Source organism: Condylostylus longicornis, unplaced genomic scaffold (genome assembly GCF_029603195.1).
Source record: "Condylostylus longicornis isolate FDR11 unplaced genomic scaffold, ASM2960319v2 ptg000048l, whole genome shotgun sequence".
Lineage (NCBI taxonomy): Eukaryota > Metazoa > Arthropoda > Insecta > Diptera > Dolichopodidae > Condylostylus > Condylostylus longicornis.
Genome location: NW_026578017.1, coordinates 2,646,963 through 2,791,141, shown reverse-complemented (window position 1 = coordinate 2,791,141; position 144,179 = coordinate 2,646,963). Strand labels below are relative to the sequence as shown.

Genomic DNA, 144,179 nt, shown 5'->3' with positions numbered 1-144,179 from the left:
AAATTAAATCATAAAAATCAAAAAATTTCTATCTTAATTTTTGTTAAACAAAATGTTTTATATACCGCGCTTACTTCTCAAGTTCGATAATGGTTTCAACTTTTGAATTTTCAAAAAAAATTTACATGTACTAAAAATTATAATGTCGCACCTAAAGAATAACACTATACTGCATATCAAAAATTTTTTTGTTTGTTCGAGGTTTTTTAACACACATTATTTACTATATTATAAGCAAATAGAAATTCAGTGGCTTCAAGCACAAACGACTTAAGTCTGTTTTAGTGATTTCGAGATAAATGCATTTAAAACTTTAAATTAAATTTTGAAAAAAGTTATGGAGTTTTGTGAACCAATTTTTTTTTTTATCGAAAGATAATTAAAAAAGGAAGCGATTAACTCATAATTTGAAGTGAAACAATAAATAGTATTCTCATAATTATGAAAAAAGTGAGATAGGCGGTTATACAAAACTTATAAAAAGCACTTTGCAAAGCATAACTCGACTTAGGCGATTTGTGAAAAATTACTTTTGCATTTTCGTCAAATTTAAGTCGACTTAAGCTGTTGTTGCAAAACTAAAAATATGGTTTTAGGTGACTTAAGTTATATTGAAAAGGGAAGAAATATGTGTATTATTTCTACGTTATTTGATTTTTCACTTTTTTTTCATATCATTGTCATTAAAAACATAAATTGAGGTAAAAAATTAATAAACTTCAAGTAAAAATTATTTCTAAAAGTTTAAAAGTAATTGTTTCATTAAATTTAAGAAAGGTGACAGCATCTTTTATTTTCTCTCGGATTCTCCAACTAAATATGGATGAGTATCTGCTAAATCTCCAGTCTTAATCGTTTTGTAAAATTTGTAAACCAACAGATTAAAAAATTGCATCAAGTACTCTAAGTTTTTCTTTTTTGGGACTAATTTTCTCTTCTTCTTCAATTTGGAGCATTCTTGAAAATCTAACTAGTTAACACCTCGTCTTAAAATATAAAAAATCTTTGTATAAACTGTTCTTGTAAAATATTTTTGGAAGTCAATTTTTTGAAATCTGTGGTGCGACTCTTTCCACTTAAGAGAATTTCAAAAAGTAATTCAATTACAAAAAGACTTCATTGTGCAACGAATCTGACAAAGTTGTTACATTATTGTAAAAATGAGCACATAAAGTAATCTCTAAAATGAGTTTATGAGTTTTGTGTTTGTTATCTTATTTATGTATCTTACTATAGTCCATATGACTTTCTTACTTGTTAATAATGATACTAAATGCGAATTAATTAAAATTTTTAAATTAAAAACAAAATGAAATCGTGTGTGAGTCATTACAACTACTGTAATGAAAAGTCAAATTTGATAGTGAACTCGAACTCGTATAGAAAATAATAATTCGATACTTGTGAAAATTAAATCTTGGAGACGTATTATTAATTACGTATAGAGAATGGTTTGTTCGTCAGTTTTTCTCTAAGTTCTGCCGTAAAAAGTATATACATCTCCGTAAAAAGTTGTGGCAAAGTAAATTGGTTCGGAATTTGCTTTCCTTTCATAGAGTATATAATATTTGATTATCAAATAAACAAAGAATATTGTAAGTTTGCTCGACATTTTTATTTCGGCTGTCAGCATTTACTTTTCAATTAAGACTCCATACAAATTGACCACGAGTCAGTTTCGAGCGTTCATGTACTTGAGTGCATTGAGGAAGCCCGGTCGCGAAAGATTAAGCGAATTTTTCTAACCGTTCGGCAAATTGTAAAAGGATTTTTCTTAAAAGAATAAAAGTAGAAAACCTTTCATATTTTTTTATCTCTACAGATATGTTCACATGCCCAATAGGACTCGAAAACTTGCTTTTGAATGTTGTCAATTTTAAAATCAGGATCATTAATACAGTCACCACGACCAAAGTCAATTGCGGTTTTCAAAACTGTATTAACTTCGGTTTTCAAAGTAAGATCTGTAGTGTAAATACTTCTTTATTTACTATAGGACCAGTTTCGCTAATTTCTATGCTTTAAAACACTTTAAATCCGTTATGTTAGTTTCAAATATATTGCAATACCTCTAACATCCGCCACAATCATCTCAGCTCTCCTAGCAAGTTCCAAAATTTTTAACGTACATTAATTAAGCGTGAATAAAGTTTATATTGGATAATTTTTGCATTAGTTAACAATTTCCAACTTCAGCACATTTAAAAACAGTAATAAATAACTGTCTTTATAAAAAATACTTCCTTGGAAATAACAAATATATCATAAATATTTGAAAATCGAAGAAATTTGATCTCACGGAAATGAGTAATAAAAAGTATAACAAAATATTGTTATTCCCAGATGCAACAATTTTATTTATTGAAAACCCTTGCAAATTATAATAATTTGAATTTCCTAACAAAATATGTTTTACTAGTGTATAATAAAAGTATTGCTTTGTAATACAATAATTAAAATAAAAACTCTTGTTAAACACAAAAATTTGATCTTCCTAATAACATGTGTTTACAACAAGGGCGTGATAAAACAACACTTTGTTTAATAATACAATTAGACCGCAAAGGCAAAACAATCTACCATCAGGTAGCTAGCCACGTGTCATTTTAACATGGGAACTCCGTCAATTGAAAAAAATATTTGTCGCAGGTAAATCACGAAATGACCTACAAGATTATTTGTTAAATAAAAAATTCAAATCTTAAACATGGGATATTTGGGTAACTAGAGCATTAATAATGCAGGTAACTTGTGCAGATGTTTTATATTTTGGTTTAAAAAATACAGCTATCTTACTTGTCGCTGAATGTAAGATTTAATTTTAACTATAGTGAACAAGTTTTAAACTATGGACATAAAGTACCTACACTATATATCACATAAAATAATATGTTACGCGTTATAAAATACTTTTTATTATAAAAAACTAAAAAATATTCTATACTGATCATGTATTATTTCGAACACTAAACGCTTAATTTTGATACATTGTTCTTATTTGCACGCATTATAAAAACCTAACTCAACATAAGAAGCCTTTTGGAATATAATTGTATTTGCAATAATCGCCTAACTCGAGATGAGTTTAAACAACCAACAATTATTATTTTGCACAAACCACCTATGTAGACTTAGTATTTAAAAAAACTCAAAATTGATTTTGCAACAAAAGCTTAACTCGAGATAAGCGGTTATAAAAATTCATACATAAAAAAAAAAATGTCACTAATTTTGATTTGCAACAATAGCATATCTCGATATAAGTGGTTTGTCAAAAACTTAAAAAAGATGTTTTCTGCTCTTAACTCCATTTAGGCGATTAGTGCAAGTGCACATAGCTACCATTTCGAGTTAGGTCATGTGTGAATTCGATAATAACTTCGGCTACAACAGTCGTAGAACCACCAAATTTTGTGAGCATATGAACCTCAAAGCAGAGAATTCGCTGGTATACATAACTCATTTTTGTCTTAACTCGAGTTAGGCGGTTTGTGTTTGAGGCCACTGAATTATTTGAGATTAGGAAGATTACTATTCTATTTGAAAGAGCTTTAAAAGAGAACATCGCATGTTCTATTTTAAAGAATGTTAGATCTTTGATGGTTGGCAAAATTACTTTATCTGGTTGGCTGTAATATGCAAAATAGCTATCTCATTACACTTCAATATTTAATCTTTCAATTGTAACAACAAATTTTTCGTTAGTGAAATATTGCTGTAACGTACTCTCATTTAAGCAGTTTCCGGCTTTACTTTTATTCATATTAATTTATTAGTAAAAAATCGTTAAAAATCTTCAAATCTTCGGAAATCTTCACAAGGGATTAAAAATGTGACAAATAAAAATAAATCCGGCAATCTAACATCGCTGCACATAGAAAGTGAAAAAAAATTCTTCTTTATCTAAGAACAAGTGTGTAATAATAAAGCAACCTTAACCGTTCCGCTTCTTCCTTTTCTCAAAGAGTAACATAAGTAATGAGCAAGAGCTCAAAAAGTATACTTGCCTGAGACTTTGCCAACTTATTCTTCATAAAGTCTTTTGTCATTCGTTTTGTTTCAATGTTATTCTATGGGTGCAATATCTACTGTATAAATTGTAAAAAAATTAGACAACAAATCGGTGATAAAACTTTTGTAATCTAGACAAGAATAAGGTTGCTGTATTATTGTATGAAATGTGGATTAAAACTTTTGAATAGTTTTATTTACTATGTGTAAGTAATATGTTTGCTTTAACCATTGTTCAGTGTAATTACATCAACATTCTTTGCTGATTTAAAAATAATATTACAGCAGCTTCGTAAGCTAGTTATTAAAATATCGGATGCATTAAGCAAAATAACGATATTAAGAACAACTAAAGGCAAATTTAGTAACTGTAAATGTAAAATTTTATGAAAATGGGAAATTTCTATTTCGCGAGTTTTTTCTTAAATCTAATGACTACATACTTAAAATTGTCGGCAATTATATGATACCATCCTGTTCTTTCACAACACAATTCATAATTAAATTAATTTAATATAATTATTCTAAGATACAAACAACAGGGTGGAAGGAAAAATCGATAATTTTACACAAGGAAAATTTTTTAATAAGGGAAGTAACTTCAAGAACTTTTTATTACTACGTGAGAATTAGAACTTTATTAAAATAAGGTTTTGAATCTAATTTACATGAAAATTTATCGAAAACTGAAATTTTTAAAGTATTGATAGCGTTTCTTGAACAATTTATATTCTCTTGGATTTTTTTTGTCAATAAAAATTTTGCGATATACGTAAGTTATGCATGGTAGCTGTATATAAAATGAGCTCACAAAACCTGAGAGTGGCAAGACAAAATATTTTATTTTTTATTAGAATTAGATAGTTCAAAAAATTTCGACTATAAGATGAAGATTAAGGACGTTACTTGTGATTAAAGTCACAAAATTGGTAAGCTATTTTTTTAATAATTTTATTTGCATTAACATTCATTATTATCAGAACCATGTTATTGTAATTAGAAACTATGTTGATCGTTTATTACAGCAGGTTTAAGAATTCTTTTTAATTTATTTCCTTGACTTTTTTACATAGATTCTAGTATCTTATACCAGCAATTTCATGTATTATGTACCTGTTTCTAGTAACACGACAGTTTGAAAACAAATTGAAAACGTTTTTTTAACCTATTTCATTTCGTCCATAGTGTAACAAAATGTAATTTAGTAAATTAAACTCATGCTATATAACAAAGAACTCAAAAGAATTCATTTTACATAATTTGAAATTAAAGAAGTATATGCGCATTGTAATGTAAAATAAATTAATGTTTTAGTAAAATAAATTTTGTGTTCCTTAAAATTTATAAGAAAAAACTTCTCAATTGTTATTCTATAAATTGAAGTCAAAGTATTTTTACCATTTTTTATTATTGTTGTTAAAACTTTTGAAATTAGTGACGATTCCAACGCTATATAAATGCTACTCAACAAAGATGGAAAAATGTGAGTTGTAGATTAGAATAACTGTGATTTTTCAGTTCGAATAACATAAAAAAAGGGCAGCATTTTCAGCCTCAGCTTTTTTATTTTTGTTAATGTAACCAGTACGTATCAGTTTTAATAAATTACAGCACCACACATATGTATAGCTTTTTTAAAATACTATTTATTCATTTTGAAATGCAGAACGATTTTGTGAAAACGGCGTATCTTAAAATATTCAACGTGAGTGCTCGGACCCCTGAGATACAATAATTTTAAGAAAATTTGGCCAATTTTTCTTTCACATTTTTTCTACTTCCCTTCCAAGAAAAATAAAATTTTCACATGAAATGTTTTTAGATTTTCAGGTGTTGCTTAATTTTAAGCTTAATATTCACACAGAAATTTTTACAAGTTTTTAAAACTTTATTTCTTCATTTTTATGTTGTCAGTTTTTTTTTATGTTCTATGTAAGATACTTGCAAATGTCGAAAGATTTAGCACTTTTCCAAAAAAAATTTTGAAAAAAAGTGCTTATTAGTTTCACTCTGTGCGTGTGTCTGTTTATAAAACTTCTACACGCTTGCAGATAGAAAGCTGTAGTTTTATATGTACATAGACCTTTACTAGCAACTTATTTTCGCAGAACAAAATTTTTACCTATCATTCCCCTCTAAAAGTTATCCCCCTCAAAACCCTAAAAATACCATTTTTCAAGTATTTATTGTAAAAGAACCATATGCTTTTTTCAAATTTTGCAAACGCAAAAAAGCAGTGGATTGCTTTTATTATTGCGGCATAATATAGTTGAACTTTAAAAAATAAAATATCCGTTAAAATTTACTGTTATCTACTCGTATAGTCCGTTTTTTCTAAATTTTTGATGTTGTTTTTCTCCTAACCCTCAGAATGCGAAAGTTTGAAATTAACAGCTTTCAGACACTAATAAACAGTTCATTTTGTTAGAAGAAAGTTTTTTTCCACCTCCACCCCCTCTCAAGTTATCGTCTCACGAAATTTGTAAAATTTCAATATTTGACACCGTATATTTGAGAAACCGTAAGCTTTTTCAAACTTCTATAAACGCAGAAAGGTAACTGTAGATTCCATACCATTAAAAAATATAATTATTTTACTTAACTCACACAATTAACTCTTAAAATCGAGCATTATGTTACCCCGTTTTAAATTAATTTTTGCTTTATTTCAAAGACTGTATAAATCGCTCATCCTAAATATATGCAATCCTAAAAAGAGTTTCGTATATGAATGAGAATAATTTTAAGAGTCCGGAATACAAACCGTTGGTTTGACCCAACTTTATTTAAAAGAAGATTACTTAATTTTTAAGTTTTAACGATTTTGTAAATGGATCAGTTGATAAGCATAGGCGCAAAGAACAGTATTACAGTATATCACACGATCATAGTAGTAAAAAGAGAAAAAATTGAAAATTTATTTTTTGTTCAACATTTTTTCCAGATTAACGACTCGAAGTTCAGTTTGAAAGTTAAAAAAAATTAAAAAAAAATGGAGAAAGAATATGGTAAATTTAGAGCGGGTGTGTAGGTGCAGGGTATTAAAAGAATAATTAAGAATTGATAACAAAATAATGTACTAACATATAAACTGCAGCTTTCCATTTTAAATATTTAATTTAACCACTTTTAATTTTATACTCAAATAAAATAGCAGATCTCATACAGTTTCTAAGAACAATAAATCTAATATTTTTATTATAATTTAATTCAATCTCATATTCGCATTTTTCATACATTAAAATTTATAACAAATTGCGGTTTGCCAAGCAAATTTCAAATTTATTTTCCATTGCACTCTTATCTTATATACAACTTTTAATATTTCGAAAGAACTGCAGCTGAACTTTTTTAGTCTCTATAAAAAAGGTTCAAGTTAAAATAAGTGTGATAGCGATTAAAAATACTATTATGAGCCTATGTGTGAAAGTACTTTCTATCATTTTGAAGGAATTACTTATTTGAGAAAATTATAGTATTAAAAACTTTCCGTTTTCTGTGTGTTTTCGAAAAATAATTTCCAATTGAAGTATTCATTTACTTCAGAGGTGTTTCACATTTGAAATAAAAATATTATTTTATGAGACTGTGTAAAGCAAATAATGTGTAAAATCAAAATAACATTTTTGTTTTCATAATTCGAGATTATACAGATACTTACATAGCTACATATGTATTAACTTAAAAAAAAAGTATGGAACAAAGATAAAAACCAAGATGTCCAAAAAATCAGATTTCCTTGACTCTAAAATGTTAATAACTGTAAATGTTCTTAAAACCGGAAAACAATTTTAATATTGTGTAGAATTTTATATCGTATGCGATATATTGTGTAGAATTCTAGTTAAATTCAATTTATTTTAACCTCAATCAATTATTTTTTAATTTAAAAATTTTTTAAGATTGAACAACAACTTTTGTGCAATATGGTAATATTTTAAACTGGCTGACAATTTTGAAAATAAAACCAAAACGAATAGTTCAATTTACAGTTTTTATAACTCTAGTAATTCTTATAGGATTTTAGAAATATAAATCTAAGCCGCTATATAGTAAAATTTACTTAGAATCCTTTAAGATATGGTATCAAAAGGATATAGCATCAAATCGTTAAATGAACATTAGGTAAAAACTTAATGCACAATATTGTCATACAGTATAGAAATGTAAGTACAATTATGTTTTAAAGCTCACAAAATCCTTATATGCCAGTACTTTTAATTTAATTTCCTGTCAAAAAATTTTATTACAATTTTTTTTCGTTTTCTTTTATTTATCTTCAAGACTTTAAAAAAAGGATAATTTCCCTTTTTTAACATACATACGTACTTTTATTGAAATTGTGATTGTTTTTACATGTTCAGGAAACTTATAACATTGAAAAGCTTATTTCAATTATTTGTACACATGTATAAGTATGTATATACATATACATACAATATGTATAATTTAATCCATACTTCTTGATTGAATACAGCGTGCTGTTCCCTTTTATAGGTTTTGCTATCATATGAAAGAGACCTACGTATGCGTCCCTATTAATATTGAAATATTGTAGTTACCCAGAAACAGATTCCATTTGAAATATTTATAATGTTTCATATTATATTTCATATTTATAACTAGTTCTTTAAATTCTTCCAGGACTCTAGAAATGTAAAGACCTGCTTTTCTGTCATTGAACATTATGGTGGAACATTAAAATGACCAAATTATATATTGTCTTTAACGGTAAAATTCACGTATTAAAAAAAAATAATTATTTTTCTTGACTCAGTTATTCACTAATTCACTCAACCGTTAAAATCAGCCAATATATTAAAGCTCATTTTTATTTTCTCATCCGAAATTTATGCAATATTTTCCTATATTTGGAATGTCAAGGAAAGTAGTTTAAATAATCTAGATTGTTTTTAAGAGCAGTAGTTTCTTCTGTTGAAGAGAAAAGTGCAACTTTACAAACCATGGGTTTGATCCAACTTTATTTAAACCATTATTTTCACTTTTTTAAGAAACACTGCTACTTTAAAAACTTTATTGTTTTGATCCAACTTTATTACAACATTGTAAAATCGTTCGTTTCTAAAAAGTTGCCGATATTGTTTCCAACAACTTCAATTTTTTAATTTGCTTCTGATATTTCGTTAAAATGTTTATCGTTTGCCATTTATTTTGATATGCAGATGCTTGAAACTAAAAATTTTTCATAGTTAATATGCAACTGATCGTAAAAGTTTTATAAAAGTGATAAGGTAATGAGTGGATTGAAGCCTTTCAATCATAGTTCTTGGGTTCGATGCTGTTCTTCGGTGGTAGTAATTTTTAAATATAATTTCCATGTGATTTAACATTATATGTTCCATATGACGTAAGCAAAATTACATGAATACGGAAAAGCAATAGTTGTTGAGCTTATGCAACTTTCTTCATTGTATTCACTTACAAAATATAACTTTTATCCCATTAACGAGGAAACCACTTTTAGTTAAAATTAGTTGCCAAAATAAAATATAGTTTTGTATTCTTAAAGGTATTAAAGGGACGTGATTTGCACGGACCTTAACACTTTTAGCAACATTTTGTTCATACGGCATACATAATTAGTTCGAACTTGAAATTGTTACATTTCGAGCCTTGCTAGATTTGTAAAATTTTATTAAAAAGAGTAAAGTTCATTTTTTGGAAAATATTTAATGAAATTTTGGAATCTCTATCTCTATTTAAATGAGATAGCATAACATTTGTAAATGTAAGTACTTATGTGAATATTTAAATTTCCGATTCAACTTTGGAAACACGTTAAACTAGAAACTAGTGTTCTTTCCAACATATTGTCGTTTCGTTCTCTATTGTACCCTGTATAATCAATATGGAGAAATTTATTATAGCAACAATAGAATTTTTGAACAAACACCTTTATTCGCTTACATACACATACTACCTTCATGTTATGTATGTACACAAGCGCACATGAGATTGTATGTGACAACATAAGTAGATAAACGCTAATACTGCATGATATTCTTTATTGTTTTCAGGAGTTTTTATTTTGATTTTCTCTTAAATTTTTATGTAATGTAAAAATAGAAAAAATTCTTGAATAACAAAGTAAGAATAGAGGTAAAGTAGTAGGTTGGTGAGAGGAAAATTTACTGTCGAAGTAACATGTTGCCAATTTGTGTACAAAGTTAAAATAAATCGGGACACAAACCCTGTTATATTTGAAGATACACGTGCATATTTAGTAATAGTATATCTCATAACACAAAATCGAAAGCGGTAAGCAATATAACTTTAATTTACGTAAATTTTTAATCGTTGTCAAAATTAAATAATTAATAAAAATTTTCACAATTTGTTACAATTAAATTACAATCTTTCGAACTACGAATGTTTTACGTAATTTATATGCATTACGTTAAAGTGGTGTCGTATAAAGAAAGGAAACTTAAATATATAATAATTATGTAAAGACCGGATTAGAAAATAATAGCAATAGATTCGATACTAATTATATGTTAAATAGTATTAGTTAAGCATAATAATCCGACGAATTTCGGGGCAACTTACAATTGTACTTCTGCAAACAACGTTAAATTTTGATTACGTCCTTTGCATTAACAAACTGCACAAATTTCTTATGTTTGAAAATCGCAAATATTAAAAAAATTAAATTTTTACCCAATGGCATAAGTGTCAAATTAACATTTTTCTATGTTAATTTGTATGTTAACTAAAAAGTCTCTAGTATTCTAAAATTTGAAAAAAGTGTATAAAGCTTTCTCATAATCATAATTAGACAATAAACTTTTTGTTCGGTCATGTGCTTATCACATTAGGCTTTTCTAATTTCAATTTAGGAAAATATAGATTTTGCAAGTGACAGTTTAATTTAGTCAGTTAGTATATAAAATTGAAATTAAACTTTAAGATTTAAGACTATTTAAATTAGCTTTAAATACAAAGTCAATCACAATTTCAATAAAAATTTCAATTTTATTTAAGAGAAACGTTGTAACTAATAAAAATTCGTGAATTTTAATTTTTATAATAAAAATAGTATTGAATTGAGAATTAAAATATAATAATAATTATATTTTAATAATAAAATAGTTTGAAATTCCAATTTGAGGTTAGAACCTTATGTATTTGTAAAAATTCAAAAACGGAATTATTTAAAAAAATAAACAAACAAAGCTAATCGTTCTCCATGTTAAAAATATTGTTTAAAATATTTTTCAAATTGATTTTTAGTACACTTACATCTAGCCAGTTCTCGAAAATTTAATTATACATAAATTCATCTAGTTAATGTAATTCTATACCTAGTTAATTTTAAATTAGAAATTACAAGAACGCATCCAAAGTATTCCACTTTTTATATTGCTTTGTTGCAATTTCTTGAAAACATGGGTGAACTTTATTTTACTTCGATTTACAAAATGTGTAACCACCCAAAAAGAATCATAATATACCTATATGTAAATTTCTACATAGTACAAATACATTGACATATACATATATACATTATATTATAAAGAAGCTCGGGTTTTGCATTCAATTATTTAAATTTACTATTCATTTCATGAGGTTTTCGTTAAACCCTTAAAAGTTTTTCCATGTAAATGTTAATGTTGGGGTATAAGTTTTCTTTTGTATAGGGGAGTTCTATTTATATTTAATGTTATTTAATTTATTGTTTGAATAAGTGCATTGCACAGAATTTATTGGGTGCATCTTTCGATTACTTTTCGAGGAAAATCATTTAAAAATAGTAATTCCTCTGCCATTTCATGGTACAGTCTTACCAATGAGATTGTATGGCAGTTAGGCAAATTTATTTTCAATAAATGAAAAATTTTACAGTAAACTCTTACATTAAACTATCTTTTATAAACTTTCACATATTAAAAATAAATTAATTATTGTTATTCATTTAATGAAATGAAATAAAACGAGAATATATATAGTTGACCATGTCAACTCTTTGATATTCATACGAATAAGCCATTTTAAATGGAGGAGACCATTGACATATAATTTTATACAACCTCTTGCTTTTTATTAATTATACATTAAAAGAGTTTTACTTAAAATGATAGCGACATCAACAAATTCCTTTGTTCAAAATTTCAGCTCTGAACCTTCAATAGTTTCTAAGCTATGACTAAATAACTTCTGAAGTTGTATGGAAACTACCACAACCAGTCGAGAAATTTCAACGGCTTTTGTCAAAAATTTTTTTTTCCTTCTTTACTCTTGGGTGAAGCCTAAGTAGGAATATACTAGGTAGGTGACTAGCCTACCGCAGTTTTTTTTTCTTTTTTTGTATTAAATATTTTAGGTTATTAATATTTATTGTTTATTTATCTTAGTTCTTAATATCGAATACTATGAATATATGAAAACTACTTGCATACTAATTTCATGTTTATTTTAAAAGTATTGAATATTAAGTTATAATATTGAAAATAATTTTTATAGTGACCAAACCGGGTCTAAACACGAGTACCTTCGGTTAAAGGACCGGTGCCATAAACACTGAACAAATGATCAGCCACCAATGATCCTATCAAACATACTCGTAATAGCCTTTATAATATATTTGCTTTTTAAAACTATGCGCTGAATAATTTCTGAAATATGGCCAGCTACCCGAACTAGTACCTCGATCATATCAAATTTAATTAACGATTACTCAATTAGTTTTTGAGTTATCGTTTGGAAGGACGGACAGACGCGCATGCATAATTTAATAGACTCGACGTTTATTATAATTCTTATATACTTTAAATTGTATCTAAGACTATTATTTCTTAGTGTTGCAAACGATAAGGCAAATTACATACGTTCAAATCAATCAAGCCAATCAAACCATAGATTGAGATCACAACCAATAAAAATATGCTAAAAGCTGAACGTAAAATCCATATTTACAAAAAAAGATAAATCAATGGATGGAAAGTAAAAGAAAGGACAGCTTAACAAACAAAATATTATTTAATATGTAGTTTTGTCAATTGTGATAAAGAATATCATGCACAACAAAATATTAGGCAACTTAAAGGGCAAAATCAATATTAAATTTGGCTGAACAAATTTTAATTATAATTTTACAAGAATAAAGTTTTCAATTTAGAATGGGAGATAATATTCGAAAATGTCTTTCATAAAGGAAAAGATCAAATATTAATTTTGCTAGTATAAATGTTTTAAAGAGAAATTCAGGCGCAGTGCCAAATGAAGATGATGGACGGCCAATATTTATTTGAAAATTTCCTAGACAATATCGGGAACTTGCGATAAAAACGAAAATTTCAATTGGGAAAGTGAGAGACTTATAATTTTACGTTCAGCTGCTACACGTTTCATTACAAGCTACATAAATTAATATTTTTTTCAAGCGACCGATCTATTGCTGAGGATTATTATTAGCAAGCGAACTCAGCATATTTTAAAAACTGATTTTTTATTTTTCAACCATTCTAAACAGAAGTCAATAATAATAGTGCAGGTACAAAAATATTGATCATGAAAAATGTATTTGCGAGTCAGAAAGTATTAAAGACTTGATTCGAAAAGTATCAAAATTCAATTTGTGAATATGTACAAATACATTTGTATTTTTACATATATACATATGCGGCTGAGTCTATATAAACAAATTTTTGTTTTTATATTAATGTATATTTCTGTGAACCATTTTGATATTTAAAGAAAGGTTACATTTAAATAAAAGATTTTGCTGCTTGTTAAAGAGTTTTAATAATCCGTTATAACATCAAGGAAAATATGCACAGCAACTCAGATATAAAAACTGTTTTTCATTGTTATGATTTGGAAAATTGTTAAGTGATATTTTATGTTTTGAAAATTTGTAAGTAGGCCGCTTTCTGATTTGCTCGACGCACGTACGCTGTTTCTAAACCATGCGCTCCTCTCTTTCTGACTCTGCTTTCAAAGCAATGAACAATATGCAATAAGCATTGTAAATGTTAAATGCAAAATTAGCCATTAGCCTGCAATTAAATTTTCAGGTTTTTGTTTTTCAATGTTATACCTACACAAACATGTCATTAAGTTAATTTCGCTCTAAATACGCATACTTATAGAGAAACAAAATGAATGTTTAGAGAACACAATGGAAAAAATTGAAAAAAATTGTAGTTTTTAATAAAATTTTTTGTTTTTAAATATTCAATGGCACCTCTGCTTTTTGTGGCTCAATGCAAATGTTAACTTTGCATATATAGCAAATCTGGGGGTGCTTGTTAGCAAATAAGAGCCTTTATAATGTTTAAAGTCAAGTTCTCCGATTTAATTAGCTCTTAACTACATCGCTGAAAATTGAATTTCAAATTCTTTAAGAGAAAGAATGATCCTTGAACGCAAAATCCTTGACTTTGACTATGAAAGTAAAAATCCTTGACTCTGACTAAGCACATAACAGACCGCATTGTGTATTATCTAGTTAAATGAAAGTGTTACAGAATATTATAAAAATGTCTGTTAAATACTTCTTTCCAATTTTTAGGACATTAGTAAGCTTATAGTTAGCATACCTAGAAAAATGTAAATTTGGCTCTTATTAGTTTCGCTTTGTGCTACCCGAATTCCCTGAAATGCTCGCCAGTTAGTTTTGGTAATAACCAGAACTCAAATATCAAATTTCAAGAAATTCGTTCCGTAGATATGGTAAAAAATCTAAAATCGGCCCTCAGATCAGTTTCCGGGCCTCGATCTTTCCAAAAAATTTATATATCCATTGTTTTAACACAAAGAATTTATATATAAAATTTTAGGGAAATCGGTTGTTTATTTCTCTTTATTTACCAAAAATGTATCTTTGGTGTAAACTGTATAGTTAGGTGGTTTCGCGGACGGTCGAGTGAATTTTATATATGAAATTTCAAATAAATCTGTTGAATATTTTCTTCATAATGATCAAAAATTTAAAACAGGCCCACTAAAAAGGGTAGGTGTAGTAATAATATTTTGTGGATATGCTTTCATATAATTGGCATTGAAAATTTGGAAAACAATTTTGATTTTTGAGCACATTTAAAGAATAATTTGCATAGAGAAAATAACAACTTCGATAACGTTGTCAACTTTTTAAATAATCTTCGTTATGAATTTACTTAATTATTAACATTTTTTTATAGCTTTTAAACATCCAACTAGCTTTAATTTTTTTTCTACATTTAAAATTACTTTAAATTCTGTTTTTACATTTTAAGGTTGGAATTTTGTTTTATTACAATGGAAAGAAACATTATACGTTAAGGGGTGTATAATGATATTAGTATTCTTAAATTGTCAGCAAATAAATTTGTCATACAGGTTTTGGGTGCTATGTTTTTTTTCGTTTTTCGGGTTACGCTTAAGTAACTCCTAAAATTTTTCGTCTATGTTTGCTATACGTAAATAAAATCGTAAAAATGTATGTATTGTGGTATATTTTGAGATGCTACACATAATTCAAATATAAATATATACGTTAAGTATGAATTTTTATATCCCAACCACAATATTATATTTAGTACATACATACATACATATCTAGGCTTGTAACTTCTGTGTACTACATTATTTACGCTTAATCCCTTATGATGGATATAAAGCTGGTTAAATAAAAATAAGACGCATCTTTTTACTGACCGCATTATTTACAATGTGAAAGGTATTGTTCTAATGAAGAATTTTGTCTGCATAAAATTAAGTTAGAAAATCAAATTTCGTTAAACTTATTTTTATTTTGTTGCAAAGTTGATCGAGAGTTTTCTTTTTTATTTTGCAACAGTTTTTTTATTTTCTGTTTGTTTAATTTTACATGTTTTATGTCTCACTATTCCAATAATAATTGTAGTTTCCTAAGTGTTTTAATTCACTTAGGGAAAATATTACAATTATTCAACTAGATCAATAACATTCAGATTTAAGGTCAGTGGGACCACCAAATCCAAAAACACTATCACCGCAATATGAAATTAATTTTTTTTGTTATATAAAAATGTTTTTATTCGACCATTTTTTTTGTGAACAAAAATTTATTTTAAGCCTTTTTCATATTATTTTTCGAAATTCAAACTAAAATTCCCAGTTAAAACTTTAAAAAAAATTAAAATCCGTTCAACTATGTTGTGTCCACATCAGATTTTTTCTAAGTTTATATTATTTATTTTGCTGTTCTATCCTTTTGTATTGACAGAAAAATCGAGAGCTCAAAGCTACCCTTATATTATGTGGTTGAAAATATTAGAAATATGTTTTTGCCAACTTTCAAGGACTAAATTTGCAACTAGTAGATGTAAAAATTGCTTTTTCATAAATATTTGTTATAATTAGGCAAATATAAAAAAAATCATTGAAACGGGCAAGCAGCTTTTATTTCTTCAAAATTTTTTTAGTTTAATGAGTTAGCAAAATAAGTTTAGTTTTTTATAAAAATTCATTCGAAAGTGTTTGAAATTTTTATCCTTTCATTCTTTTATTGAAATTATTTTCTATTACACTCGTGCCCTTCCGTTACATGCCCTTCTAATTGCAAAAGTACGAAAATCTTTTAAATCGTAAATTTATAAGTAGATGAAAAGGTATTGCGACTTTTGTGAGATGTGCAACAGAAAAAAACGACAATGAAATGGAGAGTCGAAATGCATAAAGGGTCGAAGCATTCAAAATTATATTCCGCTCACATATCTAATACTAAAAATTTATATTTTTGAGAATCTACATTTATAGTTTTTTGAAATAAGCGTTAGAGTTTTACAACGGGACAAATTTTGTATTACCAATTCGTGTGAAGTTCGTGTATATAGTCTGTCATATCGAACAAAATATTGTATTATGTCCTTTTTTATTTGTAGAATTTATTCGTACCATAGTGTGAGGTACAAATTCGTTATAAGAACGCAAAGTAATTCATCACAACACATAATAATAAGCAACAGCTCCGTAACAAAAAAAAAAAGAATAAAATAAAGAAAAAATAAAATTAGCTTAGAGAAAAACTCTTCACTCCCTTAATATTCTTTTATTTTTATGTATTTTTAGTTTTTCCTTGAAAGGCTATCATCCTTGGGGAAAATTTCACAATTTTGTTTATATTTTCCTCTTTTTTTCCTTTTTTTTTTGGTTATAATAATGTTATTATAAGGATATTGCAGGACAAAGAATGTCAAGTCGTTTTCATTCGGACAAATTTCCAGAAGTATTATTTTCTATATGCAAAAAAAAAAAAATTGGAGCTTGTCAATGTACACTATTTCATAATGAATACGGGAATATATTCTGAAGGACCAAACAAAATTTCCTAAACGAAAAAGAAAGAAAAAGAGTATTATCTTCTATTAAGTCTTAAATATTAAGAAAAATAAATAAACAATTAAAATAATAACGATAATAAATTGTATAAGAAATAATCCATAAGAAGATTATAATTATTATAATTATATTAAAAGGCTTTATAATAACATTTTCGTTTTCACAATTTTAACAATGAGAAATTAAGACTCTAAGTTACTTGATTCCTTTTCCATCTTTATAAGTTTATGGAAAGAAAAAGAAGCGTAAGGTGATACTGGTCCGCCAAACTTCGTTTTAATAACTTTAAAACTTTTGTAAAGAAAAAAAAACCTATAATTCTTATTCACACCGTGTTTTTTTGTATAATGATGTACATAGTATTCATTCTAAAGTTAATTTCAAAATTTACTCAGAATCAATTCATAATATTGACAGTTTTTACATATCACAATAACGTTTACATGTATTTACGAAAGATGAAGGCTACAATAACAAGAGTTTTTATATTTTTCAAATTTTCCGGCGACTCTGCCTTCTTGATAAGATGAAAATCGATTTTTTCAATCTGTGTTATCAATATGTTTTAACTGTAAAACCCAAAAGTACTGTTTAAGTGCATTTATTACAAAATATGAAAAAAGCGACAGAAATATGAAAATTTGTACCTAAATAGTTCCTTGATAAAAAAACTTTTATGAATTTGTGAAGAAGAAAATTTATTCCTATATGTATTTTGCAACTTTTATTCAAGCAAATAAGTAACACTCTGTATTCTTAATGAAAAATACATTTGCATATTTACAAATTTTAAATTACCCATTTAATCCTTCCATCAATTCTTTGCGACATTCGGAATAATTATGACATTTTCTCCGACGGATATTCCAAAGAAGAATCTCTTCAAGCTTTGGTCTTTTACTTTGTTATGAGGTGTTACACTAAAGGATTTATATGCAGTTTGTTCTTAATTGTTAAATTAAATTTCAAAATTAAAAGCACATAGTCATTAATTTTTTCTTGTTAATTTTCATCCTAGATTAAAAAGTAGTCTGCTGATTGTAAACCCAATTATAAATTTAAATCTTAATTTTTTTATGGAAATTATAAAGGCTAAAGAGAAATAGAAATCTTTTAAACTTTTCCTTGTCTCCACGGTTGTAACAGCATAATATAGTTTATACATGTTCCTATGTTTTAGCACATTAAAAATTTATAAAAGGGGTTGCATAAACAAAGCTGTCTTACGTCATAAATTGCAGTAAAATAACAAATTATGCTAAATTATAAGCAATTTTATTCTTAAAAACAAGAATTTTTTATAAGAATGAATTTTTATTAAAAATATTTTAAAACGAATATTGACGCAACAGCTATTTTCATATGTATGCGCAAAAACCATGAATGTAAGCGATTTATAGTAATAAAAAAATTATTGCGTACAAAATTTGTTTTTGGATACAAATTTATAATTTTTATCTCAAACCTCGTAAAAAAAGAGAAAAATTTGTAACGGTACACAATAATTTCAAAATTTCATTCGTTATTTTGTACGACTCTTTTAAATAATAATTGGGATGAAAACTCAAATAAGGTAAATATGTGAAACTTTTTACTATTAAGCTAAACTGATTGAATTAAGTCAGTTTTTAATAAGTAATTGTAATAAGTATGCTAATAGTTCGCAAGTAGATCAACTTTGGGAATCAACCAGTTGTTTTACTTCCATAAGTAACACTGAAAAACTCAAAATCTTCGGCAATCTCACTGAAAATCTAAAAAACTGCGGCAATTTACATTTTGTATTTGCGCTTTTGATAAAATAAGATTTATTTAATTATGCATGAAATCCCAATAACTTTGTAACTAGGTAGTTGTTCTATTACTTCAAATGTATTCCTATAGTCAAAGCCAAACGCTAATTGTTCCTATACATAATGTATCGTAACAAAAAGGCTTCGGTAAGAAGCATTTGAGTAAGAAACATGAGTTTTATTCAGAAAATTTTGGTCACTTAGGATGTGAACTATAACATTCAACAACTTTTTCTAAAGTCGACTAGTTTTGACAGTAAACTTTAATGTTATTTACACATTTTACACTAAAAGAACAGAATGCTTAAGTTTTTAATTTATGTTATGGTCTTATAGGTTTGCATATTTATTTATCTGCAGATATTCCATATGTCAGAATACAAGAGGAAAAGAAAAAAAAATTCAAATTAAAACGCAACTAAAGAATGAAATAAGGAAAATTGTAATTTTATTATCTTTACAGGTTTTCATCTAAATCGGAAACTTATACATTTTACATTCGTATTATGAATGAATTGTTTTTGGAAATCTCATACATAAAGTATGCCTTTAGTTGCTCCCAAACAAAATAAACATTATATTAGGTCTTATGAATTTGTTTTTGTTCCCTTTTAATGTGGGTACTTTGCATTAATATTAATATTTAGACTACGTGTTGTTTACGTATTTGTTTTGGGACAATTTTTGAATTTATAACAAAGTTCTACACCTGAATATAATATTTTTGATTTATTAAATTATTTAAATTTATTTTTGAGCGTACGCAATGTTTTATAACTACGATTGAAGCAAGGATTATGAAAATTTATTTGTGCACACATAATTTGTTTTCTAAGTAGAAGAATTTGTCAAGTCTATATTATGACTGAAATCATGACAAGGGTATGAGTTGCAAATTTTCTAGAATTTCTATAAACTTCTCAGTAGTTTCTTTCGCACTAGCTAATTTAAGTTTAGTTTTTGAAAAATTGAGTTATGTTTCCATAAAATATTTTAGTTGCAATTGCGGAAATTTCATCTAAACAACATTTGTATACTTTATATCAATAAAATCTTGTAATAATTAAAATAAAAGCATTACACCTTCTTTAAAATTGGAATTTAAAATTTCTTCGTTAACTTTCCTTCACCGATTATGCAACTACTTACATAAAAGAATTATCAGTGCTATTATATTTTCCAATATCAAACAGAAATTTGTGATTTCTGCTTGAAAACTTAATAACTGAAACATTAACAAGAATACTTGATTGAAACATTAGGAGTACATGTTCAACTCATAATTTTTAGGATTTATAATAGAGATGACCTTAAGCCACAGAAAATTCAGCTTCATCAGTGTATAATCAGATCCACTGTAGTTGAGTAACTCTCTTAGAAAATGTCACTGGAAAAAATTGTTGTAATAAAAGTTCAACTAAATGTAATTAGAATTTTAAAAGAAAGTAGATTTCTACTCATGCTACACAAGTTTTCAAACATCCATAAAAAGTTTGTTAACTTATTGAATTTTGTTTTTTAATACCCTTATAGAATTTATATAATAACCCCTCTTTTTGATCTCCATACATATATTTTGCATTTATTGCCATACAGGGAATTTTTCTTAGATTTTTTGAACTAGATTTTTATTCAATATGAATTTCAAATGTTGTTTAATTTGTTGCTTCTACTGATGCTCTATTGCCAATGTAGTTTACCCAAGCGTATATTCCGCTTCTTCTCACTATTCTCTGTTCTATCTTATATGCACTGTTTTAGTAATACCAAGTTTTATACCCACAACTCTTCATCTACACTACTTTCTTATTATGAGGATATCTTTGATGAAATAGGGCTTCTGATAGGCAATTGTCCAATTAAAGAACGTGCAAGGAGGATGGACCGCAAACGATCTCTGTAAAAGCTGCTTCGACAAAAAGAGAAAGAAACGATGACCTACCTTCCATATTCATGTGTCTAGCGCTGACAAACTCCAAGCAGAGATCTTGGGTCTTATTTTTCCTTATACGGGCTTAGCCCCCGTGCGATTGGAAATATTACCCCAATTCTTGATGTGTTTCTATAAGTTTCATTGATATTTTTTCCTGCTTTGTATTTTTCGTTTACCTCCATAAAAACAAACTGTTCTCTAAAAAAATAAGTAGAGAAGCGATTTTGGTTTCCCATAAAATTGTTTTCGAAATTCCAGTTCATAAATATTTCGCACGTCAGTTTCGTATGTTATTACCTATTTGTCTTTTAAGAAAATCGGGGATCTTGACACTTTGTTATGAGTTATATAGTATCGTTGAAATCTATTTACATATTATCATAAAGTCTTAAATAATTTTATATAAAAAAATTCAAAATTTTTGTGAAATTGCAATAGATTAATGCTTAAATTTTAAAAAATCTGAAATTTGTGTGTTTACAGATATTTTGTTTACTCACATTTTTTGTCATTCTTTAATTCTTTCAGAGTAGGCGTAATTAGTGTAGTAAAATGTATTTGACACTACAGTGTTTTAAATATCAAATAAATTGCCGAATTCACTCAAAAACCTTAAATATGTATAGTGTAATTCCATATAATTTTTTACATTGCAAAATCATAATACATATAAAATTAGTATTAGGAAAAGTATATAAAATATTTTTAAAGCGTAGTACAAGTGGAATAGCATTTTGTACATTACTTGCTTCCTAGACAATGTAAAATATGAAGGTGTGTATGTATTAATTTTAATTACTCAAGTTCACCTTTAATAAATATAATTGCATACACACAAGTATTGCGGAACATGTTATTATGTGTGTGCACAAAAATATTAAATATTTTGTTTTGGCTTGATATAAAAAAAGTTTCTTTTAAGTGAAAATTCTAGAATTGTTTCCCAGAATCCTTGATTATTCCAACTAAAACATGATCAGAATTTGAAGAAATAAAATTAACTGGGTTATAAGGAATTTTTTTAAAAAAATATGCTTTGTTTTTCTGTTTTGGCTTAATTTTATATTATTAATACATCTAAAGTATAACATGTGAATAAATATAAATAAAAAAAATGTAAATTTTATGATGTCGAAAGGTAAAAAATTCTGTGTGCATACAAATTGAGAATTTGGTTCCTGACATAAATACAAAAAATATACTTTGTATACGAAATTTTGAAAATATTAGATTAAGAAAAATTTAAATCTCAATGGACAATTTGTGTAAAACGAATATTTATCTTTTCAATAGACGTAAATAAGAACAGTTATTATTTAAGAATTTTCAAGAAATCAAACGAAAATCTTATAGAAAAACGTGAAAAAGCATTGGTTTGCTGCGCACATATGCATCATCCTATACAATATCCTTCTTAAAATAAAATTTTATATTGCTCCCTTCAAATTATTTAGTTTTTCGATAATCGCATTGAATCAAATCAGTGAGGTAACGTTATGCCACCAAATTTCGTATGTCAAATTTTGGGACGAAATGGTTAAACATATAAACCGTTTTAGAAAAAAGTCTGTCTGTCCCTCTGTCTATCTGCGACTGAAGTTCTCAATATCAAATTCCAAAAACATTTTAAGTACGCAAATTTGTATCTGAATTTAAACTTATATATGGGACGGTTTGATTAACTTTTAGCATAATTCAGGTCTCAGAAGTACTTTCACTACGAGCATATTTTGCATTTAAAGAAAATAATAAATAGATTTAAATGAAATTTTACAATAAGCTATTTCAGGTAATACAAAGAATAACTCAACTTTTCGATGGAATCAGCAAACGTTTTTACGTACTACAGTTATACTCGTAATTTACATGTGGGTTTATACACAAAACCTTAATCAAATAATTTCCTTGAAATTTAATATTTCAACTCTGGTTATTAATCTTAAGACATAGGAAAGTTTTCTGAAAATACCAGGCTTCAGAAACGAAATTTTCACTAGACGCCAATTTTAATTATTTTTTTAATTCTTGATATTTCTTGAAATTTATTATTTGAACAGATTTCCGTTTTAATTCGTTTTAGAAATTAATAATATCTTGTTTAGTTTAAGTAGTGGGAAATATCCTCTTTATTAATTCCGGCATAAAATTTATTAACGGGTTTTGTAGTTTTATTTTTTTAATTCTTATTTTAATTTGCGTAATTTATTAGTATTTCACACAAGTTTATGGTAGACAACCAAAACTGCGTAAGTCAGAGATAGAATTTACAATTTAATTAAATTCAAACCCTTCAACACGTGATGATAATTATGTACTTATTTTATCTTGCATTTTCTTAAAGATCATTAGAATCATTTATTCGTACGGAGTTTAAAACAGTTTACACAGTCAACCGGCAAGGAAGGACAAGTCTTTCATACCAAAATCAAATATTTTTGAGGGCTGTTTTCCTGTCTATCATTTGAACTTCTTAAAATTTCCGAATTGAAAAATTTTTGACTGTATCTATTACAAAATTGGATAAGAAAAATTTTCATATTGCTTGTCTCGACTTTTTTCTAAATAAAACATGGGACTGTTATTTTGTTGCCATAAAAATAGTTATCTTAACTCTGGATTAAAGCAAAATGTGGTAAAATTAACCCATCAAATACGACATACAAATAACATAATAGAATACGAAGTGAAATTCACAGAGAGCTATCAAATAATTCAGAATAAAAAATGTTACTGACTACAAATTGTAATTGGAATCGTTAAAAGCCAAAACTATAATAGAATAAAAATCTTTTTATAAAATTATTCGAAATATTTAATTTCGATTTCTATTCGAAATATCTTATTTCGATACAGAAATTGAATATTATATATTATAATGTAGTTTGTCCTGGTCACGTTCCTTTTCAATAAAAAGTCATTAACGGTAAAATATTTCAAAAACAAAAGGAATTATTTTTGATCGTAAATAAAAGACAAAAAAGGAACAAAAACAAAAATAATTTTCACTTCATGCTAAATTAATTTTTATCTAAATTTATAGCCTCATTTAAAAGTCATAAAATTCTCAGTCTTCTGTCACCACAATTTTCTTCTCGATGGTGAAAAATAAAATTACCCATTACTTTTTAAAGAATTTCTTTATACTTTTGACACAATAACGTTGAAAAAAGAAAAGGAAATATTTTTTTTCTTCCTTTCCTTTTGAATTTTTTTTTTTTCATAATCATATTTTCAAATCTTCAAAAGCTTACAATATAAATGAACATATACAAACATATCCAGTACACAAAATGATGAAGTTAAAATATTCTTTTGCAATAATTCATTTCCACTTTCACAAAGAAAAAAGAAAAATCGACCACGTGAGTTTGAAAAATAATTTTCTTTCATTCTTTTTACTTTTTATCAATACGTTTTTATTGTATACTTTTATCATAAAGAATCGCGGAAAAGTGAACCCTGAAAACTCAGTGGGGGCCATGTTAATATTTTAATACAATGTTCCTTTTTCCTTACATGATTTTTTATTCCGTTGGAATTTTATGTGTAAGAAAAAAAAATTTTTTGAAATTGAAAAAAAATACTAAAGAAATTATCATCAATCATCGATTAAGTCAATTTTATCACCACACATGTGTGAAGATGATTTATGATATAATTTTTTGATTTTAAAAATAAAATAAATTCGCATATACGAGTTTTTATTACTAAGATTATTAGCATGTCAGTACAAAAATACGTTTTAAGGCGGAAGCTGCGCTGAATGCCAATTATAAAAAGTCTTATATTTTAGCTAATTAAAATATTTGTATGTAATTTGAAAACAAGAATAAATATTAAATATTCGAGGATAAAAAATAAATAAGAAAAAAAATAATTATTCCTTTTTTTCTGGCTTATTTTAAAAATTACTAATATTTTCCATATTAATGCTAAACTTAATTTATTAACAATTTTATTAAGAGAAGTGATTCCAGTTTTATAAAATTAATAATATTTTGCATAATTTTAGGATACGAATGTTTAGATGGTTTTTACATGCATACAATGTATCTAAACAATATTATTATATAGCATTATAGCAGATGAAATTTTGATGTTGTATAAATACCTCAGATTTAATTAGATTTCGTGCTACTTTTATATTTGCCCAATAGCAACGAATATTTTACACGCTTCTCTTATAGCACGCTTAATTGGAGTTCCTAAACAATTTTCAAAATAACTTAAAAATAATTTTTTATAACAAAGTTTTATAGATTTACAAAAATTAATATTCAAACCAATTTTTTGGTCTAAGTCGTGTACTAGCTGCTTTATGTTTTTTTGATTAAATATGCCTTTTATTTCTAAAATTCCTTGTGACAAAGTTTTTGCCTCGTGTGGTTTTACAAAAAAAGATTTACCAAAAGACGAAATAAAAACTTTTCTTCAACATTCTTAAAGGATTTATATTTTATTTTATTTAATATTTTAAATGCTCACATGTAAAATGATTTATATTATTTTGTTAGAAACTTTGTTTTAGAATTGAAAGTAGAAAAACATTTCAACCAAATTGTTGAAAATGGGTGAGAAATCTAATGTAGGAGGTAGTGGAACTCAAATTTTTACTGTAACATGAAAAACGCAATATTTGTGAAAAAACATGCAACAATGTGTTATGTAATTTGTTGTCATTGAGTTGTCTTCGAACTTTTTTAAATTTTTATTCTAAAATTTACTTTCTTTAATTAATTGGAAGAAATTATTTAGCAATTTAAGAAAATTATATATTCAAATCTTACAGTAATAAAATAACATTGAATCGAATTTAATAAAAATAATGTACAGAGTACGTCTATAGCTTGTGTAGGATCGTTATAAATTGATTGCTGTTTATTTGATCACCCCTAAGTTCATCGTCGATATAATATAGAATGACCAATTCGTTGGCTTGCTTACCGACTGTAAATCTTAAACTAGAATGTATGTTTACGACATTATAAATTGAATAAACTTCATGAAAAATTTGAAAAATTTTAATAATATCCTATCTAGTTGTTAAATTTGATTTCCACCTGCAAATGTGGTCAAAAGTGCCAGTTATCTTCTCTATCTATTGAGATGAGTCAAAACTATTGTTTATGACGCTATATTTGAAATAGCCGCTAATGTTCATGTCACAAGTTATAATATTTGCAGTTTAATTTTTTTTTTTAGTATTGACGCCAACAGGGATCAGCGACATATCCTTGTGGATATTTTTTTTCTTATTCTTATTTTTGTTCTTAAATTATAAATTTTTTAAAAAACCACTTATATTATTAAATTAGAAATTGAAATGTAACAATTTTGAAATGTAAGATGCTTCTTTGTAAAATTAATGCTTAGGTAACATAGCATTATGTACCAACATAATGCAATTCTTAAATTTAATTAGAGAAAATCTACAATCATCTAGAGAAATGTTAATCTCTATTACGAATTTAAAGTCATGAGCTCCTAAATAAAGTTGGCTAAAAGCAATGGTTTGTATTGTGAAAATACTGTTTTTAAAAATGATCTATGTATGGATGTATGAACTACATTATCAAAATTACTTTCATTCATATGCGAACATATTTGAAATATTGCATACGTCTAGAATGAGCAAGGTATGAAATGTTTAAAAAACAAAAAAAAAATTTTTAAACAGACCTTAACATAATGCTCGAATTGAAGGGTAATTGAGGTGATGAAAAAACATTTTCTGCAAACGAAGTGAACTATTGTCTACATATTAATGTCTTAACGCTTCTTAAGCTTCAGACTCCTACAAGAAGCGTTCTAGAAGAAGCACGATATCAAAAATTTGGAAAAAACGGATTTTCGACAACGGTAAATTTTAACGGGCATTTTGTTTTTCTAAAGTTCAAGTATAGTATGCAAGTATAAGAGTGAAACTAATAAGCATTTTTTTTCAAATTTTTTTTTTGAAAAGTGCTAAACAGAGAGATGAATTCAAAATAGTGGAAACCCTATTTGAATCAAAGAATGTGAAGCAATCCTGTTTCAAAATCACTAAGTTGTGGGGTTTTAATAATTTATTTTTAATACCTGTATTAAATTAGTAATAAATACAATTTTCTTAAGTGACTTGCACAAAAGTTCTATAAAATTTATTTTTTAACTGCAATATTTTGTAATAACCAAATTATAAATTAAGTTATTACAAAATATTGACAAACACAACGAATTTCTTATATAAATTCTAGGTATAACATTGTGTGGCCGAAAAATGCTCCTGGCGTCTCTACATTTTCTTCGTTCTATAACATTATATTAAATTGATTTATTGTTCATCTTAAGTAGTACATATGTATGCATGTAGGAAATGAAAAAACTTTTAATATTATAAATTTATTTTTGTTAAGAACTTACCAAAGAAAATTTTTGAAAATTTTTTCAACAAAACAAAAATTTTTTATCATAAATCATAGAAAAAACCTTTTAGCGAAAATTAATTGAAATTTCTATTAAAGCTTACTATGAAAAAGAAATGAGGTAAAAATTCTTTTCGCTATTTAGAAAAAAGAGAAACGTTTTTTTCTTAATTTTTGATAAATTTCTTCCATTCAGAAACTTTTTAAATATCGTGTATTTAGCACCTCTTTAAAAAATAACTTTCAAAATGTTATCTCGTATATAAATCACATTACATATATTCAATTCCACTCTTATACAAGCAAATATTCAATTCATGTATCCATCCCTACGTAACCTAAATTATAAAAATAAAGACCTTCAATTAAATTTAAAAATATATTTTGATTTAGTACTACCACTTATGAACTTGCATACGAATACCGCGTTCTGTATTCCTTTTCCTCTTCTAAGAACAGTGTTTCTTAAAAAAACATATACAGTAGAATTTTTGAGGCGCTCAAATTTGTTCCTTGAAACTTTAATTTTTTATTATGCGATGTAAAACAAAATTGATAAACTTCATGCAAATTAAAACAAAGTGAGCGACTATATGTAAAACAGTCATAGCGGCATCTTGCAGTATGGAAGATAAAACGTAAATGAAGCAGATCTTCAAATTTCAAATTCTGTACTCAGTCACATACATACATTTAATTTCTACATCTAAATCATTACAGTAGAAAAATTTAGTTTTCATCTTCATAAAATTCTTGTTTTTTCTTTACTCAGTTCTAAACTCAGTCACTAAACAACTTGAAGAAACTAGCAGAATAACATTATGTAATTATTGCATATTAAAATACAAAATAAGACATTTACTGTGGTCACCACATAACTGGTGACACTATAAATATACAAAATGAAAATATTAATTACAATAACTCTGTTTTCAGACGTTTAACGAAGGTATTGTTCAAGATTATGAACATGTTCTTTATAAACATTAATTATTTTATATAAAACTACTATAACACAACAGCTATTTCAAATTCCAAAAGATTTTATATTTCTTGGTCAAAACATTGGTTTTGAACAAAGGTATTTTTCCATTCTGTTTGAATAATAAGTGGAATGTACTTCAATAGGAAATGGTTTACTTGTTTTTAACATTGCTTATTTTTAAAGTTCTGATGACTTTGAGAAACCCTGGTTTTATACACTGCATCTATTCATACTTCTTTCTTGTATTACATATTTAGTTAGTTTTTTTTTTGTTTGCGTTTATATAGATTTGTTCGTTCCATTGATCACGTTTGTTATATCAATTTAATAATTTTTATTTTTATTTCACCTTATAACCATTAAATGCATTTGTTCTGTTTCTACAGTCTACTTGTTTACTCGTTATCATTGCAACTTCATCAATTTTTAGCACATTTTGAGAATATACGAGAAGAATAAAACCCTTTTAATTTGTGTAATTTTTCCGTCCGTTTATCTGTACTGTGATTAAAATGTTGAGTTGGTAATTTACTATTGTAGATTAATATCTTGTAATAAAATAATAAATAATCAAAAATATTTTTCTGAAATTTTTTAAAAGATAATTAAATGTAATTCTCGTCGTTCAAATAAGACATAATTGCCCTACTAGCAACAATAATACTTAATTTTAAAGTAATTAACCGATGAAACCAAACTAAATATTTACAAATTATTGTATTAACGAATTTAACTCCTGTATTCGTTTCAACTTTAAAATTTTTAAATACAATCTTCCATATATACAAATAGAATGAAAATAAAGTGAAAAACCTATTTGATACATCTCCAATACGATTCTTACTGGTAACCTGCCAGGTATATTTTTTATTTACCTACGTAAAGGCATGTACCTACGTAAAAATGTTCTATTTAACATGCATAATGTTTTATACCATAAAACGTGTTGTATGTTTACATAGAGTTAATAGTTTGACTTAATAGAATGAAATAAAAATACTTTTTAAGGGGTTAAATTTACAATTCCCATATAAGAACACAAACGTACATTTGTTCATTTTATAGTAGAGTATCCATATACTTTAATATCATATTCAGGCGAAATTTTTGTTAAAATATTCGTATAGGAAAAATTAGAAATCCCTTTAGTAAATATTTTTAAAGTATATATGTAGTTAAAGCTTTAAAAAAACATATCGCGTATTCTATACTAAATAATGAAATTTACTTTACAATACACTGATGCTCTATTTATTTTTATGTTCACGTCATCGGCACTCCATACTACAAATTTTAAGTGTGCTGATAATATCAAATTGTATAATACACGTAAAGTACTTATGTATGGCTGTCAGTTTTTCATTGCATTTAAGTTTTTCTATTTTTAATTTAGCATTATTTGTATAACATAAATAATAGAATGTCAATTTAGTAAGCATTAAAAAGAAAAAAAAATATTTTAGTAGTTTACTCAAATCTGAATATGAAAAAAGCAAACAAACAAAATTTTTTGATTTTAATAAAGAACAATGTTTTGAGATTTTTGTATGTTGAGACCTCACTTTAATAGCCTCTTTAATATATTTATATACAAGATAACAAAAACAATTTCAGTAGGCTGGTTGAAATTTCTATGCTATCCTATTGATTCTTGTGTACTGCGGTACTAAAACTTTACTAGTGTTAGTCCTTACTTTAATAGTGTTTTAAATTTTGCAGCAAATTTGTTTGTGTTATAAAATGCCAAATGATAATTTGCTAATAATTTTATTAAAAACTATTATTAGCTGTGAACCTTGAGATTGTCCTTCAATCGTTTCGCTATATAAATATTATAAGTAATCTATAAGTAAAAAAAATGCACCAAATTTTTTTTTTTTTTTTTTTTTTTTTACCGAGAGGAAGGGTAAAAAATCTCGAAAGACACTGCCACACGAAAAGCAGTAGTGTGGAACTTTAATCCACTAAAAAACACCCTCCTCAAAATAAACTATAAAACTAGTCGAAAATGACTAACCATTAATTTTGCTCTAATCTTTTTGATTATTTACAAGCTTTTGATCTGGCACAATAGTGTACTAAGTACTCATTGTTCCAGATAAAAAACTCTAAACTAACTCGAGAGGTCTCGTACGTTTAAGTCTCCTAACAAAGTTTTGATTGTCAACCAATCGAGCCGCCTCGATATTGACATGATTGGATAAACGCATTTTATGATTTGCTGCTTGCATTTTAATTTCGTCTGTGACACTTAGGATCGTGAGATTCTTGTGTATATCGGCATTACGGACATACCAAGGGCCGTTTACAATGTCCCGTAATACTCTATTTTGAAATCTTTGCTCTATCATCAGCAAATGTAACTGCTGTCACTCCTTCCGATTCAGGAATTTCACACGTGTATGACAAGTATAATATCGGGCCCAATACACTCCCCTGTGGTACCCCCGACCTGATATCCCTAAGCGAAGAGTACTCCTCTTTCTGTTTAACTCGAAATACCCTATTAGTCAGGTAAGATTCGTGCAGGTCAACATACTGCCTTGGTAGTAATCGCCTAAGTTTTTTTATTAATCCACAATGCCAAACCTTATCGAAGGCCTGGACGACGTCCAAAAATATGATAGAACATATTGTTTTTTCTTCCAGTGAATTTTCTATTAGGTCAGTTATTCTATGAATCTGATCTATGGTTGAGTGGTTCCGGCGAAAACCAAATTGATGATTCGGGATTAACCTTTTGCTTTCAATTATAGGCTGAAGTCTTCTCAATAAAAGTTTCTCTAGCAGTTTTGAAATCATAGGCAACAATGAGATTGGTATATAAGAAGTCGCCAGGTCTATAGGTTTGCCAAGTTTGTGCAGCATGATTATCTCTGCATCTTTCTAAATTTCAGGCACGTAATTGAACCTTATACACGCATTTATTAGGCGCGTAAGCATCGTTATACCCCTTTTGGGTCAAAATATCGGCCGTTATTAGGTCAAATCCTGGGGCCTTTTTAGGTTTAAGAGTCCTGATTTCTTCTATGACCTCTCTTTCCTTAACAATTGGAATAGTCATGCTATCCCCAACAAAAGTATATTCCTCATTATCATCCACGCCCTGGCGGTCATGCGGGCAGAATATATCGGCCAAATGATCCGCAAACGCATTTGCCTTGCCCTTGTCAGTTTTTGCACACGTTCCATCTTTGTTTTTGATAGGAGCGAGATGTTTGATAGGTTGCCTCATTTTCTTTGTTGCCCTCCACAGTGAGTAATTGGTTTTCTCACACGCCGTCAAATTTTGAACATAATTAGCAACCGAATCCCCTTTGTGTTTTCTAATACAGCGCCTTAGTTGCTGCGATTCACGATTATATCTTGTTTTATCAGTAGGATCACGCGTTTGCTGCCACCTCTTTCTCGCCCGCCTGCTTCGTCTTACTTTTGCTAGTATATGTGGGGGATAGTTAATGCCCCCCCTTCTAATAGTACTAATTTTGGAACTACTCCAAGCCGCATTTTGAATAATTTTAGTAAAGTTTTCGGCCTCCTGCTGGGTTGTTCTTATTCTTTTCCTTAGATCTATTTGTCGTTCAATCTCTAAGCGAAATCTTGATCAATCTGTTGTTCCATTTGTTAGCGCAGGTTTCGCTTTCTTCATAACTATATTTTCCTTAAGTTCAAGAATAACCACCGAATGATCGGAGTCAAGATCATAGTTATAAAGTACCTCGATGAAATTTTTCGCAATCCGTTTTGTTATGAAGAAATCTATTAAATCTGGACACTTATTAACATCGGTTGGCCAATACGTTGGCTTCGCAGTAGAGTGAAAAAGGCAACCCGTGCCGTCAATTGCTGCCCTAAGTTCTCTTCCTCTAGTTGAGTTATGCCCTGAACCCCAATCAGTGTGCTTGGCGTTAAAGTCACTGCCCAAATATAAATCTATCGCCTAGGTCTGTCAGAACGCCTTGAAACATTTCTGCCGTAATTTTAAATCTGGGGTGACAATACAATGCAGCCACTCCAAATTTTTGCTTAGTCGAAGTGATCTGAACCGCCGTCATTTGCATTCCCTCGGTTTGCATCTGGTGCAGATCGCAATGCACCATATTTTCTTTTATTATTATCGCCGTTCCGCCCTTCGCTATATTTCCAGGGTGGTCCGAATTGTAAATTCTATAACCTGGAAACCGGATCCTGCTTCTTGAGATCATATGTGTTTTAGTTACGAGGCACACGTCTATGTTCTGTGTATGAAGAAAAACTTCAAGCATGTCCCTTTTATTTGGAATGCCATTGCAATTCCATGTTGGTATTTTAAAATTACCTCGTGCCATCATTTACCAAGCCTTTTGGTACTCGATTTTTTCCCTTCGCTCTCTAAAATGCTCAATCTCTGAGAGATTTTGTCCATCATATCTAGCATGTTCTGCATCATATTTTGCATTTTATACAAAACATTTACGTCACTGGCCCCTGCTTTATTGCTCGTGCCACCGTCATCAGTTTTCGTTTGGCGAACGTTCCTATATGTTACATCTTTTGAGACTATTCTCGAGGCAAATTGCCTCGGTGGCCGTTCAGAATTCTTCAATTTGTTGTTGTTGTTTTTATTTCTACGTTTTTGTAGTTCCTAAGCTACAAGGCATCCCCTATAGTTTGCTGGGTGGGCCTCCAAGCAATTTGAACACCTTACTGCAATACTCTTTGGTTTACTACAATCTGATATTAAGTGCCTGCCTGCACATTTAACACAATTCGGTTCTCTGGCAAAATTTTTGTGTATGCTCATACTTTTGACATCTTTCACACTGCGGAATGGTCCTATCCTTTCGAAGTGCCTCTGTCCTAACTTTCATCCTGTTTATGTGATCGATTTCATAAATTTTTTTCGTCTCCTCTTCATTTGAGAATGTTAACATAAACAGCGGTAGAGGCACCATAATGTTTTTCCCATTTTCTTTTATTTTTTCTATTTTATTGGTTACATCTAAGTTCTTGTAACTCCTAGAGCTTGGGTCTTCTTTTATGTCTTCCGGTTTACAACTGGGGTGAAGATTTCTTACCATGACTTTTATTGGTCTGGCCTGCTTGTTCTCATAGGTATGCCATTCTAGTCCAGATCCATTCATGGCCCTGGTAAGATTCCTTTAGTCCATTTCGGAATTTACAATAAGCTTAAATTGATTGTTGTTCATCATTTTAACCTTATAATTTATGTCCTTATTTTTTAATGTTGACTCTATTTTATTATAGTCAACCACATTACTTATGACTATTGGAGGCGGCCTAGAGTTTTTCGTGACATTGCCTCGACTTTTAGAATCACGAACATCCGCTTTCTCAGCGTTGGTCGTCACCTGAACCACTTCCGCAGACGATTCCGCTTTTCTTTTTTTACTGGACCTCTTTTGTTTTAGAATCCAATCCGTTTATATGGCGAGTTCCTCCTCATCTGTTGAGTAGACGTCCAAGACTGACCTCACCTGCTTTACTCGTGGTGCAGCGTCTTTTTCTTTATGACTGCCTTTTTGCTTCTTAGACTTATTGTTTGTAATTTGCGTATGCCTCTCTTTCTTTAGCTTCTCATTTTCAGCCCTCAGTTGAAGAACCTCGCTTTTCAAAGCCACACAGAGCTGTTCCAGTTGGCTAATCCTTTTGTGCATGTCAACATTCTGATCATCAGTTTTTTGGCTTGAGCTTTACTCATGCTTATATCCTTACTGGCCTGTGGAGCTTGAATGTTCGGTAGTCCACCTTCTATATTTCTATTCTTTTCTAAAATCCGCACAACAGATGTAAGTAAAAAACAATGGTTCAAAATAATTTTTTTAAAAGTAGAACAATATCTTTAGTAATTTTAATTAAACCGCGAATAATTTTCAGTTATAGTGCAAAAGCATGAGCGATAAGTAAAGACTAAATCGATATTATCAATTATACTTTACTCTTACCTTTTTAAATTACTTTTTCTTAATTTATTGTTAGATCAAGAAGCTTTATGCGTCAAAATGATGTAAAACATTAATGACAAGCGTAGAGAGTACGAGAAAATACTGTAAAAGAATAAAACTAAATATGCGGTAAAAATTTTATTCTTTCAGTGGAGAAAAATAATTTCTGTTTATCAAATTCTTTCCAAATAACAGTCGAACGCTGTTGTACAAAACATAGCTCGTAAAGGAAAATATGCGATCTCATTCCAATCTGCTGCAAATCTCTAAAAGACAGACTACATAATAAAGTAAAAGCATTTAGTGAAGCTGATTTTCTCTCTGTAAATCATGAAAGCTTTTTTTCACAGGAATGGAAAGAAATTGAGCTCATGTTACTAAGTTTACTTTCAGTGTTAATAATAACACGAACTTATTGTTTACCCTTTTCTGTAATTTCAGCCGTATATATTTACGTGAGTGTTCGTCTCTAGACTTTTTTTCAGTATTGAATAACTCACATCCAATTTCTAGAGGGATAGAAATTAGATGTGAATTACTCCACCCTACTCTGAAGAACAAAAAACAACAGAGGACAATAAACCATGGGTTCCTGCGGTGGATAAATGGTCTTTACCATTATCTCTATCCGACCTACAAAGTAAAGTTATCTAATGAGTTGCGCTGAGATGAAAACATATTTTCCTTTCAAATTAATAACAGAAGTAATTATGTATGTATATACAAATATTCAGTTCAGTCACATCAATCATTTAGAAAAACATTTATATGACTGTATAATAAGCAATTTATAAAAGTGAATAAACGGATGACTTCGCTATTTGTCTTACTTTTTTGAAACAGATTTAAAAGAAACTCTTGCTATCTATTTTTATATATTATGTTTTTAAGTTACAAAAATAATGCAATGCCACAAATCTTTACTGCTTTTATCATAAAATCCTAGATACAACGTTACTTCTTGAAAACTAAAAATAGTAATAAAGAATAATAACTTACGACTTTTTACAATTTGTTACACACGCGTCTGACTATAATAATTTGAAAATGTTTAATAAAATTAAATTTTAATAAGAACTAGCAAAACTTCGTTGTTTTCCCGATCACTTAACAATTTTTAAAAATCTAAAAATTGTATTCAATATAATTTCCATAACAATATTATGAAATATGGTTCCTGAAATATGCCTAAATGATATTATTGTTCGCGAAAAGATTAAATGTTAAAGCTAAGCGAATGTGACTAGAAGTAGTTTTTGAGTTGATACATAGTTTATATTATTTTGTGCCTTGAGACTATTGTGAAAAAGAGGTAAAACATTTACAGTAAAATAATTTACAATTTTTAAATATCCGTAAAATAAAGTAAATTTAATTAAAAAGACTTACTTTTTTTCAAAAAATAATTAATAAAGTTAATGGAAAGCAACCCGAATGAAACTCATGGTTGAATAAAATTTGTCCTCAATAAAAATATATTCAAGGAAATGTGGCATAGGCTAAACTTTGCTATGGGGTTAAACGCTTTGGGATATCAAATTGACCTTCTGGTAACACTAGGAATTTTATTGATCTCACTAAAAAAAAACGCATAAAGTGGTCATAAACTATTTCTTATTTCTGTTTCGTAAATAAAATATTTGATAACTCGTAATATTTTTACTCAAAGCAGATATAATTTTTATCTTTATATAACATACATGTTTCAATACTACAATAAATTATTTCATACAATTGAAATACATAAGAATGTTGAATAAAAGTAGCTCTTTCGGCAATAGTCCTTTTTTGATTTGATTTGGTTGTTGTGATATAGAATATAGTTTGGTTTCTGTTCATAAAAAAATATCAATTAAACCTTAAATTTTTAAAAAATAAATATTGAGTAACGATTTTTCGGCGAATTTAATTGTACGCAAACAATTTTGGCGAATATTCGACTAAGTTCGATATAAGTTATTCGCTTCATATGAACATTGTAATGCTCGATTTGAATTTGGCAAAACTCTATATGTCTATATAAATTTTTACATTTTTTTAATATAATTTTTTTGTCGCAAATATTAAAATTTTGCCTTGATCAATGTTCCTTCCCATTTCGACTGCGGGAAACGTATAACTGCAATACATAATACAAATAAAGTTGGATCAAACCAATGGTTTGTAAAATAGCACATTTCCCTTATGCTTATAGATGAGAATACAGCTTTTACAAACAATCAATTATATTATTTAAATCACTATCATTCATATCCTAAAATATTTCAAAGATTGCATATATCATGGATCAGCATTTTAAGCAAATAAATTTTGAAATGAAACAAAAGAAAATTTAAGGAGGCGTGAACATAATGTTCGAATTCGAGGGTTAATTGCATTATTTAAGAAAAATTGTTGACATGGAATTTGTCGTTAACTTTTTATATTTATAGAAATTTGGAGAAACTTGCACTTCCAGAAATATAAGATGCCAATAATTTGAATTTTGCAAATTTCGAGAGGCCATGTTATTTAGAAGTGGTTGAGAAAAAATTTCTTCTAACGCAATTAACTGCTTTATAGTGCCTATAATCTGCTAAAATCTTAGACTCTTACAGACAGCGATCTACAAAAAAAAACGACATCAAAAATTTGTAAAAAATAATTTTATATAACTGGAAATTTTAACGGCCATTTTGTTTTATTAAAGTTAAATATGGTATGCCATGGTTGAAGAAGCCAGACACTACTTTTCTGCGTTCGCAGAGTATAAAAAATGTTTGTGGTTTTGTTACAATAAATAGTTAAAAAAAATTTCATATTAGGGTTTTTGCAACTTTTACTAGGGAAGAAATAGATAAAAATTTCTTTTATGGAAATAAGTTTCTAGTAGAGATCTACATATGTATATATGTATAATTATATATATATATATATACATATATGAAATTTCACCTTTCTAATTTCAAGAGTGTAACGGGTCCAAAGACGGTCGGATGAACAGAAGGACAGAGTTTAACTAATAAGCACTTTTTTTCAAATTTTTTTTGAAAAAGTGTTAAAAATCATCTTTAATGGAATCAAAAACAAATTGTAAAAAATGAATAAAATGAATAAATTTTTATGTAACAACTGATACAACCATTCTAAATGAGCATTCACATACCATCAATGAATGAACATAGAAATCATTTCATACACACACAACCATATTATTAAGATATTTAAAGGACTTTCACCTGAAAGGTGTATAATATATCAATGTTAAGTGTCTCTTCTTTTTTTATTATTATTATATTCAAATACTTCTTACTACATATATGAAAGGCTTCTAATTATAAATACTTTAAGAGTTTTACGTTTAATAATTCTCAAGAGTGTAAAAAATTTGATTCATTACGGCGCCTTGTTTCCAATGAATAAAACTAGATGGTGTACATAAGTTGCTCATTTATGAAGCCATGAAATATGCACATATGCATCATATATTATAATAACATGCATGAAGTATGTATAAATATTTAATAAAAGTTATACAAAATATTACATTTTGCATAGCTGTGTGCACAGTTATGGTTAAGATTATTAAAAAAGTGTTCAAATATGTAAGAAAATGTTTTTGTATTTCTGCTTTACAAAAATGTCAAGTTAGCATGTTATTGATGATAAGTTTCACATGTTCAGTACCTGTTTCTTATACTACCTACGTATATAATATATGTATATATATTCTTCAAAACATACATATGTTGTGTTTTAAGAATTTGGTTTAACAAATTTTGAAAATATTGAATTTGCTCTATATATTTTTATATACAATTACAATTTGAAAACAACCTTGAATGTTGAAAACGTTATGGAGAGAGAAAACTTGAATTGCATTTTGAGACGAGTTTGGCTATTTTCATTATTATTATGGTTGCAATTGCAATACATACATACAGAAATTTATTATCTATGATATTATTGTACGTAAGTATATGGCTAATAAAGAAATTTCCATTAAAAACATGAATTTGAATTTAAATTATTGTTTTGCATTGTAGGGAAATATTAGGAACATGAAATCAAAAAAACTTTTTATTAGTAAAGTTTTGGGAATAAATAAATATTTAATACACTTTTGAATTATGAAAAGGAATATGTTTGTTATTGCATATACTTACTCGGACAAGTATTTTGAGGTCATTTAATTTAAAATAATTATTTGAAAAACTATTAATGCATAAAATTATCTTTTCTGTGAATCACAAATTAAAATTATGTAATTCAGAGAAAACTTTTACAATCATCTTGGGTTTTTTTACCTTAACGAAGTTAATATGATTCAAAATAAATTTTAACTTTTTAAAAGTTTTTTAAAACAGAATTTTTCAATATTTTATGCAAATTATTTAAAAATGAATATTTGAAAGTTTAAATTAATTTTTTCATAAAATTGAAAAATAAATTACTACTACTAAGCACTAAATTTATGTTTGAATTTAAATTTCAGCTTTGCAAAAAAACCTGTAGGTAATTTCAATTCTCAGTCTTTCCAAAAAAGAATAAGTTAATTTTTAGTTTTTCATAGAATGAAAACTGTAATATAAATGTTATACAAATTTGTTAATTGTTTTTTTTGCCAGGTGAAAAGCAGTAGTGTGGAACTTTAATTCACTAAAAAACACCCTCCTCAAAATAAACTATAAAACTAGTCGGAAACGACTAACCATTAATTTTGCTCTATAAACTTTTTGATTATTTACAAGCCTTTGATCTGGCGCAATAGTGTACTAAGTACTCATTGTTCCAGATAAAAAACTTTAAACTAACTCGAGAGGTCTCGTACGTTTAAGTCTCCTAACAAAGTTTTGATTGTCAACCAATCGAGCCGTCTCAATGTTGACGCATTTTATGATTGGCTGCTTGCTTTTTAATTTGGTCTGTGACTCTTAGGATCGTAAGAACCCTGTGTATATCAGCATTACGGACATACCAGGGGGCGTTTACAATGTCCCGTAATACTCTATTTTGAAATCTTTGTATAGATTGGATATGAGTCTGCGCGGCGCAGCCCCATAACTGAATACCGTAAGCCCAGACAGGTTTAAATATTTGATTATATATCAAAACTTTGTTGTATATTGTCAATTTAGAACGCCTCCCCAAAAGCCATTCAAACATTCTGTATTCCTCCTCTAGTTGAGATCTCTTTTTCTTTATGTGTTCCTTCCATCTGAGCTTAGCGTCCAACGTCATTTCCAAATACTTCGCTGTGTTTGCGGACGGAATCAAGACGCCATTCATCCGAACCGAAAATGAATTGTCAATTTCCTATTAGTGAAATTTACGTATACTGATTTCACCTCGTTAAGTTTTATATTCCACTTTCTAGTCCATTTTGAGATCTCATCACTGGCCCTTTGTAATTTTTGTGTAGATTCATTTTCATTTCGCCCTATTGCGGTAACTGCTGTATCATCAGCAAATGTAACTGTTGTCACTCCTTCCGATTCAGGAATATCACACGTGTATGACAAGTATAATATCGGGTCCAATACACTCGCCTGTGGTACCCCCGACCTGATATCCCTAAGCGAAGAGTACTCCTTTTCCTGTTTAACTTGAAATATCCTATTAGTCAGGTAAGATTCGAGCAGGTCAACATACTGCCTTGGTAGTAATCGCCTAAGTTTTTTTATTAATCCACAATTCCAAACCTTATCGAAGGCCTTTTACTTTCAATTATAGGCTGAAGTCTTCTCAATAATAGTTTCTCTAGCAGTGAAATCATCTAGCAACTGCATGATTTCAGGCACGTAATTAAACCTTAAACACGCACTTATTAGCGCGTAAGCGTCGTTATACCCCTATTGGGTAATTTTTTCAAAATATCGGCCGTTATTAGGTCAAATCCTGGGGCCTTTTTAGGTTTAAGAGTCCTGATTTCTTCTATGGAAGTGACAATTGGAATAGTCACGCTGTTAATTGTTAATCACAAAAAATTATTCTACGTATTATAAACGAAATTCGCGAAGTGGTTGTCTTTAAATTTCAATTGTAAGTTGATGATAAAGTTGAATTAATACAGGCAAATTAAATAAGGACTCTAAAAAAGTGCAGCTTTTTAATTAATTTTATTTGTAAAATTTGTTAAATTTCATCATTTTAAACATTTTGTATTTTATTTCAATGAAATTTCAGTTTTACTTATCTTACTCGTAACTATCCATTAGTAATTAAAATTCAAAGATATTCCATTTAGACGTTAATAAATTCTGGTTTTGGTAATATTTTTCACAATAAAGTTTTCTAAAATTTTATTTTAATTTAACGTTGAAGTGTTTATTTTCCTTCTTTTCTCACCATTAAACTAAAAGTAGAATAATATGTACAATCAGAGTCTTACAAAATGCTTTGATTTCTAGATTGATCGAAAATTATATTTTTTTCTTAAATTTTGTTCTATTATAAAATATTTAACATTAAATTTGAAAAATAAAATCTAGAGTTGTTAAAAGTAATACACAATCAAAACGTATATATGAATAAATTAATAGGGTATATATAGTTTTTCCATTACATAAATCATGTTAAAAAGAATTTTCTAAACGACTGCAATCCTGATACACATTACAATTATCTGCTTATATTATAAATTCTTTAAAGAATCTGATATTTATTTATGTAAATGTGTTATTTCAAAATATATATGTATTATGGTAAAAAGGATTCAAAAATAATATTACAAAAGGTCACAATAAATCGATTTAAAGAATAGAAGAAATAGTTTCCAAAATACTATATATACTATGTATATGTACATATTTGTAAAAATTCTACCTTTATTTTGTAGAGCTTGCAAAAAAATATTATGGAAGAATTTTTACCACATGCACACACTTCACTTTTGGTATTTTCAAAAATGTAAAAAGTGAATGAATTTTTCTGCTTAAAAAACATTACTACAACAATATACCAAAAACTATATCATTTAGTATAGTTTTCAGAATTTGGGTCTTAAAAATAGAATACATTTTTAGAAATTATAATATAATAATAAAACCAACATATTATTAACCCATAATTTATGTTGGAAAAACAAAATTTACGTATAATTAGTATTGATGATATCGCTCAAGTCATTCATAAAATGAATTGATTAGCTAGTACATACTGTTTCAGCATGCCAAACAAAATTAATTTAATAGTTACAAAAAATTAAACAAAACAAAAATGATTATTTATAGAAAATATTTTAACACTGGTTAATTTATATAAAATTTTGAAAGAATTAAAGTCTAACATGTTCTTCAACACTAAAATTTTGACTGCGTATTTAAATAATATTGCCAACTAATAAGTTATTTTCGATTCTGCTATTGCATAAATTTCTTTATTGTCATGTGCGACTTTACTTTCATGATTCAATTCTTATAAAAATCACTGCTTATAACTTACTATGTAGTATTATTCATTCTAGAAATTCTAAAAGCTTCAAATTGTAAAAAAGTCACATTTAAAAATTTTGGAAACAAGATTAGACAATTGCACAGCATCGAAAAAACATCGAAAAAATTTTAATAAAATAAAAACTTAAAAAATTCAAAATTGAATAAAGACACCCAAACCTTTGGCTAAGGGTTAAAAATATAAATTTATTGTATAGCATCTATTTGATCAATAAAATCCCTATTAAAAATATATTATAAAATGTTATGTAAATGTGGAAAGAAATATTAAATTTACTTCTTGTCAAAATACACGTAATTGGACTTTATTATACAAAATCGTATGTTTTAATCGTATTTGACTACATTTATAGAAACATTTTTGGATGTATAAAACGGAATAAACATGCTGCAATAGTTTTAAATTAATATTTTATATAGACTTATTAAAAATCTGTACGTATAATATGAGTTTTATAAAAAAATATTATAAAACTCATATTATAATTATAACATTAAAATAAACTCATGAAAAAAACAATTTAAATAGCTTATAACATTAAGAATTAAAAAAAACTGAAAAATTAAAATTTTTAAAAAACCAAATCGAATTCAATTTGTGGTTTTTTCGGTTTCAAAGTCTGAGTTGATACTTTGATATCATACTAGCTATAGTGTTTGAAACAAATAGCCTTTCACTTTCGTATATTTTTCATACTGCCTCATTAGCTAAATTTATATTTAAAAATACTTAAGGGAACAAGTAAATAGGTTTACCTGAAACCATAACAATCTGAGTATAAAAACTTCAGTTTGATATATTTAAAATTAGCTTTTATGGTTGTGTAGGAATTACTCGACCTGTCAGACCATTTCACAAAAACTTCACGGACATATGATTGGACATTTGACTGCCAAATCTCACGAACCTAACATTATAATTTTTCCGAAAAATTACCCGAAATTGTCAAGCCATTCCAAAAAGATTTCAAGGTTACCGTGTAACCTATATAATTGGACACATGACTGCCAAATCTCACTAATCTAACTTTATTATTTTTCCAAATAATTAAAATTGACTTTTGAAATTGTACAAGTTATACTAAAGTTAATATGCTCTTCATGAAGGTATAAAAAGGCCGTAAAATAAATTTCGTTTAGCAAATAAATATTTTTACGATATAAGAGACTAAAGAGACGTTAGAATTAAAGTCATAATCCGTTCAAATATGTTTGCATATATTTAGGATATGTGTGAAACAAACGCTTTAAAATTAAACATTCACTTGAAAATTAAAATTCCAGTTAGTGCAAATATATGTGTGGTGAATAATTAGGGTGAATCCATGTTTACAGTCCTAATTGACTCTTATTTACTTAGAACTAACTCTGCAATAGAACAAAAAAGTAGTTCTCATAACAAACGAGAGAAATATTGTCAAAATAAAGATAAACACTGATGCACCTGTGCAATATTCACTTTTTGCTGCAAATTCTGTGCCAAAACTTTCCCCGGACTGCATATTCAAACGGAAAACAGGCTGCAACTACAGTTCCAACATAACTTGGACTGCAATATAAAGTCAATTTTATATACACACACAAGAAAATAAAAAGAAAAGCATAAAAAAAAATATAATTTCAACCTCTTTATAATCTAAAAATTCACTTTTTAAACAATACAAAATACAGAAGTGAAATTTGCCTACCTTTAGGAAAATTAAAATAGAAAATGTTGCCATTGTGAAATCAAAATATGTGGTAAATAAGAGTCCAAAAATATTTTGAGTTGAAAATCTTAAGAATAGAATTTAAAATTCAAATTGAGCGGTTTTGTGGTGTAAAATTTTTAAATCAAACTACGTCGATTTGTGTTTGGGCACTTGAATTTATTATCATGGCGAAAAAATTAAAAAACCAAAAATATTTTATTAACAACGCTGTATAAATACGAGAATAATTTACAAAAGCGAATAATAACAACGTTTATTACGACATTGTCGTATCTTTTTTTATTTAAAGCTCCATTAAACTAACTTTAGAAAATCTATAAATAGATTTTGTGTTAAGTAAATATTCCAATTTTAGAAATTTATCAACCTCTGAAGATATAAATGGCATTGAAGTCAAGTCAAATATTCAATATTTTATATTACCTTTTTCTAATCAGAAAAAAGTAACAAAATATTGAAGTTTAGATTCGAGAAATTGTTTAATTCGAATTCCACTAAATTGCCTATTGTGACGAAACCATAATTTTTGTGATATGGCTTATGTTTTGTGTAATTTTGCGTTACATTCATGATTTTAAAATCTTATTATTTATTTTTAAATAAATATTGGAAAATATAAACAGAATAAAAAAAGAAATCTCAACAAACAACATAAGGTTGTCCTTTAAAAAATCAAGGATATGACCATATAATTACACAACGGTTCACCGATATAATATACCTAAATGCTCACATACCAACATTTTACTTTATCTCAATGTTATTTTAGTAAATAATAATTTAAGCAATTGAAATTCAACTCGCAAACATTTTGAGGTACTCTAAAATAAAAAAAAAAATTATTCCGTATTATTATTGTTTGCTAAAAGTTATAGAGACATAGAGAGAGAGTGAAAAAAACAAAATATTTTCATACTTTGTCAACAATATCCTTCAAAATCCCAATTGATTAGTGAATGTGTATGTGCGTTGGCATGTATAAATGAAAATATTTTTTTATAAATATTTTTGTACCAAAAAAATTTAAATCGGACATAAGAAATATTTAAAAAAAACAGAAAAATTTGTTGAATTTTCCCATTTCTTTTTGTTTTTACTTATTTTTCTTTTGTATTTTTTCATTACAAAAATTCATTTTCAATCGTACAACAGTAAATTTGTTTGTATCTTTGCTACTCGTATTTTCGAAACTTTCTAAAGGGATTAATATTTCGTATGTATTTTACATACATTGCAAAAGGTGAATTCTATATTATACTAGATTAAACTGTGAATTATACATACATACATACATACATACACATATTCAACAGAAAATCTGTTATGTATAAATTAAAGTGTAAATGCATATAGAATATTTTAAGAATATCTATATCCTCTATATATATATATATAATATCTTTTCTATTTGTTTTGCAGTTAAAGAAATGTTAAGTTTTTTCAACTAATTTGTAATTTCGGTTAAGTTCCATTTAACTTATTAATTTTTCGTATAAAATTAGAAGAAAGAAAAGGAAATCTTTTTTTGCAAAAATTTCGAGTTTTCGATTTACAAATAAAAAAGAATTAGAAAAAAAAGTTTTTAATTCTCAAAGTTTCATACTGTAACAAAAATAAAAAGAAAATTAATTCAAATAAAATATTTATTTTAATAGCATTTTTTTGTATCTGCGTTTATTTTAAAACTATTTAGTAGCATTAAGGAATTTTGCACAAGTTTTATGTATACAAAATTAAGAATTTAAAAGTTTTAGTTTAGCGCTTTCATTGCATGTTTACCGATCGCATCGCATACAATAAGAAGGTATTATGATGGTACTAAATTTCACATGTTGAGTTTTGAACGGAAATGCATTTTTCCATACTACAGGCAAAGGTACATAAAGTATTTTTGAAGAGATAGCATGGCCTGTTTGTCAGTGCACTCATAAGTTCACTTATTTTATAATTAAACTTATTTTGCCAGAGCGATGAATTAATTGACTTTTGCGTTAGGCCAGGTTACACCAATTATTTGATGCTATATTATGAACCTTTATTGCCGCCCCCAATTTTCAACCATATCTACGGAAACAATCAAGGGATTATGTCAAATTTTATATTTCAATCCTGACTGTCAAATAAATAAACCAAAAATATTATTTTAAATATATTTTTATACCCTGCACTTCGTGAAGGGTACATTAACTTTGGTATGGAGTTTGTAACTACTTGAAGGAGTCATCTGCGGTATGGACATATATATATATTCTTGCTCAGCGTAAAATTCTGCGTCGATTTAGACATGTCCGTCCGTCCGTCCGTCCGTCCGTCCGATCGCACAATAACTCAAAAACGAATAATACAATCGACACCAAACTTTCACAAGTTGTTTCTTTTATGCCAAGGGCGAACACTATTGTTATTGGACCAATTCGGACAACGGGTTCGGGTAGCTGCCATACAACTCAAAGAGTTTATTTTAATTATTTCAAAAACTAATAAAGGTAAAAATATAAAATTTTGTATACATGTGTCCAATTATGTTTTACATATGCTCTAAAAATTTTCTTATAAAAACTGTTTATAAGAAATTTTTTATAAAAAATTTAACTTGATCGTCTTTAATTAATTTTTTACGCATACAAGTGACATTTTTCAAGTCACTACGAAATAATCCTGTCAATTTCCCCTTCCTCATTTTTTCAACATCACTAGTTCCATTTTAACTTTGTGAGTGAATACATGTTCCACTTTTGTCCAGTAATATTTTAAAAATGATATCGTTTGTAAGCTATCTAATTAGCTTACTTTCAATTCTCAAGTTCGAACGCAAAAAATTTGAGAATATAAGAAACTGTAAGTGTAAACAGGAATATTAAAAAATAAAAAATTTAAGCTCTTTTTTTGGAAATTAAAGGACAGCAGACAAAAGTGGTACATGTGTGCACTCAACGTCCTTAAAAAATAAGTGTACACTCAAAAAGTTAATAAAGCAATTATATTAAGCAAGTAGACAATATACGAAAATTATCACACAAATATTCAGCTTTTAATGTAAACAGCATTGCCTCGTAAGTAGTCGAAAAGCTTTTCGCTATAAACAACAGCAATTTTCTTTGAAAATCAAATTGTATGCTACCAAAAAGAAATGGTTTAGAATCATTGCACTAAGTGATTAAAACGTTAAAGTAAAATACGCTGGTATTATAAAATACAAATAACCTCCATACCGCGTTGCTATTTAGATACGCGTTGCTACTTGCACAAAGTATTTTCATTAATAAAATAATATAAAAAGAATGATTTGATCAATTTAAAATTCTTTCATAATAATTCCATTTATTTTATTTAATTAAGTCTTATATATCAAGGGCTCTAAATAGCTCACATACACTTAAGTAATTAAAATGCTATAAAAGTAAGAAATTATTTATTTTAAATTACCTTCATAAAATTGCGATTAAAGAGGGTTATTCATTTATTACGGAATTATGAACTTCCATTTTAGAAAACAAATACTTTTTTTTCACTTTTATATAATAAATGCGACAATATTGTCATATATACCTACATATGTAAATATCTGTAACTTTATTTTATATTATAATTATAATTATTTAATATAAAATTATCTATTTAATTTTCTATATTCGTGTAAATATTTTAAATGTCATTCCCGTTTATCATTAATTCTCATTTAATTCTTTTTATCTTAATTTACACATATTTGACATTATTATTTTACGTCTATTCTATTAAGTATGGGTATATTATGTAAGTACAGCTATACACATTGGCATAGAAGAAGAGTATAACACATAGGAATATTTTTGCACATCTACAATAACTAGATATTTTTATATATTTTTAAGGTATATTAAATAAAAATTAAATTTTATATAAAAAGTATATAATATGTTTTGATGAACTAAAGTACATAATACTATTACTAATATTACTTTTATCTACAAATACATAATATATGTACGTAGATTTTTATATGTTTTAATATGTTACTTATTTAAATACGTAAAAGAGACATAGACATAAATGTACATATATATATACGTTTATAAAAATCATTTTAGAATTTTCTTGAATGGATGCTATGTGTAATTAAAATAGTTTTCACTGAAATTTCCATTAGAACATTATTACAAAAATTTGCCAATTAAACAATTTGGTATTGTGAATTTCAAATTCCCTAAGCTCAATTAAATAGTTTGATTTCAGTTTTTAATATTATCGCAATAAAATGTCGAAGGAATATTTCTGGGTCAAGCTCAGAAGCGAGTTTAATAATGAAAGATATTATATGAATAAAAAACAAGATATCAAATTTTGCATAATTTTCTCTTGACATTGCTTTAATTGCCATTGTAGTACTCGTAACCTCTTTTATACTCAAAAATATAGAAGTCGTAGCTGGTATTTACTACAACCGAATGCGAATTTTTGAATTTTTTATTTACTGGACTATTTTAAATTTTTAAAATAGTTTCTTCATTCATCTGGTTGGTTGGCTGACTAACTCTTCTACTTTACTTCAATATTTTTGGAGATTTTTATTCTAGGGTCAATTAAGCGTTAAAAAATTAGCGAAACAAAATTGCTACAAAAAAAACAGAACTGGTTAATAAATTTCGACTATGAATTTCGAATTATCAAAGCTACCTCTTTATAAATAACATTGACAAACGCTCTTTCATACCACTAAGAATTACCAAATATAAATATGGATCCGTTTACAATGGGCAGGTCTTAAGTAAAGAAATAACAAAGAACCTCAGAACAATCTTAACATACTTTTTTCCATACAGTTTGTAATTATGTAGTCAAAAAATTGACAATATTTAAAATTTTGAAAATTATTTTAAAAATTTTTAGACAACCTGTTGTATAAAAACAATGTATCTGATGTCTTTTAGTACCCAAATTACTTTGAATGTTTTGTTTTCCCAAAACATATTTTATAAACTAGCATCATTATCCTTATATGTATCAAGAATTAATTTAACATTTTATGTTTTTTAATTTTTCCGTTTGTATCCTTTTTAATATAAAATTTTTATAATAGCTATTTTATTTGTTATTTTTGTTGTTGTTTGTCCCATATTTTTATTAGATAAATATGCAAATTTTCTGTTTTTATTTTAATATAATCCAGGAATTTTACAAAGTCCTTTATGACCCAAATATAAACAAAAAATTTAAACGAAATGCATGTTAATGTGTATATGCACATAGATGTTAAATGTAAATGAGTATATGTTTATTGTTGAAGCTATTACAAAGTTATATTCAATATTAAATGAAATGCTATGGAAACAAGCATCACATAATATTATCCTTTAAGTCCTTTAACACTTTAATTGTGTATGAAATTTTCAGTCATTATTATTAAAAAGTAATAAAAGTACATTGTACGCTGTATGAATTTTTTAAATTTTCATATTAAAGCTGTTATCCGGAAATGGACAAATATTACATGAGGAGACTCAAAGAGTAAAAAATTGAAATTTAATTTTCTTATTTAATAAGTTCGGGTTTTAAGTTTTGCTTTATTTCGATAAACATAAAATTTTAAATAACTACAAATTTTAAATAATTGATTTCTGTTAACGATCTGGTGCACAATCATGATAAGGGATTAATAAATATAGTGAAGTTTGAGCCCTTTAGAAATGAGAAAAAATAGAAATTAACTACAGAGGAAGTTTACCGAAGTCAGTACTATCAGATATCGCCTTTTTTGTTTATTTTTTTCTTAACTTTAGAGACAATATAAAGGATATGCATTCTATTTTAATAGAATTTTAATATAATTTCTGTAATATATCAGTAAAGGAGAAAGTATTAAAAAATACTAACCAGAAATATTCTACGAAAATTTTTTTTTGAGTTTTATAATTTTTTTGAGTTTTGAGTTGAGTTTTATCAATTTTATATAAATGAGAGTTCCATAGAACAATTCTATTAAAGTGTATGAAAATGTTTTTAACTAAACCTGTGTTTCATTTTCTTAAAGCCTATCAGGTTTTTATAGGCAATAGCAATATCAATTTAGCTCCACATATTTAAATTCATAAGTAAAACAAATTCAAAATTTCCATGAAATAATATTATTAATTGATCACAGCAGACATACAGATGAAGCCCGCAGTCATAAGGGCGCAAAACACGTATTGATCACAGCAGACATACAGATGAAGCCCGCAGTCATAAGGGCGCAAAACACGTCTTCAAGAAAGAAAAAGATAGATACCCACAAGCTGAACAACATGGATATAAAGCAAGAATTTATATCAAAAATAACAGAGCAAACCAATAATATAAATGCACAAAACATACAAGGCATATACAGACAAGTGGGTGAGGTCGTATTAGGAACAGTACGCCCTGAAAGGAAGACTTGGATATCGGACGAGACGTGGCAGAAAATAGAAGAACGGCGCAAGCTCCACATCCAACTACAACAAAATAACGACCCAGAATCAAAAAGATTGTACAACTCGGTAGCGAGGGAGGTCAAGAAGCTGGCAAAGAGAGATAAAAAGAGGTTCCATAATAAGATAGCGAAGGAGGCACAAATGGCAGCTGACATGAATAATATGAGACGCACACATAAATGCATCAATGCCCTCACAAATAAGAACTTCAAGAAGCATCACCCAATAAAGGATAAGAAAGGTAACCTGATCACAAATGCACAAGAACAACTTGTAAGATGGAGGGAGCATTTCAACGAAGCAAACGAATCGGCCCAAAATACTCCAGAAAGGGAACCAGAGGACTACAGCAACATCGGCCACTTTGACACCAGGCCTCCATCCCAGAAAGAACTCAAAGATGCAATTATGAGACTTAAAGACAACAAGTCTGCAGGTGCGGATGGAATACCGGCTGAATTGCTTAGGGCTGATCCTGGTCTGACAGCTGCGATACTCGGGCCCATAATAGAGCGGATCTGGCAGGAAGAAAATATAGACGACAAATGGAAAGAAGGAAGACTTATAAAATTACCAAAGAAAGGCAATCTGCACGAGTGCTCGAATTGGAGGCGCATCACCCTGCTAAACACGGTATTCAAGGTGCTGGCACTAATTGTCATGGGCAGAATCGAGCCGAAAATAGATAAAGTACTCAGAGAAGAGCAGGCCGGGTTCCGGAAAAATAGGAGTTGCATAGACCACTCTAATACACTCCGAATTATAATTGAGCAATCCAATGAATGGAATAGTCCTCTCTTCTGCACCTTCATTGATTTCGAAAGGGCATTCGATAATATAAGACATGAAGCCATCTGGAATGCATTACACCACAAGGGCGTCCCCAGAAAAATTGTGAACATCATTCAGGCCATGTACGAGAATACGAGCTCCAGAGTGTTACACGACGGCCAGCTAAGCACACCCATCCAAATAACATCGGGTGTCAGGCAGGGGTGTCCTCTATCGCCGTTTCTCTTCATCGTAGTACTTGACGACATAATGAAAAAAGTAAATATGGCGCCGAGGGGTATCAGATGGGGATTGACCGGAAGGCTAGAGGATCTTGAATATGCAGACGATATCTGCCTCCTGGCCCACATACATGCAGATATGCAGACCAAGATAAGCATATTAGAGAAAGAAGCTGCGGGAGTCGGCCTGAGGATCAATGCCAACAAAACTAAATGCCTAAGAATAAATACAACAAACAATGAGCCCCTTCTTCTAGGCGACAGGCATATTGAGAACGTGCCACAATTTAACTATCTGGACAGCATCATAGCGGGTGATGGAGAAACGGAGCTGGACATAAAACACAGACTATCAAAGGCTAGGATGGCCTTTGGCCGGCTATGGCACGTGTGGAAATCGTCCCACCTGACAAAAAGCACCAAAATCAGAATATTCGATGCCTGTGTGAAATCGGTGCTTCTGTACGGCTGTGAGACATGGATGGTGGCTGCAGCGTACATCAACAAGGTCCAAGCATATGTCGACAGGTGCCTGAGAATAATATGCGGAATATTCTGGCCTAGAACAATAACGAACGATGAGCTGTGGGCGATTTCGAACCAGAAACTTATAAGTGTGGTCATAAAAGAAAGAAAATGGAGATGGCTGGGACACACGTTGCGAAAATCTAGTGACACGATAGCCAGGCAGGCATTAGACTGGAACCCTCAAGGTAAAAGGAGGGTTGGCAGACCCCGAAATACATGGCGTAGAACCACGCTTAGGGAGGCCGAGTCCAATGGCAAGTGCTGGTCGGAAGTAAAGCGTCTAGCCCAAAATAGAGTGCGATTCAGAGGATTTGTTGAAGCCCTATGTTCCCTCCGGGAATGAACAAAGGAAAAAAAAAAAAAAAAATATTATTAAGTTTTGGTTCCTTTGGTCAATTTAGATAAAGTGTAGTAAAACATGTAGGGAAAAATCCCAAAAAAATATGACCGAAAATTGACTTTTATTAAAACTAATAATAATTATATTTGGGTTGAAATATAATTATTTGAATGAATTTATTAGTATGAAAACGAAAACAAACACTGATAACACTCTTATGTCCACGAAAACAACACTCTTATGTCAAGGAAAACAAACACTGATAAGTTGTTTCTTTGGAAACAGAAAAAATTTTTCATATGACGAATACGGTGATCTACTCGAATTGTGACAAGTCGAAATATTATACTTATCTTGGAATAGGGGTATAAGGTTAGAAAAATTTATTTCCCAATAAACTATTTTGTTATTTGTTTAACAATATTTAAGCTCGTTTAACCTTTTTAGCCTATTACAAAACTAATTGAATAATCGAGTTGGAAAATTTTGAATTTTTACGAGAATCGAAAATCCATTATAATTTCTTTTTAAAAAATCTAAAAGTATATTCAATAACAAAAAATAAAAAGATTAGCAGATTAGGAAAAGCTAATTGAGATTTCATTCACTTGAATTTAAAAAAATTAAATTAATACTATATATATGCCACTAGTATTACTTTTTGAATCAAATGTACACGAATTAATTTATAAACTGCTCGCACTAAGAAAGAACGGGAAATTTTATTCCGCTTTTTAAGCAGTCGTATAAAATTTTATCACAGGAGTTTGTGTTCTTATGATTGAAAATATATGAGATACCCGTTCTTACGACGAATGACTCAAAATGTGCTCTTCATAAATTCTGTTATATTTCCCTTAGCCTTTTTTTTTAAAAAAAAGAGTACACAAAAAGAACAGGAATGCCAAATTTTAAGCTTTTCTTTAAATAAAATTGATAATTTTAAATTTTAAATGTAATTCGAACAACAAATTTATGTACACTTACTTTAAGTGTATAGTATACAAAATTTTAAAGGAAGTTTTAAATAAACTTGTAATAAACAACATACAATGCACATTTAATACACATACATGTGTACATTCATAAATATAAGAGCATAGTTTTTGAAAAATTCATAAAAGTGCAAATCGAAGTTCATAAAAACATCACATGAAATTTAATCTTTATAACTGATGCATAAAAAATGCATAAAAAAATAAGTGTAATAGATGCCTTTCAGCACAATTTTCAAGAATTTTGTGGTTGCATTTTTGAGGATTTTTCTGTGAAAATTCTTTTTCACAACTTATTTCATGAGTGTTTTTCATAGTAAAACTATTGTAATTTAACTATATTATTTGCAGTATGTATAAATAATTTTAAAAGTGCACATATACAACATATCAAATATATAATGTATATAATATACATACATATAATATACACATATACACTTATTCATAAATATGTTTATACATATTTAAATTAAGCAAATCATTGCACAATCAAAGTACATATATATAATATTTTCAAAACTTAACATAGACTATAATTTTATGAAATTTTCTTTAAAGTCAAATAACTTTTATATACTTATGTACATAATATTATCATGTATGTGCATACTTATAAATTTAAAAAGAAAAAATCAAATTTAATAATATTTTCACTTTTTTGAAGTTCAAAATAATCAAAATTTTTACTTTGACATTTATTATTACACATTTTTATAATAATATTATGGAAATAAATGATTTATTTCAACATACCATAAAACATTATGTTGTAAAATATATGACGTGTGAGTGTATAAGAGGATTTAAGTTCCTTATAAGTTTCAAAAATTAAAGAATGATGATAAAACATTTGAGGCTATAGATACATTGCATATATTCATGTGTAAATGTACGTATGTATATATACATATGTACATGCAATTAAACTTTTTTGAATAGCTACTGTAGGACTGCCATTATACTCCGATAAAAATATTTGTACTCCTGTTTTGTGCGCCTCTCTACTGTGTCCCTTTTTTTAATATGTGCCCTTGCATTCCCTTTTCAAATTTCTCAACATAACACAATATATATTGCGCCAATAGCATTGAATTGAATTTCTTGTGAACTACTTGAAATACAAACTTCTTAAACTTTTCGCAAAATGTGTACCATTATTCTGAAGAACGTGGAAATATATTATATTTGGAAAATATTTTATTTGTTAATGTTGTACTTGAATGTTAGGAAAGGTTAGGATTTTCTGGCGAATGTATCTTTCTTCGTGACTAATTGTTTAAACTCATTTCTTTATAAACTATAATTTAAGTTTAATGAAAAATTATTTCCATTTTCTCATTATGCGATGCCATGAAGACTATTTTCCTTCTTTTGTTTACTATACTCAATGCAAAAGTAGCTAATATTCACATATTTTTTTAATTTTTACCGACTGTATTGTGTACACAATAGGTAGGTGATGTGATGGCAACAAATTTTGCATATCGAGTTTTCAATGGAAATGCACTTCTCCATAGTAGAGAAGTGTAAATAAATTATTTTTAGTAACCTGTTGGTCTGTCAGTCCGTCGGTCTGTGTGTGCGTGTATCTCAAGTTCGGCTGAACCGATTTTGATGAAATTTTATGTGTAAGTTTATTTCGACTCAGGCCTCGGGAACCAAACTTTTTAGTGGGCCTGTTTTACATTTTTGACCATTTTGAAGAAAATATTCAACCGATTTACTTGTAATTTCATATATAAGCCTTGCTGGACCGTCCGCGAAAGGTCATAATCTTTGGAAGAAAGGTCATAATCTCAGGTGTCAGCAACTGGACGTTTACTGCGGGCCAAATATACATTTTTGCGTATATAAAAAGAAATAATTAACCAATTCAATTGAAATTTAGTATTTAAATTTTTCGTAATAAAACAATGAACATATAAATGTTTTGGAAAGATCAGGGCTGCAAAACTGATCTGCGGGCCGATTTTACATATTTTAGCATATGTACTGAACGGATTGATGGAATTTCTTGAAATTGTTACTCAAACTAACTGACTAGCATTTCAGGGAGTTCGAGTAGCACAAAGCGAAACTCTACTAAAAGCAAAATTTACATTTTTCTAGGTGTGTTAACTATAAGCTTACTAATGCCCTAAAAATTGGAAAGAATTATTTAACAGACATTTTTATAATACTCCGTAACACTTTCACTTAAATAGACAATACACATTGCGGTCGGTTATGTGCTGATCACATCAGATTTTTTTTCTCGTTATAACTGGAAAAAATTTGATTTACATTAATGACTATTGTTATTGTCTTAAGGGTCTGTACACCAATCTTTTAAAAAATAATCCGTTTTTGAAAAAAAACTTCTGTTTTGCGCCCAGTAAAAATTGTGAGTGTTTGTTTTTTGACTGTTGGTGACTTCTGTATCATAAAAATTGAAATAGTTTCGGATATCAATTTGCAAAATATCGTTTTTTTATATTGTTTTGGCAGAAATTTTGACGAAGCCTTCAGTTCCATAATGTTTAGAATCATTTTGAATGTGCTCGAAAAATCATCGAAAAGAAAATCTCAATTCACAGTCAAACGTCAAAATACATTTATGAATGTTGTGAATTTCGTTCCACAAAATAACGTAAACACAATACTCCACAAACTCTTTACGCTACAGCACTTAAATGGAAATAATACAGTTCAAAAGATTGTTTAAGTTAAAAACTGGGTTTGGTTACAATTTGCATTTTTTTTAATAGCTTTATAATTACGGTATAAATTGTGAACCTCAAGTTGGAGGAAAACAAGTCTATTAGTTCCAAGTTTTTACCGACTGTAGACATATTTTTCTTTTCAAACCAAATTTCGAGTTTTGGTTTTGTCGTGCTATAGACAAACGAAGAGAAAAAGTTTAATGGGGTATCACATACCTACTTTGCTGTGTGATTTGTTTCTTGAAGGGAATTTTACATTATTATGTATAGTAAAAGTATACAACATACATTTTGTAATTAGCTTCCTTTGACTTCTTTAAAGTTCAAGGCCTTATTTTCTTTTCAAAGTTTTCTTATACGTAACATTCTATCTGCGTTCAATACAAAGTGTTTGATTTTTCTTTCCAACGCATGAAAGCCATATTAAATTTAATTAACTTACCTTGGAACGTGTAGATACTATCTGAATAATAATTTCTTTTATAATTTTCATAATATCAAAATTCTAAAAATGAAATTTCTAAAATTTACATTTTCATTTATTTTCAAGTTATCAAAGAAATTTTTTGCTTTTATGCCATAAATTAATTTTCCTATACCAAAATACTGTTCGAATATTTTTGATAAGTTTTGTGATTAGAAGAGGCATCGACTCTAATCAGTATGAAACCGTATTTTTAAATCAAATGAATATTTATTAAATGAAAAACAATAAATAAAATTAATTTAAATTTTTCCTTCATCATATTGTAATTTTTTCATATTATAACATTAATGTTGATTTATCGTATGCGAATGGTAAAAGTAAAATTCGAGTGTTCAATCACACTTTCTATTTCCAATTATATTTTATTCTAAACACCAAAAAATAACAAATGATTGAGATAAAAAAAAAGTGAAAAAATTTAAATTATTTAAGCTTATAATTATTTTCGAATTTGTTTAATTTACTACTCTGTTAATAACCTTTAGTTAAAAGTAAATGAGTACTACTTAAGCCATATCTTTCCTAATCCTCACTTTTTTTTGTTTTTCTGGACGCATTCTATCACTCGCGGGCACTCTGTATAACTAGAAGTATTAGAGAACAAAATCTTCCATTTATTTTGATAGATGTTGCGCAAGCTGTTTAAAACAATGTTTCTGGAACCAAAATAGCGAAAAATTTAATTCAATTGTGACAAATTTAAATGGCAAGAATTTCGTCAGAAGTATTTAGTGAGAATGGAGTCTAGTATGGTGCAGACAATAACAGATTCCTGAATTTCATTAACACTGGATGAAAGCACAGATGTGTAATGTTTTTATAATAACATTATGAAATTATTTCTATAAAAAATTACAATCAATTATTAATAAACGCGTTGAACATTTTTTGCCTTCAACGGAATAATTCAACGCATCCTTATTAATGCTTTATTCACAACCAGAAAAGTATTTACTTAAAAAAGAATATTTTATGGCTCCTTATTGTCGTTACGTGCAGAAAGAACATTATAATGTCGTAAGCATGTATGTGTAAAAAACCCCTATCCAATCCTCCGCAGCTTGTAAAGAATTGTACTTTAAATAAATTGTATAGATTAAGGCGCATCTGTAAAGCATTAAAATAACTTTTTCTAAAATATTTCCGTATCATTATCTTGCTTAGGTACATAGTGACATTTATTATAATCATCAAAAACAATCAACGCATATACCAATGTATCAGCCAATAATATTCTTCTTCATATTTTTTCCAAGAAAATTAAGTAACAATTTAAGATTTTTTTTTGTTTTTTTTTTTTAAAAGGGGCCGAGTAAGATTTGAACTCAACGTATCCCATTACAGTTAGATTAATAAATACAGTCTAGACTACTCAAAGTTTTATTTTTTAAGTTAAATATAATACCAATTCAATTAAAAAAGAAAAAATTTAATCTTTAACAATCAGTTATATTGAATTGCAATACCATGTAGTATGTAATATCATTGTATTTTTCTAAAGGCAAGTACTTTTAATTTGTGAAATTTACAAGGACTCTCATAAATTTTAATTCTTACGAAAGAATACTGAATTAAAAATATTCTGGAACTTTTTTAAAAACAAATTTATTTTTAGAAACAATTTTTCATTTTGAAAATAATTTTAATTAGTTATATATGTATGTGCATATTATATTTCGTATGTGTATGTGTTTCTATGTATACGTTTACAATTAAAGTGTTTTATGTTATAATACTTTAGAATTTATATTAATTACTGTAGTATGTTGTTTGTATTCATTTTAAATTTGTGATTTCAGTCATATTTTTGAAGATCTAATTAACTTACAAGCATTGCACGAACTTAAGAAAATAGTTCATATTACATAGAGATTTTGCAAGAATTTTCAAAAATTTTAATTTGTTTCTGAAAATTAAGACTTCTGTCTTTCCGGCATCCCGTATCGAAGCTGTGTGTCAGTATTATTTGCTTTTATCTTCTGTTGTATAATATTACGTAAAACGTCAAAAACATTTAAAAAATATTGAAAACAATTTTTACTTCAATTATTAACGCTTGAAATAGAAAATTCTAATCAAATGTTGACTACGCAAGAATTTCAGAATTCATTCATAAAATATAATATAGATATTCCAATTTTTTCCTAAATGTATGCCGTATCCTCATACATTTTTGGTTACGTAAGCTGTTATCAATAGGCTTTGTTAGTGGGCTATTTTCAGCATACAACAAATTCCCTTATGTTTATTAACTAACTATATGATATTCGCAATATCTTGTTGATGTCTCAATTAATTACAAGAGCTTAATTGCAAAAGCGGTAGTAACTACAGTGTGCCCTAAAACATTAAGTGAGATCCTAAAATAATTTAGACACAGTTCAAAACATAGCTTTGTTACAGTTGTTAGACTTAATTATAACATTTTTTCTAAATTTTTATATTTTTTCCTCTATTAATCTCTTCTTGAAAATCATTAATAAACTTTTTGATACTCAAATTAATAAATAAAAATCAAAAATCAGGTAGAACAAAAAATTACAACGTAGATCATAAAAAATGTTGCACTTAATTTGTTATTCTCATAAAATTTCTTGACACATTAATAAGATACTCCTACACGTCTTTTTAAATTTATACTCAATGATATTCCACCAGGCCGCCATTCATTTAACTTGCTGAACTCGTTTTATAACAATTAAGTTTTGTGAACTTCACTACTTTAAATGGAAAGGTCAACATAATTATTAAAGTTTTTTGACAGTCTGTAATGAATGACAATCACGTTAATGAAATTATAATTCCTAAAAGAAAATAAATATAAAGCAAAACTATATACTTAAACTTATGTACTCATAAAATTTTGTGTAAATAATTTTTTAGTATTGAAAGAGTCGATGTTTTTTTTAATTTAAATATTTACTTAAAAAGAATAACTATTATTGCTTATTTAAGATCTCTGGCAGCAAACGTTGAATAATCCCTGCAATTGTCGATGTAAACTTATATAAATTATTTCTTAATAGCTTGAAATTCCATTCCAGCAAAGCTTGAATACCTCGACAGCGAGAGTAGCACGAGGTGTTGCAGAAGTTAAATTGGATCATTTTCTATTTGTACTTCACTCAAATTTTGAATTTTAATTTAATTGTAATCGCATATTACTGCAACAAATATTCAATTTGTCTGAAGCTTTGCAACCTTGCCAAAATTGCAACTATTCAGAATTTTTAAGAGAAAAAAAGAAGCAATCATTTCTATAAATTTACCTGTTTTTTGGACCAAAGAAAGTATGTTACCGTTCATCTCATACTCGTAGAATACAATTAAACTCATGAAATTTTCAACGTTAAATTTAATGTCCTTTTAAAATAATAAATATGTCCTTTACCTCGTTTTTAATAATATTTTTTGTTAATATATAGTTTTTGCAGTTTTTAGTTGAACTTGAACATACTTTTTAGATAAGCTTTATGCAGCGATGTTTGAATTTTTCTGTAAAAACTCATTAAAGAAGCACGCGCCTATACAAAAGTGCTAAGAAATTGTTTCAAAATCACACAAATTGAATTTAATTTGAGCAATTCTAAAATTCTAAAATACTTTTTGACAATATGTTTCAAAAGAGATTCGGTTCTAAATTTATGCTTCTTCTAATAAGTATTCTTCTTATTGGTAGCTTTCTACTATATGTATTTTACATTTTCTCTTTATACCTGTACGAACAAATGTTCGAAGGGTATACTAAATTTGCCTTACCGTTTGTAACGGTATGAAATAACGATCTTAGATATAGACTCAAGTGTATGTTTTTGATCAGCGTCGAATTCTGAGTTGATTTAGCTTAGTCTGTCCGTCCGTCCTTCCGGCTGTCCGTCTCAGCGATAATTTAGAAACTAATTGAGCTAAGCTCACCAAATTTTCACAAATGATTTATTGTAGTAAGTGCCAGAACCCTATTAAAATTGGACATAATCGGGCTACCGGTTCAGATAACTTCCATACAACCCAAAATTTATTTGGCTATATTTCAGAAACCATAAAAGCTACGGTATTGAAATTTCACACAAACGAATATACTAGTAGGGCTAATGTGTCTGATAAAAGTCATTGAAATTGCTTGGCTCCTTCTGGTACCTGCCATACAACTTTATAAGTTATTTGGTTATATCTCAGAAATTATCAAAGCTATGGTACTGAAATTTTACACAAACGAGTATATTAGTAGGGCCAATATGTTTGAAATGGCTTGGCTCCTTCTGGTAGCTGTCGTACAACTTCAAAAGTTATTTGGCACATACAGTATTTTGGAAAACACAGTACTGAAATTTTGCATAAATGAATATGGTAATACGGCAACTTAAAGTCATAATCTGTCTCATAGTCAGATTTGTTATCTGTCATAACAAATTCGTACGAGTATCACAGAGTTGACAAGGTCAACTCTATTTTTTCTCATTTACACTCAAAATTTTATTATTATGGGTGCATTTTATTTTTAATCATTTCTTTTATTCTAAGCAATACAATAATGATGCAAATGTGACCACAATTTGAGTAAAAGTAGCATATTATTACCTTATGTACCCGACATAAACAAATAAATAATTGAAGCGATTTAGATATTTAATTTATTGAACAAACAAATAATTAAAATTAAAATATAAACTGAAAATAATTAAATTAAATAAATAAAGTAATTAAATTTGAAAATTGTAAACAAACATAATATGTGATATATTTATCCGTATATACTTTACTTTATAAACAAACAGACACATTATGTTCTCATTATGTTATAATTCTCACTAGATATAATCGATTTTTGCAAAGTAAAATTATTCCCCTTATTCTATGCAAGGAGGACGGTGAAATTAATTGCGGTTTTATAAATTCATTGTGTTGCATTTTTTTTGACAGATTTACACAAACGATTCCACATTCACCAAAAAAATCATATTTTTAAGCGTAAAACTGTTTAACTTAATGCCTAGTTTTAGAAGATAAATTGCAAGAGAGACATTTCTTTACCTTGTTTATTGTGGCATACAATAAACAAAGTAAAATGATTGCACCAAATTTGACATGTCAAACTTTCAGCAGAAATATGTCAAGTTCGGCTAAACTGGTTATGGATTGGTCAACCTTCTGCACATATTACGTTTTCGGAGATGAACTGGCCAATTCAATATTTTTGATTATTTTTAAGAAAATATTCAACAGATTAACTTTAAATTTGATATACAGGGTGATCAGGAAGTTATACAACAACATATATCATGGGTTAGAAGGTCGAAAATGGGTAAAACTTTTGTTCCAGACTGGTTGCCAAAACTCAAGGGTTTCCGAGTTTCAGGGATTTTAACGAATTTTCACGAAAGTTTAACATAACCAAGTTTTTTGATTATAACTTCTGTTCTGAAAAAGATAGGGGCTTCAAACAAACAATTTCTAAAAGGCTTTGTAAAGGTCTTAAAATAGTCATGCTGTTTGGTTTTGTATATTATATACCTTCGGAATACCAAGCATTCGAACTTTGGGGAAAATCAAATTTTTAACAACGAGTTATAATAATTTTTTTTGAATATCAGAGCTCGGATACTGAACTTTCGTTAGGAACGCTTTTTATATATTTTACCAGCTCTTAGAAATCATTATTGACGGATTTCCTTGAAATTTTTGAGTTCTGTTTACCATCGGAACTAACTGAAAAACTTGTCTTTGGAAATTTTTTTTTGAAAATTTGGATAGCATATTGAACGTATTGTAAAAAATAAAATTACATTTTCCTAGGTATGTTAACTTTTTAAAAACTTGAAAGAAGTATACAATTCCTTTATATCTTGTGCAACACTAGAGGTCAATTATGTGATGATCACATGAAATTTTTTTTGTACAGGCATTTTGGTTTTCAAATTATGGACTGAAATAATAAAACGAAAAGTGCATTGTTTAAATTATCCAGAGGGCATATTTGTGAGTTATATCAAATAAATTTACTTCTTTACCTCATTGCTTTCAATGTTCACTTCAGAAGTTATTCATCATCAATATAATTAATTATAGAGGACGTGATTTTCTTAGCTTAGTATCAAATACTCTTAAGTTCCTACAAAACGATTTTGCAGTTTTGATAATTTCCGATTTAGAAAATAATTTGAAAAAAAATTTGATTTTAAATCAGCAAATAATTTAATTTTGGAATCGCCATGTATTTCATTTCCGGAATTTTAAATTTTGAGCAGTTTTTTTAATTTTGCAGCCGAATTAAGAATTTTTTATTAACACTTTTTCTCGAGAATCCTTAATTGAGAACTTATAAAACACAATCTCCAACTCACATCAGTTTTTTCATTACCAATTAATTTTGTTGCCAATTCAATTTTAATTGTATACTTTTCCTTGTATATTACTTGAAAATTTATTGTTTTAGATTTTTATAGCAAAAGATTACTGAAAAATAATAACTAATAATTATATTGTAGTACTTTAAAAGTTTATTTAATTGTAAAGCAACTTAATTACAGAAAAATGCTTTAAAGTGCGTCAAATTTCCTTACAATTGGGAAATATATGTACCTCTAATGAGTCAATTTATGTATGGGTATAATCGGAAAGTAATCAAAAATGCGAATCAATACAGCATCGGTGCGAAAAAAGTTCCTGATGCTAAGCTGATGTGATGTGCTTACCTTACTGATGCGATATTATTTTGACATTGTTGAACACTTTCTAAATTATATTTTAGGCATTTTTTTTAAAAGGTTTGTTTTTAAAAGTAATAATTTTCATTTCAAAGAAAAGTGAGTAAATATTTTTGTTCAAACCTGTCTAATGAAAAAATTCATACCTTTTCCAGAATAGTCACATCGTTATTCTAATTAGTACATATCTAAGCTAAATTGAATTAGAATACGTTGAAAACCAAGTTAACATTATTGCAATTCGCATCAATTTTTAGAGCTTCAACTTCCATTACATTGTGTTAATATTTAAATTTTAATTATACATATTTTAATTTTAATCATATTATTCTGATATTTGCTCCGTGTGACCTGACATTATCAATCAGTTAAATTTAATTATAATTAAATTAATTAAATAATAACGAAGCTTAGTTGAACATAATAAATTAATAATAATATTTGTTATATCGTAATGCTAACGATTACATTAACTTTATTAAAATTCTTGATTTAAAAAATAGTTATAACACATTTCAAATTTCGAAAAAGAACCTAATTAATTAGAAAAATTTAATTCAAGTAGAAGTAAATACGATTCTCGACTAGCACTGAGGCAAATTAAAGTTGTACTCGAAAAAATTTGAAAGATTCGATTTTTATTTGTGATAGCTAGTTGACAAAATGTGCCTATTCACTCCGAAGTCAGTTTTACTCAAAACGAAAAAAACGTTTCATAACCATGTAAAATAAATTTGAAAAAGAAAAAATATTTTGATGAAAATTTCCCAAAAATACTAACAATTATTAAATGGAAGAGAAGACTTTTGTCTAAGGATTCTGAAACAGAGCAGATATGAAAATAAAAAAGTTGGAATAAATTTGCTTTATAAACCTACATAAATATAGTATTAAGAAAGCTTTACAATTAACAATTATTGGCTGTCGGTCGGTCTGTGTGTTCTCGCGTGTATCTCAAGTTTGGCTAAGCCAATTTTGATAAAATTTTATATATGAGTTTTTTTCGCCTTTTCGCGAATTTATCAACCTTTAGGATATGTAAACACTCCGAGAACTGAATGTTTTTAGGGACCGATTTTACACTTTTTATTATTTTTGAGAAAATAAACACATTTTCATATTCAACATAGTGAATACGGATGGCCTAAAAAAATACTCTACTTAGATTCAAATTCACATTTTTCTAGATTTGTGATCTCTTACTAATGCCCTTAAAATTTGAAAGAAGTATTTGAATAGAATTTTCGTAATCTTATGCAACATTTTCGCTAAAATATTGACAATACTCCTTGTGGTCCGTTATGTGCTGACCACTTCAGATTTTTTGAATAAAAATCAGGTTTTGAGAGATAGAGGTTTAATAAAAGGAATAAGAAAGATTTGAATTCACATATGAAGGAACATATGGGAGAAATACACTTTTGTAAATGAGAGTAGAGTATAAAAGGATACTTTTGACTTTTACATAGACTGGGAGTAGACATACTTTTGTTAAACACCTTGCTTTTTTACTTTAACATATTACAGTCTCCACATGTAACAAAAAATTAAAAGAATGTAATGAACTTTCTAAATCAATCTAATTTTGTTTCATCTCAATTTGAAAAATGGCATATTTTTTCACAACTACAAATTACCATACGTATTTAGATTTACATTGGCTTTGTAATTAGTAACCCAGCGCCTTAATACGTAATTAATCACTTGACTTTTTGTTCGAAAGGCACCTCCTCGAGCTAATTTAGAAACAAACTTCCTTCTAAGCATTTAAAGTAAATTTTTAAAATATTAATTTAACATTGCAATAGCTTCAGTATTCAATAAGGAAATCTTGGAAAGAAATCATATGTAGAACTTTCGCTTTTATAAAAGGGAAGTTCTAAACTATGTTATAAAACCTAAGCTTAATTTGATTATTAAAATTGCATTAAAATAATTTTCTAATTTACATAATTTGAGCACAAAAAATAATGTTTTATATCAGATATAAAATGGTCTAATTTATTACACAACCTAATATACAGAACTTTTTAGTACTTCTTGGCAAAATCGAAAAAATTACGTCTATTAGTTTCACAATGTCTGTCCGTCCGTCCGTGTTTTTATAAATTTTTTGTCCCTTTAAAATAGAAAGTATTTAATATCATACAAATAGATCTTTAGTGGAAACATTTCTCTAAAAAAGAAGAAAAAAAATTAGTGAAATTTCGATTTTAACGTCCTATATTTCCAAAACAATGAAATACTCGTAGAGGAGGAGACATGCGAAACTTTCTTCTATAAAAATAAGTTTCTAGTAAAGATCTGTTGATATGTATTTGATTGGATTCGGCAGAATTTTGTAAGCAGACACACGAAAAACGGGCAAAGTGAAACTAATAAACTCTTTTATCAATTTTTTGTTTTGGAAGAGTGCTAAAAAGGATTTATACTTCTCTAAGGAAAAGGTGCTGCTATACAAACCATTAATCTGAATCTTTTTTTACGTAATTGTCACTTTTGGTTTCAATTTCAAAACATTTAGAGAACTAATTACGCACTGAAGCTTAACTTTCAGAATTGACTCATTTAAACTGTTTGTAATAATTTTTTAAGGTCTATAGAATTTGCTTTTGTTGAATACAGCAAATAAATAGAATGTAAAGCTTAACTTTCCGGTGATAAAATTTGAAAATTAATCTAATTTTTTGAATCTTTAATGTCTTTTTAAATTTCAAACAAAATTTCCGGACAAAAAAAAAATATAAAAAAAAAGAAGCAAAAAGTGAAAATTTATTTTGTCATACAATGTTTTTTTTATTACGAGTACTTTATAACAAATATAAGTACATATTATAACAAAATAAAAGTTTATTAGTTATCCTTGTCGGTACTAGGATTTTATCGAACGCATTCGACGAAAAGACTAAAGAAGTGTGATATGTTGATTCCCCATAATGTCAAAAAATATGTATAAAGTATCTATTTTAACAATATGTCGTTCAGTTTCTTTATGGATCTAAGTTTGTCTTAATCAATTTTGCCTTTACGAATTTCAATGAAAATTTATACATATTTTTTTTGTACAAGCAGTATGTTTATCATCTCTTTTGACCGGATGAAAGAAAGTAAATTTTTACTTGAAGCCGATTTCAGTTTTTTTTTTTTATAAGAGGTTCCCAAACTTTTTTCTGTCGTAGACCCTTTATTGTGTTTTTCAATTTCTGATAGACACCGTGCTACTTTCTTTGATAGATTTAAATTTTTGACAGTAGCAAGGAAACCTATGATGTGAGAAAGTTAAATAAAAAACTTATTTAATTAAGTTCATGTTTTCATAGACCCTTAGCAGATCTTCATGGACCTTTGAATATAGCCCACTTTGGGAATCACTGGTTTATATCGAAAATAATCAATTTCTTGAACTTTTACATTGCGACTTTGTTTATTGAGAGAAATATGCACGAATATTTAAAAAAGCGAAGTGAAATCAAGATTTGCTACTATACTTAAAAATTTAACCGTTATGCCATTATTATATTGAATTTTTAGTAGTGTCAGATACATAACACATTTGGAATAATTTTTTCTCACGTGTAATTTTTTTTAATCCACCCAATCGGAATTATAAATAATTACAAAATAATACAAAAAAATAAAAATAATAATACAAAATTACAACTATAAATATTAGAAAAATCGCGCTTTAAAACTCAGTTACATATTTACTTGTCTCGTGTACCGGCACATTTTCATGTTTTCAAAACAGGTTTCTATTTTGAATAGATAGTTTTTAAAAGTTCACATGTTGAATACCTGTTTAGTTGTAAAATACATAAAAGATAATAATTGTGGTGTTCTCAAATCTCACCTTTTTATGAATAACAATTAAGAAAGAGCTCACATGTGTTTTAATGTAATTAAAATTATATTTTAAGTGTAAGTGATACTAAGTGATAGAAACTGACAGAAATTATTTTAAATTTCCAATTAAAATAAATTTCTTTCATTTAGCAAACGAACAATTTAATAACTTCATTCAAAACATTTAACAAGGCAATTAAATTTTTAGTAATTGAATTTATTTGTTAAAGTAAATAAACAAAAACTAAATCAAGTGAGTAGCGTTTTTAAATATATTTAAGTTGTAAATATTTTCGTAAAAACAAAAACAAGCGAAATTTAATATTTGCACTAACGAATAGCACAATTAATAAATAAAAAATTGAAAAAATAATTAGTAAAGAAAATATTTACTTATTCAGTGTTAATCAGTACCATACCAGAATACAATTGCATCTTGTTTAGATTGTAATAGTTTTTTATAGTAGTGAAGTTTCAATGATTTTGAATCATAAAATAGATAAAATCATTGAACAAAATGAGCTTTCCATACAAATAAAATTTATGCAAGAAAAGAAGAAAGTATAATAAATTAAATAAAAGTGTTAAATGCGTTAATTAAAAGTTCCAATATTAGGAGTTTTCCTCTATTAGATTTTTTGAAGGTTCTCAATTATAAAATTCGCGCTACATATTATGCTTCCTGGTGTGCCTAAGTTATAATATACTTTGTGCCTTTTGACGAGGTTACCAAAAGTAATTAACTACTAACATAGTGAATATTTTGACCAGTATTCTACTCAATATTCCAAAAAAATAATCGGACAGCTTTTCAGAGCAAATTTTTTTTTTTAAAATTCAAATACAATTTCCAGTGAACATATGTTTTAATTTCAAAGATTTGAGGTATAGACTTAAGTATACAGATATTGTTTCTAAAATTAAATTTCTTTCTTTTAGTATAATTTCCACAGAAGATACGTAAATATCAAAAATTCATTATAGGCTATTCACAGTAGGATTTTTTTGGATTAAAATGTAAAAACAAAGGTTAAAGTATAGGATTAAATACTTCGGTCTCAAGTATTTTGTGGATAATGTGGTAATTTTGTGCACTTGGTACATATCCAATAAATTAATTTTAATGTTTTTTCTTAAAATTCAAAAAACTGCCTTTGAAACATTGGTTTTGAATTTGCTTCTTAGTTAGTATTTAATTCTCAATTCATTCTAATTTTGTTTTCTTTTAAACTGATAACAGGTAAGGAATAAATTAATTTTTTAGTGAAATGATGGTATAAAAAATGTGCCTTTATGCTGTGAATGTGCAGTTTCAAATTAACATAAGCACGATTTGCGTTTCAAGCGGTATATTTTGAAAATTGAATGTACCATTGTAAAAAGTCAAAATTTGGCAATTGTGATAGTTCGAAAATTGGTCATTCAATACTACATCTCTTCTGCTTTTCTTTCTAACTTTTAGTAAACATGCAGATTTATTTTTCATTAAATTTTTCACAAGTACCTTAGATATACCTTAAATTATATATCTTAAATTTCTTTTGTGACATTGGATTGAGAAAAAAAATTTTCCGCAAAAATAGGTATTCATTTTTTGTAATGAAAGTGCTGTCGAAATTGAAGCTGCTGTTCAATATGTCGAAATATTTTTTTTGCGGATATAATGACATACAATAAAAAACAAATTTTTTGACAAAAAAAAATTGATGCCATATTTTTTTTGCCTTTTATTTGGTCAAATGCCAGACGATTAAAATTCATATAACAATCTTAGTTTAAAAATAGTTTGAAAAGTCAAAACGTTAAACTTTTTAAAAATTTTATATATTAAAATAAAAATATTTTCGCATAACCATAGTAAGTGACTATTACATGCAAGGTGAGTTAAGATTAATAATTGAATTTTTTTTGTTCTTAAAGAAATTTGGAAAAGCTTAGAGTTTCGTGTACATAAAGTGGCGAAAATTTAAATTTACCGGGTTTTTACTTATGAAATACAATTACTTGGCCAGTCCCGAGTGATACAATTTTCTTCTTATGATATATGTAAATTAATTTTTAAAACACCTATTAAAGTGTTACAAACTTAGATTTATGACAAAGATAACATCAATATTTTGAAAACAAACTAGTTTTAAATAACGGTAAACTTCAGCGGCTATTTTGATATTGCGATTTTTGACAATACTGCACAAATAGCCAAAAAATTTGAATTTTTTGTACCTCGTAGTGCTACAACTTTTAGAACGAGGTGATTGGTTAAAATTATCTTCAAAGAAAATAATTTTCTACTAAAGATCTATTTGTACACAAAATTTTCATCTTGAAGGTGCAAATGTTTTCAAACAGACACACGGATGAACAAGCATTGATGATACTCTTTGTTCTTGAAAAAGTGCTAAAACCGAAAATAAGAATATAATATGTAGTCATAATAATTATAGTACATATGAGAGTTTTTTTTATTCTCAGTAGAAAGTATAATTTTATTGTACGTCTAAAATTTTATTGTAAATCAGCTAACTACATTGTTTTTTAGCACTTTTCCAAAAATTTTTTTGAAAAAAGTGCTTATTAGTTTCACTCTGCCGTCCGTCCGTCCGTCCGTCCGTCCGTCCGTGGACACTTTTTTTGTTTACAAAACTTCTACACCCTTGAAGATAGAAAGCTGAAATTTTATATGTACATAGATCTTTACTAGAAACTTACTTCCGTAGAACAAAATTTTTACCTATCTCCCCCCCTCTGGAAGTTATACCCCCCCAAAACCTTAAAAATGGCCTTTTTTAACTATTTGTTGCAATGAAACCATAAGCATTTTTGAAATTTTGCAAACGCAGAAAGGCAGCGGCTTGCTTTCCCTAGCGCGGTATACTACAGTTAAACTTTAGAAAAACAAAATGGCCGCTCAAATTTACCGTTATCTAAAGTCCTTTTTTTCCAAATTTTTGATGTCGTTTTTCTTCTAGATCCCAGCCTGTAGAAGCTTGAAATTTTAGAGACTTTTAGACATTAACAAATAGTTCATTTCGTTGGAAGAAAATTTTTTTCCATCTCCACCCCCTCTCAAGTTATCGCCCCTTGAAATTTGTAAAATTTGAATTTTTGACACCTTATATTTCCGAAATCGCACGTTTTTTCAAATTTCTATAAACGCAAAAAGCTAACGGTAAATTCCATGACATTAAAAAATATAATTATTTTCCTTAACTCACACAATTAACCCTTAAAATCGAGCATTATGTTAACCCCACTTGATATTAATTTTTGCTTTATTTCAAAGACTGCATAAATCGTTCATCCTAAAAATATGCAATCCTAGAAAGAGTTTTGTATATGAATGAAAATAATTTTAATAGTGTGATAGGTATACATAGACTGTATTTAAAATCAGAATTTTCACTTGTTGAAGGGAAAAGTGCTACAATACAAACCATTGGTTTGACCCAACTTTATTATTATTTAACCTTAATTTGGTTATTATTTATTTTGTATTTATAGATAATTCTTTGACTTGGAGCTTTGTTCATTAATAACTACAAAATTTCAAAATAATTTTTTAATTCTACAAGTGTTCATAAGACAATCCTTCGTTCAAAATACTACCATCACTTCTGAAGCCCAAAATTTCATTAAACATTCATAAAATTCTATTCAAGTTTTGCATTAAAGAAAAAAAACCTAGTTTGGAAGCACATTCAATGACCTTAATTTCTGGTCGGCATTGAAAACAACATCGTCTTTTTCTGCTTTGTTCTACTGTAGCTATACATATATTTTACATATTATGTTTTATTATAATTATTACTACGCACAATTGTACATACAACTTATGTTTATAAATTTAGACACCATAATATGCAAGTGATCGTTTATTTTAAGAACAAAATTTTCTTTACATCTTGCCTTACAGCGTTAATAAAAATAATTTAATCGTGCAAATCTATAATAATTTATTTCTTCTGTTAAGAAACATGAAAGCTAAAACAAGTTGAATGTTTATACACGTTCAAGATTTACAAAATATACAATATTTAAAAAGATCCAAATACACAAGGTTACCATTCTTAGATTATGACCTACATTTTATGAATTTCAAATGACACATGTATGTATGTACATATATAAAATAACTAGCACCGCGGTTGCTATGTTAGAAAAATAACAAGCTTTTAAAAGCTTTTCATTTTTTTTGCTACACCATCGCAAAGTGCTAGAATGTTAAAAGAATTCTGTTCTAAGATCATAAAAACAGAGATTTTCTATTTAATAAGAAAGAGACGTTGGCTCATAATATAAAAATTGTTTGTATGAAAAGTGGAAAAACTACGTTCAAACTACTACCAAAAGTTCAGTAGGATATTATGAAATATTAAATTTTTGCACCTACATACATATATTGATTGAAAGAATTTATCCAATTTTAACAATACTATAAAAAGTGTCAAATGTAGTATGTATCATGTAGTACGTAAAAACCAATAACTCATATTGAACGATAAGAACTCATCGTTGTCATAAATGGATTAGCCGTTGTGCTTGTCATATTTGTTGTTTTACGTATTAGATATTACAAGTCCGATCTGTTATTAAAAGCAAAAACAAAAAAAAAATAATGTTAAATGAATATATAAATACAATTTCTTTTTTTACAAATTTTAATATGGTACGTACATTTATGTATAATCAAAATAAAAGCTGAAAATCAAATAAAATTATAACATAACCGATAGGAAATAAACATACACGAAGCAAAAAAACACAAACAAAAATGAGGTTAACAACCGTTTTCGTACACACAACAAAGAAAAAGAAAGTTATTTATTCACAAAAATGTATTGAACCCACTAACATTATTGCAGCTACTTACCTTTGAATCTTTTGTAAAAACTATAGCAATAGTAAAGTGCTGAAAAAATCGCAACATATCGCAGTTTTTTCATTTATTTTCTTTTCAAAATATTTACTCAAAATGTTTAGTACTTTCAATACTATTTCGCATCTTTTAATGAGTAAAATATCAGTGGTGAGTCATATGTATCTATACTATATTCGAAAAGTAAATAAAAAATTTTATTTAAGTATATAGGCCTATATAGCATCATATTAGAAAACCTTTCTGAAAAGAGAAATAAACGTAAATTTAATCACTCGCCTCTCTTTTTAAGATTTTCATATGAAGCGAGTTAATTTGTCCATCTGTTCGCCTGTCCGACCGTTCGTGGACCCGTTTACAAAGTTTCTACACCCTTTTCTTGACTAGAAACTAGAAATTTTACTTATAGATTAGAAATTTTACTTAAACGTAGAAATTTTACTTATCCCCCCACCTATAAAAACTATAACCCCTCAAAACCCTGAAAATGCCATTTTTTATCTATTTTTTATATACTTTTTAGACAAGCGAGACTACAAGCATTTTTGAGATTTTGCAAACACCGAAAAGTAATTGTTGACTTCTGCTACCGCGGCATACCATACTTATTTGTAAGAAATCTCTTCCAAATTTTTGATAACGTAAGGTCTAAGATTCTACCAACTTTCAGATACTGATAAATAGTTCATTTCGTTAGAAGAAAAGTTTTTTCCATATCCACCTCCCCTCGAGTTATCGGCTCTTCAAATTTGTAAAATTTGAGTTTTCCGAAACTGCAAACTTTTTTAAATTTCTACGAATGAAGGAAGCTAACGGTAAATGAAATGCCATTTCACTAAAATTCTAAATCAAATTAGTTTTATTATGTTCAGTTTCGATCTATAAAAAATTCAAATCAAATTTATTAAAAATACTTTTAATTTAATTGGACCTTTTTTAATGTCCCTTTTGGCATACATCCGCACATTAAATTATTATTCATAACTTATAAAAAATTGGTTACAAAGTACTGTTATGCTGAATATAGTTTTAAATATCAATATTAATTAACTATTAATTTAACAGATTTTTAATTTTATATTTAAAATTAAAAAAACTTATTTTAAATGGTGGGGCAAATAGTAAGAATAATTTTTCAACTGCACTTTAAAATATTCAATTGATCAGATGATAATCTCAATAAGACAAAATAAAGTAAACACGACCGCTTTTTTCTTTAATTTTCAGTCTGTTGAAAGGCTTGAAAGCGAACGAACGTTAATTTAAGTTGGTCGCGCACATTATCTTATGATTAAAAAATAAAAATAACAATTTTGAAGATTTTTTTATATTTTTTCTTTATTTTTCAAACCGGCATATTTAGATAAAGTTTGAAATTTTATGAATACAAAGTATAAAATTTACCTACATATTTGATGATTTCTCCAAGTGAAATTTTTAAAATAATAAAAAAAATTTCTTTAGGAAAAGAAAAATTAAAGAAAAGTTGAATGAATTGCGGCTGTTGTGGTCTATAAAGTTTTTGTGTCAAGAACAGATTTATTGATTTAAAAATTTAAAGAGAACGGTAGACATTTTTGCTGATTTTATTTTAAATTTACTATTTTTTAAAAAAGGTGTATAAAAAATTGTTTCATTTTTGTTTAATAAATTGAAATTAATTACGAAACTTTTGGAAAAATGAAAAATTTTGATAAAGTAAGTAAATTTTGTCTTGCCTTTTGTTTAATTTTATTATAATTATTATTCTAAATATTTTGTTGTGGTAATTGTTATTATTTTAAATCGGTTTTATTGCTTAAAATTTTTAATTTGGTTTAAAACACATGTACATTGTTATAAAAACCATTTTCGAAATTATATTTCTGGTATTAAAAACAATAATTAGGCAAATCTTTCAACAATTTGTTCAATGATTTGGAATAATCGGGTTTATCCATGGACCAATGATTTTAAAGCGACTTTATTTGTGGTTTTATGTTATTATTTCTTTATGTTTTTGAAATGGACTTTTGACTATACATTTAAGGTTTTGAAAAAAGGGGGCATAATAATAAAACAAAATGATTTGTAATATTGAAAACGAGAATCGTGGAATTGATATTGAACTTTCAAATATCGTAATAATTTTATAGTTGGTTTAATTCAAAATTTAGTTAAATTAAAACTATTTAACTTTAATCTAATTAATTAACAAATAAATATATGTAATTAAAGGTATTATTTTTTAGAATGGGAATTTAAATATGACAGGAGTTTTATTTTTTTGGCATTATAGGTTTGAGTATAGGTAATCAAAATAAATAATAAATACAGGAGCTCTCAATATTTTTTTCCGGTTGCATTTCCCTGTAACTGACTTAAGAAATCCTTCGGGTAGAGTGTTAGGTGTATTTGAAATATTGCAACTAGTCCGTTCAAATTAATTTAATTTTTAATATTTGAAATGAGCAAAATCAGTGATGCCATTTTAGTATATTTCGTGACAGATCGTGAATAATGAAAAGTAGTTATGCATAATATTTTTTTAAAAATTTATGCTGAATAGGCTGGAAAGAACAAAATCTGGCATATATTTTACTCAAAATATACTTTTTATTCTTAAAGTTAGAACAACCAATAACTTCCATAACGTCAGATGTATGACTTTACTCCATTGATGTGCAATTGCTTTAAAACTTCTAAAAACAATTTGCTTTTCTTTTTGAAAATTTTAAAATTAGTGATATGTAAGATTAGAGTTTAATGTTTTTGAAATTGAAAATGAAAAAAGTGGTCCATTTTGAGTATTTTGAAAGAGACAACAACAATATTATTATTCATAAATATAATTGCGAAAAACTCTAAAAGCAGGAAGATGCAAAGAAGAATAACCAAATAGAAAATTCGAATACAGAAATTTTTGTATCTTGGGGCAACAGTTTAGGTCCATGCCATACAACATCAAAACTTATCTAAGAAACTAAAAAAGAAGAAAATGAGGTCTTAAATTGTCAATTAAACATTTTTAATTAAATCAGCTTATGAACGAAATTATTTTTCAATTTCATTTCATTTTATGAAATTTGCGATATATGAGAGTAGCAATAAAGCCGTCATTTCATTTCTTCAACAATTAATAAAATGTAAAATTCTCAATTTATAATGTAGTCCTTTACACACAGCGTCAGTTTGCATACATATATACCTATTTTCAAATGCACTTTTCGTTCATTTAAATGCGTACTAAATACTTTCTAGTATGTTTGAAATAATTGAACTTATTACCCATAATGTGTAAAAATAATTTATGTAGTTTAGAAACTAAACTTGTTTTGACGAAAAGTTTCGAGTAAGGAATTTATACATAAATAAAAAACTTATTAATTTTTAGAAGAGTAAAATATAAATATGAATTCTTAAAAGAATTATAAGAATCTCCATGTAAACAATGGCAAACCGGTTTTCCAAATATCTATAATCTTGCCGTTATTACGTGTTTAAAGAAAGGTAACAGATCTGACTATGTGCTTCGCGCGTAAAAAAATTTGGTCAAACTACATGCATACCTATAATTATGTAGCATATTAGAAGACTCATCTTTTTGACTGAATAAAGCGCGTCAGTTAATTATTGTTATACGCTGTGACTAATTTAGTCATAGCATGATAATAATTTTATTAAAATGTTTTAGTACTTTTGTATCAAAATTGCCTTTCTATGTCACTTTTCCATCTGTTTGTCTGTCCATCTATGCATTACTTGTATCTACACAGGTAGAAAGTTACAATCTTAAAAATCTTAAAAATACCACTTACGTTAAGTGTACGACAATTTATTGCTAAAAGTAGCTACCCGGTTCTATTATCGCGAATGGGATTGTCAAATAATCATCACTGAAATTTACCGTCAAATAATCATCATTTAAATCTACTTTTCTTTAAATTTTTAACATCATGTTTCTCTTAAAAGGAAAATCGCATGAGTCCAATTTTACCAGCTACTGGACATTGATAAACAATTCAACTCGTTTAGAAATAATTTTTCCAACTTTTTCTCACCATGTTATCTCCTCCGGCAATTATTAGTAAAATTTTTATTTTTGACCTGTTATATTTACGATAATGCAGTAGTAAAAATGCTTACCACCAAAAAATTTAATGGATTTTTTTAACTCGCTTAATTAAACATAAAATTCCACTATTCGGTTAATGCATTTTAAATTTTTCCTTTTACTCCAGAATGAATGCAATAATTTCTTTTTGGTATTATAATTTTAGTACGGCTTTGTGTTGTAATAAAAGAAATGTTTCAAAGAAATGTGCTACTTTAGAAGCTATTGCTTTGATTCAAGTTTATTTATTTTATTTTCAATTTTAAAGAGATAATCTAAAAATATCGTTTTTTCTTCATACCGTCACACCTCAATCAAAGCCAGAGTATAAAATTATTCTCATCGAACCATAAAAAGCTAAATCGTACGAATTTTTTTTGTTCTTTGTGTCTGAAGAGATCGATAAAAGCATGATTAATAAAATTTTTTTTTGGTTTGATATAGTTGTAAATTTAATATAGCATAACAGTGCGTCTGAAGCATAGCATACGTGAGATTTATTCAAATTAATCATTCCAAACAACAAAAAACTGGTTTAGATATTCCATTAAAGTTAAATTAATTTAAATTGAAAATTAAATCTTACTTGTATGTATATTATAAGAAGTGATAATGCATAATAACTAAAATTAATAATTCTGATTCTAGACTGATAAATTATACAATCAAAATAGGCGCGATACTTGTAGGCATAAGTTATTGATGCATGATTGTAATGAAAAAATGATATTCTCTTTTTAATTATCCTCTAATGTAGATTACATAAATTTCTGATTTGCACTTGGTACATATTGTATTTTTAATAAAATATTGAAAGCATTAGAGGAAAGTCAATCCACAAATTTCAAATTGACGCCGAACCTCTATTTTGTTAAAATCATACGATAAGCATAATTATCAACAAGAAGAATTATCTTAAAATTTTACTCTAAATTTAGTTATCTTTTGGTTGTAATCAAAAAATCCACTTATTTCTCGATAATAGCAGCGGGATTCCTATATGCTTCCATTATAGATTAAAAAGATGAAATTAGTTGATGCCCTTTAGAGAATATTTCCAGTTTTTGTAGTTATGGGAAGTCTGTCTAGAAAGGACCATCATGTAAAATTTACAACGTTTTTCACGTGGAGTTTGTTTCAAAATGCTTTTTTAATTTTGAAAAATTAAAAATATTTTTGGAAAAATTTTCCAATCAAATAACAAAATTTCAGACAATCGATAATGTAAAAAAAAATCTTTTCTTTCTTAAAATTTTTACTTTCAACAGCATAAAATCAAAATTTTTTTCCAGAATTCATTTTACAATTACTTTCTAATAAATAACAAAAAACAGAACCAACACATAAACAAATATAATTTCCTCTCAATAATGTACATACATAGTATATGTACTATGTGTTGGTAAAATTTAATTAATAGCATTTGATTTTAATTGGTTTCGGTTGAAGGGAAAAAATGAATAAAATAAAAGACCATCAACTACTATCATCAATCAATAAAATTAAAAATTAAACTCTTTTTTTTTATGAACAAATAAATAGAAAATAAATTTTATGGTTTTATATAGTTCAATGTCAGTCATTACTTAAAGAAATCGATTAATATAAGAAAATCAATTAATTTCAGATTAAAATTTACTCTATATATGCATAAGTGTGTAAAGAAACAAAAACTCAACACATTTTGTATTTTGTAAAATAGAAAAACGTGTGTTTGTTGGTATTTTACACCAATCTGTATGTTAGCTTTAAAACAAGAAGCATTCATTGTATTAATTAATAATTTAACATTTATAATTAAAGTACTTTTTATTATAACGAATGGATGAATTTTTGAAATTTTTCTTTGTTTTTTTCTTGTGGCACAATTATTGCAGATTTGACCTTAATTATAAGAATTTTGTTATGAAAAACCGAAAAAAGAGGTAAAAAATCTCTTGACTTTATTTTCCAGCAATTTTTTGTAGTGACTTTTGTATAAGGTCAAAAGTTTGTGTGATATGTTGGCTGACTGTATGAGCGCTTGATTTAAAATTGTGAACCGTAATTTTGTAAGTGTATTTTATTTTTTATTACTTTATGTATACCTGTCTTTTATTTTCATGGAGGTAAAAATAATATATGAGTTCAGTTATTTTGTAATTTTAATTATTTTATTATTTTTTATATTTTCGCTTTATACATAAATATAATATGTATGTATGTGCACATATCCATACATATGTGTACATTATATTAGCATGTACTCTAAATGAAAAATTCAAGTTCACTAAGTTTTATTAAACTTTTTAAATTATTATGCTTTCAAATCATTTTGCAATATTTTTGATTATGTGGATATGTATTTATAATATCCACATTGGTATAATAATATTTATATGAATGTATACGTATATTTACTAGTAAATTATGTGTGTTAAATCGAGGTATAGAAATAAAATACATTCTAATTTCAAAATAAACAATGCTTCAAATAAGTACACTCGTGAAACCACTACTGTATTTCTTTCATTAAAACTGTGAATTTTCATTTGACAAATTGCATATCGAGTTTTTACTTAATCCGCTAACGTTCAATCTCATAAATATTTTACATAATTAAAAATTTCTATGAAGCTTTCCAGAAGCTTGAAAAGCAAGATTTTTATTCGACTATCTAAAAGTGTAATTACTAATAGGAAAAAAATTTTATTAATATTAGTAATAAAATTTTTTGCAATAAATGCTATAAAAAGCTTCAAATTTTTTAACTCAAAATTCTAAGGGTTGACATAAATTGTAAGGTTATTTCATTAATATAGTTGTGAAAATCCGAAATAAATATTTCCGTCATTCATTCACGTATTGCAATAACAACTGTACAAGGGCTATCTGTAAAAGCGAAACTTTCATAAAAGTAAAATTTTATTTTCTACGAGTATTAAAAAATATTTTTCTTCTGATTCTTCATTATATCCCTAATTCACGTTAATCAGCTTGAGCTAAAGATTTCAAAATTCACGAAAAACAATTTTAAAGTTACAATTAATATGAGCGAGCAAAAAACTTAGTATGGAGATATAATGCCTCAGTTCCTTGAAGGTGCTTTTATACATATTCGCAAAATCTTTATAGCTAAAGCTAAAGATTTACTAGTCAAAATGGTAGTAAAAGTAGTAAGATAAAATTAGAGGTCTACTTGAAAAATAAGAAATTTAATTAATTCATCGCACGAAATGAGAGTTTCATACTTTGAATTAAACAAATTTTCAATTGAAACAAATATTCAATTATTTACAAGGAGTTAATAAATTTTTGTAGGTAGATCCTCTTATAAAGTTTTCGTAAGCTTTTCGAAATTAAAAAAATTTTTCCTAGTCGCCAACTTCGCTTCGCAACGGTTTATTAAAGTTAACTCACTCGCTCGGCTTCAACGTCGCTTTTTAGTTTTGTCTGATAAAATATTGTAAATATTGTGTCATTACAAAACGAAGATTAATTTCCAGAATAAAATAATTGTTGAACTAAAATTGCAAACAGGGTTTTATGCTGTTTACAGTTATACTTGAATTAAAATATAACTATTTTGTTCTTAAAAAGTTAATAGCAAGCAACAACGCAATGAAACAATGCTTATGTTTTAAATATGTTGCAAAAATAAACCTTTATTGAGAAAAAATAATTACACCTTGTTTATATTTAATATATTAACTAATATAGTATAATAATGCATACATTAAAAAAAAATTGGAAAAATATTATCTTTTTTCTTTAATTATTTTACCCACAAGCCACAATCGGTTACAATTTTATTGAATATTGTAGATGTCGAGTTTAGTTAATTTTTGGCAATATATTTTTTATAAAATCTAAGGTAAATTATGCTCTCTAGTTATTCGTTCGATAAAAAAGAGTTAATACAGTACAACACAATAAAGAAATGTGATGTGGTCAGCAAATGATCGATCGCATTGTATATTTCCTAGATAATATTCAGAAATTTCAGTAAATCTATCATACAATATGTGCAATCGAAACGTAGAAGGTTAATTGGAACCTATGGTACCCCAAAATTTTAGATAAGAGTTTTACTTTTATCTGATATTTTGTTAAATTAATTCAACTTAAACTTAAATGTTCATCTGTACAAAAAAACAAGTATTTTTACTTCGTTCATAACAAGCAAAAAGCCATTTTTAGGCTTTGTTAACATTTTTATTTTAGTGAAAAATGTGTCAACTTTTGTGTGGAAACAATACCTGCTTCGTTTTACGAGTATACCAGTAAAAAATCAATTACATTTTCCGTATATAAAGTGCTCGTTATAAACTTTCTGTATATTTTGTTGAACATAATTTTATAACACGATCGCGACCGAGCAACCAATTTTGTAACATATTTGCAAATATTATAAAATGTGAGAGGTAAAAAAAAACAACAGCATAAATATTCATAAATGAAACTCGTTTACAACACCTTGAAAAATGAAGTTCACGGATACTTACATAGTGGTTTTATTTTTGTATAACGTTTTTATAAATAATGTGTGACGTCAGTGATGGCTATGAGGATGTACGATTATTTGCTATTTAAAAATCCTGCGCTTTTTTTATTTATGACAAAAAATATGGAAAACTTAAATGATCTTTATTCAAGGTTTTCTCTTACGTTTATTTTGACCACTTTTTAAAATTTTTGGAACTGTAACTTGTGTGAAGAATAGAAATATTTAATAAAAATTATTATTGAAAAAATTAATTACAATAATTTGTCGAATGTAAAATATTTTAACATAAATTATGTCATGAGTATGACGTTGAAATCGAAAACTATAGCATTGAAGTAAGAAAAGAAATTGTTTTCATATGTGAATCAATTTAACTTTATTGACGGATCTTCATAAAAGGAAAAAAATGTTAATAATCTTCATAATATGTTTCAGAATTTAAGCTAAGTGTAATGAATAATTTTAATTTAAACAAACCCACTTGCTTGAGAAAAAAAAGTGAAATTTTAAATAGCCCTTAATTTTAAAAAGCTCGATTCGATAGGCAGTGAAATTGATGTTTTGAAATGAAAAATAATTTAGAATATGTAAAGTTATTTTTGAAAGTCGCTCTTACTTAAATACGAAACAACTAGTTTAATATTTACCACCAATATCTTGCGATTGTTCACAAATGGTTTGCAATTAAATATATGTATGTAGTTTCCACGCCAATTATTGTATACTTTGTACTTGAACTTATAAGCTTATGTATAATATTATAATGTATCGTTTAACTAATGTGCATTCTATAAGTTTAATAAGTCATGCAATTTAATTTTTCAATGTAGGTATAACATATTTTTATCTTTTGCTTTTAAAGAACAACTTTTTTATTACACTGTTATAATACGGACGTGACTAAGTGCTTGTAGTCAAAAAGAAAATTTTGCAATAATTCTCTACATATTTGCTATGATCATAATAGTGTGCAATATCGGAAAATATGAAAAATATTATTATGAATAAAAAGCTCTTTCAATAAATGAATGCAAAATAAAATAATTTGGTGTTAGTGTTTACACACCTGTTTACAAATTATTAACATTAATAACAATTAATATATGTTACTATACAGAAAAAACTGTAATTCAATATAATCACTGATATTTTCTGTTTAAAATTAGAAAAAAATTCAGTAGTTTATCTACTACAAATGGTTAAAAAAAGGAGAAATTCTACTAAATCTATGATTGTTACAAGTTTTACAGTTATTTACACTAAATATTTACCTACGTAAAATAATTTTAAAATCCTTAATTAATTCTAATGTGGTTGGATTTAATTTAATATACGTAATTACATAATTTTCAAAAAATAATTTAATATTAGAATATCATTTGATCGTTTCATTGCAGATTTAGTCTATAAATAAAAAGTTTTTATACCTACCAATTTAAAAGTTTTATTTAAAAGTAAGAGAGAGGTTTAGGGTTGATGTCTTACAGTAACAATAGCAAAACTAATAATTTAGGTTAACCTTTCCATATTTTTAAATTGAATAGATCTTAGATTGATATAAGATATAAAGATTAACTCAACTATTTTTTACTGCTGCCAAGTATCTTTATTAAATTTCATGAATTATCGTAGCTTCTTTTAAGAAAAATGGAAAATAATATTTTATCTTTTCTATGTGTAGTACATGTATAAAAATATTTGTGTCAAAGAATCGATGGAGATAAAGCAATTTTGATTAATGGACCAAATGTTCACCTTGTTAATTGTGCTAAGCGTTGACAAAGAATTTTCTTGCTATGGGTAGAGCGCTTCCTTAAAAAGTTAAAAATAACAGCATGGGGATGCCTGCCACATAATATTATTTTTATAATGTAATTTTACAGTTTTTCGGATAAATTATGTAAATTCGAAAATTATTTTAATTTATTTTCAGAAAAACTATCAAGAATAAATAATAACTGTAATTATAATTTATTTAACATATCTATAATTAACTTTTCTCACATTTAATTATCAAATGATACATGAACATTAAATTGTACACGCGTACAGATATATGTATGTATACATATCTTACACTTTCGTATTTTAAATAATATTATTTTTATCATCATAATTTATGCAGTAATTTTTCATTTAAAACAAGTGCTTTGTATGTGCTAAATACATTGGAAATATGAATTATGCAAGCATAACCTGAATCAATTACATTTATGTAAAAACAAAATAAGTTTTCTGAATTATGGATGCACTATACGAGGTATATTACTTAATTTTTTTTCGCAAGTATTTGCTATTCAAGTTTTTTTTTTTTTTTGCAATTTTTCCAGGATCGCATTAAATAAACAAATTTTATTTTCATATTTCAATTAAATCTTTGAAATTTTTGTAAACTTTCACAAATTTTATTAAAAAAGATTAAATTTTGCTGGTACGTATGTTTCCAACGTCCATACTATAATTTTATCACTACTTGAGTGATATGAAACATTTCCGCAGTTTAATTTCACTTTTATTTTCTGTAATTTAAAGTCTCAAATCATATCTTGAAATTCACATTATTTCTTCCTAGTGCGTTCCTCGTGTTCATGAGAAAATTGGTGTAATAAAATGTGGTCATTTTGTACATTTTTTGCATTTGAAAATAAACAATGATTTTCAGTTATTATGGCGAAATTGGAAAGTCTTTTTATTTGACGCCCTCTGAAAAACGCTTTGATTTCTCGCAATGTTTCTTGGTTAAAAGTCACAAGAGAAAATAAGAAAGATAAATCGTTAACATTATGTTTATCGTTTTCAAATAAGGCAACATCATTTGCAATATGTACTTGCTTTAATCGATCAAAATGAGCGATCGTGTCAACCATTCACAGGATTTTCTGTTCTGTTGATTTTCTGTTCTGTTGATTTTCTGTTCTTAATAACTAAATTATTTGTCTTAAAAATTGACTGTTTCTTTCTTCAAACTTTAAAATTTTAATTATAGATATGTATTTTTATTATAGATATCTTTAATTATAGATATCTATGTATTCACTAATAATTTCTAGGTTGTAAGGGAAAATTTTAAATTTTAGAACTTCTTGGAAACAAGTTGTTGGATTTGGTTTTGCAGTCTTGCAATATTTTTTAAGTATAAAAAATATTGTAAGTTTTCCTGTTTATAGACGCAAGTATACATATAAGATTTGACTCAATTTTTATTTAAATAATTTAAAATATTATTCCCAAATAAAGAAGTTCTACTGTATTATAAATTTGGTTTTACTGCATATTAATACTATTGCAAATTTCATTTAAGGGCTTCCTCAATCTTAAAACAAAATTTTCGTCATTAATTACACAAATTTATTTGATTCGATTGTTTAAGATTATGTGTAAATAAGCTACTCGGCGATTTTATAAGCGCATGTACAAAGTTTGAACCATAAATGGATAAGGTTTATTAGCATATTGCCTATATTTCTATTGTATACGTCAGTAAAATATAAAAAAAAAGAGAACAAATAAAATTTAACCGTATTGTATTTTAGTTGTAAATTCCATTAAAGGAAAGTTAAGAGAACAATTAACATATTTCATCTTATTTATATTAGCATACGCAAGAAATAACAATATAGGTAAAATTTACACAAAATGTTATTATGGGCAATGTACTTTTGTAGCGTTCATATGATGAAAAATGTGCTATTGCTATTTACGGAATGTTGCCATTGCGATTTTATAAAGCAATCCACGTGAAAAATTATTTTACTGTTAAAATTTAGAATTATTTAATTTTTTTAAAGAACTTGGTTGTATGTAGGCACCACTTGAAATTTAACCTTTACCTGATTGCACAAAGAAAAAATAATCTGATAGCAATGACGTTTTATTTATTTGAACCCTTCATGTTTGGCATTATTTCCATAATTGAAGACTCAATGTAAAAATTGTAACTGTTAGTTATAATTTACTATTGACCATAGAAGAAAGAAAGCTAATACACAATGGAATTTCAATACAAGACTGAATTTTGGTAAAAACAAGTAAAAAAAACTATTCTGATATTTTATTGTTGATTCTAATTCGAAAATTAACCTACTCTTAATTTTTGTTTTTTGCTATTTCCTGGAAAATTTAAATAATTAATATTGGAATTGACCTAAATTTTTTTTAAATAAGATACAAAATGGAAACTTGTTCTTATAATAAATGTAGTCTTAAATAGAAATTTGCCATATTTAATATTAAACATAAAAAAAGAAGGAAAAAGTAAAAAATAATTGAGCGATTTTAAATGTTTTTTTAATGAAATTTTTCTGAATAAAATCTTGGTAATTTGTTAAATTCCTGTTTCAAAATAATTAAGCAAAAAAAATAAAGTGCTTATAATAAAGAAGACAAAAGTAACTGACCTGTAATATATCTGTCATAAAATTTTGAAATTAAGCCTAATTAAAGATTCATAAATTTAATTAATATAATGTTTGAATAAAATAACAATTTATGTGTATAATTAAATAAAAATTTAATTTTGAAATTTGTATTGTGTATACAAAGAAGCGTATGCGTATTCAATTTTTGCCATTTCCGCACTAGAAGCCGAACTAGTTTTTTAAACGGTAGTATAGTAAGTGATGGTAGAAAGTGATAAAAATAAAATAAAATAAAATCAATAAGAAATGTTGGGCCACAAGCAATGAGGTCTTGGTTACACTTTCATGCACATACCCCCTGAGTTTTATGTAGATCCCGACAAAAATTAAAATAAATTATTTAAATTATTACTTTATATCTCGAACTTTCTTATATTATTCCATAAATTTACTCAAATCTTAATAAAATAATAATTTTCTACATAAAAGCAAAAAATAAAATGGCTTTTCGCTTTAATATTTTCTTTGCATTTTATTTAAATTCAAACACCCAATTAATTGAATTTTTAATAGTTTAAATATTTCGAAAGTGAAAGAATCTTAAGGTTAACAAATACATAATTATTTTTTCGTTGACAGATTTATAAATTCTGTAAAAAATGTACAAAGCAACATATAAAAGTGTTAAAAGGTGTATAATGTAGATATGTATGGCTGCACACTTATTGGAAAGATTAAGATGTTTTAAAAAATTAAAAATGCATATTATTCAAATTATATTTTTCTTCGTTTTTTTTAATTTTGTACTGCAGCCCTTGAATTGAAACTAGGTAATTTAAAAGCTTGCTTCTTAATGAATGAGAAATATCCGTAAATGCTTTATATCTTTGAATTCATATACATATGTACATACATATGTATATACATATATTTTATTTATCACAATGGTGGAGCGACGTTATTTTTATATCCTAAAAAAAATTTTGTTTTTATTTTTCTTTTATCTTTTATTATTTTGTTTTCTTTAAGCGTTGACTTCTTTAAAAAATTTATAGAGGTTTCAAGCTTACGAGGTCATGGTTAAATACAAAATGAATGTCATTTACTGTTAAAAACATTATTATTTCTAAAAATAACAGAAAAGAAAAAAGTAGAAATACGATATTGAATGAGATTAAAAGGGACAAAAATGTTTTTCAATATTTATTTTTGCTTTTTATAACCGAAATTTAGCCATGAACATGAACATCTGATAACCTGTCTATAAAAAAAATATATGATAAATATTAAATGATATAAAAGCTGTCATTTTTGTCATTTTATTATTATTGTTTTCATTTACAAAAGGTGAAATAATGAGACAAAAGCTTTTTGAATTCATAAATTTTATGTTTTGAATTACAAGTAAGCTTTAATTTAGAGTCACCAATTGCAGTTGCTTGGTGTGCCTATACTGTATTGAATGGTTCAAACAATATTTGTATAAGTTTAAGTCATACGTACAAATATATGCACATACTAGTAATGTCTAGTCGGTTTCATCTTGCATTATTGTCGAATGTGATCCAGTACGAATTATTACAAATGTGCACATAATTTAGTTAAAAATTATTAAAATAAGGAAGGCATATAAAGTAAGGTTTTTAAGTTAATTCTTACTGTTCATTACCGGGTGGTATTCCTAGTTTTTACTAACCTGGTGAAGTATTCTAGCCATTTCTTTTACAGTACTACAATGAACCTCAGTTTATTTAACTTTAAGCTTCGAAACAGAATTTCTATTCTATCGGATGTAGAATCATTTGATATTTTTGAAGATATTTTTATTGCAAAATCCCACATGACTATAATAGATAGAGTTTTTTTCAAAACGCCCTTAGAACCATTAGATTCTCAGGAAGCGATTTTTCAAAAAATAATCCCGCAGCAAAAGCTTTGGAGGTTTCCAAGATCTTTTCTACAAAGACATCTTTCAAATAGTCAAGTTGGTAGATATATATGTACATACATACATATATTCACACCGATGAGTATTTATGTAATTTTACAGTTTTTGATACACACATACATATTTATTTATTAGGTAGTTGCACTTTAAAAATTCCGTAACTATGTTGAAACCAAAAACACATTATAGAAGTCTGGTCACTTTAGTTTGAAACTATTATAAGACAAAATTAATAATATCTGCGTGCGATTCACAAACAAATATTTCTGAATAAAACAAGTGTAACATGAAGTGGGACATAAAACTTTGTCAACTATTGGGTTTTTAAAATTAAAACCACATATCAATATTTGAATACGTCCGTATTCATGTTTTCAATCAGCCTGCTCTCATTGTAAAATTTAATTAGCGAAACCTGCGTTTAATGTAGAATAAGTTAATATACTTGCGAAATTATTTTGAATATAGAAAGTTAAGATATTTGGCAATATTTGCTTTTGAAGCAGGTGTTTGCTAATTTATAAAACAGCAATTTAGAATTAGTGATAAAATTATCATTTTAATGTAATTCAAATTTATATCCAAATTTTTGTATATCATTCCATCCCTCATGTTTATACAATAAAAATATATATCACAAAAATTATCACCTGCTTGTAGTAGATCAGTTAAGTTTAACTAGGAAAGTTAAAATACGTATTTCATAATATTATCAATACAAAATAAATAACGAATTTCCTATATATTTTAAATTTATTATTTGTAAATTTAGAACTTAAATTTTGGATATTTCATTTCAGTGAAATTCGACCAAACTACCCGAACTGTACTCAGTATAAGTCAACTACATAAGTATTACATTCATTAAAAACTGAAACTTGAAGCTCTCGTAAAAAATCTTATCAGATTTAAGAAGTAAATCAGATTACAGAAGTAAAATATAACAAAAACTTAAAATTTTATATGCATGTAGGTCTATTGTTTCCATAAAAAAATTAAACAAGAGCTAGTTTCAAAGTTTGCCCCACATCAGCCACACTATACATATTGCAGTTATATATGTAAATGTATGTTTAAGAGTATATGTTGTAGTATATAAGTATGTATGTTTCTCACAAGAGAAATCAAATATTTTCGATAATACCTAAACGACTAAATATGTTTATGTACAATGTAGTATAAAATTTCTTCCTAAAATGAAGAATACAATAATTATTTTTTCAAAGTAACATTTGAAAGTTAAAAGAAAACTGGTTTTATAAAGAAGAATGAAAACGTGATAGATACCAGACATAAAGCTGCCTCGATTTATTCTTATTTTCTTTTTTATTGTTTAATACATTTGTATGTATGTATGCATTTCAGTAGGTCAAAGCTAATGTTTCATTGATTACTTTTTGTCGAATTAATTGAAGTACCTTAGTACAATGAAGTTTTTTTATAATTACAACGAAGTTTAAAAACAATATTGGAATCGCTAAAATTATTACCAAAAATCAAAATTTAGTTTTTTGTTTTTATTAAAAAATTTGTCGTCATCAAAAAAGCGATAAATCATCATTTGGCTGCATCAAAAAAACAAAATCGAAAATATGCATGTAGATGATGAAAATTTGTTAAAATTAAAGTTGAATTTTCATTAACCCGTTAATTTTATAACGAACTGATTTAAAAACAAGTAAAAATGTTTCAGTCGGTATAAACCGATTAAATTATACCCTTCACCTTTCGTCATTGTGTAGCAATTACTCGAACCTGTAAAATCATTCTATAGAAACTTCACGGATATGTCTGGCCTATAATTGGACACCCGACTGCCAAGTTTCATGAATCTGATAATTTTTCCAAATATTTAAAGTTAGCTTTTGGAGTTGTATGGCAAGTACCCGAACCTGTCAAGTAATTCGTGAAGGGTATATTAACCTTGGTATGGAGTTTGTAACTACTTGAAGGAGTCATCTGCGATATGGACATATATATATATATTCTGGCTCAGCGTAAAATTCTACGTTGATTTAGACATGTCCGTCCGATCGCACGATAACTCAAAAACGAATAATGCAATCAACACCAAACTTTCACAAGTTTTTTCTTTTGTGACAAGGACGAACCTTATTGTAACTGGACTAATTCGGACAACGGATTCGGGCAGCTGCCATACAACTCATAGAGTTTATTTTACATATTTCAAAAACTATTAAAGGCATGAATATGAAATTTTGTGTACTATCATTACATATTCGGATGTAATTCTACATATGCTCTAAAAATTTTAATCAGATGGCAGTACCGGTTTGGATGGCTGCCATACAACTCCAAAAGCAAATTTTTTATATTCGGAAAAATAATAAAGTCAGATTCATGAAACTTGGCAGTGGTATGTCCAATTGTAGGTCAGACATATTCTTGAAGTTTCTACGGAATGTTTTCACAAGTTCGAGTAATTGCTATACAACAATGAAAGATGCAGAGTATAATTCAATCGGTTTATACCGACTGAAACGTTTTTACTTGTTTATATTGATTTTATTGCTTTTCTTAAATTGCTGAATATGACAGAATGAACAGGTAAATCTCCCAATGATAAAATTTTCTTATACATCAACTCGTCAAATACTTAAGATTCAACTATATATGAAAATGTGGAAACGTTAAAGTTAATTTTACCAAGCAACAAAAATATTGTTAAGTGTTATAAAAAACTTCATTAAAAAAATACTTTTTTTAAACTAATAAATTTTTAAAAGCGCGAAATTTAATGTATAATTAATGTATGTACACCTTTAAATCATATCTTAGACTTGGAAGGTTATACAATATGCCTACATACTTTACTAGGTGTCACCTATAAAGTATTACAATGCTATCATAAACCTTGATTATTTTTCCTGCCGACAGTTACTTACGTATTTCAAATTCAGTGCAATGTGCAAACGTAAGAATGTATGTGCTTAAAAATGAGTTAAAACTTTAATACTTAATTTTGCTTATGCTTTGGTATGTAGGTGTAATTTAAATATTTCAAATATTGTTCGTGCTTCAGTGATATTTTTTAAGTTCTCAATGATTTTGTGTAGTAAGAAATTCAAAGAGTTATTTTTTTTTATTTTGTTGAAATTTTATTTAAAAAAAAAGATGCCGAAAAGTTAAATTTTAATTTATAAAACCCCGAAAAAATTCATAATAGGAAATCAATTTAATTAAGAATTTTTAGAAAAACAAAATAAATACCTAGATATTCATTTTCAAATAGCATAAAAATAATAATTGAAACCACAGATTTTTACCATTTTCTTGCGGTTGTACAAAATTTACTCAATTTTTGCCTACTTATTATTTTTATTTTTGTACAATGATAAAAAGGAAAACCGAAATTTTATTAACAAAATTTATGGTTAATTAAAACAAGTACGCAAACACGTACAATCTATGTGTGTGTCGATGAAAATGTGGTTGAAAAATATATTTTATGTACCTATAAAATTCTGAGAAATATAAATTAGAAGTTCAATTAGGAGAACCATAAGGTTTTTCATTGAATATTGACAAAACATTATTTAGCGTTTTCTCAATTCACAAAATTGAATTATATACGTTTACATAAATTGAAACAGTAAAATGGCACAAAAAAAATCTGATGTGATCAGCACATAACCGACCGCAATGGGTATTGTCTAGTTAAGTGAAAATATTACAGAATATTATAAAAATGTCTGTTAAATACTTCTTTCCAATTTTTAGGACATTAGTAAGCTTATAGTTAACATACTTAGAAAAATGTAAATTTGGCTCTTAGTAGAGTTTCGCTTCGTGCTACACCAATTCCCTGAAATGCTCGCCAGTTAGTTTCGGTAACAACCAGAACTCAAATATCAAATTTGAAGAAATTCCGTCAATTCGTTCCGTAGATATGGTGAAAAATGTAAAATCGGCCCGCCGATCAGTTTTCGAGTTCTGATCTTTCCAAAACATTTATATGTTCATTGTTTCAATACGATGAATTTAAATATTAAATTTCAATGAAATCGGTTGGTTATTTCTCTTTGGCCCGTAGTAAACGTCCAGTTGCTGACGCCTGATTTTTTCCAAAAGTTAGGGGGTTTCGCGGACGGTCAAGCTGAGCTTATATATGAAATTTCAAGTAAATTTGTTGAATATTTTCTTCAAAATGTTCAAAAATGTAAAACAGAACCGCTAAAACGCGCAGTTCCCGAAACTTGATATATACCAAAAGTTGATCAATCCGTTCCATGGTGTAAATAAATTTACATATAAAATTTCATCAAAATCGATTCAGCCGAACTTGAGATACGCGTGCACACACAGGCCGGCATACCAACAGACCAACAGACCGACGGACCGGCAGGTTGCTAAAACTACTTTACTTACCCTTCCCTACTATGGAGAAGTGCATTCCCACCGAAAACTCGATATGCAAAATTTGTTGCCATCACATAACCTACCTATTGTATACACAATACGGTCGGTAAAAAGATATGGAAATACATAATGGTGCTTGGTCAAACCTTTTGTGTACAAAAATGAAATTTGAATTTAATAAATATCATTTGATAGTGTTTTCGGTGATAGTTTGTTTTTTTTTCAAATAAATAGAAAAACGAGAAAAAATATAGTTGACTGTGTCAACTATGTGATACCCGTACCAATTTGCGATACCCGTACTTCCTATGTGCGAATAAATATGCCACAACTGACTATGGGAATGACTATGACTTTAAGTTTCCATATTACCATATTAATTTATGCAAAATTTGAGCACTGTATTTTCAATATTTTCTAAGATATGGCCAAACTACAATTGAAGTTGTATGGCAGCTACGAGAAAAATCCAAGCAATTTCAACTAATTTTATCAAACACACTGGCCCTACTAATATATTGACTTGTGTGAAATTTCAATACCAAAGCTTTTATAGTTTCTAAGATATAATCAAATAACTTGTTTGAAGTTGTTTGGCAGCTACCCGAACTAGTAAATAGGGTTCTGGCATTTACTGTAATAAACAATTTGTGAAAATTTGGTGAACTTAGCTCAATCAGCTTTTTTATTAGAGCTATCGCTGTTACGGACAGACAAAGCTAAATCGACTCAGAATTCGATGGTGATCAAAAACATACACCTGAGTCTATATCTCAGACCGTTATTCTTAATTATTAAATTAAGAAATAACGGTCTGAGATATTAGTTATTAATTCTAATTATTAATTCTTATTTGTGTCGATGTAAATTATGATTTCCGCTTACAAAGTTACATTAATTGAACATATTTTTTGCAATATTTTAAGCAAACTGCCATTTATTTTAATTAGAAATTCTTAATATAAAATAACAGAAACTTCTCCGCAAGAGACAAAATGGGTATTTATTTTGAAAGATACCTCTAAGTCCAATTCTATATAACAAAAGCAATATTGCAGCATTTAAGTTTAAAGTAATTCGAAATTCCTGGTAATTGGTTTTGGGTTGTATCGCCTGTATACTTATCCCCCTATCAAACTAAGTAATTATAACCCGACTATTGATACTAGCATTGCTGCAAAAATAAAAGGTTTTTAAAACTTCAAATAAACTTGTAAATACGTAAAAAATACTTTAAATATACCATGTTTTAATAAAAATTACTTTGTTATATTTAATTATAACTTCTAACAAGTTCGTTTGCTTGCTGGCTTAAAACAATGTTGTGATTATGTTTCATTGCATGTGTTAATTTACGTATGTAATTATTTCACTTAATACACATAATTATATTAAGTGGTACATACTTTAAAAACAATTTCGAAGAACTGTAATATTTTTAGTAAAATTTAAAAATTAATGCGGGTAAAAGTACAGAACTTTCTAAAACAATAAATATTAAATTTATATCTATTTTAAAAAATAAATTCAGATTTCGAAATTTTCCAGCTGTATACAACGATCAGAGTATTTATTGTTTTACTAAAATAATTGTTATACTAAAAACAAAGCCATGCCTATACTGTGTATTTCATTTTTACTAGTATTTTTGTTAATTGTATATGAAAAATGCAGATTAATTAGATTCAATAAGTTTACCAATTATTATGTTCTGGGTTTTTTAATTTAAATTTTAATTTAAATTCGTTGCAAATTACGCTTTTATAATCTAATACTAATTTCTCAATCTAATGTTACATAATATAATGTTTTTTTAGTTTTAAATAAACAGGAATAATAAAAGTACATAAATGGTTTTCACTTTTAACTATTGAAAACCCAAACATTCTATAATTTTAGTCTTAATCACAAGTGTTTTGAATTTATGATCAATCATAAGACTTCTATCCTTAAATTTATTTCTCGCTATTTAATCATCATATTGTTGATGATGAAAATTTCGATAAACTTTCCAAAGTTGTTTTGCCGCTAATCAAATTTTAATATTTAATTAATTATCAATAAATTGAGCTCGTGTATGAGTTTTCTAAATAAAATAATAGATTTATTTGTAAAATATTTAAATTAAGGCACATAATCAAAATATTATGAATATATGTATATGTCTATTTTTAGGTATCACAAATATAAGGCCTGAAGATAAAACTACATTTCTTTTATATTCCGAAGAAGGTTGAAACAATTTTATTTTTATTTTATTTTTCTATTTCAAAGAATATTCGGCCAGTTATTTTTGTGTGATTTCAAACTGAAAGTATTACACGTGTATTACTTATTTAAGCTTAAAACAACAAATAACAAAAAATCTTATGTGGCCAGCACATAATCAATTGCAATGTGAATTTGTCTAGTTTATCAAAAATATTACAGAAGATTATGAAAATGCGTTAAAGATTATTAAACACTTCTTTTCGATTTTAAAAACTCTAGTAACATTTACTTATTAAATGCCTAGAAAAATATTAATTTGGCTTTTAGTATAGAGTTTCGCTTTATTCCATTCAAATTCTTTGAAAAGTTCACCAGTTAGTTTCAGTAACTAGTTCCGTAGATATATAGTAAATAATATGAAATTCGCTTCCAGTTCGGTTTTCTGATCTTTCCAAAAAATTTATACGTTCGTTTTTTCGCCAACTTAAGTTCAAATATTAAGTGTTAGATTCAAATATCAAAAGTGTAAAGGCCCTGAAAAAAGTCCAGTTCTCAAAAAATCCCAAAAGTTGATCAACCCGTGACATATCCGAAATTAACTCACGTGCAAAATTTCATCAAAATGGGTTCAGCCAAACTTGTAATGCACGCAACATACAGACCGAAACCTCTCTAAATAGTTTATTTACGCTCCCCCTCCATGGAGAAGTGTGTTTTCACCAAAAACTCGATATGCGAAATTTGGAACCATCACATAACCTTCCTTATTGTATGCAATACGGTCGGTAATAACGTTTGTAAATACATTTTTCTGTCACTTCAGGATAGTCATCATTATATTATGTATGTACTAATAGATATACATAATTATGTATGGGTAAATATTGTACATATAATAAAAAATTAAATGCAAAATATATATGTACTTATAAACAACATATATGAATTCATAATAATTAAATGTTTAATTTATAGTATAATCGAAGCACTAATAGAGAAGACTCATAAGAATTTATTAGATGTTATGAGAATAGTTGTAGTTGTTCTTAAAATTTTTTTAGCGTTATAGGAATAGCCAAATTCTGACATGTTTTAAAATTTTCAAGATTGCTGGTAGTATGTGCTACTTATGAAAGTTGCTGGTTACACTCTATATAAAACTTAAGTTTAAGATCTGAAATCTGTAAAAAGGCAGTAACGTTACTCATACCTAATTTTTTTAAAAAAAAAATTTTCTCTATTAAGGTTATTTATAAACAAAAGAACTACTACTAGCGAAGTTTTAATTTCTTAAAGTGAGAAATTGGTACTCGTATTAAAAATTTTAGAGAATTATATAGAACTTTTCCATATAGAGGTGGCATTATGCGAGAGATTATTATTTATGTAATTTGGGTTCATTATTTTGCATAGCTCTACACAGAAGTGACCACAAAGTTAAATTGTGTTTACATAATTTGATTATTCGTTTCCATATTTTTTTAACAATTGAAAAAAAAAATTTTTTTAAAATTTCGAATTTTGGAAAATTTGCGCTTTAGCAAATTTTTACAATTTGAAACTCAAATTTGTTAACAGATATTGTAAATAAAGAATTGCACTTTAGAATTTTTCCGGACATATTAAAGCTGACCTCTGAATTTGTCACCTTGGTAGAAAAAAAGTTTGGCAAGATTTTTATTTCAACTTAATCTTTATTTAATACTGTATAATTTTATTTTATGATCGAATTTTATATTAGTAGAGCACATACATTTATTTACATCGAACAGTTTTAAGTAATTATATTTATTTTGTAATTTGGTAAAAATAAAAACCTGCTTATAATCTATATACCTTCTTATTTAGATAGTGACGAAGAAACTGAAATAACAAAGTACATTGCTCCTTGCGTGTATGGTAGTGAAATTTTTATAAGGTCGTAGAGATATTCAATTAAAAAATTAACACTATTAACCAAAAATCATTTCATATTTATACAGCATAACTTTTCAGAAATAATGTTCAAATTAAACGTATTGATTTCATGAAATCTTTTGCTGTACTAAATAGTTCTTTTTTGTACGTAAAATGAATAAAATTTCAAGCCAATGTCTCAAACTTTTAAGTTAGATATTAATTTATAAGATTTCGAAATATATTGTAGAAAGTAAGGTGTAATAATAAAAAAAGAATTTTTTTTTTTATTAGCGCTGCATTTACTCCTCATTATTCTTTTGTATATATCTACAATTTTTCATGCGAAAATGGTTTCTATATTTTTAAAACTGCGAGTATATTGTGTGTAAGTTTTTTTTTTTTTTTTTTCCTTCTTCACTCCTAGGAGGAGTATAGGGCTAGTGCATGATATCTATCATGCCCTAGTTTCTATAGTCATAGAGAGTTAGCTAGGTAGGTGACTAGCCTACCGTAGTTAGGCTTGTGTGTAAGTAGTAGACAAAAATTTTTCTCAAACAAAATTTCTTAGCTCTCTCCTCTCTATAGTATCCCAAAATTTAAGACTTAAGGAAAGAAGAACACAATCACTGTCCACTGCAGTAACAAAATGTGCTGTTTTCAACACATGTTTTCAAAAAAAAAATGTCAAAAGAAAGTGCTTGTTAGTTTCACTCTGTCCGTTCGTTGATGCGTGAACCTGTTTACAAAATTTCTACATTTCAAAACATTTTTCAAATTCTGCAAACGCAGAAATGTAGTGGCTGGTTTTTCTATACCGTCACAGCATAATTGAATATTAAGAAAACAAAAAAGCAGCTAAAATTTGCCGTTATCTAAAACCCGTTTTTTCAAATCTTTGGTATATTTTGTCTTCTATAGTTCAAGTTTATGGAGTCTGAAATAGTTACTTACAGATATTAATAAATAGTTTATTTTATTAGAAGAAAATTTTTTTCGCCTCCAATTTCGAGAGAGGTTATCGTTTCTCAAAATTTGTAAAATTTTTATTTTCGGCACCTACAAGCTTTTCAAAATTTTTAAAATTGCAGAAAGCTAACGGTAAATGCCATGCCATCAAAAAATATAATAATTTTTTTTAACTCACAGTATTAACCCTTGAATGCCAGCGTTATGTTTAGCATATGAAAGTAGTTTTAATAGATTGTTTTTGAGAGCAGTATTTTCACTTGTTAACTTACAAATGATTAGTTTGACTCACTTTTATTTATTTATCATTCACTCATATGTAGATACATGCATTTCTCCCTTTTGGGTCTACCCAGTTCCAGCAGTAGAGGGGAAGTCATAGGTTGCAGCAATTTTTTTTCTTTTAGATTTGGATAGATTAACCATCCGCCTTTATTAGTTATATTGCTCCTGTTTTTTAAATATTTATAATTTGAAACTGTTAAAAAAACATAATTATTACTTATGCGAATAATTTACAAATATGAACATGAAAGTAATTTGCATTTAAAATGGAAAAAACAAGTTAAAATTAATTGCTTTTAGTCGCAAAAAATTCTTTTGAACCCTTGCCATTAAATAAATCTTTCCAACCATAAAAATTGAAAAATAAATCTTGTGTTCTACAAAAATGGAAGATCTTTTTATAATTACCAGTTACAGGCACTTGCGCTGAAAAAGAAAATTTGTTTTTTAATTATTATTTAAAAATTAAAAATTAAAAAAATTTGATTTATAGCTATTGTTTTCTATAATTAGAAGTCCCAAATCCTAATCTTGTTACTTTACAATAAGGATATGAAAATTTACTTTTGTCTAAATTTTGAATTGCATTACTGATTTCGTTTTACTTTCTAGAGTTAACTGCGTCACATTTATTGTCTAATTATCCGATTGATAATGACAATAGACTAATGACAAATTTGATTGGTTTAAGAGATGTTTTGAACATCTGCTAGTATTCAGGAATCCTTATCGTTTCAAGTAAAAAAATTTCTGATCTGATTAATCCGAGAAAGATATTGTTAATTTACACCTAAAAGTACATTATGAGTATATCATATTAGCTAAAGTTCTGTAATTGTGCGAATAATTTCGCAAAATATTAAGTCTTTTTTTAAATATTCAAAATGTAAAATACGTCTTATTGACTTTTTCTAATATTTTTTTAGATGTTCATTTGTTGGATGGATCGGATAGTTTGGTTTATCCTAATGATGGTGTTTTCGAATCTCTTAGTGGAAATTACAGGAGTACCACCAAAGAAAGTTATAAATGTAGCAACAGAGGTAATAATAATTTGATTTTTTTATATCAGTACTAATGACAAATTTTTGTTTTCTTTCGCTCCTTACTTTTAATTTTTAATGGGTTATTAAAATTTTAATCACTTTCGCATTTATGTAGCAAGTTGAATATAAAAGGATAACGTAATTATAAAAACTGAAATTTACTCCGTAAATGTATAAGTATATATTTATGTATATTTCGTCTTCGAATCTTTCTTTAAAGGCCCGTGTTAAGAAAGTAAAATTAAGTTGGGTCAAACCAATGGTTTGTATTGTAGCACTTTTCCCTTTAACAAGTGAAAATTTTGCTTTTAAATACAGTCCATTTATACCTACCACACTATTAAAATTATTTTCATTCATATACGTAACTATTTCTAGGATTGCGTATATTTAGGATGATGCACACATGCAGTCTTTGAAATAAAGTAAAAATTAATTTAAAGAGGGGTTAACATAATGCTCGATATCAAGGGTTAATTGTGTGAGTTAAGTAAAATAATTATATTTTTTAATGTCATGGAATTTACCGTTAGCTTTTTGCGTCTATAGAAATTTGAAAAAGCTTGCAGTTTCGGATATATCAGGCGTCAAAAATTAAAATTTTACAAATTTCAAAAGACGATAACTTGAGAGGGGGTGGAGATGGAAAAAAATTTTCTTCTAACGAAATAAAGTTTTTATTGGTATCTAACATCTTCTTCACAACTTCTCTCAATTTCAGTCTCCCACAACCTGGGGTCTAGAAGAAAAACGACATCAAAAAGTTGGTAAAAAATCGATCTTAGATAACGGTAAATTTAAAAGGCCATTTTGTTTTATTAAAGTTTGACCATAGTGTTCCGCGATTGGAGAAGCAAACCGTTACCTTTTTGTTTCACTGCAATAAATAGTTAAAAAATGGCATTTTTAGGGTTTTAGGGGGGTATAACTTTTAGAGGGGGAGAGATAGGTAAAAATTTTGTTCTACGGAAATAAGTTTCTAATAAAGATCTATGTACGTATTAAATTTCAGCTTTCTATCTTTAAGGGTGTAGAAGTTTTGTAAACAGACACACGGACAGACGGACAGAGTTAAACTAATAAGCACTTTTTTTCAAAAAAATTTTGGAAAAGTACTAAAAAAGTTACAACTGCATTTAATTTTCCAGAATTAAATTTAAATTTTGTAAAAAATGTCAATATTTTTACTATGATTTTAAAACTTAGTTGTACTTTTTAGCAATTTTCCAAAAATTTTTTGAAAAAAAGTGCTTATTAGTTTCACTCTGTCCGGTGTACACTTTTTTTTGTTTACAAAACTTCTACACCCTTGAAGATAGAAAGCTGAAATTTAATACGTACATAAATCTTTATTAGAAACTTATTTCCGTAGAACAAAATTTTTACCTATCTTCCCCCTTCTAGAAGTTATACCCCCCCAAATCCATAAAAATGCCACTTTTTAACTATTTAGTGCAGTGAAACCATAAGCATTTTTCAAATTTTACAAACGCAGAAAGGCAGCGGTTTGCTTCCCCTAGCGCGGTATACTACTGTTAAACTTTAGAAAAACAAAATGGCCGTTCAAATTTACCGTTATCTAAAGTCCGTTTTTTTTCAAATTTTTGATATTGTTTTTCTTCTAGACCCCAGCCTGTACAAGGTTGAAATTTTAGGGGCTTTTAGACACTAATAAATGCTTCATTTCGTTAGAAAATTTTTTTCGATGTCCACCCCCTCTCAAGTTATCGCCTCTTGAAATTCGTAAAATTTGAATTTTTGACATCTTATATTTCCGAAACCGCAAGATTTTTAAAATTTCTATAAGCGCAAAAAGATAACGGTAAATTCCATGACATTAAAAAATATTATTATTTTTCTTAACTCACACAATTAAACCTTAAAATCAAGCATTATGTTAACCCCTCTTTATATTAATTTTTGCTTTATTTCAAAGACTGCATGTATGCATCATCCAAAATGCGTATGCAATCCTAGAAATATTTTCGTTTATGAATGAAAATAATTTTAATAGTTTGGTAGACATGCATAGACTGTATTTAAAAGCAGTATTTTCACTTGTTGAAGGGAAAAGTGCTACAATACAAACCATTGGTTTGACCAAACTTTATTAAATATTCGATCTAGAAGAGCTATTTTATACAAAACATTAATTCAAAAGAAGGCGTTTGCTATATAGAGAAAATAGTTACGCATTCTTTGAATAAAAATAAATTAGAAAACAAATAAAGTAAAATTGGTTGTTTTGTCTGACATTTAATAATCTTAAACGAAATCATCCATTTAACTTTTTCAAATGAGTGTTAAGGGGTGAACCGTGAAAATATTGAGATATCGGTAAATATTTTCTTTCCAGATTCCCTACGATTTGTTAACATACAATATTTTGAAAATTTTTTCATCATACCCGATCCAAGTTGTATTAGAATTTAACAATATTGATAGCAAAATAATCCATTAAATTCATAATACACAAAAAATTTAATTTATTTAAAATAATTTTATTATGGAATTCTAAATTTGAAATTTCACTTTATAAATTTTCTGAAATATTTCTACATTATTTTGAAACCACTTTATCGTACCGGTGCATTTTCCTAGAAAGCGGTTTTTATATTAATGCGACTCACGCCATCTCTTTCTTTTTTAAAATTTTGTAAACAGTCCTGTGAAAGTTTTCCATGATTGGTTTAATGTTGGGCGCCTACAAGTAACCAGAATTAGAACCATTACTTTTTCCAATACTTAAGATTACATAAAATACCGACAAAGTAAATTCTAATAATATTTTAATTCCTTCGGTCATAAATTATTTTTGCTTTAAAAATTGAAATTATTAGCAGCATTTTTCTTTATACCAAGACTTTAAATCTTTTTTTAAAACCCTCTCCCCTCTAAAGTAAAAATTTTAATTTTTTTGTTTTCGAACAAGATTTAGTTGTGTTGAAATTTTCAACATTTTCTTCTTGATAAAATGCTTTTCATTTTGAATTTCCTTATTTTAGTTCAGAAGAACGAATAATTGAAAAAGATTTCTTATTTATAACTTCTCCAAAAGAATTTATGAACTTTTACAGATTTTTTAATTTTTCTTAACTCGAAACAACTTTTAAATGGATTACTTTAGTTTTAAAGTTAATTTCTTTTTCTTTTAAATTTTTATTTCAGGAATTTTATTTTTTTTTCGTTAATGTTTTCAAAATTCCTGCCATAAATTAATGTTGTACTACAAATTTCTATTAAATTTTATTCAACTTTAAATGTATTTTTTTTGTTTTTTTTTTAGAAAAAAGACTTATCCCACTTAAATGAAATTTCTACAATGAGAGATGTTGAAACTTCTACAAGAGAACTAAGTATACACAAATTAATAGCAATGCCAACACAAAGTTCAAAAATCAATACAAATATTGAAGTTGATGATAGTGGTAAAATAATTAGCAAAGAACAACAGCAGACGATATTGGACAGCATTTTCAATGTAAGTAAATCACCTAAAATTCTTAATGTTATTTAGTCCCTTTTTATTTAGTCCTGTGGAGTTTAAGATTGAACTATATACTTTTCATTCTCTCTTGTAATGAAAGCAATGAAATTATTTTTCATAACTAATGAATTTTTGTAAAAAATTTCAATTTCTAATTTACTTTCTTCTTTTTGGTTATATTTTTTTAGATTCCTATATCAACATTAAAAGCTGTTAACAATTTAGTTCAAGTAATTGTCGGAAGTATTCCAATACCTGGAACACGAAAACCTCTTGGACAACAAAATCAAGAACCAATAAAACTACAAAGGATTAAATTTAAGCATCCGCATACCAAAGATTTTAATTTAACAGTTTTAAGAATTTAGACTTTTTTTTAATTGATTTCAGTTGTAATTATAATATTTTCGTGCATAAGAATTTTTTAATTAATTTAAAATTAAGTAACTTAAGTTTTTATTCTTGTAAAATAAAATTGTGATTTTTAAACATAAAAATTTTATTTATAGAGAACTTTTTTTTCTTTTAATAATCCGATAAGTTTTCTAGATTCTAATATTTTGTACTGAAACTGTTGATATTCAATATGGGTAGAAAAATTCTTCATTTAAATATTGGACGACTTTTGAAATTAAGTTCTTATTTGCGATTCAAAAAATTTCGTTATTGAGACTATTTTCATGGAAATACGGAAACGTCAATAATTAAGCTGGAGAGCATATGAACTACAACATAACTAACTTTAAATATTAAAAAGAATATAATTATAAACTGCAAATCCCAAGGAAAACTGAAAACAATAGCGTTTAAAACAAAAACCATTTGTTTGAAAGGATTTGTTTAATGACAACCACGTCTGATTGCATTTGATATACAACAAATTTTGTGTCAAGTTATCAAGTTTTCAAGTCAAGAATATCAAGTTTTCGGTGGGAATGCACTTCTCCATGGTAGAGAAGCGTAAATAAACAATTTTTAGCAACCTGTCAATCTATCGGTCTGTGCGTGCACGCGTGTATATCAAGTTCAGCTGAACCGATTTTGATGAAATTTTATATGTAAGTTTATTTCGACCATGGCGCAGACTGATCAACTTTTGGGATATATCAGGCCTCGGGAACTGCATTTTTTAGCGGGCCTGTTTTACATTTTTGACCATTTTGAAGAAAATATTCAACCGATTTGCTTGAAATTTCATATATAAGCTTAGCTCGACCGTCCGTGAAACCTCCTAACTAACCGATTTCATTGAAATTTAATATTTAAATTTTTCGTATTAAAACAATGAGTCTATAAATTTTTTGGAAAGACAAGGGCTCAGAAATTGATCTGTGAGCCGATTTTACATTTTTTACATTGATGGAATTTCTTGAAATATGATATTTAAGTTCTGGTTGTTACCGAAACTAATTGCCGAGCGCAAAACGAAACTCTACTAACAGCAAAATTTATATTTTTCTGGGTATGTTAAAAGCTTACTAATGCCTTAAAAATTTGAAAGAAGTAACTTAATGGAAATTTCTTCATGCAACTGCAGAACAGATGGATGACGTTATCAAAGGAACGAGTTAAAGGCAGAAGAATTAATTAAAAAACTTTCCCCTCGAACTGGACTCGAACCAGTGACCTACCGCTTTCTAGGCGGACGCTCTACCAACTGAGCTACAGAGCTAAATTATTCGTGTAATAAGCACATTTTTATTAATTTCTCAACTATGATGTTGTATTAGTAAAATTCATAATTGTAAGAAATATTTACAGACATTTTTATAATATTCTGTAACACTTTCATTTAACTAGACAATACACAATGCGGTCGGTTATGTGCTGACAACATCAGATTTTTTTATTTTAGCTCATTTTCAACACTCTATCATTATTTAATGAATTGTTCTTCTTCTAAATTGTAATCGCGAAAAAAGAAAACAATTATTTTGAAAAACTAAAAATAAGTTGCGTATGTGGAAACTTGAAAAAATGTTTAAAAATTTAAATTTTACTTCTATTGCAAAATATTGCATACTTTTGGGTAAAACTGCTTCACTTTAGTTTTATTTTATATTGCCTTTTTCTCAAATACGTGTGTATGCAAACGTTACTTTGTTTTATGTATAAATGAGTGAAATTTTAAGCCAGTTTTATTTAAAAAATAAGCTGAATTTATGGAAAATTCAAAATATTATTAAAAACAATGAAAATCTAATGTAATTTCATGTGAAGCAAAATACTCTCCTTGCTTACTTATATTAAATTTCAATTGAGTTTAAAATAAGATTTCTGTCTTAAATTCAAAGAAGCTGTGTCCAGCAGAGGCAATATATAAGTTTTTGATTGATCTGTCAAACTTATAAATTACCTCTATATATTTTGCAGAATTGAAAATGTTACTTATCTTTTGTTAAAAATTGTCGAAAAACCATATCCTTATGCGTTTACTTATACTCGTAAATCCATTTTATTTTGGTTATATAGCTTGGTGTTTAAAACTTTAATGTTTGCTACTACAGAGTTCTTATGAACTTTCGGAAAAAGTGTGTTAAAAAATAAATTTTGAATCATCTAAACTACCAAATCTTATTATACAAATTATATTATGGGCATTTTAAAAAATTTCCATTTTTTTCGGAAAATTTCAATTAGTTCGATAACTAATTTTAATTTTATAATGACTTGACAAACAAGTTTAATGAAACCAAGCTTACAAAAGTTCATCCTTCTTTAAAAGAAGTTTCACAATACTAAACAGAAAAATTAAATAGCGATAAAATGATAGCATACAGGGCAATTCCCACCACTTTCCCAGTTTCACTGCAACAGTCCTTTATATTGCAAAAACTCGATAAAAACATGTCTGCTCTAATATAATAAACAAATGAAAATTTCTTAAGATTTTAAAATGATATATAGCAGCTTAATAACGGAATCGCAAAGAAGGAAAACTTGTCAATTTATTCATAGTTAAAATTGAACGAACAAAAGTTATATAAGTAATATTTCCAAAATAATCTATATTTATCGATGTTGCATACATTTGGGATAAATCGAAATTGGGATCCTCTCACTATACTCGACAACTATTTTTAGGAGAACCTGTCACTCCAAATGTTCTTTTGTATGGAAATTTATTACTGTTGGGTTTAAAAAATTATAATTTGTTATAAACCAAAATTACGATATTAAGCATTTACGATATATTTATTAGCAAATATATTCCTTTTTTGTATAGAATACATCGGAGAAAGCTTTCTTTTAAGCTTTGTTGGAAATTCGCAACCAGGTTGGTTTATTTACGTTTAAATAGGCATTGTATTGCTCAAAAATACTCTTTCAATTTCTATACTTCGGTTCAACCATAGCAATATAGTGTTATATACGAGTACAATGCGATTGCCACATACCTTTAATAGTGAATAAAATTTTTTTTTGTTGTTAAAAGTTGCTCTCGCAAGTTCACAAAAAAAAACTTTTGATCTTTACAAAAACCATACATACATTTCGAATTTTTTCTTAAAAGGAAATGAATGCTCAAATGTTTTAACTAAACTTCTATATAAAAAAAATTTTTTTTGTGCCTTATTTTTTTTCAACTTAATTTTATTTATAATTTTGAAAATATTCTGAATAACATTCTGTTTTGTTTAATACTTTAATTTTACATTAAATTTGTAATAGTGTTACACTACAACACGGGGTTTTACAATTAAATATGAAATATATTGAATAACAAGAACTTGTCCAATTTTTCTACATATTTGATCTGGAAGTTGAGTTTAAAAATTAAATAAAATTCAAATTAATTTTTTCACTAACTGTTTTTCTAGCTAAATTTGGTTTATTACTAAATTCGACAAAGTTTAGAAAAATACTGCTTGAAATATTAAAACTGCTTGAATTAATTAGGAACTTTCATCCTAAATATATGCAATTGAAATTGAAAAAGAAAACTTGTGCGAAATCAATTTCATAAATTTTTTTCGAAGTGAAAAAAAATATTTTTTTTTTATAATTAATGTAATATTTAAATTAGTTGGACAACATATTTTTGGTTTATAAAATTTTAAAAAGAGTTATAATTTTGATGCGAAATAAATTTTAAGGAAAATTTTCAAATTAATTCAATTTTAATTAAAAAATAAAATTATGATAATTCTATCCCATTACAATATTTTTTTTGAAAATTTTCCTAAAATTTTTAATTAATAATTTAAATTTGTTATTCACAATTTTTTGAATAAACATTAGTGTCTGAAAAGCAGACAGTGTCGTTAACGGATTGCTTTTTAATATTGTCTCATCCTTTTATTTTCATATTACATACACAATAATAATTGTATACCTACATAGAAGTGTTATTATTCTGTAATATAAGTAATTAGGTTTTTGTTTACACACTTTAAAAACTCAATTCATAAAATATAATAAAGAGACTGTTATAACACTGCTAATGATTATGCAAACGAATACATTAAAATCAACAATGGTAAAAAGAAACAAGAAACAGCGGATAGGGATTGAAAATAAGAAGGTTGTATAATAAAGTTGTTATTATACAAGTATATATACACAAACATGCATAGATATTGTTCTGGTTTTTATAAAGCACTATTTTGTATAAGAAAACAAACAAATTATCAATTTGTAAAAGAGAATAATAATTTTAAAAGAGTATTATTGTAGAGTATGTAGTGGGAAAGTTGATTATCATAAGTAGATTAAATTTATCGTATTCGTAGTACTTTTACTGCACAGGTTTTGTGCAATAATATAAACTTGTAAAACTTGAAACAATAAATAGAACTTTGCAAACTTGAAAATAATTCGTATTCTTTTTTTTTCTAACAGAAATTTATTCTTCTTAGAATTATTAAACTTAGCAATTGAATTGAGCACAGCAATATAGCTGAGTGTTAAAAATTTGAGCTCAACATTTTATGAATTATTGTTTAAAAGTGGTGGAAAAATACTAATGCTGTACCTTTTTCAGTAATGTAAAAGCTTATTTGATAGAAATTTCAAGATTTCCTTTTAAGAAAGAAATTATTTTTTTTTTTTTGTTTTTAAAAGCACTTTGCTATTTTAAAAGGGAATTTTTGATTGAACAGGTTTCAGGAAAGGGAATTTATATAATTAAATAGTGTAGTTTTTTCATAAATATTTGTCACTTTTAATAAAGTAACTTTGAAATGCTGCTATAGTTGCCTTTCGTTTGACAACACTTGCTGTAATATATTGTTACAGTTGACCAGGTGATCTTTAATTAAATTAATTAAATCAACACACTCTCTCTCTCTCTCTCCTTCCGTCTTTCTCTCTCTCTTCTACCTTGATACTCACTCTCAATATTTTGTTTCTATTTCTTAATAAGAGAGCAAACCAAAATAAAATTTTTAATAACAAAAATCAATGAAGAAAAAGCTTCCACCTTCCTTATTTTTTTAATTTTGATTTCTTTTATTGCGTGATCTGATCTAAGACAAAATATTTTTACTAGAAAAAAAATAAAACAGGTTGAATACAAGTAGTTTGAGTTGATCTTTTGAACGCGTAACACATAAATATTATTTTATAGTTTTTGATCGGTAAAAGCTGTTTAAGTAACCGGTAAAAAATTCAAGTCTAAACTGTTGTTACAAGTGGAAATTATTACAAAACTATAAATTTTGAGTTAAATTTACTGAAAAAATAACGACGATTATTACGAAATATTTTTTTTTTCTTCAATAATAAAATAATTGGTTTTATTTAGTGAAGCAGAGCAAACGGTCAAAAACAATGTTTTTCACTTATTTTGTGTTTTTAATTTTATCAATTAGCAATGCTATTGCTAAACCACAGGTTATATTTGATTTATATTGTTTTAAATACTTTTAAATGAATATTAAGATTTTACCGAAGATAATAATAAATCATTTCAATCTTTAATGTTTTCATTGTACATGTTATTTTAATAAGGTGCAGTTTAGGAGAATTTATGATAATTTTTATTATTTATTATTTTAATAAAAATTTTTAACACTCAATATTTGCGTACTATTAAAATAATAAATTCCAGTTATTGTTTATTTTTCTTAATTGATTTAAATCGTAAATGAAATAGGTAATTTTAAAATTTAATTACCGGCTTTAAAATTTTTTTCTTAAACTTTATTTTTTATTTTGTTATAAGAATTCTATTTGGTTGATTCTGCTATACTTTTTGTTTAGCGCAACAAGTAATTTGTTATTGCTAGTACCGAAAGAAAGTTCCAGTATCTTTAAATTCTATTTGATTGCGGAAGAAATGCTATTATTAATGTCATATAAGATCTTTATTGTCTTTAAAAAAGATTATTAATTTACCAAAGCTATTACAAAGCTAAGAATTACAATAAACATATTTTAAATCTTTCTTAGAAAATATTTTGTAAATAATTTTCACGAAGTTTTCATTGTAAAATTTATGCAAATTAAAAATTGTTTCATGGACCTATGATTAAATAATTTTGAAAAGAGCGTGAAATTTTATTGACGGAATTTCCGTATAAAATATCTTAAAATATTATTGCTGTTGTTGAAGTAACTGTTATAATTATAAATAATTAATTAAAACGTTACGTTTGATTGATCAGAATATGAAGTTTGATTTCAATTGGAAATAAACAACAATTAGAGCATATCCAAATGTAAATCTGTTAATAGCTTTAACAGATTCAAAATGAAAAATACAAGTATTTTAGTATGAAATATCGCCTAAACGTTTTGAATGATCTGTTATGTCTATAGCTTTCACTTAATTTATTTAAAATTTACTAAGATAAAGCGCATTTGATAAAACTAATATTAGAGTAGCAAATTTTATTCCATACATAATTTTTTTTTATTTTTTAAGGGCATCTACTTTTACTGTTTGTTTTTCAACATTCACTTATTTATCATTGATAGTTCGTTAGTATAGCTGTTATTAGAAGCAATAAATTCTCTTTGAAGGATAAGTTTTATCAATCCGCAAATTAGCAATTAATAATAAACACCCTTGGAAAAATAAGTAATAAATAATAATGATTAACATGTTCTCTCAGTGAGTTAAAAGATAATTAAATGTTTAAGTTGAAACGATTTTTACACTGAATAAAGATAAAACAAACTTAGATCAAACCGAATAACAATGGTTTGTTAACTAACACATTTGCTTATTGAATAAGTGTAAAATATCGTCAATTATTTGTCAAAAATAAAAATCTTCTAAAATAATTTGCGCAATATACAATACTAAATGGATTTTATGCAATAATTAATTATTGCATAGTTTTAAAAAGAAAACGAAAATTAAAAGAAACATTAAAATTATAGTCGAATTAGGCCAGTTAAGTCGAATTATAAATTATATATTTTTTTGAAAGAAACATTCACAAAAAGCGAATGAAACATGAAGTTTTTGCATTTTACAGAAGTTTCGCAAATATAAAAATTAAGAACAAATTGCGGAAAATTGAAATTTTACAAATAGAAAAATTTCATAACTATACAAGCTATTTCCCAATTTCTATGAAGTCGAGAAGCTGATAAAATTTCAAATCCCCACAACTTACCGTCTAAGAGGATAACGACAAAAGAGTAGAATTTGAAGGAGATAATATATAACTTAACTTAACAGTTATAACAAATTGTAATGTCTACATATGCCAGTTTGAATTACCGGAGGATTCAATTCACTGTTTTTCTAAACTTATAGAACTTCAAAAATTTTTCTGGTTTCGACAAAATTTCATCACATTTTTAAAATTTTGATTGATCATAATTTTTTAACAAATATACGCACGGGCAAAATGTGAGCATAGTGAAACTAATAAGCCCCATTTTCTCCTTTTTCTTATAAATGTGCAGAAAATCAACGATCTTAATTAAACATTTATTGTTTCCATTATACTTCATTACAAAAGGTTTTATTCATTACGTTCTATAATATTATTCAATTATTTTAATTCATGATTATATACGAGTATAAATCAAAATTTATCTTTGGAATTTATACCCATAATTACATATGACTTAATAATAAATTTCCAAATTTTAATTTATAGAAAAGTAGACTCTTTCATAAATAATATGATCAATAATCTAAGTATGTTGTTGCGTATAGACATTTAGTTGTATTTTGATTAAATGAAAATTTTTCATAAATGGCAGCAGAAATAAATTATTGTGTGCTATGTGAGGTAAATGCTAATTGATTTAGAGACAATGAAATTTCTAAATAAAATTCTTAACCTATTAGAATTTAATTTAGAGAAACTAACGTTCAAACTAATTAAAATTCAAAATTTGTACAATACTTTATAAAAATAACTTACGTTGTTTTGTAATATTAATTTTATATTTCAAAATAATTTTCAGAATTATTTTGTTAATTTCATTGAAATACATACATAATTAAATTCGGAAATGAAAATAGGTATAGGTATATTTAAAATGTTGTGCGAACGAAAGTGCATTGATTGACCTTTAGCTACATAAATATCACTTTTAGGTTTTAATAACAAGACAAGAAACTATGAAAATTATTTATTATTTATAATTAAATCTTTATTTATTGTTAATTTTTCTCTATGTATATTAAAAATTTTGCTCCTATATATATCTATGCACATATTAGTTATAATTTGTTTTTGTTAGTATTATTTTCTCTTATTACGTAAAAAAGTTATACATAATTAATTACAATATGCTTTTACAAAATAAATTGAAAGCTTTATAGCTACATTTTATAAATATGTTATGTATATTTATATAATGTCACTTAAAATTATACTTGAATAATATTTCCTGAATTACTAGAATTAATTTCTAAATACTAGATGAGATAAGGGAATAATTAAATTTAATAATACGAAACTTAAATATTCTCTAGTTAATATGAAACATATCTGTATTGTGACAATAGTGCTGTCTAAATTGTAGATTTTTTAAGGGAACCGAGTGGGGCAGGAGTATCCCCCGGGTCACCGCAGCCATTCGCGACTTATTGTAGCCTCCCCACGCCCCTCCAACAAAATCCTCATTCCAAGTATGAAACCGGAGATATCCCGGATAGTGATGTCTAAGTATAACCCCGATTAAATTATTTTGACCGTTTGATTGAGTTTGACCGTTTTATATTGGACTACAACTTTTTTTTCTATTAAAGTAAGTGAATTTTGCAAGAATTTAATTACCTATAGTTGAGATATAGCTGAGTTTGATTACTAATACACTAAGTCTCACGGGCAGACGTGATTCTATCTCTTTCATTACATGTTTTTCCATTTAAAACGATACAACGGTTTAGAACTATACTCAAAAATTCAAATTAACCTAGAAAATTCTTTCTTAATAAATTTCTTAATAGCCCTTATATTTATAAAAATAGTGATATACGTAGACACTTTTACATTGTATAAAAGAAAATTTGAATTTGTAAATATGTACGTATATAATATTATAAGATCAGAATTCAAATGAGGAAATTATTATTTTATTCCTGTAAAACCATAAAATTATTTATTAAAAAGATTAAGAACAAAAATTGAGTTTAAAAGTTGGCATCGTTTCAAAAGTTCTGAATAAAATATTAGAATAATATTGTATATAAAAAAATTTAACTATGTGCCAAGAATCACTTAATTTTTTTCAAAGATTATAATTCTATTGCATAGTTAATATTATTTTATAAAAACTAAAATTGCCCAATGATTTTGACTTTTTAATTTTGGAATATTTCCATCTCACTTCATTTCAATTACACATATTTAAAATAAATATGTAAATTAAATTTGGCAGTATATTTTCTAAATTAAATAATAATAACCTAGCAATGCATATGTAATCTTAAATTAAGTATAATAATTTAATTATCTTTAAGAATAAAATTCCAAATTAACAAATTGAATAAAAAAGGTATATTTAATATAAATTTAATTTACATGTGGAAGTTCTAAATAAATAATTCAATTGAAAATGAATTCAACTCCACATTCTTAATTATTTAGAAGCATTCATTAATATTATTAAAATTAAATGAATTTAATCTTTGAAATATTTGCATAATTATAAAGTTCATGTAGATACATAGCTACTAATATTTTATTAATATTGTTTAACTAGTATGCTTTATATTTTTTAATTGCTTATTCACACCTCAACATTTTTAAACTAAATTAGAATTAAAATAAAACTTTCTAAGTAAAACATGCCTGCTTAATAGGGTGATTGAATTAGGAAATTGAATAGGCGTCATATACATAAGTTTTTTGGAAAATATTTTGCAATGGTTTATATAAAAATATCAAAATTAACAAGTTTTCTCACAAAATTGCAGGCAATTAAACGAATGAGATAAAGAAGAATTTTCCCTTAAAATTGTAGGAAATTAACTACCATTTTTACTACAACCGTCCTATTTTATTAAAATTCGGGAAATGTACAAATCATCAAACGTGAAATAAATAATTAATAACACTTGGGGAAGAAAAAACAATCTAGAATAAAGCGCATAGGATTCATAAGGCACACATAATATTATTAGCGTAAAGCTTATTACTCGTAAAATTTTGAGTAAAAAAAGATATATGTAAGTCACCACAGCACCTTTCTGTAATCCTTAGTTTGAAAAAGTATAACAAATTTCGGGATTTAGGTGTTTGTTCAAAGTTCTTTTAAAAATGAACTAGAACTAAAGGATGAGGCCAAAAAAAAATTATTTTGTTGCCTTCGTTTAATAACTCTTATCAGAATAAAGATTAGAAATTTTTGTTAATATATTTAGTTGGATAATTTATTTTCCTTCACTTTAGTTCCACATGTATTATTTACATTCTTAGTTTTTCGTAAGTAAGATTCTATTATAATTTATGTTTAATCTAACGTAATGTATTGAGAAATGTCTAGCAAGTAGCATGTAAGTAGGAATCAAACTAGGGTACCAGACGTAGTTTGGAAGTATAATATAATTATAATTGCAAAAATCTTATCGACACAACATATCCTTGGTTAAAATGTGAAAAATGTCTAGTCAATCGAATTTATAATGCCCTTAACGCTAGTAATATTGCTCAAACAAATTTCAAAAACTACGAAAAAAATTTACTTTTTACGTAAAATTTTTTGCTAATAACTTAACAAGAATTAAGCTACTTAATTCTATAGCTTTTCATTGATACTCCACATAAGATGGTTTATGCTTTAATCGGTTTAAGTTTAAATTTATTTAATATAAAGTTCCATATGCTTCAACTATAATTACCACAAACGGAATATTTTACGGCATACATACTACATACACAATGCACATTATTATGTTTACTTTCGAATGCAATGCATATTGCAAAATATTTCAAGGTGAGATTCATAGTTGTTAGTATTATTTATTAGCAATTGTTAGAGAATTTTCATTAAAATAATGATAGAAATCTCATAGTTTGAGAAATAAAAATGTTTAATTTTCCATTGTTTTGATTTATGCTAGTAGTTTGCTTTGAGTCCATTTACCTTTAGAGTAACATTAATTAAAAATGAATTTTTTATAATTGAAGTTAATGTTATTTGTACTAATCTTGTTTTTGAAATATAAATTAATTTTACATAGTAAAATAAATACAAATACAAATACAAATTACAAAGGAAATAATTTTTTTCATCTATTAGAAAAACTCTAATTCCAAAAATAACTTGGTAATCGGTTTTAAAATAAATTATGATCTTAAACACGAAGTTCGTATTATAATTGAATTTTTATCTTGTACTAAAATGCGACCATATAATATTATTCACAACAAGTACATATGTCACATCTTAGGAGTATGTAGTTACATCTACTGTCCACTGATTGTAATAATTCACAAAATAGCATACATTATAAAGTTTGACTTTTATTTTCGAACCTTACACTTTAAAAAATTGCTTTTAAAATATAGTATTTTTGAGTATTTAGCCTTTTTAAAATAATTAATGGAAGGATTAGGCAAACAAATAATTATTTTTGATTGAGCCAAAATAAACTTTTAAAGTTGTTATAAAATTTAATGGCAATGTTAAAAATTTTTATTACAACTTTATGCTTTTTTTAAATTAAGATTCTAAAATTTATTGAGTTTTATATGTTAAGATTCCAGCTTTAAAATTCGCCATATTCAAAATATTATTTATAAGAGAATTTCCAATTCTAAATTTAGATTTTATTAGTTTTATTATTATTAATTACCATGAGTAAGTTATTTGCGTTAAACAGGTATTTCAAAAAATTTAATAATTTAGGTATGTAGCATAAAGGTTCTTAAAGTGGAATTAAACTTCTCCGTATATCTGTACCTTTTTTATTATAAAAAATTAACTTTTATAAAAATTTGAAGTTACGTAACGTCATATATTACCAGTTAATAACAACGTTTTGATAATAATTATAAATAAAGACTGTTAAAAGTTGCATTGTATCTTTTTCTTCTACAAACTCTTAATAAATTTTAAAGAGCAGCATATCCATAGTTTTCATTCTATTTAATATTTTGCGAACATGATCTGATAATTAAAATTTCAGATTTTTAAAAATAAATAAATAATAATTTCCAGCACTTCAAATGAAAAGTATAGCACAATGTTCCTGTGTATACATTAAAAACATACATTAAAAATATTGGAATTATATGAATTTTACAACTATATAATTATAGCAATTACCTTGTACTTAATCATTTTATACACAATTATATTAAACATATGCATATATATACACAGAAAGCGTAATAAGATCTACTTTAACTTTAATGTACAATAAGTTTCATGAAATAAATTCACACATTTTTAGAAGTGAATTTTTTGAATTTTGTCTTTAATATGTAAAATAAGGGATTTTATTAGTGATTCCTATAGTTCCTATTGAAATATGAGTACTCCAATTGAACTGTTAATTAGTATCTACTAAGGCTTTTTAAAATTTCAGACTCCTACAGCTTACCATCTAAAATTAAATAAAACAGCTTGTAAATAACGCTTAATTTCAAGAGACATTTTTTTTTTTTTTTTTGAACAACAAAGCTGCGGAGCAGTAGAAAAAGCTCAATATTATATTTTTGGTTTTGCAGAGTTCAAGAAACAAACACTGGCATTTTTAGAATTTTTAGGGGCTAAAACTTTTAGAGAGGGAGGAGGTAAAACTTTCTTCTACCAAAATAAGTTTCTAATAAAGATCAATTTATGTTATAAAATATCTGCTTTCTATCTTAAAGGGTGTGGAAGTTTTGTACTCGTAAACGAAAAACTAATAAAAATTTTTTTTAAACTTTTCTGGAAAATTTAAAACTGAAATTAAATTATCTCACAAAATTTAAATTTCCTAAAAAATTTCTAACCATTTTATAGGAAAATGATGTACCAGAATAATTGTAAATTAAATTACCTTTCTATTTAAGTAAATAGTTTGGAAATACTTATGATATCACCTGTGGCACAACTTTGATTTTATAAATGATAAAAATAACACCAAAATTGCTGATGTTTCATATTGCTAATTTGAAATATTAGAATATAAAAAGTTTTGTACATTTTTCTTATGTTCAATAATATCCAACTAATAAAGATAATAGAATCATAGATTATATCAGGTATTTTTTTATATATGTACTCGTAGTATCGTTACAATATCACCTTTGTAAAAATTTCCCCAAATATTCCATTCAAATTCTGATATTGTTTTATCTAATAGCTATTGTTTTTATTAGCAATTATTAGCTATGGTATTTGCTGCATTTATCTCTAAACTTCAACTTTATTAACAGAATACAGGTTATTTGTTGAAATTCTTACATAATAAAATTTATTTTATATACATATCACATAAACACATAAACAACTTAGATTGTATATACAATATAATATAAGTATCTACACAATACCAATTCTTTATATTGTCATCGAACCTATTTTATCATACGAGTTCTAATAAATTCCAAAATTCCAGCTCAAAATTTTGTTTATGAAATTAAAATATGTACATAAATGTTTATGTTAAGCTGCTGTTCTTTTCTGTTATGAGCCTAAAGGCGATATTATAGTTAATTATATTTTCTATTCTTACCATTGTTCTTTCATGTTACATGATGGAAGCTATTGTCAATTTTTTATGAAATTTTCATCGAAATGCTATAGAATTTATATAGTATGTTTGAACGTAAATATTACTAATAGATTACATACATATTATATGCTTTCACTTTAGTTTGGTTATGCTAGTAAACGTGCATCAAAAATTTTACCTTTATTTTACAAGGAAATTTCAAAATAAGATTGAAATATTTTAAATAACATAATTTTATATAGTAAAAATGTTACTTTCGTACTTGTAAAACTTTTTTATATGGTTTATTATTATTCCGAACACATACACAGTACAGAGATTTTAATTAAACTAACATTGTCACTATACACAATGTTCAAGGAAAAATTGTTGATAATTGATTGTTGTTCACATTTTTATAAATGTGAAGACATTTTGGCATTTTGTCAAAAATATTTTATAATGAACAAAGTGTTAAGAATACTTTGTAAGTTGTTCAAATAATTTAATAAAAATGATTAATATAATGGTAAACGGTACGTTACTACGAATCCTTTACATAATTCTTTAATTCTAATATCAAATTTCACCAGAAGTGTTTCAAAAGTTATATTAAATATTATTGCTTTAATAATGAATTCAGAATTACTGAAAAATAAGGAACTTAGGAATATTTTTAAAACATATGTTCTGATTTCGTTTATATTCCATGCAAAAGCAAGTGTTTTATAGGTAATACAAGCTACCCTTCGTTTGTGTCGTTATACGGCGATGCTTGAGAATTTCGAAACGATAAATAGATTTAAAATTTCATGGTACGATTTAGAAAAGCATTATATGTACATAAGTAATTTGTACTTTCCAGTAGATTCAAGGGGTTTTTAGAACGATAAAGTTTTTTTCTTAAAAGTTGGGTTGTAGTGGTTCCAGAATCATTGCGACGTTCCGTGATGTCATGAAAATCACTATGTTTAGTATTCGCTACATTTTCGCCACTTTTTTTGTGTCAAAAAAGTTTTTGTGATTTTATATTAGACATTAAAGTAATAAACACCGGATTTGGATGGTACATTGTCCTACTATTGCTGCTTGGGCATTATCCATTGTTACTTGGGCATTATCTTGGTTACTTTATATTATTTATAATAAAACCATTATAAATAATATAAAGTAACAAAGAGCTATTGATTCCGTATTGAAATTTAGGTTAAGAACCATTATTGTCTTCTATATTGTTGAAATGACTGAAGGTTTTCCGATTACCTAAGCATACAGTTTAAAAGTTAGAAAAGATTTTAGAACGTATTGGACTGGACAACTCTGTACACGGAAACTGTTATAGTTATAAGTAGTCAACAAGTTGTTTTTTTCATTACTTCAATTTTTAATTATTTTAATTATTTTGATTATATGATCGTATAAGTTTTTTTTTAAATTTTTTATTGATTCCATCAGTATTAAATTTTTGGCGTTTTGAGAGAACAAACAGGTTGTTTCAAAAAAAATTTTTGATTAAATCTCTTTGATCATTAACTATTATTGTTCAGAAAATAAAAAAAAAAATTTTTATCTTTCACTTTTTTCAACATTCTAGATATTTTATACTGAGATTTTAAAGAAAACCGGTAAGTAGATTGAGTTTACAAGATACTATTATGTAAAAAGGTAAAAAGAAGTTCAAGGTTTTGACGTCATATTGTAATATTTTTAAATATATATTATGTGCATGTATAAAACTCAACAAATTGTTTTTAACACAACAATATTAAAGTTTAAAAACGAAATCAGGTTTTTTTAAGTTAATGACAGATACTCAGTTGCCTTAGTTAACTTTAGGTATTGGTAATTGTTTCAACGACTATTAATGAGAAAAAAAAATAGTTGTAATACTTTACAAGTAGCATGATTAAGTTTAGTAAATTATATCTGTCGATTTGAATTAATAATAATAGTTTGTACCTAATATTGAAAGAATCTTCATACTATGGAAGTTTCTTGAGTCCTTTCCGATTCGGGTAAAGTTCACAGAATTTTTTTTTATCTGCTGTTATGAACATTAAATCCGATATATAATATGTTTTGATTTTCGAGCATTTTCTTAAAAAAATAAAGTGAGCTACTAAAAAGTATCTTTTGTAGGGTAAAATTTTAATATTAAGATGTCGGCATGTTATTACTATTGTACTTTACACACAAAAGAGGTTGATTAACATTTCTATCTTAAAATGTTTATGTCTTAATCTTTGTATAAACAACGAGAACTAAAACCATTTTTAATATCATAATAATTATTAGTATTGCGTGGAAAATTTTAGTGCAACGTCATGAATCATTCAATCATTAAAATTTCTAAATATATATTTTAATCTACAGTAATTAAATATTATAAAAACTGGTTTTTATTACTAATAAAATGTTTTGATCTGCTTCAGTTGTGACTAAGTTGATTTAAAATTTGCATAAGCTCAAACGAAATAAATCAAAGAGAAATTGATTTTCAAAGGTCGTTTAATTTAACACAATACTGATTTCTCTATTTCTCATACAGTTGGTTATACTTCCATTTTGTACGTGTATTTTCTGTATTGTTTACAAATCTAAAATATTCTATAAAATCCAAAACTGTGTTGCAAGTCATTCGCACTTTGAAACTAAAAATTTTATACCCATAATACAATATTGCACATACATACATGTTTTTGTTTATCAATCTGAATTAAAATATTTATTGAATTATATAGCGTACTTAAGACAAAATTAGAAACAGTAACTAGTAGATCAAAAGTACTTTACAATAACAAGAAATGACAAGCAAAGAAAATTTTATTCTCTAAAGTTGTGTTTAAATTAGGCAAGTCTCCTGCAACATACTTATTTGAGTTTTCGAATAGTTTCACCTGTTACTTACGAGTATATTGGGTATATTACGCAGTAGTCAATGTATTGTGTTTCTTGAAAATTATGTATTCATGTAGGTACCAAACGAAAATTCAAAAACAGATAATTAAGAAATTGTGAAACCATTGTAATGTTTTAAAATGAAATATAAAAGGAAATAACTATGAAACATTAAGAAATTAAAAGGAAATAATTTTGTGTCACTATTATAAAGTAAATTAAAAGCTAGTATAATCCATTTAATAGTTTCCGCCTAAAAAAGTTGAATCATAATGATAAAAGGTTGAAATCAAAGTGCAATAATTCTTTTTTAATTTTCTAAACATTGTATTCGAACAGTTTTTTTTATTGGGTCTGTTAACATTGCTGTATGTTAAAATTTTTATTTAAAAAACATTAAGTGTGCTTTCTAAAATCACCTTTCTATTCGTCAAGTTTAGAGTCGATTTGGTCATGTCTGTGCACCCTTGCACCTTAATATTCACTCAAACTGGTAAATTAAATAAATTACTAAAAAACTAATTCTGGTAAATTAAATAAATTTTTAAAGTATGTATGATAATGAAATGAGGGCCTTTTTTAAATAACACGTCTTAAGGCAACAGTTAGCATTTGTATAACTTTTATTTCAGTTTTTTTATATCTCAATGTAGAATAGGATACGTTATAATAATTGCAACTAAGACCTCCTAGCTTTATGCTCAAAAATTATAAATATATAAGCATACGTATGACAGCTGCCATACAACTTCAAAAATAATTCAACTAAATTTTAGAAAAAGTATTAAACACAATTATGTATATTTATAATAAAGCTACTAGTATTACAAAAACAATAGATGGCATACAATGCAACTCCTAGAGTAATGTAATTAACGCGTATATTAGTATATATGTATGTATTATGCTGAGTAAATACGAGTATATTGTCAGCTCTTTAAAGTAAATTTTTCAATTTCAAAAATTGTGCGAGATAAGGTTTTAAGAATTTTTCAAACTATTTTGAAAGTGTAATTCTGAATTTGTCATAAATTAAATTTTATGAAGTAACAATTAAAAGCTATTTTAAAATTTATATACTAATGTTACCAATAAATTATCAATTATCCGAAACATTCAGCATATTATTTGAAGAACTTGTAATAGGTTTTGTGAAATTTTGTTAAAAGCAAATTTTTCAGATAACTCTCAAATTTTGCTTAAAGTACAACCTGTTTGTGGTACGAGGGAAGCTTAAAAAATTATAAAGATTTATTGCTTGGTAGAACTTAAATAAAAACAGAATAACTATTAACAAATGCGATAGTTTATCTGCTCAAAAAATATCCAATTTTAATGTCCTATCGGTTTTTCTATTTTTCGTCTGTATTATGTTTATGTCTACAAATTTGTATTCGTTTATTAAGTAAAAATGTATGTACATGCATACGTACAATGTATAGATCTACTTATAACATGCCATATCAGCTAACATTCTTATTACGTAATGTAAGCAATAATTAATTGTTATAAAATAAATTCCAAAATGTTTTTCATAGGTGTATTATTAATTCTTTTTATAGTATGTATGTATTTATATTCTAGTTGAATAGGGTACATTATGTAATTTATTCCATATCATTCATTCATACAAACATATAAATTAATGTATATGCATACATATGAATTTAGTACCCAAAAAAATCGTAGCGAAAATTATTTTAATTAATTTTAGCAAAATGAAAATTAATAGCAGAAAATGTCAAATATCAAAACAATTTACTTAAGTTGTTCATGAAAAAATAAGGCGTGTATTACACGTAAAATTATATTTATTTTAAAAAATATAAGAAATCGGGCCTTATTTACTGTGTCGTAGCACGTGGTTCATTATTTGTTTATGTAAACGCAGTAGTCAATAAATGTTTACAATATTTTTAAAATGAATAATTAATTATAAATTTATAAAATTTTTACATGTGAAAATTTATACAATAAAAAGGTTATTGACGCTAATAAAATCTATGATTAATAAATAGTTTTAAAATACTTTTAACAAAATATTTTAGATTGTTTGTATAAATTAAGAGTTTAAGTATTGCAAATGTGGTTTTTATACTTGCTTTTCATAATCTTATATGAATATTTTTTGAATATAAACGAGAACAAAACTCTGAACTGTGGTCGAGTGAACTCAGCGACTATCCTGTTATAATCGCACTAGTGTTTTTCATAGGTTACATTACAATTATAACAAAACAATTCATTAATTTTAGGTGCGGCTAACATTTTCTTAGATTTGTTACTCTTTTTTTAGAATTCTCCTAGCTTATTGGTTTGCTTGGTATGTAGAAGTTACTTTTAAGCTGTAAGGCAATCATTATAAAAACTCATGTAACCACAACCAATAAATGTCTTTGTTGAACGGTAGTTCTAGTACCAAATTTGGTTTTGCAAAATACGATTATGGTAGAGTTCATAACTTTTGAGATTTACTTAATCAGTGGAGATTACAAAAACGAAATTTTATCAGAATAGTGGCTTTTTTACCAAACTTGATTGTGAAAAATTTAAAAATGGATGCTTTACAGGTTCGAGAAATAAGTATTCTTAGCAATTTCGTTATGAAAATTTTGAGAACCTAGCTTTTTTTCAGAAGGTGAATGTACTGAGAGACAAATTCTTCTTCATTTTATCCTATCTCGGGTGATTTCCGAAATCTAATCAGATTAATTCTAAGTCACGTCGCTGAAAAATAAAATAAATAATTCAAATAATTGGCAGGAATTTTGTTATATGTATGTGTTCATATATTCCTGCAAGTGCGTGGTATTGCACTAATAGTTCAACTTTCGTGTATATCGCGATTTTAAAAAGAAAGATCAATAGTTTTTTTCAGAAATTTACCGGGCTCCTTCATGATGGGCCCACACTAAAAGGATGGGCTTAAAGGAAATCCTAATCTATAGTTTTTAGAAAGATATTAAAGCTTTTTAGGTGAAATTATTCAAACTTACGCGTTGTGATATACAATAAAAGGTTTGTCCAAAGTCACCATTATCAGAAACAATTGTAAAAATATAAAACTCTAAGTACGAAATTAAATTATTTTTTCCCCGATGTTACGTGATCAGAATACTTAACGCGTTAAATTGCTTTTATTAAATCAAGTAATCCAAAGAATTTTTCCTTTTAAAGTAATAAAAACTATATTTGAGATGTACTTATAACCTAAATATCCTTTTTTATAATTTTGCAACAAAAGTTTTCGAAAAATTTTTTCATAGAAAGTGAATTTTTATTTTAAATTTATTCGCTAAATTTCACTTATCCGCGAAGTTTTCGCAATCTTAGTCCAGACTAAATTTAATAATAGATTTAATAGATAATCATATTATAGAATATAATATATGTAGAATATTGTAATAGATTTTAACAATTTATTTCATCTTGCTTTTGTTTAAAAATTCAGTTTCATCTTTATCACAAAGTTCAAGTTGCATTTGATAACAATTTTGCACAATGCACTTAACCCCTGACAGTTGATTTCATTTTATTTCCAAATAGAAGAAAATTTTGATTGTAGGGAATTTGGATTTTAATAACTATTTTTTTTATCATAGAGACGTGATCACAATTTCCTTCCAAATTTTTGCAAAAAATATTCTTGTCTTCCATGCATTTTCTTCTTTCAAGAAAAAATGTTTTTTTCGTAAATTTCTTCACTTAATAATGCGCTGTATGTTTGTATGAATATCTACATTATATAATGTCAAATTACAAAAATAGTTGTAGCTTTTTTTCTTCTGAAACTTTTAAAAATTTTTTGATGGAAAAACATTTTAAGAAATTTTTTTATATTACTGAAAAGGAAAAGTTAAATTGCTTCTATCAACAGTTTATGTCAAAAAGTTATTTCTTCAAAAATTTTGGGTCTTGGATATTTTAGGATTGTTAAGTTTCAAGGGAAAATGTGTTGAATAACTTCTTATTATAGACAAGAAAAATATTCAAAGAAAATGCTAGAGAAAAAATGTTTAGGCTCTTCTACATTAAAGTAAATCATTTAATAATGAATTTCATATACTATATTAATGATTTTTAACTGGAAACTGTTGTTCTTGACGAAATAAAAATAAATTTTTTTTTCTATAAATAAGTGAATTATCTATTAAGAAAGATAATTTATCTATTAAGCTATCATTTATTAATACTATAATGAGTCTAATTAAATCACTTTTTTATTTAAATTCAATAAGTGACAGGCAAACAATAGTAACCACAGTCACATCATCATATGACCAATATATTTAATGATTTTTTGCAAACTTCATGTAGCAAAAGTTCTTAGACTTAAGCAACCGAATTTCTAAAACATTCTACAGCAAATTCGATTAAACTCAACTTATCATCCAAAATCACTTATTGTTCTATTGTTCTTATTGTTCAAGTTGCATTTGACAACAAATAAATAAACAGCACCTTATAACATGTGCTCAATGGCTTCACATTTGATGTTCATACCATTCATAATTATGACTGCTTATAAATATGTAATATTAAAACTACAGTATATTTATTTTCACAGTTATTCACTTTTAAAGATGGGAATGTTGGAGTTAATTTCTTAGGATTCAATGCTCAAGCTGGACTAGGGGGCTTACTGACAGGTAATACAGCACATGGTGGTTTAAGTGCTTCAGCGGGTACACCATTTGGTCAGAGGGCTGCAGCTGGTATTGGAGGAAGAAATGGCGACGGTAAATATGCATCCTTTTCTCTTATTAAATTTGTTTTTCTATATTGCTTTTAATATTATATTTTACAGATATATATTTTTATTTACAAAGAAAATATTAAAAAAAGGGTTAAACAAAAAGTTTTTTTATTTTTTTTTCGTTTTTTTTCTTTTGCTCTTATATTAATGATTTTGCACAAACTCTTTACCGACTATCAGTACCTACTGATATTTTTATCTAAGGATTCTTAATTTGATTAAAATGAATTTACACGTGCAATACAAGATCCTTGGGCTCTGATTAAAAAAAAATTAATAATTAAATTCCTTTATCATACTTTGTGAATAGACTTACCTTTATTTTTACGATTTTAAAAATTATTTGTAATTTACTTTGAAAATCAAAAATACGAAAAGATACTTATGATAATCCAAAAAAAAAGGTGAATTTCATCCACCTGAACATTAGTGATTCGGTTTTTTCAAAGGCAATAGAAAAGGAACAGGAATTTAAATGCAATTAATTATGATTTTCTATACTTAGTGATCATATTTGAGTTATCATTTTTTTATTGTAATTAATTAATTATTTAAAAGTATTTGGAATTTGTTTATTGGAACATGACCAAAATTTTTAGGTTATAAAATTCGAATTTAACAAAGTTGCAAGAAGATAGATAGTTCAATATTGTATGTTTTAATATTTAATTCGTTTTATATAATTTTTGTTAAAATATTTAGGATAAATTAATTGAGTGATAGAAATGTTCAAGAAAGTTATTAATGGTTGGTATAAAACTCTTTTACAGCCCAACTAATAATTTCCCTCTCGTTCAGGTTATGTCTTTTTAGCACTTTTCCAAAAAATTTTTTGAAAAAAGTGCTTATTAGTTTCACTCTGTCCGTCCGTCCGTCCGTCCGTCCGTCCGTCCGTGGACACTTTTTTTGTTTACAAAACTTCTACACCCTTGAAGATAGAAAGCTGAAATTTTATATGTACATAGATCTTTACTAGAAACTTACTTCCGTAGAACAAAATTTTTACCTATCTCCCCCCCTCTAGAAGTTATACCCCCCCAAAACCTTAAAAATGGCCTTTTTTAACTTTTTGTTGCAATGAAACCATAAGCATTTTTGAAATTTTGCAAACGCAGAAAGGCAGTGGCTTGCTTCCCCTAGCGCGGTATGCTATAGTCAAAATTTAGAAAAACAAAATGGCCGTTCAAATTTGCCGTTATCTAAAGTCCTTTTTTTCCAAATTTTTGATGTCATTTTTCTTCTAGACCCCAGCCTGTAGAAGCTTGAAATTTTAGTGACTTATAGACATTAAAAAATAGTTTATTTCGTTAGAAGAAAATTTTTTTCCATCTCCACCCCCTTTCAAGTTATCGCCCCTTGAAATTTGTAAAATTTGAATTTTTGACACCTTATGTTTCCGAAATCGTACGTTTTTTCAAATTTCTATAAACGCAAAAAGCTAACGGTAAATTCCATGACATTAAAAAATATAATTATTTTCCTTAACTCACACAATTAACCCTTAAAATCGAGCATATGTTAACCCCTTTTTATATTAATTTTTGCTTTATTTCAAAGACTGCATAAATCGTTCATCCTAAATATATGCAATCCTAGAAAGAGTTTTGTATATGAATGAAAATAATTTTAATAGTGTGATAGGTATACATAGACTGTATTTAAAAGCAGAATTTTCACTTGCTGAAGGGAAAAGTGCTACAATACAAACCATTGGTTTGACCCAACTTTATTATATTTTCTTTAACTCACTTCGCTGATAATGAAGAAATTTTATCTGACTGTATTGATGCAATATTTTTTGCATGATTTCAACTTTATGAACAATTTTGTTCCTCGCTAACAATTATAGCTTATTTTTGACCTCATCAATAGAGCAAAATTGTCTAAAAGTTTTGTGGATACCAGAACCAGTAAGAGATAGGAAACGGCAGGCTGGTATTCTGTAAACAACCATATTTACTAAGTCATTTTTTCTAGTGAAAAGCATAAATTCCCATCGCTTTAAAAATTATATTATCTACCTATCCTCATTAAAAAATTTTAAAAGCTTTTAATATAAAAAAGCGTATAAAAAAGTATAAAGCAAAAAATTTTCTTTTGTATAATATTCTGGTTATAATATGTATACATATTTTTTTGGCCACAACAATTGAAATATATAATATTACAATCACGCCACGCCTATTGTATTATTTTTATGATCTTGTTTATGTTCAACAGAATATTTAAAAACCGTGTTTATGAGAATGCAATTTTACGATTTTTATCCACTGCCATTGTCTCCATAATTACTTCCTTTCAGTGTTATTTTTTTTAAATTTTCCATGGTCTATAATTAATTTTGCTTCAGATTACGAGTATTATAAATATTTTTTTTTTTGTTTTAATGTAATGTAATTTTTTTTTGGCTAGGGAGTTTTTAATACTTTTTAAAACAAGAAACGAAAAACCAAAAGAAAAAGAAATTCGTTTTTAATAGCCATTTTCCAATTCAAATGTTGTTAAAAATGGCTTCATTGAGTTCAAGCTTATAATGTAATGTGTTTGTTTGCTTGTACTGCTTGAATTTAAAAACATAAGTATAAATGGTTTTTGATAATAAAATTATTTTGGGAAAAAATATGTAACTGATGATAAGCAAAACAGAAAGAGCAGTAAGAAAGAATTGTAATAACTAAAAAGGCAATTATAGAGTAGCAGGCTTCATTTTTTAGCAGGTTGTGTTTATTTACTCAGACCTTAAAACTGAAACAAATTCTTATGTAGTCATTGTCTTTTTGTATAAGGAAAACTCACGGTAATTATAAATTTTGAAATTATTATTTTATAAAGCTTTATTGGCATTCCAATTTAAGAGAAAATATTTGTTTTAGAGACAGAATACTTATTTATTTATTTAATTTTATAAGAATGAAGTATTATTAAAGTTTTCCAAAATGTCGAGATATTTGAACTTACTCGAGTTCAAAATGTTCAATTTTTGTAATTATTTCAAATAAATTTTTATTTGTATTAATTAATATTAACCGCATATCAACTGGTGTTAAATGTCAGTTGCGGCTATATTCATATTTTTATTCTTAATTGAAACTATTTTTTATCTTTGCATCTGTATAGTCCCAATTTTACGAACAATAGGCGTATTAATTACTTTAAAATATTAGGTTTAATTAAAAAATATAGTTTTTTCAATTTTTATTCAAAACTTCGTAACTTTCATAACTAAGGGGTTTAGGGTACAGTTTCAAATATTGAAAAATTCGAATTTGTGATAAAATGAAAATCTGCTTAACTTGCATGCCAGTATATGTTACATATTATTAGACTACAAAATACGACCGTATCTATTTTTAAATCGGAAGTTATTCAAGGCAACAAATGACCGGAATATGCAATCGGAATTGTGTACTTGCACATAAGGTGTTCTACAAATTGTTTCGAGTTAAGAGTTTCTAGTTGTTAATTCTTAAGCTATGAGGCTATAATCCTCTGGTGGATTTAATTAGCTAAAAATATGACTCCTATACGTATATAAAAATCTTTAATTCTTAAAATTTTTGCTAGAGTCTTGGAGTTGATTTAAGATTTAAAAAAAAAGATCATAAATCAAAAAAGAATTAAATTTATTAATTAATCTAAGCAAAATCTTTTTATTTTATATAATTGAGTTTTAGTTTTGTTTAATTGTATTATTTTCAACCTTGTTTTTATCCTTGGCCTTTCAAATCAAAATAAAATTTCAAATAAATGAAAAAATTTTTGACCCCCAGTCTCTATTAATAATAAAAAAAATTAAAATGTCAACCTATACCTCATATTCCTAAAAAAAATAATAATTTACGTGTAAACTTTTTATAATGATATTTTATTTCTAGAAAGGACATTAAAAATTTATTTTTATTTTATTTAATGAAGATAATTTAAAAACAAAAGGTTTATAATTAAGTTTTATATTTTTTTCTCTCTTTTTTTTTTATTCCGAATTTATTGTGTAAAATTATTCCGCAATAAACCTAAATACATTATGATTACAATCGTATAAATAAACTCGCAATGTTGTTTTAATAAATCATTTGTAGAAACGTTTGTTATACCATAGAAACATGGAACACATGCTTAAGATTTTTGCTCTGTCAAAAAATTTCAACTAGAAGAAGATTTTAAATCAATTAATGATAAAAATTATTAATTTTAGTACTCGTATTAATAAAAATATTCATAATTGGTCGTGTGTTGCGGTGTACTTTGGTAACTTATTTAAAATTTTATTATGGGGATATATCAAAATCGTGATCAGAAATTTATATTTTACTCAACCATAGTTCTTTGAAGTTGTACTTGAAATTAAATGGCCCAATGTTTCTTCTCTTGTTTATAAGTAAAGCAGACTGATTACTGACTTGTGAAGCTAAAACTGACTTGTTAACAAAAAAAAAAACAAATGATTTTCTTTAAAAGAACATCTGTTTCAGCAGACGGCAACTCATTGCGGGAAAATTCTATACAATATTTTTTAATAAAACTTAATATTTTTAATTGAAGTTTGGTTATTAAAAATTTGATTAAAATAGGACTTTGAATATTAGGAGTTATTTGGATCACAGGAATGGTTGTAAAATCTTGATTTACATTTAAAACTTGCAAATTTTTACAACTTTGTTATATTCCTTAAATATAATATACTCCTGCCATAATTGTACCATAAAGTTGGCAAAATTAATCTTTTATTCTCTTCTTTTAATTCTATTCGCACCAAATTAACTGAGAAAATGAAAAAAGAACTGAAAAAAAATTTAAATTTTGAAGGATACTTTTTTATGCATTTTATTTTTAAGGCTATAAATTCGTCCTTGGTAAAGAAAATAATTTTTCATTATTATTTTGTAAATATTTACTTAAATTCCATTTCGTTTACACAGATAATCACTAAATCTTTCTTAAAAGAAAAATAAAAATTTAAAACAAAAAAAAATTATTATTATTATTTATTCCAATTTTTTTTATCCTTTAAGAAATAATAAGTTTGATTTAAAGAAATTTATACTAAATATTTACATCATTATTCTAAACAAATATTTTTTTTTATTTGCTTGTGGTCTGATCTTATTTTATTGAAATTGTGTACTCAATTTTCATTAAAGTTATGCTTTCTTTCCATGTAGCACAGAAGAGGAAAAATTTTACATTGTAATTAGAAGGACTATGGTATTGCTTTTGAGGGAAAAATATAATAAAAAATGGTATTACCAGCTTCATTTACAAATCTTACCCTTGCTATATATGTCTATTTTGATAATCAATTAACTCTCTTGCATCTACATGTAATACAATTGTATTGATCACACTTTTTAATTGAAACTATGAGTGGCATTCACAGTATCGAAAGTTTTGAAACGACAAGCATAATTTGGCCTATAATATTCCGTAAGAAGATGTAATAGATCGAAACCTTGGTTTGTAAAAAATCACATTTCTCTTTAATAATTAAAGATTAGAAATTTGATTTTAATAAAAATTTTAATTGCTTTATTACAATAAAATTTGATATGAATTCGGGAGAAACCTTAAGGTGACAAATTTTGGAAAATTTATACTAGAACTATTATAGCAAGAATACGGTATCTAAAAATGACTTTAAAAGTTGTAAAAATATTAAAGTTGTTTATTTTTTTTTTGATCCATAAACTCTAAGCATTTGAGGACTAACTGAATTGTAGTATTCATAAAGTACTACACTTTAAAAATTAGCGAAAAACTGGGTTGAGATAACGCATTACCCGTCATTTAAATACTCGTGTTTTTGAAAAGCTAAGCTTTGCAGAGGCGACAAGAAGGTTTGTTCTATATGAAAAAATACTTCTCCTGGGACCTGTTTATGTACAAAATGTTATTATTCTATCTTGAACGGTGTAGAGTTTTATGGGCAGACGGACCAACAAGTAAACAATTACTTTAATATTTGTTTTAAAATAATGAATTTTATTGAAAATATTCTGAATTTTAGATTTTAAATATCTGTATTTACTTTTAATTTAGTTTCAATTTAAAAAATTGAAATTTTCATACTTATTACATTATAAAAAAAGTTTAAGGTATGAAATCAATCATCAATCAACAATTTATAATTAAATTTTCTGTGCATTTTTTGATAAATTGAATTTCCGTGAAAAATATAAGACTTCAAACATAACCTATCAAAAGAAAAAGCAAAAGGCCTTAGATGTAAGGTTTCGCCTTTAATTACAAAAATGGAAATTCATTAAATAAATTATAAAACAGGAATGTGCAAACTTTGTTGCACTATGGGGTTGACCAAAAGAAGAAAAAAAAATTGTGCGTAACCCAAAGCTATAAATCTGAAAAGAATATTTTTAAATTGATAAATCATTCTAATTACATATCGTGTTATCATTTATATGAGAAAGTTACCGGTGCGTAATGTGAATAATTTAAAATTGATATATTTTTATAGACCTGGAACCAACATGCAACTGAAAAAAGTTTATTCAATTGTTTGATTGGCAGTTTGAGTTTCATTAGTTTATATGAAAGCTTGCAAACATTCGACTGACCAAGTTATATTCAAGCGATCGTAATTTTTTTTATTGAAATCAATTCGTAGCTTCCTTTATTTAATTAATAAGAATCAAATCAAGCAGTAATTGCAAACCTAAAAGTTCTATATAGACTCTAAGCCTTTGTTTACACATCCATCATTTCTATTTCTTAACAAATATAAGCAATAACTACTTTCTTAGACGGTCTGTAACTAGAGAATGCGTTTAACTCCATCCTTATCTTTGTTTTACTTGTAATGTATACAGAGAAATCCTATACCGATGTTATACACACGTCATATTGCAATCAAACTTTTTCGTTATTTTTTTATTAAAATTAATTTCAGAATAATATCAAAGTTTTGTTGCTCAAAAATCTCTTAAATTTAATTTAATTTAATGATAGAATATATGGTTGCAATATAGCAATGTGATATTGTACATATGTGCAATTCATGTTTCACATTTTGATATGTAAATAGCTTGAGGTTTCTAGAAGTTTGTCTTTAAATTAAAACAAAACATTTTATATATTTTCTTATACGAAAATTATAAATACACTCAAAAAAGTCCTTTTTCCCCTTTTATTATTAATTCACTAAAAATATAACTGTATGCATATGTACAGAGGTACTCAATAGAACAAATGTCGAAATAAAAGCTCAGAATTATTTTATATTGCGTAATTTATAACGATTATTGATTTTCGAATTAAACATATTTGACGAAGAGATTGAAACATATTTTGAAGGTGTTTTTTGGAGAAGGTTTTCCTGTAAAATAAAACACTGAAAATAACACAGTCAAAATTTTCAGTGTTTTGAACTTTTTGGATAACACATTGCAATACCGTTTTCATATTGTACGTTATAATATGCGTAACTCATTAGCATATAAAAAAGTTGTATCTTTCAAGGATAATGCTATAAAATATCGTAACTAAACTTAATTGAATATTTTCATATGTATATATGCATATAGATATTTGGGTACATTTGTATATATTTTTTGATCTATACGTGCTGATATAGTTTTAATTTAATAAACTCTTACTTTCTATTTTCATTATGAATTTACACTTTCTGAATGGAAATATAATGATGGCATCTTTTACCACATCAAATTGAAAATAAAAAATGTTCATTGTTTTGGTTTTCTTTTTCTTTTAATTTTGTAACGCTTAGCTGGGAAAGGTTAAAAATTTCTATGTTTAAGCTCTTACATCCTTCATAAAAATAGTTATCTTTCGTCTTAATGAAATATGTAAATGAAATGTAAAGACGCAAATATTCAAAAATTTGTTTAAAAACTGCATTGGCTTTAGTTGGCAAATCAGATTAACTTTTCTATATTTTGTAATAAGTCACCTATTCTATCTTAATATTGTTTGATATAGTTTTCTAACTTATTTTAAGGTGGAACGTACGGTGGAGCATTTGCTGCTGCAACAGCTGGAAATGGTGTCTCAGCAGGAGCAGGTTTAGGTGGTAATGCTGCTACAGGTGGGGTTTTAGGAGCTGAAGCTAGTGCTGGTGGTGTTACAAAAAATGTAATTAAAACCGTAGGAACTGTTCAAGATACCTCAGAAATTCATAATGAATATCCCCCAACAACAGTTTCCGATCAACCTAATACAGGTGTTGTACAAAAAATTAAACCACCTAAAAAATATGGAGTCGGTCATGTAAGTAAATATGCATGAACTATATATTTCGATGTGGCATATAGCATTGTTGATGTGGCATTTAAAATTTAAGGATTCGTTTTGTGTTTTGATTAATAAGAGTTATTTTAGAAAATATTTTTTTTTGTCCTTTTTATGTGTAGCTATCTTTGTATTTTTACCCCAAATCGAAAATATAACACTGCATTTTCGATTGTATGCAAAAATATTTAAGTTTTGCAACAATAAGATCAATGAAAGAGCACAATTCTCACTAAAAATTAATTTTGATTACAAAAAATTTCTTGTATTTCGTAAAAACCTACCGCAGAATACTTGACACAATTATAACAAATTTTAAGAAAATATACCATAATCGTAGTTTTGATTATTAATTAAACGAAAAGATAAAAAAAATATTTTTAACTTTAAAAACTTGAAACTGTTTTGTAAAATGTGCACATTTGTGCTTGAAATACTTTGGCACAATAAACTCAAATGATTAAGTTTTATGTTGAATTTAAGTGCGGATAAATAGAAACAAGTAGAATGTAACAAATCGAGATTGTCAGCTTTGCTTGTATTAGTCAATGGTTCTAAACAGTCAAGCTTTAACTCGCTTTTACTATAAATAAAGAAATCTCTATTATAACTGATTTTTAAGAAACATCAAATCAACAGAAAATAGACCCTGTTTTGTAATTTTTCTTTTTTATGGTACGTTCATAGATATATTTATAATTGCGATCAAAATTCTTTTGATTTCGTTGTAACACAATTTTTAGTTTTAAAACGTTATTACATTTCAAACTCTTACAAAACGGTAATATTCATAAAACCATGACAAAATACAAAAACTTTCCTAATATCTAAGGTGGTCTAGCCTACATGACCAAAAATTGAGCCCTATTTGCAATTGCTTTTCAAAAAGTCATTTTAAATACATTGCAAAATTTGTTAATGTTATTAATATTGAGCAATTATCAGCCTGATCGTTAATCTCGCTTTTTTATCCACCTTTTATGCACTTTCAAATCGGAATTCCCCGTATTTTGTAATAGAATTATATGATAGTTACTAACTTTCTTCTCACTTTCCGAGTAAAGTAGCGAGATAGACGATTCGACCCTATTAGACTTTAATATGTAAAATATTTCTTTTATTTGTCTATAATGCCTAATTGCCTTGCGTATTTGGTTTTAAAGTACAAATTTTATTTAAACGTTTATTATTGGTTAACTAAATTTGTTCACACTTATTCACAACATTTCTTAAATTTTTGTAATTTAAAGCAATTACGGCATTATTATTAATCTGTTTTAATACAAATATTGAATAAGTTTTTGTTTATGTAAGATTATCTTGTGTGCATCTTGTGTGTAATATCCATATATGTATGTATGTAATGAATTATATAATAATTTAATATTGTTAACATTGATTTACATTGAAATGTTTATATTATATAACACAATATTTTTTTTTAATTTTCTCTTAATTATGATTGCATAATAGCTTTATTAAAAAAAATAAAATAAATGCCATAAAATAAAATTTTCTATAGGTATAATTGTTAAGTATATTTTAATTAAATAATACTGTAATAATATAATAATGTAACGTAAAATGTAGATTATTGAAGAGGAAAATAATGGTGATAATGATGATGATGGTCAAATTGATGTTGACACAAGACTTACAAAAACCAATGATGAATCGATACAATTACCAAAAGCAAATACAAATATTAATATTGAAAAAACGATAATTACTTCAATTAAACCGCAATTAGCAGCATCTGCAGTTGTAGTAGACAAATCGAAATCAATTGTGGATAATAGTGACTTTCAAACATCAGATGTAGTTTTAGTACCACAGTCAAAAGTATTAACATACCGTAAAAAACTTAGACCTTTTAGACAACGTTTAAATGTTCAAAAATATTTAGCACCAATCTCATATCAGCAACCATTATCAGTTGAGGTACATTATGTATATCTATAATAATAATTAATTTTTTGATAATAATTATATGCAATTAATGCATAAAATAAAAATTAAATGAAAGTTGGGATATTTCATTATTAATGTTAAAAACAAAAAGGATTATAATTCTCTAAAGCTTCCTCAAATATATTACAATCGTATATGGCTTTTATATAACGCATACTACTACTGAAAATTTTAAATATAAGTAATTGTTTTATTTCTAAAAGCATAAAAAATCAATCTAGATCTGAAATGATTGCAAATTAAAAACAATTGAATGCCCAAATGATGCAAAGGCACATTTTTTTATGAAATTTTGAATTTTTTATCAAAAAAATTAATACTAATTAACCTTCTAACGGGAAGAATGTCTGGTATACACACTAAAGAATAATATGTGTCATGCCTTACTCGGTCACATCTAACTCTCATCAATTTGAGATTTAAAAATTTTAAATTTATTTATTAATAACACAACATATTTTTACGTGGTGATTTAAAAACTGGTTTTCGATTTGTAACCTCTTATATGTATATATGTATTTTATCGCTTTTATATAATATAAAATTACCTAAGAACTACATAATTTGTAAGCGGTACTTTATTTTATAAGATTATGGTGATTGTGGTAGTTCCTTTTAATAGCTTGGTACATAATAAAATTTAATTATGCTAACTTAAATACTAATAATTAGATCTAAGTTGAATCTAAAATATAATTTACAAAATACATTCGTTTTACTCGAATTGACATTGGAATTTTTATTAATAATATAAAAAATACATGTTTATTATACATGTATACATTTATATATTAGGTTGAAAAAAGAAATCAACCTGCCGTTGCTCCAATCGAATATTCAAAAACAAAGACAACAATTCTAGCAACACCCTCTCAAGGATCACAAACGCATTCAGTTTCAGCTGAAGGTCAATTTAATTCAAATGGTTTCTTTGACGGAATATTCAATGTAAGTTGTGTATTTAAATTATTAAGTGATTATCAAAAGCATATTTTACATTTTAAAGCAATTTATATTTTAGATTCCGATATCAACATTAAGGGCTCTTAATGATTTTCTTAATCAAGGCTTTGCACAAGGAAGCGTAGGAGTTAGAAAGACAGTGAATGTACAAACCCATTAATAAATAATAATAAATTTTGAAATTTTTTTTTATTCTTTTATTAAAAAAGAAATATTTTTTTGTATGTGTATAAACTTTTTGTATTGATAGTAATTGGTCTTATTTTTTATTTCATGTGATTTACAGTACTCCATCTATTAACAAGACTATCATCTAAAGCCCATTCTGTTAAAATATGGTGTTATAAGTATACAATTTTAAAATAATTAATCGACTAGGGCAATGACTCTTTTCATTTAAAGTTTTGGATCTTCAACTTAATGAAATTTAAATATAAATTTTTTATACTATAAAAAATACCGTATAATTTTACATTTTTCTTCTGGAGAGTTATTACGAGTACGTTCTTTAATAATATTATTAGCAGTTGTTTCACACTACATTAAATAGTTTTTTTTTTTAAAGAGTATAAATCAAAAAATTTTCAGGGTAATGATACATAGGTAGATTTATTGCGTTTTACAGTTTAAAATCCGTTCCAGCGATTGAAATATAATTAAGTCAAATTTATATAATTTTATGGTCTCTAAGATGCTTTCCATATATTCATTTGTGAAAGCTGTTTGAAATTACCAAATACCGTGTTTCTGCTTACATATTAAAATATTTGAACAATCTTACAGTCTGTAAATAACTGTTCGCCTATAATTTCAATTTCCTCATATCAACTTCAATTTGCTTAGTAAAAAAAATACGACCTTATTAGCGAACGCGTTGCATACAATAAGTGAGGTTATGTGATGCCAAATCTATATGTAAATTATTTTTAGTTAGATGGCTGCCATCTTTTGTCTTTTAATACAGCTTTTCTGTCAGTCTGTCTTGATTTTCACTTCTGAATCTCAAGTGATTTTAATGAAAATTTATATTCGAAATCAACTTGGCCTTAACTACAGGCCGATTCAACGTTTCTCAATATTTTTTCACTATGGAATAAGTAATTTCGAATAATTCAAATTTCATTGATAATACCATCAGTAACCCAGCGTTTCAAAGTAATCAGGGGCCAGAAACTGTACTAAGGCTGATTGTACAACTTTTTTAAATACAACGGATTTTCTTGAATTTTAACATTTTAATTATAGTTTTTAAAACAATGGACTAATATGTTTTTGGGAATTTAAGGTCGGAAACTGAAATTTTGTTAACGGCCAATTTTACATTTTTTACCATTTCTAAAGAATTGACGGAATTTTTTACCGACCGTATTGTGTATACAATAGTTAAGTTATGTGATGGCAACAAATGTTGCATATTATCGAGTTTTCGGTGGGAATTCACTTCTCCATGGTAGGAAAATGTAAATAAACTATTTTTAGCAACCTGTTGGTCTGTCGGTCAGTGTGTGCACGCGTGTATTTCAAGTTCGGCTGAATCGATTTTGATGACAAACTTACGTTTGTTTCGACCATGGCATGGTTTGATCAACTTTTGGAATATATCAGGTCTGGGAAACTGTATTTTTTAGCGGGCCTGTTTATTTATAAGAAAATATTCAACCGGGTTAGTTGAAATTTCATATATGAGCTTCGCTTGTCTATCCGCGAAATCTCCTAATTTTTGAAAAAAATCTGGCATCAGCAACTGGGCGTTACCTACGGGCCAAATATACGTTTTTGCGTATATAGTGAGAAATAATCAACCAATTCCATTGAAATTTAATATTTAAATTTTTCGTATTAAAACAATGAATAGTTAAATTTTTTTAAAGATCAGGCCTCGAAAACTGATCTGAGGGCGGATTTTAAATTTTTTATCATATCTACGGAACGAATTGATGGAATCTCTTGAAATTTGATATTTGAGTTCTGTTTGTTACCGAAACTAACTGGCGAGCATTTCAGGGAATTCGGGTAGCTCAAAGCGAAACTCTACTAAGAGCCAAATTTACATTTTTCTAGTTATGTTAACTATAACCTTATTAGTTTCCTAAATATTGGAAAGAAGTATTTAACAGGCATTTTTGTTTTAGGTTACAGAATAACACTTTCACTTAACTAGATAATATACATTGCGGTCAGTTATGTGCTGATCACATCAGATTTTTTTAAATTTGGCAGCTATTGGTGAACAAAGCTAAGTGAAGAACTTTTCAGGAAAATTGAGTCGCAGAAAGTGGTTTTAAGAACCAAATTAACATTTACATTTTACTAGGTTAATGAATCATAATTAAAAGGCTACTACCTGTGATGCTAAGTGTTAAAAATCATGCTTCTGGAATCACTGTGATCCTAATCCAAATATTGCTTTCAATAATTCCAGACCATCATTTTCAAAATAATGTTAGTGTTAATATGAATTTAAAGTAAAGATTTTTTTAATTTAGTTGAAAAACCACAACAAAAATAATTATTTTACAATAAAGAGTTTTTTATTGTTTATTCAAATTTTCGAAATTAATAAAATTTCTCGAAAAGATTAAAATTATTACAACCACCTTCATTAATCAAATAAATTTATTCTATTAATAACTATGATTTTAATTTTCAGCTCATAAAATTTAAAGGTTGTCTAGTATGAGAAGTCATCAAAACATTTCTTTACATATATTAGCAAAACTTCGTAAAATACCCGTTTATTGCTTTAGAATTTGTTTTAAAATTTGTTAATAAAACTGATTTAATTGATTATTAAGGATCCAAACATAAAAAAATATTATCTACTAGTATTCAGACGTGTTTTAGAAGTTATACAATATAGAAAAATTTTATAATCTTGATGTTACACTCTTTTCCCACCACAGAAATTGTTGAAAAACGGTATGATGAATTTTATTAATGTGAAAATAAACGAAGAAAAATTTCTTCATACAAATGCATATTGATAGCGTGGCAAAGAAATGATGGTTTATACATACTAGTAAAAATATGAAAACCTTTTAATTAATAAATTATGTAAATCTTCTAAGTTTGCTTTGAAGTACCGTAAAAGTAATTTACCTTTGTAATTGTCTTTTTATATATTAGAATTAATATACACACTTTTGTAGAAATTAATAAAAGATTTTGTGTTGAATATCCAAGGTATTATAAACTTATTACCATTTTCTGGTTAATGTAATCTAATCTTAACTGAGGTTTTTATTAAGTAGATAAAACAACTTTTAATTGTTTTCTTGAAAATTGAAAATTTTTAATTGAAAATATGAATTGAGAACAATCATAAAGAACTTAAAAAGAAAAGGAACTTCTATTGTTTTCATTTTTTACTTTCCACTTTTGTTGCATCGCGCCCTTATATCGTCTTTATAATACTTAGACATAATATTACGTAAATTAAAATTCAGATTCAAGGATAATATAACATCCAATCACGTATGTATAGGAAATATTTAATTAGTATTTATAAGATCGAAAATTAATAAATTTATAAATTTTTATTACAAAGCAAATATAAATTAAATGAGATGCGAATGTCAACCATCTGAGGAACATTTTATTGATTACTCATTTGTTTCCAATTCAGATTTACATTAACGTAAAACGTTATGTGATTTGTTAATGTCAATATTATATTAAATACCTACAAACAAAAAAACATACTAATGTATAGAAAGTCTAGATAAGCCAAAATCAACATAAGCCCTACTTTTTTCAAAATAGAGTTTCAATGATTTCTTTTTAGTATTATTCCAAGCATATTACTTATTTTATTTAAAGGCAATTATGTCCGTAATTTTGCCTCTAGCATTTAAGGGTAACTCATAACATGAATCAAATATTTTTTTTTTAATTTGCATAATCTGGAGTTCTTATTCGAAAAGACAAGTGATATTTGTAGTTTCGATGTTATTTTAATTTTTTTTGTAAAACGTACTTACATAACAACAGAATTACAGAATTTATAACAACTAAACGATTCCCGAACCTTAATCGGACAAGATGTTCTGTACTTAAAATATGATAAGTAATGCAAAATGTCAATTTTCGGTTCCCTTTTTCTTCGACTATCTAAATTCATTCGTATTACTATTAGAGCTATAATATAGTATTAGTTCTTTGAAAAAAATTAATGAGCAACGCAATTAAATGCTTTGGGTAAAAATTTTCCTGAAGTCCAAAATTTGTGAAAAATTGCATAGTAATAATTTTTATTATTTAAAAGATCAGCAGCTATAAAAAATAAAATTTCTGGACTTAAATTATTGTTCATGAAGAAAGTGCAATTTTAGAAACTATGGGCTTTGAAAGCACACTTTATTAAAACATCTGTTACAAACGTGTCAAACACATACATCAAATTTGAAAAAATGTTAATTTTATTAAAATACAAAAAAAAAGAAATGAATAAATTTCGAAAGTTAAAAAAAAAAATTAACAATCATTTTTTTCACATACTATTTTGCAAGATTCATATCTTTCTATATCTTTTTTTAATTTTTTATATATCTTGTACAATAATAACTGAATTTGCTAATGTTATACACAGAATATGCCATACACTTTTCTTTCCATTTTATCTAATATATAAGGATTTCCAAAAATTAAGAGAATACATAGTTATGTACACATTTAAAATCACTTGCATTGCATTTTTTGTCCTTAAAAATAAAATTTTTGTAAGAAAAGCACAACGTAGCTATAAACTTCATTGTTAATGTTGTAAAAAGGACATCCTTAAGGAATACGAATTATTGTACTTTTTTGCTCGTACGTGAAGAACGTTTTAAACAGGTACATCTTAAATCAATAAGTATAATTTTATACAAAATAAAAAATGAAGTTCTGAGATAAGGATGTACAATATGTACTTGCAAGTGTTATATATATAGGAGAGTTCCTAACAATGATTTGAGTTGATGACAAGAATTATTATACAAGTACGGCATTGCTATACGTGCAAGATCATATTGAAATCTGAACACTTCCGAAAAATATTTCCAAGATTTTTTATTGTAATGCACTTGAATTGTAACGATTTAAGTAATTCAATAATATTCTAATTTTCTTTGAATTGTAATTTGAAAAAGGACACAAAAAAGTAATGCTTTGCACTTATAAAAATAATATTCTTTTGTTCATTTTCCAAGTGAACTGTTTTATAATACGAAATTTTATATAGTAAATGTGAGATATTTCTTACAACATGAATTTCACATTTCAAGACTTTAACTGAACTTGTTGTTCTTGTCAGAATAACAAAAAATTTTTTTGTTTTGCCTTCCAGTATGTTTATGTTTTGACCATCTAAATGTAGCAGAATAAAACGTTTCACCTTAAACTGTTGACGTAAATAAATTTTGAGATTAAAATTTTACCAGAACAATCTGTGGTTTCTAAGAAGCACTATCTGTTAGATTTTTACTTTATAGTATATTAGGTTGCGTTCCGTTACATTACCAAAGATGTAAACCTGGGATTTTTAAACTAGTCCAAATTTCTAATAATAATTTTAGTACATATACATAATGTAATTTTTAAAAATATCTTTTTTCCGCCCACGTAGTGTTCAATGTCCAAGATTAGGGAAAATACTATGCCATGAGTATATACTATGCCATGAGTAAGAGAAATTATAAGAGGGCAATTGATTGTAATAATTTACTTTTAATTTCGTAATTTAAACAAATGGAAAAAAGTGCATATTAGTTTCAATCTGTTTATCCCTCCGTGTATCTACGTGCAAAAGTTTTGCATTCTTTAACACAAAAAGTTGAAATTGTAAATTCCAAAAATTCCTTACTAAAAATATATTTCTGTTGAAAAACATTTTAATTTATTATCTCCTCCCCTTTAAAAGATTTCCACGAAAACTCCTTACCGGTTCTTAAAATTTGCAAAATTTCAAGTTTTAGCACTTTATATTTCCGAAACGGCAAGGTTTTCCAAATTTCAATAAAAACAAATTTTTTATCTTAAACACGTAACTGTCGAATTCGACCACTATGTTAACACTTCTTTTAATATTTATCTTTCATCCAACAAATATGCAATAATTTGAAATATTTTAGTATATCAATGGAAGTATGAAATTTAAATAGCTTTTTAGAAAAATTATTTTCTCTTGTTCAAGGGAAAAGTGCTACTTTATACAGAACTTATTATAATAACGAATTTATTATAATAGAATACGATTAAGGGCCCATTAACGATATAAAGCATGTTATTTTGTGTATTGGTATTAATTATGCTTTTCGATAATGTTATAAGTAGAAATTCGTGGAATAAATAGAAAAAGTAGAAAGTGATTCTTGAAATGTTAATTGTAATTTGAGATTACTTTAAATTTATTCAATATCAAATAATGTTGTCTACAAGGTATCCTATGTAATTCAAGATAAATTCGAATTAAGCCTGATTGTTCTGTAAGTAACATATTTGTCCGAAGTAATTTCAGCTATAAAAATATTATTATTACAAATTTTTAAAATCCTGCAATAGTTATTCATTCCATTATCTGGCTAGTCATAAGCAATTTTTACAAATACCTTTTCCTATGTGAAATTATGATATGTTAAATTAAATTTAACATTTCGACAGATTGCAAAATTTATTAAGCAACTCATAGTTTATTAATCAAAAGTTACGAGAGTTCATAGTTCGCAAGTTTCCCTTTTGTTTACACCCTCTTAGCCAAGAAGGCTTTTTAATTTTAACAATTCATTTTAATTCCGTGCATTCAACATACGTGGTAAACATAAGAATATTATTTAAATGAGCTCTTTAATCAAATCTTGTTGCAACGGAAGTTCATTATGCCATTCAAAGGAAAATTTACAGAATTTGAAGTTTTATATAGAATGGTTTGAGTAAAGTTTGCATAAAATGATGTTATAAATTTAATTGAACATTATAATATAAATTTAATTGAAAATATTTTTGACTAATACGTTACGATTTTGACAACCGTACATTACGACAAAAATATTTTTGACGAATTTCTTAAAAACTTAAAGTGAATCTCGACTACAACAAATCAAAATGACGGAGTGTAATTACAACAAAATATTTTGTGAATATATTTGGAAGAATAACAAAACGACTGGTACTCTTTTTCACTATATAAGAGCTTGAGGCTTTAACTGTTTATGTTATATATTTAGAACCTATACTACAAAATTAGCAGAACTAATACAAAATATAATAATGCCCGAAGCAATGAAGCGCTAAGAGTAAACTTGTTAAAAATTTTAGTCGCAAGAGTAGCGTAGAGAATAGAAATACCAAATACAGGGAGATTGGAATGGACCCATCATGAATTTAACAAAACGGTTATTGCTATTATGTCAAAATTCTTGTTTTATTGGAAAAAGTTTGCAATATTTAGTTGAAATTGCTTATTAGTAGATGCCACACAAAATATAAATTGATAATTTCATGATCAATTTATAATTATTTTTATTATTATAAAACACCGTTGTTAATATTATAAATTTTTCCCAATCATAAAAAAATATTAGAAAATAATTTTCCAAAATCAAAATGTGTCTTAATACTAGGTATTCCCTTTTTATAAAGTATTATAAATTTGCCGTACCTTTTGTAACGCTAATAAATAATTATCTCAAATGTGGACTCAAGCATATGTTTTTGATTACCGTCGAAGTGTAGGTTTATTTAACCATGTATGTATCTCAGAAATTATAATCCAAGGTACAGAAGTTTCGTACAGGCCAATATATTATTAGGGCTATTATGTTCAATAAAAGTCGTTGAAATTGCTTGGCTTCTTCTGGTAGGTGTCTTAAATATCATAAGCGTTTTAAATAAGAATTATTACAAATTGTTGAAATGTCATAAGCGCTTATGATAGCTACCATACAACTCCAAATGTTATTTGCACATATCTCAGACATTATTCAGGGTATGGTTTTGAAGATTTGTACAAGGCCTGTTATGATTTATGAAATTCAGAAACCGTCTCCTTCTTTTGGTTTAGTTCTTTTGCTTAAAATTTCCATTCCAACTAGAAAATTGACATCACTTTATCTTGTTATTCACCCACTTTCTGAAAAACAAAAGCTCGAGCTTAACAAAAATTCTACAATTTTATAAAAAATTTTTTCCAAACTTCAAAAAATTTGGGTTCGTTATTACTCTACTTTAAGGCACAACTTGTTATTTTGATCCTAATTTCAATGTATTTATTGAAATTTTGGGAAATAGTGGTAGTGTTCTAATTCATTAGAACTTTTCTCTCCAAATAAATATTTTATCTTCTAAAATATAATAAGTACCTATGAACATCTATATGAAATAAATATGAAATAATTTAATAAATGTAATGAATAAAAATGCTAATGCATTTGATTTTTCAAAACTATTTTGCACTATAAAATTGTTTTTGAAACATTAAACTAGCGAAAACATTTCAATGTATGTAGTTTTCCAATAAATGAAAATGAATTTTTAAAATTAAATCTAAATGAATTAGCAAAAAATATTCAATTCAATATATTTTTGTGTGAAAATAATTTAAACTGTAATAAAAAAATAGTAGAATAGTAGGTTTCTGACAGATATGCATTTTTTTAATTAACATTTCCACATGTAATTAGTTTAGAATAGTTTTGAAATTTTGCTTTTAAAATCAATTCCATATAGTTCTTGATTACGTAATTATAGCGATAAATATCCTTTTTACCGACCGCATTGTATATACAATAAGGCAAGTCATGCGATGGCACCAAAATTTGGATGTCGAGTTTTCGGTGGGAACGCACTTCTCCGTAGGAGTGAAGCATAAATAAACTACTTTTAGAGAGATGTTGGTCTGTCGGTCTGTGCGTGCATGTATATCAAGTTCGGTTGAAACGATTTTAACAAAATCTAATATGTTAGTTTATTTCGACTATGGCACGGGTTGATCAACTTGTGAGATATTTCAGGCTTCGGAAACTGGACCTTTTAACGGCCTGTTTTACCTTTTTGATTATTTTGAAGAAAATATTCAACCGATTTACTTAAAATTTCATATATAAGCTTCATTCGACCGTACGTGAAACCTCCTAAGAAATCTTTTGGAAGAAATCGAGTTTCAGGAACGGGACGTTTATTACGGACGAAATGCACATTTTGGCGTTTATAAAGAGAAATAATCAACCGATTTCATTGGAATAAATTTATAAGTTTTTTGAAAAGATCAGGGCTCGGAAACTGATCTGGACGCCGATTTTACATTTTTTTAACATATCTATGGAAATAATCAATGGAATTTCTTTAAATTTAACATTTGAGCTCTGGTTGTTACCAGAAGTTACTAACGAACTTTTCGTATGATTCGAACGAAAATTAAGTTCTACTAAGAGCCAAATTCACAATTTGCTATTGCTTAAAATTGTGAAGAAGTTTTTAAAACACATTTTAATCTATAGAATGTATATTGCGGTCGGTTATGTGCTGATCACATCAAATTTTTTTTGTTGAAAAAAAATTATGAGTTCGTTTCAGTTACCATGTGTTCACTTAGTTGACGAGGAAAAAGTGTTGTGAATTAGTTGAAAGCAAAGTATTATTATACAGAAAAAAATTAGTATGAAACGGTGAAAAAATAAAAATAAGTATATTCAACTCGCACATTCATATCAATATAATAATTCAATTCATACCGAGGTGAAAATTAATAAAAAGGTAGTTAAACTACATAAAACTGAAGCAAACCGCATTTACCCTAGCAAGAAAACTCTCTATTCTAAATCTGAAGTTTCAGTACATGTCTTCGTCACAATGTAATAGAGAAAAGTAGAAACTGATATTTTATATTCAAATGAAATATTTTAAACTTTAAACCACATTTTAGTGCAATTTTCAAAGTAACAATGTTATTGTATATTGCGTAAAATTTTTAGGATTTTACTTTTGGAACACTCTCTTTTCGTCGCTATAATTGTTGTCTCACATTTCTTTCTTGCGAGTTTTAATAATATTTCAATTTCAACAATTCTGCAAATCTAATTACAAATGTTTAAGACTTAATTTTATAATATTCTCTAAAAAATGAACTAAGCAACATCGAGCATGTTATTGACAATAAATTATAATGACTTTTTCGAAAATGATGACATGCTGTGAGTTCTTTGAAATGAATTCATCAGATATAAATGGATCTAAACTTTTTTTATTTATACGTTGTGAATGTTATTTTGCATTAACAAGCAAAATTTTTTTGTTAAATTAAATGAAGTAAAAGTTATTACTAATACGTGTACATACATATGTGTAGTAGTAAGAGAAAAGTTATCAATTTTCTAAATATTTATAAAACATTCTAACTTCTTAAATATCAGCTTTGTTGCAATAAGAAAAACTTTCTAGACCTCAAGAAAACTTTGAAATAATTTATTGTTTTTATAAGATTAGATTTCGATTGAACTAAACACATTATACGACATGTAAAACCAAAGTTATAGAAAAGATTATATAATGGATATATACACATAAATAGTTAATGTATATGGACACACATTACCATTCCGCTCTTGCCAGGAATAATAATAAAAATCTGTTCAACTCAATTTTAATTGAAAAATTTGCATAAAATGAATA

General features: G+C 26.8%; 2 protein-coding genes across 2 annotated transcripts; both read left to right on the top strand.

Annotated features, from left to right (window-relative positions):
* Positions 1-72,667: 72,667 nt before the first annotated feature.
* On the top strand, positions 72,668-101,103 carry LOC129611205 (uncharacterized). The gene is made up of 4 exons (XM_055524196.1): positions 72,668-73,162; positions 97,017-97,133; positions 100,423-100,617; positions 100,812-101,103. The coding sequence occupies exons 1-4, from the start codon at positions 73,145-73,147 to the stop codon at positions 100,989-100,991; spliced, it is 510 nt and encodes a 169-aa protein (XP_055380171.1). The 5' UTR covers positions 72,668-73,144; the 3' UTR covers positions 100,992-101,103.
* Positions 101,104-106,150: 5,047 nt separating this feature from the next.
* LOC129611014 (PE-PGRS family protein PE_PGRS18) lies at positions 106,151-133,788 on the top strand. The gene is made up of 6 exons (XM_055523917.1): positions 106,151-106,458; positions 122,151-122,322; positions 130,312-130,580; positions 132,192-132,542; positions 133,368-133,520; positions 133,594-133,788. The coding sequence occupies exons 1-6, from the start codon at positions 106,396-106,398 to the stop codon at positions 133,693-133,695; spliced, it is 1,110 nt and encodes a 369-aa protein (XP_055379892.1). The 5' UTR covers positions 106,151-106,395; the 3' UTR covers positions 133,696-133,788.
* Positions 133,789-144,179: the final 10,391 nt, after the last annotated feature.

Bases quoted from the DNA above. Each gene is read 5' to 3' on its own strand.
- LOC129611014 (XM_055523917.1), top strand. From the start codon at position 106,396: ATGTTTTTCACTTATTTTGTGTTTTTAATTTTATCAATTAGCAATGCT. The intron at 130,581-132,191 runs GTAAGTAAATAT...CGTAAAATGTAG, and splicing joins AAAAATATGGAGTCGGTCAT to ATTATTGAAGAGGAAAATAA. The intron at 132,543-133,367 runs GTACATTATGTA...TTTATATATTAG, and splicing joins AGCAACCATTATCAGTTGAG to GTTGAAAAAAGAAATCAACC.
- LOC129611205 (XM_055524196.1), top strand. The intron at 97,134-100,422 runs GTAATAATAATT...TTTTTTTTTTAG, and splicing joins TTATAAATGTAGCAACAGAG to AAAAAAGACTTATCCCACTT. The intron at 100,618-100,811 runs GTAAGTAAATCA...ATATTTTTTTAG, and splicing joins TATTGGACAGCATTTTCAAT to ATTCCTATATCAACATTAAA.